Below are 116998 nucleotides of genomic sequence, written 5' to 3'. Positions count from 1 at the left end.
GTTGGGCTATGGCCCAACACCGAATGCGGGAGATGACGAGTCCCTCGGACTCGTATGCGAGATGTCATGCATAAAAAATGAAAATAAAAGGATTAGTATATAATCGATGAATGGGATTAAACACGTAAACATACACTCAGAACAAATCAGTGGATCATGTATATAATGCGTATATTCAAGTATATCTCATGTATACACATTCATAAGGGTGGATTGGCTAAAGTATACCTGTCGTATACATACATATACGTAATCAATACAAGTATATCTAGCATATCAAGCTGAAACAGATGCGGAAATATCACATGTTTTATGTGGCTGCTTGAATCAATTAACAACAGATTATCAATTAACCCAACAGACCAATTAACTATTTTATCATCAATTCTAGCGACTTATTGTACTCAAACAGGACCAAACACAATAATCTAATAAATTGTTGCCCAGTAAAGGTAAGAGGAATATATACTCTACAGTCTCATTTAAACAAGTATCCAACCCAGTGCATTGTATGTGTGGCAACAATCAAACATAGAAATCCAGCATACATTCAGCAATATTCATGAGAACATTCTCCAAGTTAGCAATAAAGAAAGGTGAAATAAACATATATCTAACTAGCAAGCAGACTTAGTTACTACCAATTAACATAACTTCTAGATCTAGCAGATCACTCATCAAGGCATGAATCAACTGAATTATCATGTAATAGTTTTTTTTTTAGAACATCAACTAAGTATGATAATCTACATCAAGTACATATGACAAGGCAATGGAACACATGATGGCAGACATTTCATTCGCAAAATTCAACAGGTCACTTGCCTAAGTTTAAAGTCGCTAGACTGAGTTTGCCCATTCTGATTTTTAACAGTACCAGAACCAACAACAAGTTTAAAATGCCAACAGACAACATTTTGATCGACAACCGTGAACAATTTTAGGCAAATTATAAGACTTCTCTCCTATGTATTGTGAAAATCCCAAGTGAGAAAAGAAAACAGAAGATGAAGGAGAGGAATAGAAACACATAAGAAAACAAGTCACAAAGGAGCAGGGGTGTTACGCCGAAAAATCAGCAGGAAACAGTAGCATAGAGTAGCATGGGTATGCAGCAGCCAAGATGAAAGAGAACAGCCAAGTTACAGCATGTTTGAAGGGAAGAGATTATGCAAAACTTATTCCATGATACATAATGACATATCTAGTACAGGGAGAATAATTAACTCCAGATGAAACACAATCCAAGCAACAAACTGAGTGTGACAGTAAGAATGCATCAGGGTAAGTTATCACATTCGAACGAAAGGAAATAGACTAGACAAGTCATGGAGTCAGTCATTGTACAAACAGATGAGTTCAGAAATAATTCCAGAAGCGGATGTGGGCATGAGCAGGAGACAATGCACAAGTGCATACATATGAATTTCACATCATAAAAGGCCTTAATGACACAAGCAGTAACAAAGTCAAACACATACTCCTTTGAAAGGGCAAAGACAAATAGTAGGCAGCAGCTATAGGCAAGGCAAAAGGGAGAAGTATACAGCTGCTGAGGACAAGCCAAGTCAAATTAGTTTGATGACCAACTCATCCAAAAGGGATCCCATGGTGTTAATATTCAGTGAAAAAGAGATCTTAGTAGTCCAAAGTAGGTAATCCTTAAGCCTTGAGGGTAGACAGTTATAAGGGAGCATACATCAAGTCAACTATTAAAATAACTTCAACTCGGGCTGCTTCAAAATCATACAACCAGTTCTCTTTATAAGGTCAAATATAGACAATCCAAAAAATATTTAAAATATCAGATTAACACTCAAAGAAGAAGCAAGAGATAACAATAATGCATCCGAATCATTCTACATTATAGGCACAGGAATCCTAAGATCAGGTGAGACCTATTACTTTATCTTATCAATCTGTTAATCAACCTACTGGCCCTTCATCTACCTTCTAAATAGACTAGTTCCATCATTAACCTATTATACTACCTTATCTCAGGTTAAGATTTTGTTTCTGATGAATTAAATGCTTAGATATGGACCCTGTTTTCAATCCCTTTATGCAACTGGACTTCTAATATGAAACCAGTTAAGAGTCTTTTCAACCTACACTAGTCCATACTTAAAAATTTATTCCTTTCAGTTGTTTATCTACCTTTAAATGTCCTAAACAAGTCTATATGATCTAAATCAATTAGTAAATCACTAGAACGTAGACTGGTCATACATATTAGCTAAAGATGAATGAAGATCAAACGACAAAACCATCAGCCGCTGGGAACTAAAGAAAATTGAACTTAAACTGAGTTAACACATGAACGCACAGACACTATTAACTGCTATTAAACTGCAAAATCCAAACCAAACTAAGACATGAACCTACAAACATTATTAAAACTGAAACTAAACTAACTAAACCTGACATGCATAATATTCTACATTATTGAACTGAGATTCAGCCAAACTACAACAAACACACGAACACATCAGAAACTTCAGATTTGGAAGAAAACGAACACACTGACCTTTTGTGGGTGCAGTGAAGTGGGTGTCGACGTCTCGAATCTACGCTCGAACACGAACGGACCCGATTAAAGTAGCTAGAGTTTCAAACAGAAAAGGAAAGGAAAATAGAGTAATAGTTGGCTGTTTTTTGTTGATTAAAACTTGTGTTTTGTAGGGGATTGTCGTGGTTCCAGGATCTTTGTCGATGTTAGGATTCCTTTTTTTCTCCCCCGATCTCTTTTTAGTGGGTTTTGGTTCCAGATCCCTCTTTTGATCTGTTTTCTCCTCTCTCAAACGAAGTTCCGTCCTCCCCTGAAAACTAAAATCATCCCCCTCTTTATAAGATTATGATTAGGGTTTAATAAAGGGAAAGGGAGCGTGGGGGGACAGAGACGACAGAAGCGACAACGGCGTGGGGGACAAGCATGTGTGGAGGTGCAGAGAACGTGGGGAGCAGATGGTGAGTGGAAGGGGTGTGTGGGAGAGAGAGGAGAGTGGGAGCAGAGGTGTGAGGGGTGAAAGGGAGAGAAAGGAAGGGAGGAAAGAGGCGGAGAAAAATGAGGGAAAGAAAGGGATTAGGGTTGAAGAGGAGAGGAAGTGGACCGGGTCGGGTCGGTTTTGGTTAATGGGCTAGACGAATTGGAATGATAGTGGGCTGAAAAATGTGGATTGAAATGTGGGTTGTTTATTTGAATAGAGAAATAATATAGTATTGGTATTTTGGGCCATTAATTAGGCTGAAAATCGTTGATCCTTCCTCCGTTATTTAATTATTTTCGGGCTTTTAATTTAGTAAATAGTACAATATTTATTATGTGAAGATAAATAGTAATTAGTATATAGAAAGTAAGGATTTTACAAGGTGTTGTCTTGTAATTGATTTAACGAATCCGAATCCGAACCCGAAACGAAAACGATGACTAGCTGTTCAAAAATTTATGATAAAGTAATGCTCATAATGTCAAAAATATTGTGAAAATAAAGTATTTAGCTCATCGGTAAATTTAGAAATCTGAGTAAACTAAAAATAAGGAGGGACAAAATTGGGTGTCAACAGATGCCCCTCTTCGACCGGAGACGATGTAAGAGTCTTCGGGCGAAGAAGTTGACGTAGTAGCCCATTTTGTTCTGATCGACAAATACGAGTTTGTAGGGAAATACGGTTTTAGAGAGTTGGTGAATAATATTATGAGGGTAGAAGGAATTATGGAAAATTATGGCTGAGTCTCAGTTTCGAGTTGCCTATATATCTCGGGCTGCACGAGAATCCGGCCATGTGTAGTTCGAAAGTTTTTGTGGATTCACAATCTTGCAGGGGTTGTAGACAGGTGACGCGAACGTTCAAGAATGGAACATATGCTTGTAGCCTCCTAATTATAAATGTGGCACGCAACACACCTTTAAGTAGGACTCTATTAGGCATGATGTAAATTCTTCAAAGATGCCCCAGTGTTGAGTTATGGAGACACTGGGGTGTAGAAAGGAATATGAGATTGTGAAAAAAGTAGATTTAGTAGAGTTTTAGCGGAGGATGTGAAAGAGAATTTAACCTACGTATCACGTGTTTGTGGACATAGGCGGAATTGAGTTCGAGAGTAGATTCGTGACCTTTGCTTGTGAGTTTGGTATTCCTCTTCAGCAAATTTGCCCCAGTTCACTGCGTAAGATAAAGTTCCACGTTGTGTTGCGTCCCTGCAGGTTGTATTTTCTGCCAAAACTGAAATTCATGTCAAAATTAGTAACAAAGCTGAAAGTGTAAAATTATAAAGAGTGTAAGAATGATGGTAAATATGAGTGTGGGAATGAAGATGAAGCCGTGTGGCCAATGTTGTCTCTGGTTGTCTTCAGGGACTTGAATGAATGTGTGATGCGTATGCCGAGGATGTGATAAGGTCTCTAGTTGCAGTTGAAGATGATAGTGATAGGGCCTCCGGCTGTCTTCCGGGACTCGATGATAAATGATATCTGCGAAATTTAAGGTAAATTCGTTAAAGTAGGTAAAGTAGATGATGAAATAAAGAAATGAAGTAAGGAGTAAAGTAAGCGTATAGCCGTTTGGCTTATGCAGGTGAGGCCGTGTAGCCATGCGATGTCTCCGGTTGTCTTCGGGGACTTGATGATATGTCTCCGGTTGTCTTCGGGGACTTGATGATGCGTCTCCGGTTGTTTTCGGGGACTTGATGATGTGTCTCCGGTTGTCTTCGGGGACTTGATGCTGTGTCTCCGGTTGTCTTCGGGGACTTGATGCTGTGTCTCCGGTTGTCTTCGGGGACTTGATGCTGTGTCTCCGGTTGTCTTCGGGGACTTGATGATATTCCTGTAAAGTTCAAGGTAAAATCGTTAGAGTTGATGATGTGTAGCCGTCTGGCTTATGCATATGAGGTCGTATAGCCAAGTGATGCCCCGGTTGTCTTCGGGATTTGATGATCTGTCTCCGGTTGTCTTCAGAGACTTGAATGAACATCTCCGGTTGTCTTCAGAGATTTGATGATGTGTCTCCGGTTGTCTTCGGAGATTTGATGATGTGTCTCCGGTTGTCTTCGGGGACTTGATGATGTGTCTCCGGTTGTCTTCGGGGACTTGACAATAATTCCTGCAAAGTTCAGAGTAAAATGATTAAAGCTGGTAAAGTATATGATAAAATAATTGATAAAGTACGGAGTAAAGTGATGGAATAGCCGTCTGGCTCATGATGTTGATGGTATCGTGACAGGCCAAATTCAGGACCCGTAATCCTGATTTAATTTGCCTTCAACCTCGTCAACCTACAAAACAGGTGTATAAAGTTATAAAATTATTTTGATAAAAATAAATTAAAAGATAAGGTTGGAAGTAAATCCGGATGGCTCTTGAGGTGAGGCACAATGGCCCTGATTGATAGACTTGACTGTTGATCTTGTGATTTTAAGTTCCTGCACTCAAAGAAAAATTCTTAGTTTGAGAGGGGGAAGTTGATTCGTGTTGACTCGAAGCTTGACTTTGTTGGCGCTCCATTCATCCTGTTTGTTTGGATCTTGTGGCCTCTGTTTAAGCCTCGGTAGATGAACAGTAGTGAAAATGATTGAAAGAAAGTATTTCATTTGAAAGGTAGGTATATAAGAATATGTATAAGGAAATGTAACTATATGTAGATAAGTTGTGAAATATGTATATGTAAATGTATGTACGTAAGGAAAGATATATATGTAAATTTATGTATGTAAGTTGTAAAATATTCTGCCAACTTCGGATTGTGACACTTCTAAAGTAATTGGTTCATAATACTTCCTGTCTGGTAGCCTTAATCTTGTCGATGCACAATTGTTCTTTTGTCTATATCTTTTCAAAACATGCCCCAGTTTTGATTCAGAAGGGTATACTAAACCTATGCTATGTCGTGACCGAACCTTGTATAGGTTGCCTACGTATCCGCCAAGGAATCAGGTCAGAACGTAGTTCGTGAGTTCGTAACAAAAATGGTCTGAAGTTTTCTAATAAAGGGACCGAACCCGATGTGGATTGCCTACGTATCCCACCAAGGGAATCAGGTTGGCGTAGTTCTGCTATGCAAATGGCTAAAAGGTTTGTAGGATTTGTATCTAAATATGATTGACCTGTATGTTGATAGTCTACGAATCCCGCTGAGGGAATAAGACCTTGTGTGGTTTTCTTTATGTAAGGATTTTTTGGATTTTCTGTTATAATGCAACCGAACCCTATGTGGGCTGCCTACGTATCTCGCCACGGGAATCAGGTTGGAACGTAGTTCGTATTGCATAAGATATTTTTTGGATTTTTGTTGTAAAGCCACCGAACCCTACGTGGGCTGCCTACGTATCCCCCATGGGAATCAGGTCAGCGTAGTTCGTACCTGTTAAAGGAAAGGTTGCAAACTAGGTTGTCTCACCTAACGTCGTCCTTTGATCTCTTCTTGGATTGCTAGCTTTCAGGCTTATGTTATCACCTATCGACTATTCAATTCTTTTGAGTGGAATCTTGTCTTGTCCCCTAGTTTCTTTGTTACTCTCTCGGGATGTATGTTGTCTATTCGTATATTTCATGTCACAATCGTAGAGTTGACAGTTTTGATAAATAAAGTAGAAAATAGACGATTAAGGAAAATCAGAAATGCATTCATAGTTTTTGCAATTCAAGCTTCCATAAGGTGAAGCAAAACAAACAAAAGTTTTGAGCATGATTCAAGCCTTTAAAAATAAAAGTTCACCACATGTTCAGTCTACCAAGACTCCTGGCGAGTCAGGGACGGAGTACAAATCCAATTCTCCAGAATTTCCCCTGGTTCGGCACTTCGTGTGATAGGTGTCTCGATGTTGTGAGTAGTTGTAGCAGTAATCTTCATGTGTGTTTGTCTTTGGATTGTTCACGGGAACGACAAAAGTTGATGACAGGTCCCTTTCCGCACTGGACTCCTTCAAATCTTGGCATCTCCGTGAGCAGGCAAAGGATTGTTGACCACATTGGGCTTAGCTTCAGCGAGCTGGATCACTCCTTCCTTAATCAGGGCTTCGATTTTGTTTTTAAGCCCATAGCAATCTTCAATGGCGTGCCCAGCCACTCCAGAATGGTAGGCACAGCGCTTGGAACCATCAAACCATTTTGGGATAGGATCGGGAATTTTCCCCTCAATCGGTTGTATTACGCCTGCTTCTTTCATTCTTTCAAACAATTGAGCCAAGGGTTCAGCGATCCGAGTGTAGTTACGGGTGTTTCTGGTGTCAAGGTTTGGACGAGCTCTAGGTGCAGCAGGTGGTCGATTTTGGTAAGTTGGAGTTTGGATGGGTTGATACGGACGTGGGTTTTGATGTGGAGGTGCTCGGGGTTGGTAGTAGTTAGCTTGGGTGTTGTAGACAGGGTAAGGAGATAGTGGAGCTTGGTAGGGTTCGGGGTAGTGGTAAGGGTAGAAAGGTTGTTGTGGGTGGTTAAAATATGGAATGGCTTGGCTCGGCTCCTGCCCTCGGACGTTCATGACTGCAGCGACATCTTCCTTTTTCTTTTTAACCCCGTTGATAGAACCAGATTGAATAGCTTTGTTTATTGCTTGTAAAGCAATAAGATCCTGAATTTTCCCCGATTTGATTCCTTCTTCTAAGGCTTCTCCCATTCGAACATCTTCTGTGAATTTTTGTCCCATCATACCTATCATTTTCTCGTAAAATATGCCAGCCTGGCATTCAATGAAGGTAGCAGTCATTTCTCTATCATTCATCGGAGGTTGAACCCTGGCCGCTTCTGACCTCCAACGTAACGCATACTCGCGGAATGTCTCAGCTGATTTCTTGGTTAACTTAGTCATGTAAACTCTATCTGGCGTGATATCGGTGTTAAAACTGATTCTGTCCATAAAGTCTTGCGCCATATCGCTCCAACCACGCCATTTACGGACGTCCTGTTGTGTATACCAAGTAAGTGCTTCGCCAGATAAGCTTCTTATGAAGAGCTTCATCCTTATGTTCTGGTCTCTGCCCACTCCAACCAGTTTGTCACAATAAGCCCTCAAGTGTGTATGAGGGTCGCCTGTTCCATTGAACGTATCAAATTTTGGCGGTTTGTAGCCTACGGGTAAATCGACGTCAGGTTGAACACAGAGAGCTTCGTATTCTACACTTTTGGTTCCCCTAGCAACTTGAAGGTTTCTCATTGCTTCTTTGAGACTGTGGATCTCTTTTAGCAATATGTTATCTGCCCCTGCCTTTGCATCCTTTTCCATTTCTTCGTATTGATCTACCTCGGGTTGGAACCTGACCGTTACTGGGTTGGTAAAGGCTTGTGTTTCTGCGGCATATACCGGAGGAACATATTGTGCATTAGGGGTGACAAAGTGTGCCCCGTGTATATGCTGGGTTGGATAAGTTTGGACGATGGGGGTGTTTTGGACAAGAGGTGGTGTGTTATAATTGGTGTTTATAGGTGGTTGGTTTGGTGGGTTTAGAGGAGTGGTTGTGGGTAGTGGATTAGTGTTGGTGGGTAAAGGAACATAGGGAGTGTGAACTAGCGATTGACTTGTTGGGTTGACGGGTGGTGGATTATGAGTAGCATAGGTAGTGTAGGTGGGTGGTTGGTTTTGTGGAGGAGTATAGCTAGTGTAAGTGGGTGGTTGACTTTGTGGGGGAGTATAGGCGGATGATGGATTTGGTGGATTTGCGGGGGTGATCGGAGGTAAGTTGTTGTTGGTAGGTGCATTGTTTTGGGGAGAAAAATGCTCAGGAACTGGGGATTCGAGTGATGGGAAACGAGGTGGGTCTGGTGCAGTATTTCTAGGTTCAGGAGGTGAATTTTGGAGTGTGATGGATAAATTGGTCAAGTCCCTAACCCGATTTAGTTCTCCACGTAGATTCTCAATTTCTTGAGTTAGGCGGGCGATATGTTCATCCTGTTGAATAGCAGTTCCGTGTTCGGAAGTCTCGAGCGTACTAATTCTCTATAATTCGTATAAACTAAAAGGGCAAAAATAAAGTGTTAATCATACAAGGTAAATAAGAAATACATAACAAAAAATAAGATAGAAGGAAAGAAGAGCAAATGGAACAGTCCATTTTGGACTGCTGCGGCAGCCTATTTTGTTATTGGGCTTCGGCCCAGAAAGTCCTTTTTTTTTTGTTGTTGTTATTGCTGTGGGCAGGCTGGACAAGAGAGAAGAAGATCCCGTTGGGCTATGGCCCAACACCGAATGCGGGAGATGACGAGTCCCTCGGACTCGTATGCGAGATGTCATGCATAAAAAATGAAAATAAAAGGATTAGTATATAATCGATGAATGGGATTAAACACGTAAACATACACTCAGAACAAATCAGTGGATCATGTATATAATGCGTATATTCAAGTATATCTCATGTATACACATTCATAAGGGTGGATTGGCTAAAGTATACCTGTCGTATACATACATATACGTAATCAATACAAGTATATCTAGCATATCAAGCTGAAACAGATGCGGAAATATCACATGTTTTATGTGGCTGCTTGAATCAATTAACAACAGATTATCAATTAACCCAACAGACCAATTAACTATTTTATCATCAATTCTAGCGACTTATTGTACTCAAACAGGACCAAACACAATAATCTAATAAATTGTTGCCCAGTAAAGGTAAGAGGAATATATACTCTACAGTCTCATTTAAACAAGTATCCAACCCAGTGCATTGTATGTGTGGCAACAATCAAACATAGAAATCCAGCATACATTCAGCAATATTCATGAGAACATTCTCCAAGTTAGCAATAAAGAAAGGTGAAATAAACATATATCTAACTAGCAAGCAGACTTAGTTACTACCAATTAACATAACTTCTAGATCTAGCAGATCACTCATCAAGGCATGAATCAACTGAATTATCATGTAATAGTTTTTTTTTTAGAACATCAACTAAGTATGATAATCTACATCAAGTACATATGACAAGGCAATGGAACACATGATGGCAGACATTTCATTCGCAAAATTCAACAGGTCACTTGCCTAAGTTTAAAGTCGCTAGACTGAGTTTGCCCATTCTGATTTTTAACAGTACCAGAACCAACAACAAGTTTAAAATGCCAACAGACAACATTTTGATCGACAACCGTGAACAATTTTAGGCAAATTATAAGACTTCTCTCCTATGTATTGTGAAAATCCCAAGTGAGAAAAGAAAACAGAAGATGGAGGAGAGGAATAGAAACACATAAGAAAACAAGTCACAAAGGAGCAGGGGTGTTACGCCGAAAAATCAGCAGGAAACAGTAGCATAGAGTAGCATGGGTATGCAGCAGCCAAGATGAAAGAGAACAGCCAAGTTACAGCATGTTTGAAGGGAAGAGATTATGCAAAACTTATTCCATGATACATAATGACATATCTAGTACAGGGAGAATAATTAACTCCAGATGAAACACAATCCAAGCAACAAACTGAGTGTGACAGTAAGAATGCATCAGGGTAAGTTATCACATTCGAACGAAAGGAAATAGACTAGACAAGTCATGGAGTCAGTCATTGTACAAACAGATGAGTTCAGAAATAATTCCAGAAGCGGATGTGGGCATGAGCAGGAGACAATGCACAAGTGCATACATATGAATTTCACATCATAAAAGGCCTTAATGACACAAGCAGTAACAAAGTCAAACACATACTCCTTTGAAAGGGCAAAGACAAATAGTAGGCAGCAGCTATAGGCAAGGCAAAAGGGAGAAGTATACAGCTGCTGAGGACAAGCCAAGTCAAATTAGTTTGATGACCAACTCATCCAAAAGGGATCCCATGGTGTTAATATTCAGTGAAAAAGAGATCTTAGTAGTCCAAAGTAGGTAATCCTTAAGCCTTGAGGGTAGACAGTTATAAGGGAGCATACATCAAGTCAACCATTAAAATAACTTCAACTCGGGCTGCTTCAAAATCATACAACCAGTTCTCTTTATAAGGTCAAATATAGACAATCCAAAAAATATTTAAAATATCAGATTAACACTCAAAGAAGAAGCAAGAGATAACAATAATGCATCCGAATCATTCTACATTATAGGCACAGGAATCCTAAGATCAGGTGAGACCTATTACTTTATCTTATCAATCTGTTAATCAACCTACTGGCCCTTCATCTACCTTCTAAATAGACTAGTTCCATCATTAACCTATTATACTACCTTATCTCAGGTTAAGATTTTGTTTCTGATGAATTAAATGCTTAGATATGGACCCTGTTTTCAATCCCTTTATGCAACTGGACTTCTAATATGAAACCAGTTAAGAGTCTTTTCAACCTACACTAGTCCATACTTAAAAATTTATTCCTTTCAGTTGTTTATCTACCTTTAAATGTCCTAAACAAGTCTATATGATCTAAATCAATTAGTAAATCACTAGAACGTAGACTGGTCATACATATTAGCTAAAGATGAATGAAGATCAAACGACAAAACCATCAGCCGCTGGGAACTAAAGAAAATTGAACTTAAACTGAGTTAACACATGAACGCACAGACACTATTAACTGCTATTAAACTGCAAAATCCAAACCAAACTAAGACATGAACCTACAAACATTATTAAAACTGAAACTAAACTAACTAAACCTGACATGCATAATATTCTACATTATTGAACTGAGATTCAGCCAAACTACAACAAACACACGAACACATCAGAAACTTCAGATTTGGAAGAAAACGAACACACTGACCTTTTGTGGGTGCAGTGAAGTGGGTGTCGACGTCTCGAATCTACGCTCGAACACGAACGGACCCGATTAAAGTAGCTAGAGTTTCAAACAGAAAAGGAAAGGAAAATAGAGTAATAGTTGGCTGTTTTTTGTTGATTAAAACTTGTGTTTTGTAGGGGATTGTCGTGGTTCCAGGATCTTTGTCGATGTTAGGATTCCTTTTTTTCTCCCCCGATCTCTTTTTAGTGGGTTTTGGTTCCAGATCCCTCTTTTGATCTGTTTTCTCCTCTCTCAAACGAAGTTCCGTCCTCCCCTGAAAACTAAAATCATCCCCCTCTTTATAAGATTATGATTAGGGTTTAATAAAGGGAAAGGGAGCGTGGGGGGACAGAGACGACAGAAGCGACAACGGCGTGGGGGACAAGCATGTGTGGAGGTGCAGAGAACGTGGGGAGCAGATGGTGAGTGGAAGGGGTGTGTGGGAGAGAGAGGAGAGTGGGAGCAGAGGTGTGAGGGGTGAAAGGGAGAGAAAGGAAGGGAGGAAAGAGGCGGAGAAAAATGAGGGAAAGAAAGGGATTAGGGTTGAAGAGGAGAGGAAGTGGACCGGGTCGGGTCGGTTTTGGTTAATGGGCTGGACGAATTGGAATGATAGTGGGCTGAAAAATGTGGATTGAAATGTGGGTTGTTTATTTGAATAGAGAAATAATATAGTATTGGTATTTTGGGCCATTAATTTGGCTGAAAATCGTTGATCCTTCCTCCGTTATTTAATTATTTTCGGGCTTTTAATTTAGTAAATAGTACAATATTTATTATGTGAAGATAAATAGTAATTAGTATATAGAAAGTAAGGATTTTACAAGGTGTTGTCTTGTAATTGATTTAACGAATTCGAACCCGAAACGAAAACGATGACTAGCTGTTCAAAAATTTATGATAAAGTAATGCTCATAATGTCAAAAATATTGTGAAAATAAAGTATTTAGCTCGTCGGTAAATTTAGAAATCTGAATAAACTAAAAATAAGGAGGGACAAAATTGGGTGTCAACATCATGTACATAAAATCACCAGGAAAAGAACTTACAATTCTCTTTTAGAGGAACTAATTTGTCGCTTAAATTGAGTTGTACCATATGCATTGATTCTCAATCGCCTCATGCTACAAAAATATTACAAAAAGAACAAGTTTCTTACTAATAAATTAGAAGAGAAATTAATCAATATTTGGATCAAATCTCTATTCATACCCTTTTCTCCCTTCTACTCTATCTCTTTGTCTCTCTCTCTCTAACGTTGGAGAAGTATAAAAAAATGAAGAGTAAATATATCAAGTAACATGCCTACTCATATTGTTGGATGATCGTAATCTCATTTCTATTCATGTAATTACTCTGATAACATCTCCATTTCATTTTAATTGGTCTTTGCAAACTTGACACTCCAATTGAGAAACTATTTATTTATTTTACTAAATTATCCTTATTAATTATGCTTGGCAAATCTAAGTTTGACTATTATTTCTTTATGTAATTATTTGATATTTAAGGTAATATTGGAAGAAAATCATAAGCCTCTTTTGATTTGCTAATATGGACAAGTAAAATGAAAAATCTAAATTTAGTATGAGGGTCAAGTACAATGAAGCGAATGGAGTACTTCTTAGTATATTATTAATAAGAGGGAGACAATTAGGTCAAATTGGGAGTATTTTAGTCTTTTGATAATATTTTACGCTGCTAATTTTTGTACTTTATTTCTCGGAAGTACAAAATGACTAGAGGTTGAAAAAAATTAGTTAGAGGTGGCAAATACAATCGATTTTTTAGTCATATGTCAAAGTTTAAACATGCAAGATTATGACTCATGCATTGACTTGATTTAATATGCTGAATTTGAAATTATTTATTAAGTCAATATAGTATAACCCGGAGGCTGAAGATACAATCTTTTTTCACCACGATCAATTTTATATATATATGTGTGTATTATACCCACGAGATGCGTGAACTATAATAGAGAATATTAAATCTTAATCATGACGAATTTTGATATGTCTTGTTAGAGATTATTTGTCTATGAAATTAAATGTAAATTATATAAAATCATCTAGTAATTTGACCAGAAATACATCAAGAGCATTAATTGCGTTAATATGATGAAATTTATAGAATTTCATACTCTTATTTCTTAAGGTAAATAATTGCGTTCACATGATAAAATTTGAATGCGTTCACATGATAGAATTTATAGAACTTCGTACTCTTCTTCACTAATTTTCTATATAGTTTTTTCCTGACTTCTCTAAAATAAGACTCATGTACATAAGCAAATCAAGTAGACATTAACATAAACCAACAATTTTGATGAAAACTACCATTAATACGTAATACCACCATGACCATAAATTCATCAGTTTTTTCTGGCTATAACTCCCATGCCTCGATAAATTTGTCTTTTATTTCTTATAATAATAATTTTTTTAGTTTTCTCGTATATATTTTAAATTTATTAATGTAAATTCATGTTAGCACAAGAAAAGAAGTTACCTCATATTAGTTATGACTAGCACTCGCGCGATACGTGAACTATGATAAAGAATATTAATTATGGTGAATTCCGATATGTCTTGTTAGAGATTAGTTTAACGAAATACTTGTTATCTTGTTTCTTAGTGTAATATACATATAACAGAATTTGTATAAAATAAAATGAAATAAATCATAAGGTCATACAATAATTTGACCGGAGATACATTAGGAGCATTAATTAAGGTCACGAGATAAAATTTATATAACTTCATACCTGAAATTACCTTGTGTAGCTTTTGTCCTTGGTTCTCTAAGTTAAGACATCATGAACATGAGCAAATCAAGTAGACATTTACTTAAACCAAACAATTTGAAAGAGAACTATCATTAATACCGCAAGCAAACGCCATACATGACCATAAATTTATCTGTTGAGTCTGATATAACTCGTATGCTTCAATAAATTTGTCTTCTATTTCATATAATGATTTTTTTTATTTTCTCGTGTATTTATTTGTTAATTTTTTAAAATTTTTAGTTAAAATTCAATATTTCAGGCTAGCTCAAGGAAATGAGCTGCAACACTTTGAGTAAACGCCAACTCAAACATTTAATAAGTGATGAAAGATGAATACTCATTCCAGTCCGTTTCGCTTGCCATGTTTCCCTTTGCACGCCACTTGAAAAAACATTAACTAAGTGGATAATTTTATTAAATTATTCTTATTCTTCTTTGATTTCAATTTAATTCTACTCTCTTTTTCACCACATTAATCTCTCCCCATATTTATTACGTAACGATAAAGATGGAGAAAAATACTTAATTATATCTTGAGTTTCTAAAATGACAATATTTTGTACTATCTACTTAATTCGAAGGGGAACCTTGACATACTTAGTAAAGTTGCTGTCATGTGATCAGAAAGTCACGGGTTCAAGACGTGAAATCAGTCTCTTACAAAAGTGTAGATTAAGGCTGCCAACTGCTAAAGGAAGAAGATGAAGACCAAATTTTCAGAATTTAGTAGCTCAAGCTGCAGGTTAATTTTTTTTTAAAATGGATAAATATTTATTTGGAAAAGAAATGACATGTAGGCACCACTTAGAAAAATTTAGATGGGCATATGAGACTTAACAAAAGAGGAGTAAATATGACCTCAAAGATGGGTGGCAAACACAAAGATATAAAAAAAAAATATATAACAAAAGGTAAATATAACTTATTTTTGACGGTATAAGTGCAAATCTGACCCTTTCCGTATAATAAATTCTCGTAGTCCGGCCCTTCTGAGAGCTTAGTAAGGATTGACAAGTAAAATAGACCGGGAGTAAAAGATAGAGAGTAATATCATCTTATCCGTAAAGCATCCCCTCATAAGATCAAGAAGATGTTCATGTCCATTCAAAAGAACAAGCGCCAACAGACCTGCTTTCAACTTGTCCAATGGATGCTCTGTTCGTCAATTCCTCTCTTTCCCGCCTCAAATTACTCAAATGCCCCCCTCAATTCCCTACCTTAGCCCATCAACCTTTTCTCCAACTCAAAAAACTGAACAAATTCCCACTTGTATTTGCTACACTTCAGAACCAGCAACAACAACAAGAAAGAGAAGAAGAAGAAGAAGAAGAATTGGTGTTTCAAGATTATGATAAGGATGAAACGTACGGTGAAGTTAACAAGATCATTGGGAGTCGAGCAATTGAAGGAGGGAAAGGAATGGAGTATTTGATAGAGTGGAAAGACGAACATGCCCCTACTTGGGTTCCTTCTGATTTCATTGCTAAAGATGTTGTAGCTGAATACGAAACACCTTGGTGGAATGTGGCGAAAAAGCCGGATGAGTCTGCTCTTAAGAAGCTTCTAGAAGCTGATGATGGCAGAGATGTAAATGCTGTTGATGAGGATGGACGTACGGCTTTGCTCTTTGTTTCAGGTCTCGGGTCGGAGCCCTGTGTAAAGCTGCTAGTTGAAGCTGGTGCTGACGTCAATTACCGCGATAGAAATGGCGGTAATTGATCAACCTAAATATTATGCTTCTTTTAGTACAGTTACTTTCGTCCCAAAATAAGTGTTGCTACAGCAAAAAGTTTTGTCAATAAGTGTCGCTTTAAGAACTATTTTTTCTTAATAGTGCTCAATTCTCAAGAAACATACTAATAAATAGAGGTAGCTCAGTAAACTATACCTTATATTTATTGTTTTTCTTAATGGGTGTGAAATGACCTAAAGCAGCACTTATTTTGGGATAGAGGGAGTAGTTTTCTTTGTTGTCTGATTTATTGTCGTTCAAGGTTTTGCAAATGTTAACTTCCGCATGACGCCTTGTTATTTCTATCCCTACAGGTTTAACGGCTCTGCATATGGCAGCCGGGTATGTGAAGCCTGGGGTTGCCAAGTTGTTAATTGAGCTTGGCGCGGATCCTGAGGTGGAGGATTACAGAGGGCAGACACCGTTGAGATTGGCGAGGATGATATTGAATCAAACACCTAAAGGAAATCCAATGCAATTCGCGAGGAGGTTAGGGTTAGAAAATGTGATTAGGGTATTGGAGGATGCAATTTTCGAGTATGCTCAAGTGGAAGAGATATTGGAAAAGAGAGGGAAAGGTGAAAATGTAGAGTATTTAGTGAAATGGAAGGATGGAGAGGATAATGAATGGGTGAAAGCATGGCTGATAAATGAGGATTTGGTAAACGATTTTGAGGCTGGATTGGAATATGCAGTGGCGGAGTGTATTTTGGAGAAGAGAGACGGTGAGGATGGGAAAGGCGAATACTTGGTTAAATGGACTGATATTGAGGAAGCTACATGGGAACCTCAAGAAAATGTTGACCCCCTTCTGATAGAAGATTTTGAAAAGGGTCAACAGAAAGTAGTAAGTTGAACTCATGATTTATCTTTTGGGTTGTACTCTTTTTCCTTTTTATGGTAATATAATGATCTTTTGGTTTATGAACTATAGTTATGGTAAATTATCTCTTTCCCAGGTTGTCTGACAGGTTGAGGTGTTTGATGGATTATTTAATTATCAAAAAAGAAAAATGCTGTTTGTTGGATTAGGTTAACAGATGAGATAACCAATCACCTATTTTAGCTTAGTAGGGTTTAGATAACTCTCTCAAGCAGCTGCTTGGTGCTTGAAGTAGCCTGTAATCTGTTTCTTTGAGTAATTCACATTTGTTTGTTCTTATCTGTTTAAGTTTCGCTGCTGTTGATTAAAGTAATGAAAATAATTTCACAGTAAAAGGAGTCCATTTTGGACAGCTGAATTACCTAAATTTGGAGTCACGCGGTTGTGTGAATTTTGTTATTGCTTTTGTGGTTACAGGTAACTAAGCATTCTAATTCTGGTATCCTGATTCTGGGAAATTGTAGATCACCACTTTAGCATACCTAAATTCTTAAATTATGCTAAATCTACTTTCCAATCAATATATCATGTTCAATTGGTGATTGTCCGATGTCCTCTGCAGTAGTATGATGGTTTTAACTCTTGAATTTCATGGCTATTGTCTTTGTTAAATGAAAGGAACATCTTCTGGAGGGTCATGGAAATTTAGGAGAGAGAATTAAGTGAAAAAGTGATGGTAGTTGTGAGTCATTTATTCAAATTTGCATTAAGGTCTCATCCTTGTGAAGCTGTATTGGTGTTAAACTTCCAAGTACTGTCTGAGGGTGAGGTTTTAGCAGTGTTATTTTGTTGACTTGGGATTTGAAGTGTGGCTGAAAGCTTAAGTTTACCAATCTAACATTGGTTCCTACAGCATGTATAGGATTTTAGTAGGTGTGCTGCATAAAAAGGTAGTTTGTACAATTTTGAACTTTGTGGTCTTTCTCTTTCATTAGTTGACAGGCAGCTTACTGAAAGCCTGTCATTATGAACTAGCAGTGATGCTGTAAGTGGTATCTCTTTGGATCATGATCTGAAGGGAAAAAAACCAACAAGGGCTATGTGTTTTAGTCCATAATTTGAAAGACTGTATTTTTTTTAATCCTGAAACTGTTGAAGTAAAAGCAATTTCAGGTAGTATGGACTATGTGTTTTCTGTAGTTTCCTATCGACATCAAATCAATGGGAGACTTTGAAATTGTGAAAATCGTGATTTCTGATCTCAGGATTAGCTCATAATAATATGCTCTCCTATTCGATAACTCTGTTTGCTGCTTCTTTTCTACATTTCCTATTCATGTTTTAATGTAATCTGTTTCAATAATGACAATTACTCTTGCTTGATTGATGTCTTGCTATGCCAGATTTTAGTCTCTTTTAGGGTCTTTTAGTATTAAGGTTACAAGGTGTTACCTTTAAATTGAATGTACAGTTTATCTCCATGAAGCTCTAACTCTCTAGAACAAGAAGATTAAAAAATTTAAGAATGAAAGAGAATAAGATTTAGTGCTACAGTGGAAGGTGGAATGATTGGAAGTAACCAGCAGTAAAGTTAAATGTATTGCTAAATATAAAAATATCTATACATTTAAAGCGAGACAGGCTTCCAAGCAGCCAAGCAAATCTCCCAAAGAGTTCTTTGGGGAAGAAAAAGGAAAACAAGAAACAAGAAAGAGGTTGTGGAGTTTCAAGATTATTTGGGAATATCAACCCATCTCATTTGATGATGATTAACTAATGAAGGTGTTGCTAGAGTTTGGCCTTCTTTGAAGGTTAACGAGAGAGTGGTAAACTCCACTCGGCCCTTTAGCTAGCAAGGAAGAGTGAGTCCCTTTCTCCACAATCTTGCCTTTGTCCAATACAGCAATTGTGTCACAATTCTGTATAGTACTTAGCCTGTGTGCCACCACGACACTTGTTCGCCCAACCATCACTCGCTCAAGTGCATCTTGTACTACTTTCTCGGATTGACTGTCCAATGCACTTGTTGCTTCGTCCAATAATAGCACCCCCGGATTTTTCAATATTGCACGTGCTATCGCAATTCGCTGTTTTTGTCCTCCTGACAACTGGAGTCCCCTGTCCCCGCACCAAGTTTCATATCCGTCTTTTAATGCTGAGATGAAATCGTGTGCGTTTGCTGCCTTTGCAGCCTCAATTATTTCTGATTCGTCCACTTCTTCTGATGCTCCATAGGCTATGTTTTGCCTTATGGTTCCTGCAAATAGTGTTGGTTCTTGGCTTACAAGTGCAATGTGTTTCCTCAATGATCTCAAGTGGTATGATCTTATGTCACGGCCGTCTATTTTCACTACACCACTTGAGGGATCATAGAATCTTTCAATAAGACCTACTATGGTGGATTTTCCTGATCCACTTTGTCCTACCAATGCTGTTGATTTTCCTGCTTCAATTTTTATTGAAAACCCCTTGAATATTATCACGTTGGGCCTAGCAGGGTATGAGAAATCCACATCGCACAGCTCGACGTTGCCCGTTATTTTCTTGGGCCTGTAACCATCTGATTCCTCTGGCTCAATTAATGAATATCGATCCAGCACTGCAAAGACCGACCCAACAGCATCTGCACCCTTTGCTAGATCATTAGTCATGGTTCCAGCATCCGCAATGACACGCCCAGTGCTAACTAAAATCATGAAAGTCTGGAAGAGTGCCTTTGCTGCAATGTAACCTTCTGCCATGAGTTTGCCACCATACCAGAAATCAAGAGCCCAGGTACATGTCATGATACTGTTGGAAGTGCCAAGCCCAATTCCAGCATACCACGACTGGCGTATACTTTCTCTTTGTGGGCCTTCTTGGGCTTTCTTGAGCATTTGGAGAATTCGGCCCTGGGAGGAGAAGGCCGTTACTGTTCTGAGATTGGAAACTGCTTCAGCTGCCAACTTGCTGCTTTCTTCTTGGGCCTTGATGGACTTTTTAGACATGCTCTTCAATAGCACTCTCTTGCAATAGTAGCACACTATGATGAGAGGCTGGACCGCGATCATGACCCATGCAAGTCTCCACGCGATAACTAGGCCCATGGTGCAAGCTATAGTCACCGCTGAGATTGTTTGAATGAGTAATGCCATCCTATCCCCAACCAAAGACCTCACCTGTACGGTTGTAAAACCAGCAATATTGTGTAAATTTTTTTAGAGTATCCGCGTATGAAAAGTTAAACTCTAATAGTACTAGAGGACGTACCACATTGGCATCCTTGGCAAGTCTAGAGCAAACAGCACCGGTGGAATTCTCGTCCTTGTCGTACCACCCAATTTCAAAAGTAAGCATCTTGGATAACATCCTCTCCCGGACTCTTTTAGTCAATTGCTCTCCCATGGCTGCAAAATTATAATGCTGAAGTACATTGACAAAAAGGGAAAAGAATGCCAGCCCCAGGAAACACAGAGAATATATCTTAGTCTTCTCCTTAATTTCATCATGACTTGGCAAGAAATAGACAGATATCATTGACCCCATTGCAAAAGCATACAGTGGTTGAACTCCACCAAATAATATTGCTCCTATGCATCCCAACGTTGCCTCCTTCCATTCTGGCAAATTCATTGCCAATAGCCTTTTAAATGAAGGCACTGGAAATACTTGTTCTGTAGTACTGGAAATTGTTGCATTTTCCACTCTACGGCTTTGCGCAGCCGAGTTAGCTGAACTCGACCTGCTCATAATCGAAAGCCTTCGGCTGCTTGTGTTTTGTACCTCATGGTCAGAGACAAATCCAGAATTTAAATTTTTATTTGTAGGTACAATGGGTATTTCATCACTGGGTTTTTCAGTTTGTTGAAGACGGACTAAGGAGGTGTATAGTCCGTCTTCATTTTCAATTAGCTCATCGTGTGAGCCGATTTCTTTGACTTGGCCATTTTGGACTACGGCAATAAGGTCAGCATTACGAATAGTGGAAAGGCGATGGGCGATGATGATTGTAGTGCGGCCAACAGCGGCCTTGTCTAGAGCTTCCTGCACCACTCGTTCTGATTCAGAATCGAGTGCACTGGTTGCCTCGTCTAGGAGGAGTATTCTAGGTGACTTGATTGTGGCTCTTGCTATAGCTATCCTTTGCTTCTGTCCCCCCGACATTTGTACACCTCTCTCTCCCACCTGTATGCAGAAAGTCAAATCTAAGATTTAAGATTTAATCCTTATGAGTTCAAAGTTCGTAAGTGTTTGTTTTGATATAGTTGTAAGGATAAACTTAGTTGAGTAAAATGCTTTTTTTTTTATTTTATTTTTTGCATTTTGTTGAGTTTAGAGATGTAGCGTTTACTAGTATCATGAATAAAATAACGAAATACTCAACTCAGAATATTAGTATGAAATGATATTAATAATTTTGTGATGTCCCAAATAGGAAGGATGGAATATAAATGTTGCAAACATATTGAGCAATTTTTATTTGGTTGACAAAAAGGTTCTTAACTAAATAAATGAGAAGGAGAAAGAGAGACATAATGTTTGCGGCGCCATTAGAAAAACAGAATTTTGGATTAGTTTTATTTAGTCAAACCGCTTCATTACATATTCTACGGCAGAACCAACTTGTATGACAACATGGAAATACAATGATATTTAAGAGAGTATTTTGACCTTTCAGAGACAGAAACATTATAAAGCAATAGTCAAGTGCCTCTAAAAATTCTTTCAACACAAAAGAATCAATCATTACTCAAATCGTGGGAGCAAAAACTATTCATTAATAGCAACTTGTCAGCTTGAGACAATAAGTGGAAATCAGCGTGACAACATTTTTAGCAATACCAGAATACTATTGCGTCGTGTTAGTGTGTCAAGTAGTAATTGAAAGTAACAACAACTAGTTTTAGTTTAATTTCTCGAGATAATGTTAAAGTCTCTAGAGGGAGCAAATGTGCAAGTTGAATCAAATTTGAATGGATAAAAACAATTCATGACCCAAGTAAATTGTGCAATTTGAATCAAATTTGGATGGATCAAAACAATTCATGACCCAAGTCGCTCAAAATTTACTTGGGTGAAATGAGTTGGATCAATATGGAATAATCATAACTTGACTCACGCACCATGATCCAACCTTGAAAGCTAACATATTTTTCTTAAATTATACTAGCTTAACTTCTTTCAAAGTTACATATATATATATATTTTTCAAATTTAAATAGTTCTCCATCTTCAAATTTAGGTTCGAGTTGCAATTTGAGTAACACTATTTTGACCAGTTGTGACGCAATAGTCTGATGGATCCTTTCATTTCCAATCTATTCGCTATCCAGTCAAGTCAACAAACGAGTTGTTAGCCTAACCAATTCAAATTTGGACGGGGTATAAAAAATCTATTGATTTTGTCGCCACTTTTTATAAGGGATAAGCTAAAGTTATGAGATTAAAAGTACAGAAGGGAACACACCTGGGTATCATAACCCTGAGGCAACTGACTGATGAAATTATGAGCATTAGAAGCTTTGGCAGCCTCAATGACTTGTTCATCAGATGCATCCTCCTTCCCAAAAAGTATATTTTCTTTAATTGTAGTCGCAAAAAGTGCAGGCTCTTGACTCACTAGACCCATTTGAGACCTTAGCCAATTAAGCTGCAACTTATCAATAGCGACTCCATCAACAAGAATCTCTCCTGCAAGCATGGACGAATTCAGAATTTAATTTTTAAGATTTTTGTCATTAAATTCACTATATTTTCAAAATTATGAGTGCAGACCTATTATTTATAGGTTTTTAGTTAAGTTTATGCATATAAATTTATACTGTCCCTACCTGCAAGCGGGTCATAAAATCTCTGCAGCAATGCTACTACTGTCGACTTGCCCGACCCACTTCCTCCCACTAACGCCACTGTTTTACCCGTTGGCACTTTTAAGTTAAAATCTTTCAAAATTATGCTCTCAGGCCTCGACGGGTATGCGAATTCAACGTGTTTGAATTCCACTTCCCCCGTTATGTTACCTAATGTTTGGCCCTCCATATTGTCAGAGTCTATTTTTGGTACCCGTTTTATCACTTCCATTACGCGTTCACCAGCTGCACTTGCTTCCGAAAAATACTTCACGTTGGACAAACCAGAACCCAGTGATCTGTTCCAAAAAAAAAAAAAGAAAAAAAAAAGGAAGGAAATCATGTATTATAAATTACTCAACAATCTGCTAAATAATTATGACACAACAGGACCACAAACTACGGAGCAGATAAATAATTTTTAAGGATTTTGGTGGTATTGCAGTACGTAGAGTATTTGTCAAGCTTGTCTTATTTGGAAATAAATGAACAGTCCAAAAAATTAAACTATCACACATTTCCAAGGTTTATCAAACTTGTCTTATTTCGGAAGTTAGAAAAATAACTTCCGAAAATTTAATGTGTTTGTTATATGACCGTATATTTTTTTGAAAAATATGTTCCAAAAAATAATTAGATTTTGCAAAATATACTATAAAAAAAATATTTTTCAATGTATGGTTGGAGACGGAAAAATGAAAAATATTCGGATTGCAAATATTTATTACTAATAGATAATCCCAGCTTCTACATCTATGCAAATAATTCCATAATCTTGGTATAAATTTTAGTGATTTAGCTAATATTCATTACCAAATACTGGACAAATTTAATCCCAAAATTTATAATTTGATTCCCTAATCTCAATAACTAAACGACCCCTCAAAAACAGCTAAAGAATATAAACCAACACAACTACAAACTATGGAGCACATAAATAATATTAAGAATTTGGTATTATTGTAGTAGTATTCAAACTTGTCTTATTTGCAAAATAAATGCACAGTCAAAAATATAATGTACAACCACAGCGCATTTCCGAGGTTTGAATAATAACTTCCGGGAAAACTTATGTGTTTGTTATAGACGAAATATGTTTTGAAAAATAACATTTTATTGAAAAATAATTTTTCAAGTGAAAATATTTTATAAAGAATGTGAGAAAAGATGGAGATGATTACAGTCCGCCAATAGCAATTGCAGCGCCGACGGCAAAAACGGTGCCACCACTTGCTCCATTGTACATGACCATTCTGCTACCATAATAAGACATGAAGGACCAAATTGCAAAAACTATGCCATTACTTCCAATAGCTAATCCTTTTGCTAAACCTTGCTTTAATCCCAAATCTACAGTTCCTTGAAGAGCAGTAGAGTATTCTTCTATAGTTTTGCTTTCTCCCACAAAAGAATATACTGTTCTTACAGAAGAAATTGCTTGCTCCACAATAGTTCCAGCTTTGCCATATTCGTCCCTTATTTTTCTGGCTATGTCCATAAGAGCCCTCCCATACATAAGACCTGGAATCACTAGGAGAATAATAAAAGGAAATCCCACTATTGCCAGCCTCCATATCATCAAGAATCCTACCGCGTAGGACCCAATAAATGTTGCTACGTTCATCAAGAAAACTGGAACCTGTATTAATTTCCAAATTATAAACATTATTAATTAATGTTTGAATGATTTTACTAAACTTAGAATAATGGAAGAAGAAATTAAGGTAACCTTTTCACTAATGCAGTCTTGAATTACAAGACTGTCACTGGAGACACTAGCAATGACATCGGCCGTGCTTGCCACGTGTAGATCTAAGTATCCTACATCCTGTCTTAGAACTGCTTTTAAGTATCTTATTCGTAGCCTTGACGCTTGCCTCTCTGCTGTTCTTGTCCAACAAAATCCCTCTAAAAAGTATCACAAAACATATTATAAGCAAAAGAAATCGTTACTTAACAACTCAACCAACCCATCATATGAAGGATTCAGGATTTTAATTTGATGATCAACTTTTAAAATATGTTTGAATTTAATTTATTTGAATGTATATTCTGTGTCAAAAATATTGAGTTCAGTTGAAAATATTGCGCACAAATAAGCATCTGCCTGTGAAGTAAAGAGCAGATGAATCGTCGAAATACTGAAAAGAGATTAAACAAACCTAAGAAACACGCGACCCATTGTCCACAGGCAAGGTAAACCAGAACCAAAGCGTTCTGCAGTCAAATAAACCAAACTCCGTTAATTATTTTATATACATACGTAAAAGTACCAATCCATATATATAGCTTCTTTATATGATCAAAAGTTGTGAATGCGTATTTATTATTACCTCATTGATATGGTGCGTGAAATTATCGGTGTTAGAAGTATCAGAACCACCAAGATTATTCATGAGTTTGCTCATGACTAAGAGCATCACCGGCAAGGAAACACCGTCACTAACCGCCCCCAAAGATCCTAATGTCATCAACAAAATATCGGCTTTATCGGCATGCATGAAAATTGACCGAAAAGAGCCGTAGCTTTTCTTTTGTATCATCGTTTTACTCTTCGTAGTCATGATATCTGACAACTTTTCCTCAAGTTTTTTCTGACCTACCCTTTTGTTGCTATGCTATTAAACACTGAACAAATATAGAGACAGTTCATAACTCAATAAACCACAACTCATATATGTGAGCTATTTATAGAGGGAGAGAGACCTAATAGTCATGGGGAATGAAAGGCCTTAGCACGATTGGTGGTACTATTTCATGATTATAAATAGTTCGAATTGAATAAAGAAATAGTAAAAACTCTGTTAAAAAAATACTAGTACTACTATATATTTAAACAGTTAAATTCAATGTACATGTAACATGTGTCTGGAGAGTGTATTGCGGTTGACTTTTCAGTTTTTTCCTAGTTTCGTCATTAATGACGATCATAGCTAGAATGATTTAGTTTCAGCGTCACCAATGATCTCCTTTACTCTTGTAGTTTATAGCTGGAGACGAGTAGTTCATCTTATAAAGAAAATAGCTTGTGTTAGACAAATTAAATTTGTTAAAATATCCCTTTGACAACCTTAAGTCCAAATTTATGATACCTTATGATGCTTTGACAACCGAGCTGAGAAATATGTGTGTGTATATATATATATTCAGACAGAGGCTCACACGTAAAAACAAATACAAATGTATTAGATGGCTGTTAACAAAAAGTCTACCATCGTTTATTTCTAATTTTCTTTTGTCTCCTTAATTTCTATTTTAATCTGAGTAGGAGAACAATATTAGTATATAAGCTGACTATGTAATGTAAAAATATTATAGTTAAATAGATAAGATGCGTAAATCAAAGTAAATTGACACAGCCGTGGGATATCTGTAACATGACAAAAAAGAACATATACTTGAGATTCTGCAATGGTGCCACCAGAATTCTAAGATTCGCTGCTGGAAAATGTGGAGAAATTTCATGGTGATCATTCACCTATTTTTTTTTATTTTTTTTATTTTTTTTTGGGGGGTAATCGATCATTCATCGTTATGTCATTACGCAAACGTTTATTAAGCTTTTCTTGTCACATATATTCAATTCTACTTTTCTTCGGTTATCACAAAATATAATTGTAGTTGAATTTTATAATGTTCTCATATGAAATGTGATAGATTGCCACGTCACATATATTTCAGGTGTGGGTTTTACAAAGTTCAGCCAAATTTATTCTTAATAATAGAAGAAAAATAAGGTGATTATTATATGACAAAAAGAAAATAGAGATTTTTGTATGATGAACATAAATCTGAATGACCACAAATTTTTCTGGAAAATAGACACACTTAGGCCCATATACATATCGTTTGCGCGAGATACCAACATCTTCCTAACCGTGGCAAAGGGGTCCAAAGTTTTCTGTGCTGCAGCAAGAGTCCTTTATACTTTCCCCTTCTTTTTTTTTTTTTTTTTTTTTTTTTTTGTGTGTGTGTGTAAACTTGGAACAGACTCCAATGACTCTTGAAGAGCAAGAAGGCAAATTAAGGTAACTCTTCAATTAAATACTCGAAGTTTCCTCTTTCAACACTGTCTTGTTAGTTTGAAATGGATAGTTTGACACGTATTACTACATTTTACGAGGCATATCCCATCAAAATAGTATCACAGAGATCTAAGGCACAGATTAAGCTCCCAAGTGCTTCAGTTTTAATATCTTCTTCACGTGCCTTCAGATTAAATATGCATGGGTTTCCATAGGAGATGCATTCATTCTGTATCACCAGTCACAAATAGACTGATGGACGCCAAAGGAAAAGAAAAAGAAGAGACAACAAATTAAAAGTGAAAATAAAGAAAAGATTCTGCATCCAATGAGTTATAAATGCTTTTTGACTCAATAATTTATAATCTTTAGTCATAGATTTTTCAATCATTGATGCGTGCACTACTTGGTGATGAGAAAGTTTTAAAAAGTTTACTACCTAATTAAGCAAGCAAAGACTAATCACGTTCCGCTTCTTCTAAGAAACCAGTGACTCTATAATACCCTCAGCCACAGTCCAGAGGAAACATACTAAAACAAACTTTGGCACTTAGGGATTTCAAAACATATTAATAATAAATTTCATTAAGATATGATGCTCCCACTGGTCAGGATACCCACTAAAATTGAAGAAAATACAAATTCCAGTAAAAGGAAAAAAAAAAACACGGTAAAAGATTTCTCGCAAAAAGAGAAGGAAAAAATAATTAAAAAGAAAAGAAATTAGGAAAAAAAATGCGATTCCACTAGCCAATTGCATGTTGCTTCTTCTATCTTTGCAATCCTGTATGGTTACACCTCCAATATCAATTAGTAATATTGATTTAAATAACGTAGCTCTAGTAATAAAATTCGATAAACAGCATAATTAAAATGTTTTAGAAGAAAAAGATATTCTATACCAATACCTTGTGTCTTCCACGATGTTGAGACACGGAAAACGCCACAATGTGAAGAATATATCTTTACTGAAAATAATCCATTAAAAATGAAAATGTGCTTGTTAGTGAGTAAAACTAATTCGATTTTTTAAAAAAAGAAGAGATTCCATATTACCCTTGAACAATATGTCGTTGACATGAGGATCCAATTACCTTCCTCTCTAGTTACCAATTTAAATTTGAATAAATAGTCTTTTGATCATATTATTGACACAACAATGACTAGTTATTGCACGCTCGTTTTGTAGGAATAAGTTTTATAAGAATATTCTTCTCATTAGCAAACAAAACCAACACTAACATATCACTTATATCCACTGTCCCTGCTGCTGCTAGGGAGTGTCAAATGAGAGCGGGGTTGGGCTGAATTTGGCAGGTCAAAACAGCTTAGTTAATAAATGGCAGGTCAATGAGCCAGCTAAAAATTATTTGGGTTAAAATGGGTAACAAAGCTCATATCTTAATCCACTCAATTTTTACTAATTTTATTTATTTATTTATAATTTGTTTAAATCTAAATATTAAATTAAAAAATTCTTATTTTGACTATATATGACATATCAAACAAAAATTGTATTTCTAAAAATACTTTGACAAACTTAATTTCTAATGGGTTTAGTTTAGATGACATATCAGCTCAAGTTTTAGATAAGTTGATTTGAATGAGTCAAATGAGTTGAGTTTATTTTATGGACGGGCCAATGACCTGCCCAAACTTAAACGTGAGACCATATTTTTATAGATTATTTTTGTCATCCCTAACATGCATAACCCCCTCTTTAAGCCCTAGCTCACCCTCAATTTTTCTCTCTCTCTAAACTTTCTCTCTGCAACTGATAATATAATTACTTTTTTAAATAAAAATATCTTGCTCTGTCGCTGCTTATCTGTCCAAAGCATGATGAAAGTGGAGAAATTTGCAGAGGTATGGAAATTGTTCACATTTCTCAAAGATAAGTAAAAAAGGAAACTGCTAGAGGTCAATGTTAGCAGCTATACGTTCTCCTAACGGAGTATGGGGTGTTTGTACCCCAGGGAAATTTTTTTTGGTGCTACGTGTATTAGAGAGTTTTATTTATGTGTGTTAACTTAGCATGAGGTTGAGATAGGTTCATCTTTTAGAATGAGAGAACTCAATGAGTCAGATGGACTTGAGAAGTAAACTCCTGCATCTTCGCCCTTGGCTACCTAATCTTGGCATCTAATTAATTTTTAATTAACGGATCTTTGAAATAAACAAATAGATATCCCGCTACTGGCAAATCAGTTACGTAGATGATATTCTAAATAATTAAGAGCATCTATGTACTTCTATCAGTGTTAATTTGAAATTTGTAAATTGAGACATATATCAATTTATACGTTGATATTCAGATTAGGTAGAAATTTTCAAAAATAAGAAATCGAGAGTAAAACTTAAAGACAGTAGGTGAGATGACTTAAGGCATTATATATCATGTGCAATAATAAGATCATAAAGAACCACATAATCGGCTCTCATCATTCGGATACTAAATAATGTATACTGTAATTCTGGTGACATTGAGTGTGTTTGGTAAGAGGAAGTCATTTTTACACAGATTATTTTTTTTAAGAGGTGAATATAATTTTCTTGAAATATACTTCGATAATGACCAAATACTTAAAATAACTTCTCTTGAAATATATCTTTTTATGATTCGGCTTGACGAAGTATCTTTCTTCTGCCTAGCTAGCCTTTATCCTTGGAAAGTTTCATTGTGTTATCACGCGTATATATTGGCAAATGGAAATGAGATACAAATTAATATTATTACTCTGTCCCACCCAATTTAATTTAAGTATCTTACTTTTTTTTTTATTTGTCCCAAAAAGAGTGTCTCTTTCTATATTTAAAGTCTGTTTGGATAGGCTTATGGCTTTGGACAATTTGCACGATTGCTGTTATTCAGGGGTGGTTTTTAACTTTTCCTCCTCAAATTGCTGGTCTTTAATTTTTTTTCCCTTCGATTAAAATATTTTGAGATCTGGGTTTGAACCCCGGCTTAGTCAGGGAAAAAAAATCGCAAGGCAGAATTTTGTATCAAAATTAAGCCTATTCAGGCAATAGTTAGGCCTTTAGAATCCCAAACGAGTAAAAAAAATGTAAGACGAGCCTTAAGGCATAGTTTTGTATAGAAATTATACCTAGGCATAACTTTACCCCTTGTCCGGCATAACTTTTGCCTTAGGCATAACTTAGAAATACAAAAGTTATGCCTTATAAGGTCTAACTTGGAACTACGGCATAACTAAGTTAGGCCTTGTAAGGCCTCATGCATTTACAGATAAGGCCTAACTTGGAACTACAACATAACCAAACACTACAAAAAAAAAACAGCGTTTAGTGACGGACGCAACGGAGGGGGTTCGATTCCCCTTATACGCGATGTGGCAAACTGAACTAGTTGAAGCTAAGGGCCATCGAAGACTAGATGATGGGCGTTCGGTTCGAAAGGCATGGTTTTCCGTCGCTAAATATTTGAATTATTTGTGCCTGCATTTAGCGACAATACAATGTTTTTCGCAGTCTATAGCCTACTGTTTTCCCTCTAGCAACGACCAAAATCCGTCGCAAATCTGTCACAAATATTTTTCTTCCGATTTTTTTTTTTAAATACACCTGTTGAAACATACTAAATACAAATTAATAAATACCCTTAAAAATAACTGACATTCACATAAAATAATATTTATAAAAAAAATTCAAAATAGATAGCGGAATCCTAATCTTTAAGTCCAAAACACCGACAACACCAAGCTATCAACTACCAAAAGAACCCACACATCCATCAAGTATTGTTAGTGCATAATTTTGTTCTTTCCAACAAAAAGAAGATAACATAAAAAACTAATGCATGGGTGAAGGACTACGATCATCATCAGAAACTAAAGGATCAACATCGTCAACGTTAGCAGTAGTAAGAGGAGGCACTATAGGTGTCACAACTGATGGTTTGTCGATAGGAGTATTTGGATGATGTGATGGTGAAGAAATCACTCTGCGTGCCTTCTCAATAAATAAAGGAAGCAAGCAATCAGTCAGTGTAGGAATCAATCGCATCACTAACTCCTCCATATTTTCTGTCGGTGTTGATTGAGAAGTTGAAGGTGCTGCTGATGTTGAAGCATTAAAGCCAGAATTGACGCAAAGATTCGGCCCATAATAACTTTGTGCTTGAGATCCAAGACCATATATTCTTCTCTTCCTTGTTCCCCCAGCAGCTTCGTAATATGCTTCACATTGATCAATATCAGACTGAGACTGTGATTATCCCGTAATATTTCTTGATATCTTTCCTGTAATAAGTAGTGAAATTAAAACATCAAGAATACTAGCCATTCAATTTTACCAAATAAAAAGAGAAATGAATTCCAAAGATAAGGGAGCAGATATTTGTCCATTTTTCGTTGGAATTGAAGTCTCATGATGACCAACAAAAAAGAGTTTCATACAACTTGGATATAAATGATCATATACACTGTCTCATAGTCAAGTAACAGAACATGAAAACAAAGACAATTAGAGTTCCTAAACAACAAATAGAAGGACAATTTCAGGCTATTTCCTACTGATTTAAGTCATTACTGATACTACTTTTCAGTTCTTCCTGTCTAGTAGACTGTTTATATCAAGCAAAAGTAAATTGACCAACATCAATAGGATATGCAGCTTCATAAATAAAAAGTAAAATTGATATACCTAACAAAAAGCAAATTATGCATAAGCACATTCATAAGGGGACCAAGCAGAGATCCTTATCAACAATTCAACATGCAGAACAATGCAAGAATAATGAGCCATTCAAGTAATCCTAACAACTTTGTATAAATAGGCATGCAACTTCAAAACTCATTCACTCACTGTCCAATCTCACATGAAGCTATGGTGAAGCAAATTGTGCAGGAAGTGCATGGGCGTGGTGCTACTAGACTGAGGTTAAAGCAGAAATTAGATAGCATGAACTTTTATCCCTAGGTGATGTAGATAGGAGGTATAGACGATATGGAGCACAGGGGACTGCTGCTTGATGTCCAGTCCCAGTTTGCCTTTTGTTTTCCTTTTTCCTTGAGTTGTACAAATGTTTAGTTGGTGAATAAAATGTTCCTGTTATTTGCCAAAAAAAAAAGTATCTGAATGAGCATATTCAAATCTAACTTGTTGTTGTTTGTGCCAAGGGAGAAGAGTGGAAAATGTGTAGCATGGATCTTGTTTAAGCAAGGAAGGAGATGTTACACATTAGTTTGCTAAGAGTTTAGATTTGCAGGTTGTCTTTGTTTTCTGGTGTGGAGGTGGTGGTTTAAGGCTCTCATTGTTTTTCATGATGAGGGGCAAAATAGGAAATATGGTTTTTTATTGGGAAAAGGCTGTTGGGGTGGTGCATAATGATGGATACAATCTTTTTCAATGTATGGTGTGGATCAGGGGCAAAATGGGAAATACTTGATATGGAAATATGGGAACCAGGGGTAATAGAGAAAGTGGACAAATTTGGTGGAATTTATTTTCCGGTGCTCAGGAGAGTAAGAATTATTATCAGGATTTGGTTTAACTGTCTATGCAAGTAGATATGCAGAGTAGGAGTTGGTTGTTGCTGTAGTGATGGTAGGAGAACAGCAGTGTTATGTGCAGCAGGTGGAAAGCAATAGCAGGGCTCAAAGGATTCAATTTCACCATTATTACACAAGGAGTAACAGCGATGGGAGTTTGAATAGGGCAACTAGCAACTGGTTCCACTGCATCACAGGAACAAGCTAGTGTTGTCACTTTGCGGACTTGGTTTGGTTGATGTTGGTGTACAAGTTATAGAGACTAACAGGCACAAGGTTGCATAAATGCAGCACTTGTTGCTGCTGCTGTGAGTCAGGAGGGGAACACAAGGATTAAAAAAAAAAACTGTGCAGACAAGGCTGGAGGTGTTTGCTGGTTTGTAGCAAGGAATAAACACCAGAAGCTTGATATTACTGATCCATGAAGAAATAAGGATTTTGGCTTGGAGGCTAGCTGCTGGTGAAATTGCTGGTGTGATAGGAAAACCAGCACAGATGAAGTCTACTGCTTGTATCAGTTTTGTTTTTTGTTGGTGCAAGGGTGGTTCAAGGTGGATTTCTGTCTTTGTTCTCTTGATCATAGGTGCACAGGATGTGATATAAGAACAATTCTTACAGTGCATATCATGAAATATAGACTGCAAGGAGTGGTGTCATGTTCAGATGGAAGTGGTATGCTCAAAAGCTTATTGACATGCTAGTTTGAAAGCTTGACACTAAGCAGGAGGAGGGTACTATATTCAAGGCTGGTGTATATTGTGGGACTGGTTTGGTTTGAAGAGATGGCGATTGATTAGAACTGGCTCATATGAAGACCAAGAGGATATTCATTGCTAAACAACAAGTTTGTTGGTGTCGGACTGAAAAAGACATATTATCATCATGTTCAAGTCTTTTTGGAGGAGAACATGGTGATTTTTTTATTCACTAATAAAGTTTTCTTTTTTGCAAGTATCACTGATCTTAGGTCAAATGCATAGAGGAAATATCAATGGACAGCAGGTTCTTAGTCTGCATGGAACTGTCAAAACAACAGGAAGCAACTGTTTTTTTTTACAATGACATGGGAAATAATGCAAGTTGAGGTGACAAACTGGTTTTTCAAGTATAAATGATCAATATACAACAAATGGAAAGGTACATTGGCATGGAGATAGTCATTTTTCTACAGCTCCACCAGACCACACAGTGCAGCTAGCAGTTGGTGTCTATTACTGCAGTTGGTACTGGTCACTAATCCTATGCATGGAAAATATGGATGAAAGGGAGTTCATATGGACAGTTGGGGACACACACGAAGGAACATACTTTGGGAAGCAGCTGCAGCCTGGGCTTGCTGGTTTTCTGATCTGCAGGTTCACAAAGTTACATATGATTTCACATGTTGCTACTTGAAGCAGCTGGAAGGAATCAGTGCATCATTTGTGCAGATCAGATGAAGAATTGGCAGTACTGCTTGGGCAAAACACTGCTATCAGCTAGGTAAAAGTAGTGCAATGCATGGATTATACTATCACAAAGATAATCAGTTGTGTCAATGATCTAACTATAAAGTGAAGTGCAATTGGTATTGCTAAGGATTTCCTTGCAACAAGTTGCTAAAGAGTGTTATCTCAAACTGAGGGCACAGTACCATAAAGATGTGGATATAGTATTAGAGCATTCTTTTGAAGGTTCCAACCTGCATAAATTTGAAAATATTATTTCAAGGCCTACCACAAATTATATATAAAAAAAAAATACAAGCATGGACTAACCCTGCAGGAGTGAGAGTAACAAGTGTAAGTGTCCGCTGCCTACGACGACTACTGGACTCTTCTTCGCTGATAGTGTTGCTCTGGTTTGATGTACCCTCATCTATTGGGCTGCTCAGATCAGGTGTAATGGGAGATAATTCAGGGATGGTTGGGTTACTACCGTGATCTGACGCTTGAACCGGTGGTGTACCTAAAGTTTGAAAATGGTTTATAGGATCTGGCCCACCTATGGAACTCATACCACCTTGTTGAGCACTAACTGTGGTGGGAATAGGAATGGTAGGCATGTTTGCATGACGAGCAGAATCACCCCTAAGTGAGGACTTTCCTACACGACCTTCGCTACCTCGACCTTTTCCTCGAGCGATATCTACAAAAAAATGTGGACGTGAGGAAAATCAACTATCGACTAAAGCTTTCATCACACAGTTGAACTACTAAAGCTTCTCTAAATGTCATGGTGGGGGGACGATGCACATTTATAACTATGTGTAAATATATTTGTTTCATGCAATAAAAATCTCCGAACATATCCACAAGCATTGCATCTTTACTGCTCTTCCTCTGAAGCTTAAACTATGTATTATACTCAGGATATAGACCAATCTCAGATCTCCAGTGGCATCATAACATTTTTACCAGTCATTAAATCAAAAATTCCCCATAGAAAGTAAATAGATAGTCAAGACCATAGCAATTATGTTCAAGGACACATCAAAAAGTGTCTATCTTCATTTTCAATTCAATATGTTCAAGAGATGTGAACGCAAAATCTTTCCACTATAATATTCCTCAACATTGTCCTATGGCAATTTTAAGAGAACTCTGTAGACAAAAATGCATCCTTCAATATGAAATTGAATAGAACAGATCAAATTTGGTTAAATTGAAGTATAAAGTACTTCTGGAAAAAATAAAATTTTGATCATACTTATCATTTCAGTTCTACACCACTGTTATTTGATTGGAGGATGCATTATGTGGCTAGTAAGTAGTAGGGATTATGGGAAAGGAAAAAAGCTCAATAGAAGACCATAATGCTATGCCAAATGCCAAATTAACTAGAAAAACTACCCCTTCCCCACCCATCTTGCAGGAACACTTTTGTCACCATATCCAAGAAGAAAGAAAAAGTCACGAGGATCAATAAACAGACCTGAGGATTGAAAGGGTGGCGTACCTAAAGTTTGAACTTGGTTTATAGGATCTGGCCCACCTATGAAACTCGTACCACCTTGTTGAGGACTAACTGTGGTGGGAATGGGAATGGTAGGAATGTTTGCACGACCAGTAGAATCGCACCTAAATGAGAACTTTCCTACACGACCTCCGCTACCTCGACCTCTGCCTCGAGCCATATGTACAAAAAAATGTGGACATGAAGAAATTAAAGCAACCATTAGTAAAAAAAGTAACCAGTAAAATGCAAGCAGGCTGCTAGTAAAGAGCTTTTATACTACGCGTATTGCATAATTTAGCATTTGGTCCCCAAGTTGGTAATGAGTCTTTAGCATATCAGGAAAACTTATGCAGTACAAGACAGCAGCTATATGGGAAAAGAAGGAATATTTTTTTTTCCCTGCACAGCAATCTAAATCTAATCAACCACATATTTTATCTTCATTTTTCTGCAACTACTTCCATCTTTTTTTCGGGTAATCCCTGCTCCATCTAAAATCAGCTGCATAAAAACTAAAGTTACATATAGTAAGATATTTTTTGGCCAATAGAACTATTCTATTTTCGTAGAATTATGTGAGGTTATTCTAATACTTGAAGTAGCAGAAATCTATGTGCAACTGGAAAAACAAAAGCAGAGACCAAATTGAAGAAAAGGGAACAAAACTGAGATCAGGAAATTTTAGATGAAGTATCTGTTGTGGATCGTAGGCAGCATATCCGTGCAGCCAAATTGGTTGTTCTTACTGGGTTTGTTGGTTTCACCTCCTTTTACTGCAATTGTGTTCTTTTCTGAGTTTTCAGTATCGTGCCTGTAATATAATTCAGACTACCAGATGGAATACAGCCTAGGATTTGCACTTCTTATGCCAAAATTTGAATTTTACAATTACTATGAAGAACTAAATATTACCAAAACTGCTACTGCTGTAAGTTTTTCAACCACCAAAGGAAAAAAATGTGGTGAAAATAGAAAATTCCAATTGTAACAAACATACAAATAACTTATAGTTGGAATCAAACCCATGAAACAATGTCAAACTGGTTGTACATGGTTTGTTTATAGTATCCGAGCAAATGATGGTTCTCTCAAACTACACATATTAACAATGACTGTAGATGTAAATTAAAAATAGATCCTCAAAACCATGTTTTTATAGAAAGTGAACAACTGTTTATATAAATTACCTCTCTTGAGCTTGATTTTAGAGTTTGTTTCTGCCAAGGACCGACGCTTTTTGTTTCAGGCAACAACGTCATGCTATTTTTTCATACCCTTAGAAATTTGTAGAATTTGAATAGTTTGTAGAAGCTTCACATGGACAATGATTTTTACATGTACAAAGTTATACAAACATACAAAGAAAGTTACACTTCAAAGTATGTACAAGAGATGGAAACATTCAATTCAGTGACCTGTAAGAAGATATAACATCATAACTAGACTGTAAAAAGTCAAGGATCTTGACATGTATATTTAACTAATGTAAGTTTCCTTGCTTTTCAGAATGAGAGAGAGAGAGAGAGAGAGAGAGAGAGAGAGAGAGAGAGAGAGAGAGAGAGAGAGAGAGAGCACCTTCTAGCGTGGAAAATTCCCTGATCACAAATGTAAAGGTTAAAGGGAAACGGAATGGTTGATCAGTTGCTATAGCAAAAAAATCCTGCATTATCGTCCTCTTGTTACATTGTGAAACATGCAAAGATAGTTTGAAGTGAAACTAACACTTTATTCTTAAAATTTCAGTATTGTTGCTACAACGGTTAATTGTTTGAGTACAAGTTTTTGCAAGTCAGCTGAAAAGTATAGTGAACGTGGTTTCGACACACCAGTGAGAAGCTAATTTAGCAGACTACGACATTTCCTCTACTAACTGGAATAGTCATAACATTATTAAAATCCAACAAATTACAGAGAACAACCGACTCTTTTGCTTATTCGTTGCTTTGTTTAGTTTGTTTTGCTGCTAACAGTTGGTAAACTAGATTCCATTTTATTAGCCACCTATTTAAGTTCTCTAATCCTTGATAGTTATTAACAACCTCTCAAGCTCTTTATATGTAATACACTGTTATACTAACTATTAAGGGTGGACGAAGAAAAATGCAAGCAAGTATGCATGGGGCACATTAAGAATTTCTTCAGCCATGAACAAGCTGTAATTAACCAAAATAAAGAAAAATAACTGCTCATAATACAAGCTGTAAACTGATTCATGTATGATATCGACCAAACACTAATTTATTTCAACTAAAGAGCAAACAAAACTTTTAAACGTAGATCTGGAAAACTACCTTTTTCAAACGAACTGGAAAAAGAAAAGACGTTCAACACCAACGAACTGCAGAAACTTGCGAAAGATTATAAGTACAAAGAAGAATAAGATAATTGAAATTATAGCGGAAAAGGACCCAATAATTGTGCAGAAATTAGCGGTAACAGATTGCTCACCACCTCAGATGAAGAAGCTCAGAAATCAAAAAACCAAACAAAGGTAGATGATCAAGAAACAGCAGAGCAGAAAACGAAAAGAGAGTTAAAGCACACAAATTACACACAATTTGAAGCGGCCACTTCATCGTCAACATAGCTGAAGGGCAATTTAGGACTGCGCATGTGCAACAACTATTATCTGAGTCAACACGTGTTAGACACGAAGACCAAAATTAAGATTGAAATTACAAAAGTAGGCCTTGGTCGACAAGCCGGCAAGACAACAGCCAGCTGCTTCCAAGCCTCTTCTATATATTAGTAATTACAAGAAACATTGTTGAATTCCAATAAAAGGGAAAATTATACATGGTATGACACACATGATCAGTTAACAGTTTGCAGAATGAAAAAGGTGATATTCAACGATTTCAACATCCATGTATTTAATGCTGTGACATTTTTTACATGGACATCTAACCTTGTTACCGCTCATGTAATTTCGTTGAGAAAGTGCAAATTGGATAAAATTATCTACATCGGTTACAAAGCTAGAGTTTATACCCCCTCGGCCATCCAACCTATCGTACATCCAATCACACTCTAGATTATTCATGTTCCTATTAATGTTGACATAAACAAAGCAATCAAATTAATGTTCTGTCTTCATATCATTAATACAACCGAATGACCTCTAAATGGAAGAACAAGCTGAAATAACTTAGTGAAACAGAACATATCATTCACCTTTTAGTTAAAAAAAAATGACAAACTGAAACTGAAACAAAAAAAAATCGAGTAAGAAACCCAGTTCACTAACTGTGATTTATACAACTTTTACAAAAAGATTGAATAATATATTGCTTTACTTTATTCCCAAGTTTTATCAGTATACATAACCTATTCCTTAGAAACAAAAAAGTCCTGAGGATTAAACATAACCACTTATAACTGATTGTAATGGGAAACGAAGAAAAGGCTTGACCACTGGAACTTTTGCTATAGTTTGCTGCTGTGCTTGTTGAGGTTGAAGCAACTAATTTCGAAATCTGAATTGCCTCATGAATTGGTATTTTCTGTTGTGTTAGTCTGTTGAACTATAATTCCTAACATTTTGGAAGGGCTGACTACTCACCATTGTTGTTGAAACCAAGCTCACAGTAGGACGTCTGCAACCTGTTCGATAAATTGTCTAACAGATGATTTCATGTCATTTTCGATATAACTCTCTTCTCACCAAAACCTTAGCATCAACATCATCATTCTATGGCCTCAACAGCTGGCGTCCAGCCACCTCCGGTGGATGGTCAGCCTGCGACTCAACCATCATCACTAATTGGATATGCCACAACCCTAAAAACATTCGCAAATACCCAAACACCAGAGCCTTTAAACATCAAACCTATTACATATCTACACGGAGAACCTGCTTTAATGTGGACGAAGAAAGAATTTGAAATACTATGTGTGAGACAAAAACTCCAATATGCTTTGATTGCAAAATTCTCGTATGGCAGACCAGATATTCATGAACTGAGAAAATGTCTTCCAACTCAATTGGAGATCAAAGGTGAGTGTGTTACTGGACTCCTTGAGGATAGGCATATACTGATTAGATTGTCCTTACTTCAAGATTATGCTGCTTTGGCATGAAGTGCTTGGGAAATTAAATGCAGAAATAGAATTTTCCCAGTAAGATTTCAAATATGGGATCCATGGTTTAACCCGGAAGAGGAAACTACGATAGCTATTGCATGGATTTCTTTCCCTGGATTACCGACTAATTTGTTCGATAAGGAATCCATGTTTTCCCTGGCCAATGCAGTAGGGAAACCATTAGTGATTGACAAGGCCACGAATAATCAAACGAGACCTAGTTGTGCTAGGGTAAAAGTGGAAGTTGATCTTCTTAAAGAATTACCAAAGAGAGTACAAATAAACTGTTTAGATGAGGAAACCGGGGAAATCAGATCAAAGTGGCAAACTATACAATATGATTACTTGCCAAAATACTGCAGTCATTGTAAACTGCAAGGACACGATATGCAAGGTTGCTGGGTACTACATCCTGAGCACAGACCAGAAAAGGAAGAGCAAAAGGATGGAGGAGAAGAAAACAACAACGGAAAACATAAACTCAAAAGGAATAACCAAAACATACAAGAAAATCTTAAAGACAGACCGGGAGAAGAGGGGCAGGCAACCAATCAAAGAGCGGATCAAAGACAGAAACAAAAAGATCAAGCAAATAAACAACCTACAGATCAGAGGCACAAACAAGTGCACAAATATGGGAAACCAACAAATCAAGCATGGAATGTGGTTCAAAATAAAAAAGGGACCAACAAACATAATGCTACAGCTCAGGAGAACAAAGATGCAAGAGATGCAAATAAGACGAATGAACATACAATCAACAATGATAAAAATGAAGGCACAAAAAATAAGTTTGATGCTTTGGTGAATTTAGAGGAGGAACATGAGCTTGAAACAAGCAAAACATTGGTTGGTTCTTCTGAAGCAGTGAAAGAAACAGCAAAACCATGGGTTGAAGCATCATTTGGAAAGCTGCAAGACAAAAACAACACAAATCAGTCACTGGACAAGAAATCAACACATGATACCAGTGAAAAAACACCACACAACAAGGAGAAAAAGGGAAGCAAGGAGATTATAAACAAGGAAAACCAATGTAATAAGTACGCACAAGAAAAGGACACAGACGGAAATGAGTGCACCAATATTCAGAGTACAAACAACAAAGCCAAAACTCAACAATCCTCAGAAGCAGTGCAGGAATCATTTGAAATACAGGACAATAATAAAATGCAGCCACAAGATATAAATGCAGATAATGTAGAGATGAATGTTGAGAACAAAATCACTGATAAGGAGCTAATTAAGGAACAAAACAGTGATAACTTATCTTCAATTCAACAAGAGGAGATAACAAAGAATAGGGAAGTGCAGCAACTCAATGTCATTTCTGAGAAACTTCCTGATGGGATAGGCATAACAGATGAAACTTATGAGATGGAAGGTGGCACATTAGCAGGAACTCAAACAGGAGAACAACATATTGAAAAGGTTCAAAGTACTAACAAAGGAGAAAACAAAGATAGGGCAACATGCAGTAATCATCAACAGGAAGGTAAAATTAAGGATAATGAAATAGAGGTTGCAGACTCAATATCCACCAATGCACCTAAGGAACAATCAGCAGAACCGGGCAAAGTGGATGACATAGGGGATGATGATGAAGTGGAAAAAAGCAGTGAATCAGTCACATTGGCAAACCAAGATATGTGAAATGTCTCTCCTAGACAAACAGCAAAAGCAAAGAGACAAGCAACACAAAATAGAGGAAAAAGTGTACCACCTAAGGCAATAGGTGGTGTGCTAACAAGGAAAGCTTATGCCAAAGGAAACTCTCAATGAATAGCACACTCATTTGGAATATTAGGTCCGTAAACACTCAACAGGCCTTTGAGAGAGTGGTTTTGATGCATAGACAAAATCAATTCAACTATATCGCACTAATGGAACCTTTTCAACATTCACGACACATTGACATGTATAAATTATGGCTGGGAATGGGAACTGCATGGCACAACATTAATGGAAAAATATGGGTCTTTGTACATGAGGATTTTCAGGCGGAGGTTACAAAAGATACTACACAATTATTATCCATTACACTGACTAACTTGGAATCTGGCCGAGTGTTCAATATTACACTGGTTTATGCAAGCACTAAAAGGGCTTATAGGATCAATTTGTGGGATGACTTATATGATCTATCAACAAACATGGTGACACCATGGATGGTTGGGGGAGATTTTAATGTCATCCTAGATGCTACAGAGAAATTTGGTGGGTTACCTGTTAATTATCCAGAAGTAGAAGACTTTGCACATTGCTTGAGCATCTGTCAATTAGAGGATCTTAGATTTTCAGGAAGCACTTATACTTGGTGGAACGGAAGATCTGATGAAGCATGTATTTTTAAAAGATTGGATAGATGTCTTGGAAATCAGGCCTTTCATAATTCATTCCCCAATTTTGAAGTGGAACACTTAATCAAACAAGGGTCTGACCATTCTTCATTGAAGCTATCCCACAGAACTGACACTAGAATTATTAAGAAACCATTCAGGTTTCTTAACTTCTGGATCGAGGAAGATAGTTTTTTGGCCACTGTTAGGGAAAATTGGGAGGGGCGGTATGGAGCTGATCCTTTTTTCAACATCCACAACAAAATGAAAAAGGTGAGTAGAGCATTGACTAAATGGAGCAAAGAAACATTTGGAGATATCTTTAAACAGGTGGCCACACTGGAAGAAGTGATTAAAGTCCATGAGGCAGAATTTGAACATCCTACAAAGGCGAATAGAGAGAGGTTGCAGAAAGTACAAGCAGATCTTATCAGGATTTATGCAGTGGAGGAAAAGTTCTGGAAACAGAAGGCAGGGTTACAATGGTTTAAAGATGGAGACAGAAATACAAAATTCTTTCATGCACATGTGAATGGGAAAAGGAAGAGGTTACAAATCAAGAAAATTCAAGATCAAAATGGAGAGTGGCTGGAGGAGGAAGAGGAGATAACTCAAGAAGCTATTAGATTCTATTCTAATCAATTCTCTGAGGAGCAGATACCTACAAATTTTGAGCTATTGGATCACATACCCCACCTCATAACAGCTGAGCAGAATGGACAAATTAATGAACTACCAGAGGAGGAGGAAGTGAAGAAAGCAGTGTTTGGGCTAAATTCAAATAGTGCAGGTGGCCCTGATGGATACACGGGAAAATTCTTCCAATCTTGCTGGAGCATAATTGCAAAGGATGTGATGCAGATGGTGAGATCTTTCTTTTGTGGCCATGAACTTCCTAGATACATCACATGTACAAATCTGGTGCTTATTCCTAAAAAGAAGGAGATTGGTTCTTTCTCAGATCTGAGACCTATCAGTCTTAGTAATTTTACAAGTAAAATATTCTCCAGAATAATTCATGAGAGGATAGTTCATATACTTCCCAGCTTTATTTCCCCCCAGCAGGCAGGATTTGTGAAGGGAAGAAGTATTGTAGAAAATATCTTGCTTGTCCAGGAGATTGTACATGATATGAGGTTAAGAGGTAGGCCTGCTAATGTTGTTATCAAGTTGGATATGACAAAAGCATATGATAGAGTATCATGGCTGTTCTTAACTAAAGTGCTGAGGAAAATGGGTTTTGGAGAATTTCTAATAGACATGGTCTATAGAATCATCTCCAACAATTGGTATTCGGTTCTTATTAATGGTCAGCCTTGTGGCTTCTTCAAATCAACAAGGGGTGTTAAGCAGGGAGACCCTCTATCTCCTACCTTATTCATACTTGCTTCGGAATGTCTATCTAGGGCGCTGAATGTGTTGCACTATAACTCAAGGTTTTCGGGATTTGGAATGCCTAAGTGGAGCCCCTATATAAATCACTTAGCATATGCAGATGACACCATCATCTTTACTTCTGCTGAGGAACAATCTCTACAAGTGGTAATGGAAACTTTAGCAGCATATGAGAAAGTGAGTGGGCAGAAGATCAATAAAGGAAAAAGTGCAGTATTTCTCCATCATAATGTTACCCAGAAGGTGGAAAGCGTGGTAAATAACACTACCAGAATTCCTAGAAAGGAGTTTCCTTTCACCTACTTGGGAGTACCAATATATTATGGAAGAAGAATGATAGCACATTACAAGGAAATTACTGATAAGATCTTTAATAGGCTTAAATCTTGGACAGGAAAATTGGTATCGATTGGCGGAAGGGTTACACTAATAAAGCATGTACTACAGAGTATGCCTATTCATTTGCTATCAGCTTGTGATCCTCCCTCAGGGGTATTGGCACAAATCCATAGAATGTTCGCTAAATTTTTTTGGAGTAATTCAGTTGGGAATTCTAGCAAGCAATGGGTTTCCTGGACTACTTTGTGTCATCCTCAAGAGGAAGGGGGGTTGGGTTTTAGAAGCTTACAAGATGTTTCCAAGGCACTCTTTTCAAAGTTATGGTGGAATTTCAGAACCAAACAATTATTGTGGAGGATGTACATGAGTAATAAGTATCTAAAAAAAGATCCTGCAGTCACTGTCCACTGGAAGAGAAGAACATACATATGGAAGAAAATGTTGCAATGTAGAGATGAGATAGAATCAGAAATCTGGTGGCAAACTAAGCAAGGAAATTCTTATTTTTGGCTTGATAACTGGACAGGATGGGGAGCACTATACAAACTTATTCCTGAAAACTTCAGAAGGGACAATACTGTGGTACTAATTAAAGAAGTGGTGACTGAAGGAAGATGGGAAGAAGACATGATAAGGGAGTTGCTACCAGAGAATCTAGCTGATCATATTATCCAGAAACTGCAGCCACCTGGTCAAGAGGAGGAACTGGACAAACCTCACTGGAAACCTGATTCTAGAGGCAAATTCACTGTTGGGACAACTTTTAATTTAATTAGACAAAGGGTGGAACCTAATATACTATACAAGAAGATGTGGGTAAAAGGTTTGCCTATCAAAATCTCTTTCTTCTTGTGGAGATTATGGGGAGCAAAGGTACCACTGGATGATGTAGTGAAGAGATGGGGCTTTCAATTTCCTTCTAGGTGTTATTGTTGTGAGGAACCAGAAATAGAAACCATATCTCATGTGTTTCTTCAGTCACCAGTAGCACAATACACCTGGAAGTACTTCTGCAGACCTATAGGCATCAATATTCAAAACCTACATCTAAGTCAGCTTTTTAACTTATGGTGGGACACTCATGTTAATCATCATGTGAAGTACATCTTTCAGGTTGTTCCAGCTATTATTGTGTGGGAACTATGGAAGAGGAGAAATGCCATAAGACATGGAGGGAAAATGTCCAAGGTAAAGTTGATATATCAAATTATGCACAACATTATAATGTTCATGAAGGTAAGAAGAAGCAATTTCAAACAGGCAGCCTACAACTGGAATACACTGGTGCAGACTTTGCAATCTTATACCCCAAGAACTAAGGTTATTAGAGTTCTCTGGAAGCCCCCTGATACTGGTTGGGTGAAATGCAATACCGATGGGGCGTCTAGAGGAAATCCTGGAAGAGGATCATAGGGATTTTGTGTGAGAAATGAGACTGGAGACTTGATAGTTGCTAAGGCAAAGGAGATGGAAGAACCAACTTGTACTAATACTCAGGCAGAAGCTATGGTTATAGTACAAGCTCTAAGATATATGAAGGAAAGGCAGTATCAGCAGATTATAATTGAAACAGACTCTCTTTTATTAAAGAATATCATACTCAAAGTTTGGGAAATTCCCTGGCAGATAATTGAAATGGTGGAGGAAATCTGGAGATTAATGAATAATAAAATAGTTAGGGTGATACATATAATGAGAGAGGGTAATATGCTAGCAGATCACCTGGCTAATTTGGCACTAGATCATGGAGAAGTGGATTCAGAATCTTTCCAGGAGTTGGGAATTCAAGGGAGGAGATGGATTAACAATGATAAGTTACAATTACCATACTTAAGGATCAGACCATGCAAGAGATGAATGGACACATTGAAGGAAGCAGGACAAGTCATTTTTCCCATGTTCAAATCCTGTTGTGGGAGGAGAACATGGGAAACAATTTTTATCTAACATGGTTTCCTTGTTTTGCAGCTACCTCATACATAAGCATTGAACAAGCAGGACCACAACATGGACAATCCAAAAAGCAGGAAACAAACAGATTCAAGGATACATGGAAAGTCAGCAAAGGAAAAAAAAATAGAGATTTCAATGAGATACCAACAGGAGTGAATCGCACTGAAACCAGCGAAAACAACATAAAAAACAACATGAAAAGGTGCATGATATACTCTGAAATCAACATACTCATCAACTCAAAGCTCATCAACAAAGGTCGAAAGCAACATGAGATGACACTGGCTGAAACTGAGAATTTGCAGAAGATGGAAATTCAACTGGAACAGGAGAATGCATTTATTTGGGCCACGGACTGCTGTGCTCGCTGGCCATTTTCCTGCTACATCGAGACATATTTGCTGCTGCTTTCTTGCCATTTACCGCTGCCCTTCAAGGGCAGAGCATTTTGAGACTGAAAGATGCCATCTTTGAGTCCAAATTTCTGCACTCTTAAGCTGCTACTTGGCGGTTACGTTCGCTATAAACAGCTGCTGAAGCTTCTGAAATATTGCAGCTGGAATTGTTTATACAAAGTAGGCTCATAAACATGCAACAGAGAAGGAGGCAGTGCACTGCTGCTGCTGATGCTGTACATATAGGAAATGAGCTTGGCTTTGAATGAATTGGTTTTTTGACTTGCAGGTCTTTACATGATAGCACACACATGATCCACTTGATGACTCTACCTCATTGGGTGGTCTTAGCACCTAGTGCTCATTCCCTAGAGGGAGGGTCAACATATGGAAAATGTTGTGCTATATTACCATGTTGGATCTGCTGGATGTGCTATATACATGCTGCAAAGGCAATCATGACCTATGTATTGACTAGGTTCCAGTATGCTCACTTCACAAGACATTGGAGCACTTATAGTTGCTTTATTATTTGATTATTGTTTAGTCATCTGTAATATCAACTTAGGATATCTATAAATCCTAAGTTGATCATTAGGTTAATTCTTCATTTCATATTAGCTTTTGGCTACATTTGTAGACTTTTGGGATTTGCTTTTGAAAAAAATTAAAAAAAAAAAACTAACTGTGATTTCAAATCACAGAGTACAAAAAAAATCGAGTAAGAAACCCAGTTCACTATCGCTGATTTCAAATCACAGAAAATAAAGAATGTTGAGTTCTTCAAGCTTTTTCTCGACATGTAACGAATTAAAACAAACTTTAACCACCAAATAATATTATCCAACAAGGTTTAGCACAAACAAAGGTTGAATTTTCATTTTCATCAGATTTTGGCCCAAATAGAGATTCCCAACACTTAACCTTCAAATAAATTATAAACCCAACAGTTTTCAAGACACCCAACTTCGATTTTAGCCAAAAAAAACACTTAAAGACACTCTGTCCTTTAGATAATAAGCAAAAAAACACAGATTTCTTAATTTCTATTTTAGATTTAATGTCAGAAAACACAAAGAAGGAGATAAAGAAGAAAGAAACTGCCCATAAAACATAGAAAAATCAAAACATACATTTCCTTTAGATAAAAGATGCAGCAGAAGAAGAGAAAAACACAATAGAAACCCTAGATTCACATTATTTTGATTTATGTTGTGGTCTCTCTCTCTCTCTCTCTCTATGTTAGCAATTTCTCATACTCTCTCTCTATATCTGTGTTGGATGTGTTTGAAGTGAAATGAAATAAATGTGTACCCTAGGATATATCTTTTTTTTTAACACTTAACGACGGAATAGCGACGGATTTTATATTCCGTCGCTAAATAATACATTGATTTCTTTTAATGATTAATATTGCGACAAATTTTTCCGTTGCTGCAAATATATATATTTTTCGAGAAAAATTAAAAGGCCTAGCGACGGATTTTTCGTTGTTGAATCCGTCGCTACATAAAAATAAAATTTGTCGCGCCTCTTCTGTTGCTAAATCTGTAGTGAAATTTAAGGCGCCAAAATTTCACGCTAATCATTAGTGATGAAACTCAGTTTTCGTTGCTAATCCGTAGCTATATAATGAGATAAAATTGTCGTTGCTTTTCTCGCGACAAAATGAGCAATCCGTCGTTAATTAGCGACAGAATATGGTCTGTCACTAATATTCCGTCACTAAACGCTGGTTTTTTAGTAGTGAAATTAGGCTTTATAAGGCCTAACTTTCATGAAACCTAGTTTTGCGATTTTTTATATTTTTTTTTACTGAGCCGGGGTTTGAACCCAGAACCTCAAGGTATTTTCCGCAACTTTTATAGGCGAAGGGCAAAAATTAAAGAACAGCAATTTGAGGGACAAAAATTAAAGACCAACGCGTTTGAAGGGGAATCCGTGCAAAACTTTTGATTTATAAGCCAAAAACCATAAGTTAGAAATTCGGCTATTGGCTTATTTTTGTAATTTTAGCTTAAAAGCGCTTTTTATTTTACTCAAACACTACAAAAGTGCTTAAAAATTATTTTGGTTTAAAAGCAATAAGTCAATTGAAATAGGCTCTTAGTAAGTTGATAATTCAAACATCCTACATGACAAGTTTAAAACTACAAGATTCAAAGAATTTTAGCACATTGTACACGTATGTAATTTATGACCACACGATTTAAAAGTCTCTCTTTATTCCTTAGATGTTGTGGCCAGTCAAACTAAGACTCCTAAATTGAGACGAAATAAGTAATATGTAAAATAAAATTAAAAAATATATATATATATATATATATATATATATATATTGATTTGATTTGATGTAAAAACATAGAGTCAGTAAGTTTTTCCTCTTGGTAACTGCCAGCTAGAGTCATATTACGAAAGGACAGTATAATCTTGCACCTACATTGCTGTTTACATCCAAGTACGTGCCTTTTCTTGTTGGTGATCTCAGTCAGTATATGGTGGTGGGGTTGGGTAGAGATCATCATCATAAAAAAGGAAAGCTACCTTTTTTGCCATATCAGAAAAAATGTCTTGAATTCAACATGAAATCTGCGGTAGGGATGATTTATCGGATATTGGTAATAGGAAAAAGACATGTTGAATAGATAGATAGATAGATATGGGCACACATCTAGCTTATGCAAGTGTATCTGTTCTTTGCAATCGTGTGTCTGGTTTGTTTCTTTTTTCCTTTTTACAAAACATACTTTAGATTAACTTTAACAATGAACACACACATAGCTTACCAGCTAAGCTACTGGTTAAACTTTATACTGATAATTGGTCAAGCTTTTCAGATTTGATGAGCATCTGATCAAATAACTAGTAAGTTATATACCCATTAAGAATATCGTTACAAATGAATGTATACCCATTAAGAATAACTAGTAAGTTATATACCCATTAGAATAATTTTACCTTTCAGAAGGTCGCACAACTATCGTAATTGTAACACAAAAATCATTCAACTCATTTAATCAACTTTTGCTGACATAACATTTTTTAAAAAGTTAAATTCTTATTTAATATAAACCCACCCATTTTTACCATTTAGTGATCCGCTCCACTAAACCGACCCGCTATCTAAATTTTTATAACGAAACATTAAGGACTGAAATTTTATTGGTAACTAGACAAGTTACACACGTTTCGCGCAGTTGTTGAATATTCAATTCACAACGTACAAATATTTGTTGTTAAAGATTAAAGATCTGCAGAGATCAAAAATTTGTCTAGTTGGAGACAGTGACAACGTTTTCGCCCTTAAACCACGTGTATTATCCTTTATGTAGAGGTAAATCAATAAGAGAGAGTTCACGTAATACATTTTTGAATCCTTCATTGTGGTACATGTCTTCGTGATTCTACAATGAACTACTCCCTCCGTCCTAATATATACAAGTGTCACCTTAGTGGAAAAAAAAAGATTGTCTCAAAATGTCACTTTAAGAATTTACGATAAAAATTGATAAGTATTTTCAATTATGCTCTTAACATTAATAAAGTAGTCCTCTTTAATATTACTTAATTCTCAAAAAACATCTAGTGAGACATAAAATTTCTAAAATTATGCTCTAATAGGTCAAAGAAATAATACTATTTGAATTCATTTGAACCGGTTGTCACACTTCGTAGTAAGTAATATATCAACTCAATCACGAACTTCTTTAAAATTCAACACTATCCTTCTTGATCAAAGATATATGTCATATCCAAATCAAAGATATGATCAATATCTATATATTACCATAAAAAACCTGCTTTATAGTATAAAATCGTAATTCTATATATGTATATTACTATAAATAAAACCTGCTTTAGCAATTGATTTTAGAGGTTTTTTGTCAGTTGATCTAAGGAGGGTCACATCCTAATGATCCATCAGACTTATTGCTTCTGCCTCCTCAATGATTATTTAGAGCCTATTTGGAAAGCCAGTTGGTAATTGGAATTAGTGTAATAACTACCCTAGTAATTACACAGCCTAGTAATTACACAGTATTGTAATTACAATGACCTGTTTGTTTGTCATAATGTAATTACAGTGTAATTACACGTGTGTTGTTTGGTTGTACATGTGTAATTACACAGTTAGTTTAATTTAAAAATAAATTTAATTATAAAAAAATTAAAATTAATATTTAAAAAATATGTGCATATATAAATGATATTAAATTAGTTATTTAATAATAAATTGTTTCTTGAAAATATGTTAATTAATAATCATATATTTGTAACTAATTTTGTAAAAAATAATTGATATATAATTTCAATTAATAATATTTTTATTTTAATTGATTATAAAACTTAAAAGCATACATTTTTTGTGAGAACATCATGAGATTGGATGTTTGACAAAAAAAAGAATATTTACAAATATAATGCCATAGCATTATTCAAATGTTTGACAATAATTCTATTAACTGTAAGTGAAAAATAAACAGCATGCAATGTGAAATAATAAGTCAATAGTACTAAAGCAAATATTTATAAAATCGAAAATATAACCTAAATTCAAAATCTAAAGAATTTTTTTTAACATAATACTTTTATGTCAAATTCCAACGTTACATAAGTAAGTTTCAACGTAACATAAGTAAATACTCCTATAATTTAAAAGAAAGGGAAAATATAAGTATATAACCTCATTCAAAACGAAATTCTACTTTAATAACGTCACTCATTATATGTCAAGTTTGTTAATGATTCATTCTTTCTAATGTTAAGAGATGTAGTTTCAAAAATTAGAATATTAACGCGGTTATGCTAAATGGATAAAATAAAAAAATAAAAAAATACTAGCAATTACATGGAACCACGAGAAGTAAAGGTTGGGAATGAGAAGAAAAGAAATGAAATATAAATACTATAAAAAGAAATTATATTTTTAAAAAATAAAACAATTAAAAAGTAAAAAGAAATTAAATAATAGAAATAAAAAACAAGTTAAAAAAAAAAGGAATTAAATTAAATAAAAACCCTTGACCAAGCAGCTTGATTTTACAAAGAATACCATAAGAAGTTGGTAGTAATTGCAAGGAAAGTAAATGACACATCGATAATCAACGTTTTAATGCACTTAGTTAATGCAGGAGCCAGGAAGTACTGATTTTGTTCAAAATTACTATGTTAATCTCTGCTCTACAAAATTTACAATATCGATCAGTTCTCAGACATTCTCATCAAGTCCTACACTCAATTCACTGGATAGCAGGTCAGGTTAGTGGGGGCGGGTCACTAAATAGTAAAAATGAGTGAGTTTATATTAAAAAATAATTTAACTTTTAAAAAGCCACGTCAGCAAAAGTTGATTAAAATGAGTTGAATGACTTTTCTATTACAAAGATAAAAGTTGAATGACTTTTCGGTTATAAAATAAAATTAAATGACTTTTGTGTTACAATTACGATAGTTGAGTGACCTTCTGAAAAATCAACTCTTAAAATTAATAGGGAGCCTGCTAGCTAGACAGACATTATCGAATGATACAGGATCATAGAAAGCAACACCCAAAATTCCCATTCAGAGAAAAACAGGACCTCGCATTGCGTACAAAATAAATATTGTAATTGAGTACATACATTTCTTTCTTCCCCACAATGGATTTAATTAGAAGGGTTTGATGTATTTGTCTGGATGAAAAAAAAAATTGAAAAAAAAAAATTTTTGGTCAGCAGTTTCACTGTTCATTGTTTTGTTCTAATTTAGTTGACTCAACTCGTAGTCGAAGAAAAAGTGAACATAATTAATAATTGTGGTTTAATTTGAATATGTCGTAATGTTTGTTTACTGATTATAAGATTTCATAAAACCTTTATCTTAATCATATAAAAGCATTGTGTGGCTTAAAAGCTTCTTATTAACGGTAAAAAAAATCGAGTTAATTATTTTAAAATATAAAAATATCTTTTTTTTAGAATTGATTAATAAAAGGAATTTTTACTTGTCATATCTACTTCTAAGACTTAATTATGGATAGTAACTATCTTTTTTAACATTTAAGTTTAGTAGCTATATTATTCAAAATTTAAATTTCATAGCTACCCCACATTTTTTAATTAAATGTGTTGCACCATAATCCCTAAGTTTTTGCCGTTTTTGCTTCATGCCCACCAAGTGTATTTTCAGTGTATACAACCATTTTCACACTTTTTTTTTCACACCTATTTTCTGTATATAGAGCCGTTTTTTACTCAACAGCGATTTTGTATTTTGTTGTATTTCGAAAACGCGAACGTGACCAGACTCAACAATGATTTTGTATTTCATTGTATTTCGAAAACGCGAACATGACCAGACTCAATAACGATTTTTGTATTTCGTTGTATTTCGCTGTATTTCAAAAACGCAAAAATTACCAGAAATACAACAAAAGCAGTTACGAATTGTAATTTTACAACTTATAGCTATAAATTGTTAGAACCTAATAAAAGGTAACTATTTGTGTAAGTTTTACTACATAAAAAATAATGATCAATATATTGCAACGAGCTAGAGCTTAGAATATAATGTCACGAAGAGATAACAGCAAGCTAATTATAAGGCATTCATTGAATTGTTGATCAAAGTCAATAGTGAAACCATGAAAAACACATAGTAATTGAATCACAGCACACACGCACTTTGTTGAGAACGACAAAATAAAAAACATACAGCAAAGTGGAGAGAGACACTCAGTAGTAGTGTCATTATCTTATCATTCCCTGCACTAAAACTGTCTCGAGCAAAATCCATAAGCCAACCAAACTGGAGCATGTGGAACCGGTGTGGTATTCTGCTCCAGAAAAAAGACAAAATTTGTCGACTTAGAGATATTCCTTCCCCGGCTCTCAGTTTATGCAAAGATGTTTGAGTGCAAACAAAAAATATGATTTTTTTTAAGTATTTTAATAGTTAAGTCAAATTTAAATATGTGGTTCGAATTTTGTCCTTAAACTTTGTTAAATGATTTAAATTTTCCTTTTGTTAATAGATTACATCAAATATACCCTAGCGTTACAAGATTGATCCAAATATGTCCTTTATTACTAACGAGAAAACTTTTTAACACATAAACCTTTTTAACATGAAAAAAGAGTCAGATTTGCCCTTGAATCATGCAAAATAGTCTAGATTTGCTTTGAAGTTAAAAAAAAAAGGGGTCACTGTTTTAGAAGCATCAATATTGTCTTATTCAACACTTAGAATCTCCAATGACAATGACAAGATCTCTATCTCTCAAGCTCAATTAACCACTCTCAAATTTCAAATCAACCGAAATGAAGCTCAAACAATGATCAAGTGAACCACCAAATTGAATTTTCACCTCCGTTGAATTTCCATCAACAAAACTCCATCACCAATCTTCTCATATCATCAACAGCGACGTAAGGCTCACATCAACCTCTTAATGCTAAAACAAAGGTAGATTGAATTTAGCTTGTAAATCATTTGCAACAATATTATGGCAATCAACGTGAGGTTATCGTCGTTGAAAGCCGTGTCTTACGGAAGAGGCAAATGATAACAACGAAGGTGTGGGAGAGACCCTTAAATTGATGGTTTTTGTGTTGAAGTTTGTATGCTCCTTATGTGAGTGTCATCGGGATCAAGTGGTGGAGTAACGGTGGTCTGATCTTATGGTATCCTCTAGAGTGGAGAGAAGTACCAATGGTTGTGGTGATGATTGAATTAGAGTGATGAACATGGATGATGGCTATGAAAAATGAAATCTGCACCATTTCACAAATTTTAGGGGCAAATACGGACTATTTCACATAGTTTAAATGCAACTTTAACCCTTTTCCCGTGTAAAAACTTCTCATGTGTTGGAAAACTCCCGCTCTTAACTAATAACGAAAGACAAATGTGGACCATACCGCTTCACATTCCAGGGCTAACTTAGACTTTTTGTTCACGTGAAGTTGCAGTAGCTAAAGATGTGATTGACAATCAATGTAACAAAATTAAAACGTCCACTTTCTTGGTATCGTTTGGTAGGTAGTCAAAATTATTCCGAGATTATAATTTTGGGATTAATTTATTCTATCTATCGGGATTATTTTAGATGGTATAAAATAATCTCAGTATAAGTGGGATAAGAGGGGATATTACATCTCTTGAGATGGGATGCATTTTATACTTTATTTGGTACAAGATATAAATTTATTTCAGGATAAGTTTATACCTTCTACCAAACATAATACAAAAAATTAGTGTCGGGATATCCCAACTTATACCATGCACCAAACGACCCCTTATAGTGTAACTGGACCAGTCACTTAGCAAATGCGCCGATGTTGGGGAGCTTTCCCTTTTTGTCGATCACAATTCACAGATATAGTGAAAAGAGTGCACAAATTCCATTACTATTTGTCCAATTGGTTCAGACTTATTAAGACTTAAGAGTGCGTGTCAGTCTGAAAGAGGGCAGTCGTTGCGTGATATATATATATATATATATATATCACATTTCCTTCAATAGTCATAGCTGTTATTAAACCAGAAAATGAAATTGCCATTGACTAATGTCACATGAAGAATGGAATTGTCAAGGCACATGTATTGGTTCTTGCTGCTTAATTTGGTTTCGAAGGACCACGCATTATAAAAGATAAAAGATATAGAAATTGAAAAGCTAAGTTTTGATCCGTCAATATGTTTTTTTCCCATGAGTCTTATTCCATCTTTTTCCAATTTGAGCAAGTTCAAAAATTGTCTTAGGAATATTTCAAAACCTTTTTAACCTATAACGCGTCTTTAAGTGTTTGGAGAGTCACTTTTGCAATCTCTCTCACTTATTTTTCTCTCAAAAATATTTATTTTTTTAATAAATGTTTATTTTAAAAAAAGTGGGGTGTTTGGCTAAGCTTTTGGGAGAAAATAAGTACTTCTGGGGAGTAGCAGAAACAGTTTTTCAGAAGTTAAAAAAAATAGTATTTGCCTAAAAACTCTTTTTTGAAAAGTACTTTTGAGAAAAATACACTTAGAAACACTTTTTTAAAGCTTGGTCAAACACTGATTGCTGCTCAAAAGTACTTTTTAAATTAATTGACCAAACACAAACTGTTTTTAGCCAAAAATACTTTTTTTGAGAAGTACTTTTGAAAAAACACTTTTTAAAATAAGCTGATTTTAAAAGCTTGGCCAAACAGACTATTAGTCTTGCTATTTATCATTCACAAGATTATTATAGTATTTTTATTGTCGTCCTTTCTAACGGTGTAAATTTTTTATTGAAATGTTTTAACTGTGTCATTCTATTGGGAGTCCCATATCTGTGTGAATGATGCAATTGAGAAAGCCAAACGACTGTGATCCTGTTCCGAGAAGATTCATTTGTTTAATTTTTTTCATTTTATTTCGTGAAAATTAGACTACTTGGTATAGTATTATTTGGACATTAAAGTTTTCTCTAGGCTCCAATATTATTTGATAAAACCATTTTTTGCATTCTATACTTAAATCCTGATTTTATTTGTAGCGATAAAGTAGTATTATGTGGACATTAAAGTTTTCTCTAGGCTCCAATATTATTTGATAAAACCATTCTTTGCACTCTATACTTAAATCCTAATTTTATTTGTAGAGATAATTATCGACCTTAAACTTCTCTTATGGAGACGGACTAGACTTCCATATTAAGTACTAGTTGGCAACCCATTATGCAATGGAACAGATACGTAAATGCAGAAAAAGAAGAGAGATAGATATGCAAATGCAAATGGCATGGCAGACCCGAGAAAGACGGAGTTAATTGTGACCCCCGCTAATTTAATTATTACACGACATTTATATGCTTTAACTTCTTGTGTTTATTTGTCTTTATCCTAGTGAGTGGAAAATGAGGCCCCTCCAGTGAAACAGCGTCACTCCTAAGTTATTGTAAATGCATATCAACTTCGTGATTAGACATATTTTTTGCATTACATAAATTTGTTTGCCTCTAGCTAGGGCTGTTCAAGTTTTGGTTAAAACCAAAACCAAACCGAAAATTTAACCAAACCGAATAAAATAACCGACACTTGGTTTAGTTTGATTTGGTTTGGTTTTAAATTTGAAAAACCGATAATATTTGGTTTGGTTATGGTTATAGTAAAAAATAACCGAATAAATAACCGAACCAAACCGATAATTATATACATAAAATTTATAATTATTTATATGTCTAATATTAGCTTTTCATAAATAATTAAAGATATTTTATACCTTTTAATTATTAATTTAATTTTGGTCTACTTATTTTTAAGGCCCATGTCTTAAAAGAATATGTCCAACAATCGAAGCCCAACTCTAATAAGTCGTAAGCATAAGGGTTATTTGTATTTTGAAACCGCAGTTTGACTTGTTCTTTTGAATCTAAACTGCGTTGCAAGTTTGGTCCACTTGATTTGCAACAGCGTGTCTTTCCCTCAATATGCAGCAAAGTTCACCCTTGTGAGCTATGAGGAAAAAAGAGTTTCATAAGAAATTTGAAGAATGTAGAGAGATAATATTTGAATTGTCACAGCTAGTCATAAACCGAAAAACCGAACCAAACCGAACCAAACCGATAATAACCAAACCGGTGGTTATTATTTTACTTGGTTTGGTTATGGTTTTAGACATTTAAAAACCGACTAAATTGGTTTGGTTATGGTTTTAACCAATAACCGACCCAAACCGAACCATGAACACCCCTACCTCTAGCCTTTATTGGAATTTCGTTGCCTAAAATTTGTCCAGACTATCTAATACTATGTCCTTTACAATGTTGTCAACTACAACTAAACAAAATTCCCTTGGAAAGCAGAAAAGTCGCAGTGTACTATATAGTTCCCCCCTCTTCCCCATCTTTGACTATATGAAAAGGGGAAGTTCTGTGCAAACAGAGTTCCATGTTTTTACTTTTCCAGTTTCTTTTTAATAAATTGAAACCTTTAAGTTATGTTTGATTGTTACGTAAAGAGGAGAGGTTAGAAGAGCGATAGTAAATGTGACAATGTTAGGGTTATTTCCCTTGTTTCATAAAGAAGAAGTAAAAAGAGGAAAGTGAAGTGGGGTAAAATTGATTTGACGAGATTCATAAAGTAGCTCATGTTCATCTAAGCATCACCATCTTTACGCAAAGACTAGGGGTGTGACAAAATCAGTCCATAGAATTATGATCCATTCAATCCATTTAGATTTGGACGGGTTAATGACCCGCTTATTTTACTAACTCAATCCATTTTGACTTGTTATGCAGCCCAAATTGATAGCCATAATATTTTTTTTTTTCGGAAAAGGTTCAAATATGTCATCGAACAATCGGAAATGACTCATTTATACCACTCGTCAATAGTTTGGTTCGTTTATGCCATCGAACTATAGGAAATGTCTCATTTATGCCATCGAACTATAGGAAATGGATCATTTATGCCACTCATCAATAGTTTAACTCGTTTATGCCATCGTCTGTTACCAAAATGACCCATCCATGCCATATTTTATTAAAGATGGTTTTACAATGCCATTTATGACACGTGACCTCCAACTAAAGGTCTACGTCGTTTAATTAAACCAGCCCAATTTTAAATATCAAATTAAGAAAAAATCCGACCCATACACCCTGCCCACCTACAATCATAATGTAGTTGGAGGCCACGTGTCATATATGATATTGTAAAACCATCTTTAATGAAATATGACATGGATGAGTCATTTTGGTAACAGACGATGACATAAATGAGCCATCTCCTATAGTTCAATGGCATAAATGAGTCAAACTATTGACGAGTGGCATAAATGAGCCATTTTCAATAGTTGGATGGCATATTTGAGCCTTTTCCGTTTTTTTTTTATATGAAGCACTCAACCAAATTATGAGAAATTAAACAAAAAATTTAAAACTTAGTCAAAGTTCGGTGGCTTGAGTTATGATTCGATTTTTAGCCCATTGACCTAATTAATTATTAACTCAAACCATTTTGATCCGTTCAAATTCAGCTCAACTCGCCCATTATTTGACAACCCTACCGGAGATGATGCTCGGGCTTGAGAAATACTCACTATTTTTTGCTCCACTTTTTTGAACTTCTAAAATTTGGTAGCTCCCAATGGATTGAGATGTTATTTTCTTTTAGTTACGTGACACCTCAATACTTGCCTTATGAAATAATAAATGTCAATACCTATGAATCTATTCTGCTCCTTCAGAATTCCTACCCGGTGTCTCTTTTAAGTAAATTTTCTTTCTTTCAAAAATAAACGCTGAATATATCCTATTGGGTTTAAATAAAAGAATATTTTATACTATCAAATCAATCAAATAATATCTACATGTAAACCTTCTCGATATAAATGTAATTCAAATTAGGCAATTTGCAAGATTACCCTTCGCTGGGAGTGGTCTTTAATTTTTGCCACTCAAAATGGTGGTCTTTAACTTTTGCCCTTCAAGCAGAAATTATGCCTTTCTTTACAGGCAAAATTTATACATGGACAGAATTTGTAAATTTCTGCCTTAAGGCAGAATTCTGCCCATGCAAATTCTACCTTACCTTAAGGCAGAATTTTGCAACTTCTGCCTTGCAATTTTTTTTACTGAGCTGGGGTTCGAATCCACAACCTCAAGGTATTAGACGAAGGGCAAAACTTAAAGACCAACAGTTTGAAGGGAAAACATTAAAGACCACCCCAAATGAAGGAACCCAAAACCAATTTTTTTTTTAGCGAAAGACAAAAATTAAAGACCGCCAACAAAAATTAAAGACTGGTGCCTTGGAATGGCAATGGGGCAAATGACCCGACTGAAAGTGGATATGGGCTGGAAATTCTTGGGCTTGCCTGACTCTCATGGGCTACTGGCCCGTGTAACACCGCGAGCACCCATCACGAGATCAACACGGTCCCACTATAAAAATCACGTAGAGGGAATAGTTGGGAATTTCAAAACAGCTTCTCTTCAGAAGATGGCGGGAAACGATTCTCCGAAACAATTCCTCACTCTAATCCGCGACTTCACATCTGAAAAATCTCAAGGAGGTTAGTTTTCGCTCCTTCATTTTGATAACTGGATAATTGATTTTGTAAGCTAATACTACTTCGAAAATTTTCAGAGCGAAGAATAATAAATCACAAGAAGCGAAATCAAGAGCTTCAAGCGGAGTTTGAACTTGCAATAGCTGAGGTCGAAGAGGTGAAGCATCAGAAGGAGATTGCTGAGCAAGAGCTCAAAGGCTACGAAGTTGAATTGGCCAGGAATGAGTTTTCCATTCAAACCCTAGAGGTTTTCCATTTCATTTGTATTTGTATTCGCTGTTGTTTTCTCGTTAATTGAAAATTATCTGATTAGCTGATGTTTTATGGTTAATGCTGAAATTTGAACTCCAGAAAAATACTTGATCTCGTTTTTCTAAGAGATTCGGTTCAATTTCGTTATAGGAAAGGATAGGTCTGATTCAAGATGAATTATCGAACTATGGATCTGAAATAGAGGCTCTTAAGGTAAAAAAAAACTACCCAGAATAACCAGATATTTATTGTTTTCTGGTTATGATTGTTAAAGTTTGTACTTCTTAATATTAGATTTGTATTTGTACTTATTTATAATGTTAAACTTGAACAACATTACTGTATTGGCTTACTAACAAGGCCACTTTTTCTTCTTATGAACTCACTGGTCAATTGATGATATCTGAACCGTCAAAAGAACAAAGACGCAGAAACTCGGTAATGACATGATTTCTTCAATTAACCTCTTAACGCTTTTTGTTCAATTACAAGCACTTTAACTATGTAGAAAAGGCATCTTTCGCTCCATTTAGTGTTTTGAAAAGAATCTCATTGCAATTTTTTTTTTTTTTTCTCATTGTATCTATCATTGCTTATGCAGAGATGACTTCATTGAGAAAATGCTAGAGCTCAATGCACAGATAAGGTATGGGAGTTGAATTAGATATTGGTAGTTTTCACTTGTATTAACATGGATGCCATCGTAATATCCATTACGACATAGTTTATAAGTTTATTTTTGTGTCCTTAATAGTCAGTAATCTTTTACTATTGAAATGCACTGGATGAAGTCAGACTAATTAGGTATCGTTTCAAAAAAGTTGTATACAAGGTTTATAGCTCCAATGTGTAGCTTTTGTCAAGCATAATCCAGCTAAGTACGGACTAAGTGATAAACCAGTCTCTGGTCAATCCATGTCCATGCCGTGAAACTTAGTCACCATTCTTCTTTATTCTAATTTGCATCTACTCATACCTGGTCCAAAAATACTTAGTATTGGCATTACTCTGAAGGCTGATTCAGTTGTAATACTTGAAGATTGAAGATCATCCGGTGATGTTGTTGTTTGACATGCTTATAATCTTTGATATGTCATAACTACTAGCAACAAGTAATTGTACTTGGGGAGTGATATGATTTGTCTATCTTCTAGTTATTTGAGAAAGAGAAACACTTTGACCTTCAAATCTACAGTTATACAATGATTATTTGGTTTTTGTTTTGCTTTTCAAAAATAATTTGGTGAGATTGTATGGAAACAGAAACAAAGACCTTTCTATTAAGCTGCAAGTCCTCTAGCCCATATCATATTTCATAGTTCAGTTCTGACTCAGTGAGCTCGCTCACATTGCCGGTCCCAAGCCCGGATAAAGGAGGAGGGTTGCCGAGGGTCAATCGGAAACAGCCTCCCTACCTAGGTAGGGGTAAGGCTGCGTACATCTTACCCTCCCCAGACCCCACTATTGTGGGATTACACTGGGTAGTGACCAAGTTCTGACTCAGAAACTACTGAACTACCAATAGTATAAACTGGGTGTGATCCAGCAGTCTTATCGCTGAACTAGTACATATGTCCACCTTTGGCAATCATGCACATTAGTTGTTCAACTTGCAAACTCTAGACATGGGGAGTCCAAAGCACAGTAAATTTTATTCTATATTGTGGTAGTAATTTGAAACCTGATTCTTAAAATTGGCCGAAAAACCTGTTATGTAGTGCCAGTCTTGCTGGAAAGGTCTTTCCCTGAGGGCAGTGGATATTTCAAACATAGTAATCAAAGTGACACATTACCTTGATGACAGAAGATTTAGTCGCCAGATATAAACCTATCTACTTAAATCTGACCTTATCAAAATAAACCTATCTACTCTCCTTCTAACTCTTGAGGCTCATTTCATTTTAATTTTATGACTAAACTATATTGAGAATTAGCTGCCCTGCTGTTAAAATGGTTGAACTTTTTTCTGCTAAACTGGATGCAGGAAATTCTATGAGTCAATGGCCTCTGTATTCAGAAATGATAATTGCAGCGAGTCAGCATCAAAATCAGGTGTGTTAACTCACATAGATAAGCTCTCATCTTTTTGTGATGTGTTGGCAAGGTTCTTCTATTATATGGATGTTCAAATTTAAAAACTTCAAAAATTTCTACTGGTTTTTTTCCTGTACAATAGCTTCTTCAAGTTGAACAAGAATTGTTTTACACCTTCACGAGCAGGTCCTGCAAAAGCCAAAGCAGAAGATGCTGAAGCTTTCAAGAGAGACCTCCAGAATAAGCTAGCTGAGATAATTTCGCATATCTCTAAGGAAGAACAGGAATACCAAGTTGAACAGAATATTCATAGGCAGGCAAGTTATTATCTTTTTCTTAGAGCTGTCTGTTCTCATATCCTTTCTTCTATTGCCGTATTGTCTGGTTATTAGTATTAGGAAAACTTAATACATTGATCTGTGTGGTGATTTTCAGGTTCAAGAGGAGTTGAGTATTTTGGAAAGGAAAGCATCACTGATAGAGGAAATCACAAAAGAAAATATGAAAATGCAGGAGTTAGCCAGATATCCTTGAATGTTTATTGTTTGGGCTCCTTCTACTGAAAGTAAATTATTTATTAGATTAGCTCATTGGTGGAGGAGAAATGAATCGGCAATCGATCTCAAAATTTCATGAGACATTCCACATTTTCCGCAACAGCTCATTAGGTCTTATTATATTACAAAGAATTTCTTTCACACCTCAAAAAAAAAATAAAAAAATTAAGGAATTAACACCCATGCTTTAGATTCATAACAATTATTGTGTCCTTGACTGGATGCAAGCAGACTTCTGAATTGGAAAACAAATGTGCTTCCCTTGGTGATGAGCTACAGAGGAGGTCGGTATGTCCCAGATGTCACAAGGACAATGCAGAGGCATTAGGTCAAATTCTTCAAGCAGGCGATGAGAATTAGCTTCTTGTAAGTAGTCTCTGACATTAAACTGATGTAGTCAAAAGCAGGACCCTGAGGTGCATGCATTTCTGATCTTATATCTTCCTTTCGTATGCGTGGCTAAGCTTCGGTTTACTACAGATAGGGCTAGTTTGCATAATTGACAATCCTAGATTTTCTACTCACTCCCCCTATACTTCCTAAAGAACAAATATAATGGCAGCTGTACAATGAAACGTACTTTCACCACAAGGATAGTTGTATTTCTGTTCTTTCAGCTGTTTATGGCATTGCTAAAGAAGACAGTTAATGTACTTGCCTCTGATATCCTAATGAAATTGTCGTCACCGCCCATGCTCCACCTCCAATTAATTGGGTGTTATGGGGAGCTTGAAAGAGAATCCACCAGAATGCTTTTTTGTAGGATTGGAAGTGAATGATTTGTTTAGTTCAATGGAATAGGAGGTCATCTTTTGGATTTTCCAATTTGCACATATGTTGTTGATCCTTATATATCCCTCACAATCAATGATAAGCGTGGAGATCTAGCGTCTCTATTACTTGCATTGAACCTGCCCCGTAAATCAGCTCTTGTAAATTGATGTTAAAAAATATTCCATAATCAGCTAGAGAGAGAGAAGAAACTATAGTAAACCATGAGTCAGATATTTTCAGCTTTGCTAGGAATTGCGGAGGGGACGGGAGGAAATGAAACCAAACTTGAATGGTCACGCTTTTGATCTTCAACTAGTGCAGAGAATAAAGCGGAGACAGGCCGATGGTCAGAGAACTTGATTTCACTGCGGAAATAGGAATGCTGTTTCACTCCCTTACCATACCATAGGATCCTATCACACCTGTCATTTAACATTCCAAACGTCATGATAGCAAGTATGAGCACATAGTGGCTAGCAATGACCAATACTTGGTCAGATTCCTAAAGAACCTTTTTCTTTTTTTAATTTTATCCTTAGTTTTGAAAAAGGGACTAGACCTGACTCCTGAGGGTTTTTCAATTTTCTGGGGGATGGAGCGATGGGTGCCTTTTCATGAGGGGTAGGGGTGGGGTGATGAGTCGTTAGTAGGTGTTTAACTGACAAGAATACTAGGCAAAAAATGTCAAGTGATGACTGTACCATGCTGGAGTTCTTTGCTTCTCCCCCGCTCTGCTTGGGAGTCCACCAGAGTAACGATTGCAATTGGGAGAAGAATACTTGTATGTGGGTGCAAATTCTATATTTCCCTCTTTCCAATCCTGAAACACTCCACCGTCTTCTAGTTCCTTCCGCAACTGGTCAAACTCTTGCAGGGCACTCCAATCTTTCTTCTTTATTAATTCCCTCGCTAAATTGTCTTCCAGGTATAATCTGTAATTGAGATCTCCAAACCAAAATATCTGGCTGTTGTACAAGAAAACACATCTTGTCATCTTAGATGAAAAAATCTCATCACTTTGTTATGCTATGGAGTTTTCAGAATTATCAGAAATTTGCTTAGCCTCTCTGTTCGATATCTTTGCTTTGAATCCAATTACTTCCAAGTATTATGAGTATTATAATTGTCGTTATCATTCTTGTAGTTTGATTCGAAAGGAAATTCTTCTGCCTGTGTTTTTATATACTTGACTTGCCCTTAATTTTGAAACAAAATATGTTGAATATTTATTACTACAAAGGAGTTGACTAATACATTCATGTTAGGACAATTCTTGTAATTAGTCGGGTATGAGAAGAACGACTTACTCATGTCCTAAGATGGTGAGAGGATGATTTTTATTGCGGTCTTCATGCAGCCGGGGGAAAGATGTTCTCCTAAATATTTCTGAGACTTGATGGTTCCTTTTCCCTTCATCACCTTTCTTTTCTCCTGAGGCTAAGTGAGCTGCCACAAAGCAAAAACTAGTTCCTCCTATGGACATGCTCACAGAGACTGATCCTTTGTTTCCCAAATAGCCCATAATGCCACAAGCTACTGAAGAGACCTTCACTTCTGAGACACAATATTTCTTTAGCAATGCCTTTCTCATCCAGACACTAATGAAGACACCAACCATCTTCTTGCTTGCCATCAATTTGTACCTACCAACACGATCTGAGAGCTCATTTTCAGTTCTAGACTGACCTCTTGCTGCAGTTGCTATTTCATAGTCACTCCTCAGTCTACTATCCGATGCAGCAGCTTGATCATTTCGATAATTATCATTGAAGATTGGATTGATGATGGGTGTTAACCAGGCACCACTATACTTGCTATTTAGAGTTTTACCGATGAGTACGTTCCAGTTAGTAGCTTCTGTTGGATCTTCTGCTCCAATTACAGTTTTAGTCTTTAGAGGGACTACTTCCTGGAAGCTGTTAGAGGAAAAACTTTCTTCTAAATGACTAAGTCCTTAGTGTGATGAGAAAAGAAGGTTATGTTTTGAATTTTATACATACCCAAGAACATAAATATCAACTGCTTCTTTGAGATTCAGCCACTCATCCAAATCCACAGCTAGTCTTCCCAAAGGAGATCTTCCTGCAACATTCCATGTGCCCACAAAGATTCTACAACGCAAAGATTGAATTATTTCCCCTAAAAATGTATTATCCTGTTAAGCTATAGAGGCCCATAACATGATAGGCAAACCGATGCTCACCTAAATTCATTGTTTGGAATGCATGGTCCCATGTCCAATGACCTAACAAAGGGACTATCCACGCACTCCTCATCCTGTTCATCGTTATCTGTGGAAACCAAAATATAAGAAAGAAATTTGAATACATAAGAGGAAATAAACTAATAAGGTCAAGGTGCGACACAAGCCAGATTACCAAGAAACGAAATAAACCTGAAATTTCGCTTAAATGGGATGCGTCAGCTCTGCTTAATCTTTTGCTAAACCACAACTGCAATGCTTTTCGTCTTGATTTTCGTTGCTTGTTACCCATGATTTGAAATAATGTCCATTCCAAAAATTAACAGTTTCTTCAAAGAGATGACATATCTTCTTGTCAAGTTGGATGGCTGAAGAATATCCAGATGGCTGCCCTTTAGGTTCTGGGTGAAGTTACTATTGTATTGGTCGCCGCGATAGAAACTATTATGGACTGGACGAAAAGGACAACTCCAAGAAGCTCGAAATTTAAACCCCTTAATTTATGCGGTAATACCAAGATTTAAAGAGAGAGAGAACGAAAAGTCAAAGGTGGTTGAATTGCACATTTCAGAAGCTTCCCAAATATCTTCATTTTATTTTAACTGAGTAGTTCAACCAGGAAGAAACTAGAATAAAATATTGGCCGCACAAGTTTCTATCAGTTTTACGATTATGTGGTTGTTTACAAGCTCATAAAAGTCTTGTGTTCAACCCTTTGTCCGTGACTAGAAGTTATCATACCACACAGCCAGATCAAACTGTCTAAGACGTGCATTTGTTAATTACTAACTGTCAAGCACGATACCTAAGTCATGCTTTACAACCGTACATAGATGCATCGACTAATCGATGACTTATCATATGCCAAGCTTCAAACTTCATCTCGTCTAATCTATTTACCCTCCCTTCTTCCCTTTATCAGCTACCAAGTTTTACTGTCAAGATTTTCACCACCACAAGCTTGATTGGATGAACTATAGTAAAGATGTCGCAGTAGTCACTTTTGCGAATAAAGTCTCACATTGGAAGTTGATTTTAAAAAATAAAATAAGCAACTTATATGAAGTAGAAATACTCTTAGTGGTGTAAGATCATTTGGGAAACCCCGTGCAAATTTGGCTCAAAAAGAACAATATTATACCATATTAATTAAGAGTGTCTTTGGGTGATTTAGACCAACACCAACTGCCCTTGAGTTAAACATAGCTCCAAGTGGATAGATGTAGACATGCAACATTTTAAGCTACCTCATATACACATATAGTTGGAGTGTTGGACAATTTTAAATATATATTTTTAACTTATACTGAGTCTACATCTGTTATTATAAATTGCTAGTTGGTTATCAACTCTCTTAGGTTATCCCCAGCTCATAAAGAGAGTGACAGTAATAAGATCCTAAATAGATTGAGGTAAACAATTTCTTTTCCAGGTCCGTTAGAATTATCAGCCAGTTATATGGTGACAAATTCATCATTCTTGACGTGGAGTTTTGAAAAGTTTTTTTTTTCCTGAAATTTAACTTAATTTGCCACCCAACCAACCATGCCTTATTTGTATGAGAAGTCATACAATCGTTACTTGGTTAAAAATTTGAAGCCATTTTTTAGTGTCTTCCGTGCTAAATTGAGAGAGTTTTAGTACCTTTGTAAGTACTAAATGATGGGTGGAAGTGGAATATTAAGATGACCTTAGGCTCAGGAAAGTTACCAAGTGGTCCATGGAGAACTAGAGGACCTGGATTACTTAAAAGAAATGTATGATTAAACATTTAAAGACGGTGATCTCGAATTCCGACACATAAATATTTGTAGCTTTCTTGGGTTGTAACATTCCAACAAAATTAATTATAGCTTTGACATGGATTGATGCCGCCCTTTACGGAAACGTATCAGCTTCGTCCTTCATGGTGAGATCACCTTTTCTTCACATATTAATAGGAGAGTTAGTAACATTCAAAGTGTATACTTAGCTTGACTTTGTCCCCCTTTTCTATGTTAGCAAAGAGAGAGTCGTGCACGCAAGATAAGCATTATTACTACCATAAAAATAGTGCAAATTGATTACTATGAGAATAAGTCAGGAGGTGGTAAGGAAATGTGACTTTTCCTATTTGAAATTAATAAATAAATACTACTTGTTGGTCTACCCCTCTTTTAAAATGTTAGTCGACCCACATCTCCCTTTATTCCCCTGAGAGTTCTTTTGTTATTTTTTTAACAAAACAGGAAACAAGAAGGAAAGACTTATTGATATTTAATTGGCAATAATAGAAGAGTCCCTGGTTGATGATTTCTTGCAAACTAGGATGAGATGTTCATGTTGGTAGGTCAAAATCTAGGATATATGCTAGGTTGGCAGATATCTAGTTGGACTGTTGCATGACTTGGCATTATCTCTGCAAACCTTAAATTAGGGAAGTTCTAGTGAAGAGTGATTATTACTATTCAAAATGGTATACTGCCTCCATTCTTAAACGATACTAGTTATGTTAGGCCCGTGCTAAGTCCGGGCCCAAACTCAAGATATAAAAGTAGATATTTTAACTAAAGAAATATAATTTGTGTTAGTACAAGTGTACAACAACAACAACCATACACCCATTGTAGTCCCACAAATGGATAGTTATATGAAAGCAAAATTTTCATTCCACTCCTTTAATATTTTAACTTCCATTTTGATGAAATTATTTACTTCAAATCAAATGTAGGGCTAGAATTTGACATTTATAACTTATGTATCCTAATTTTCTGAAGTTATTTAGTTCTAAATAAATAATCTATACATAGTTAATGAACTTTTAAGACAGATACGTAATTTAACTTGTGCAACGGATGGAGCTGCTCCTCTCTTAATTAGGGATTAGGGGTTCGAACATGGATATGTAAAAAAATCTTTGGAGGAAGCGCTCCCCCAAATAGGCGCGATGCAGTGCGCATTATCTGGATTAATTGGGCTCAAATGTGGATATCGAGCACCAATCAGAAAATTAAAGAACATGAAAAATGAGGTAAGAGGTTCGATAGCTTTTGAAAAGTAGACTTTAAAAATAAAAAAAAATAAAAAAAAAAGACTTAAATAAATAAGATTAGGACCTAAAAGTAATTAATTAAAAAGTTTTAAAAAAAACTGAAAATTATTGTGAAGACTACAAAAGTCCCCAGATTCGATAGCTTTTGAAAAGTAGACCTTAAAAACAAAAAACAAAAAAAATTGACTTAAATAAATAAGATTAGGACATAAAAGTAATTAATTAAAAAGTTTTTTAAAAAACTGAAAATTATTGTGAGGACTACAAAAGTCCTCACATTTGCTCTTATATAATATAGTAATATCAAAGGCAGGTTATGGCTCCTCTCTATTTCTCTTTTCTTCATTTTTCCCAAATTTTAATTTAGAGTAGAGACACAGACATATGTTAGAATTAAAGGCTAAAATTTAATTAACTAAATAAAATTCCTACCCATAATTAGAATAATAATAAATATTTTCTTTATTTACTTTTAAAATTTTGACAATCCCACAATTCTAGCTAAAACATAATCTCTTCCATCAATGTATTAAATTACATCTGGATTTGAGTAATTCTTCGAGCTAGGTTGCGGGGAAGCTTTGGTGGTTGATTTTTTTTTTTTTTACTTTTATTAATCATATATCTAATTATGAATCACTTTGTAATTTTCAGAACATGTAGGCTAGAGTTCTAACCATTCTTTATTAATTTTTAATTATAATTAAGTCTAATTCTCTTAATCTTAAGAAAAAGAATTTTTTCCTTTTAAAAATAATTTTGGGTTATACTTAATTGAAGAAATGAAATGGATCTTTTAATTAAAGTACCCAACAAATATATCCCATGTAGTAAGATCAAAAAAGAAATATGTTTTGAAAAAAAAAAAAAACCAGCAAGGATTAAAAAGAAAAAAAACGTAGTAAATAATCCAGTGGTTGAATTTTTTTAATATATTGATGGAAGAGATAATGTTTTAGCGAGATTTGTGGGATTGTCAAAATTTTGAAAGTAAATAAAGAAAATATTTACTATTCTAATCATGGTTAGGACCTTTATTTAGTTAATTAAATCTTAGCCACTAATTCTAACATATGTCATGTGTCCCTAATCTAAGCTAGAACTTGAAAAAAAATGGAGAGAAGGGAAATTGAGACGAGCCGAATCGATCAAAGGCATATCCATTTTGATCCCATTCGTGGAGGTTCTCTATCCTACTTAAGACAATGCTAGCAGCATTTTTGTAATTAAATAGAAGAAATACCTCCGTTTTAGTTTAGGTGACATTATTTTCTTGTTAGTTCGTTTAAAAAAGAGTAAACATTTCTATATTGGGGTTCATATAACTATAAACCTAGCATTTTACTCTTAATAAAAAAAAAATTATATCCACACAAGTATTATGACATTTTAGGACCAATAATGTCGAGACTTTTTTCTCTTAAATTCCATGACAAATCAAGCTATGTCACGTACAATTGAAACCCTAATTTTTTATTTCGGTAGTTATTTCCACTTGCAATAGCCTGCAACCTTATAACATGCAAACCATTTTGATTCATAGGCCAATTACATTGTCTGTGACAATGCAAAAGTAATGACAAAAGTTACGTCGTCACAACTTGGGGGTGACTACTGTTCATTTTTTTTGGTGCGGATTGTCCTTCAAAGGCACTGTTCTTTAAATTTAGCCCCTTTAATTTTTGCCCTTCACTTAATATCTTGAGGTTCTGGATTCGAACTTCAGCTCAGTTAAAAACAAAAAATAATTCACAAGGCAGAGATTTATAGCAAAGTTAGGCTTATTCCGGCAAAAGTTAGGCCTTAAGGGAGAGTTTTGTCAAACTTTTACCCCAAATTAGACCTATTCGAGCAAAAGGTAGGCCTTAAGACAGAGATTTGTAAAATTTCAATTAAGTTAAAAAAAAAAAATTGTCTTAAGACAGAGTTTGAAACTCTGCACAAAACTTTGCCTGTCTTACGAATCCATACTCTACCTTGTAAATTTTTTTTTTTAAAAATAATTAAGCGGGAGTTTCAACCCGAAATCAAGAGATTTTTTTGAGTGACAAAAATTAAAAATCAGTGCCTTTGAAGGATAATCGCGCAAATGACCCGCTACTGTTTCATAAATAGTTAAGTTACATTTGATGAAAGAGGGTCTAACTTTTTAACTTTTAGGCCCAATAATACTCTTTCTAGAATGGATATTTTTTTTTTTTTTTTGCGCGAATTGTCCTTCTTTTGGGGTGGTCTTTAATTTTTATCTTTAAAATTGGTGGTATTTAATTTTTTGCTTTAGCTAATATTTTAAGGTTCTGGATTCGAATTCTAGCTCAGTACAAAAAAAAAAAAAAAAAACTTGCAAGACACCTATTTAAATTCGCAAGGTAGAGTTTTGCCTACAAATTGCCTTAAGGCAAAATTATGATCCGAAGGTAAAATTCTGCCTTAAGGGAGAATTTTGAAGGAAGTAATATCTTGTCCAAGTCGAAGTAGGCACTAATCTTCGGCAACAAAAGCTTAACTTAATTCCATCTGAGACTTAATTCAGCTCCAGAAAAATCAACACACACCCACACTGTTATGCACAGGGATACCATGGTAGTTGCTTTTCATCCCATCTAGGTTCTGTGGACATATTAAGAGTTAAAAACGACACATCTTCAAACAAAAGCGTGTAGTAAACCCTCCCCCCCCCCACCCCCCTCTCCCTAAGGCAGAATTTTGGCTTTGAAGATAAAATGAAAGCAAAATTTTGCCTTGCGAATCCAAACTGTACTTTGTGAATTTTTTTTAAATTTTTGACTGAGCGGGGGTTCGAATCCGAAACGAAGGGATTTTTAGCGAAGGGCAAAAGTTATAGATTTCAAATTTGAGGAACAAAAATTAAAGACCACCCTAAAATAAGGGAATTCGTGCGAATTGCCCGAATGGATAAGATTACAATTGGGCCAAAAGTTAAACAGTTAGGTCTCGTTTGGTGCGAGGGATAAAGATAAATAATTCTGAGATTATATTTGAGATGAGTTTATCCCACGTTTGATTAGAATAAAATTGCAGTATAACTAATTCCGGGATTAGTTATCCCGAGATTGTAGTGTCATTTATCCCTGTGGAAGAGTGGAATAACTAATCCCAAAATAAGTTATCCTTGGATAACTTGTTTCCAAACAACGACCCCTTATGAGTAAAGGGTTGATGTAGTTATAGTCTCGACTCTCTAGCATAAAAGGAGTGATTTCAATTTTCACTCTCTTTTCTTCAGTAATAAAAAAGAGAAAAGGTTTTTCTTTAAAGCCAGTGGCTCATCCACTAAGGACTATAGTTTAGTAGTATCAATAAAAGTCTTCTTATTTTTGCTTTTCCATTTCCTATTCCTTGTCCCCAATCCCGTGATGTAGTGGATATTTTTCTTTTTATAAAAAGGACGCCAATGATTCATCCATTTAGATGAAAAATATACCCAAACCTGTTGTGCAAATATTCAGAAGAACAAAAATGATTGGATCAATTGAGTGATATAGAGAACAAGAAACTAGCATTGCGCGTGCTGTTTAAACTGCAGGCCAAAATGTGGGAGTATGATAGGTGAAAAGATTTTGTACTTAATTAATTAGCCTCACGCTTACTAGTATACAATCACTTGAAACAAAAAGGTCTGGTGAAGTATGTAAAGTAAAAGGACACAACTGGTCATGTCCTTTGAAGTTGTCTAACTCAAATCATTGCTCTTTTAGCTTTTTTGAGTTCAAAATTCGACACTATTTAATGGATCATTCGAATAAAAGAGTTTGAAAGATATCAGCTTTTGTTTTTTGTTCATAATTTTAGCTTGCACTTGAGACAAATTTAGGATAGGTTTTGCCGGTTTTAATTATGTATACATACAAAACAATAAAGTGTGCATATATAATAAGATCACTCTCATCATGAATTTACTGTCTCTAGATTTTGAATTTGTCCGGCAGGAACACGAAGATACAAGCTTGGTTGCTACTAAAACTATAGTTGAAAAAAATTAAATTGTACGCATGTAATAAAATCACACTCATTATAAATTTACTATCGCTAGATTCTGGATTCACCTGTAGGAACAACGACAGAAAAGCTTGGTTGCTGCTAAAGCTATAAGAAAATAGTAGCCCAAAAAGTGTAACTGTTAACTAAAGATCAAGATAGGTCTTTCTATTCAGAAAATCTTTAGCATTACACAAGGAAAATGCTTTTGAATGAAAAGAACCACCTTGATTTTTTTTTTTCTCAACTAGAATAGTTGACCTAATTAATAAATGGGTCTATGTTTTGAAAAGATTTTGTCACCTCCTTTGAGTGAAATTGGAGTTCGAATTCTGCAGCTTTTGCTATAACTATAAGCCTTTGCATCAGATATTAAATGTTGTCTGAACATTGTTATAAATGCCTCTGCTCTTTCATTCAATTCTTCCATTGAAATCTGCTGAGGCTCATCTATTGAATCATGTAATTCTTCTTCTCTGTTTTCCCTCTTGTCTATTGTATATTCTTCTTTGACATCCTTTGTAATTGCTTCTTCTGATACTTCTTCTACACAAGGCACCAAATGTTTCTTGCATTCTTTCACCTCCCTTTCCTGTTTAAGACAAAATAAATAAATGAATATACACCCATTATCAACAACAACAAAAAATTATGTGCTTGGCATATACCAAAAGAAGCAGGCATGATTATATCTCTAAATAAAAAATAAAAGTATGAGAAAGACCGTTTGATTATACATTATAGTCAATTTATACTCGGCTTTGCAGTTTGGTTTTACTAGTTTGAAAAATTGGTTCCAACTATTTTTTCAAGTAAAAATATATTTTCCCTTCCACAAAAATTCAACATTTTCAAGTGAGATGCATATCCAAACACAAATCTAATTTTCAAACACCATTTCTCAACACTAACTACGTTTTCCAAATATCAACAACTTCATATTCAAACACCTACTAAGTTTTTAGATGAAATAGTTATAAAATTCGAACATTTTCTCACCTCAATCTTGGATTCAGTAGTGTTGCTGCTGATGCTTTCTTGGCTGGTTTCAACTATTGGAGTTGTTGGAGTAGTTCTAGATGTGAAAAGAATTGCTAAGAGTAAGAGATTAAGAGCAATAAACGCTATAACTCGCCACTGTTCTACAAAGGAAACTAATATTGCACGTTCTAAACATGCCATTAAAGCAGCCACACCAGCAGCAAACCATACTGCTTGTAATTTATCTTGTTTCTTTGTATCCTCCATTGATACAACCATCACCATTTCTATTTTCCTTTTGTGTTGGATTTAGTAACACTGAGTGCCAAACACAAAGCACAATGTCAAAGCTCTTTATTTTATTTTGAGTAGTGAGAAGCCAAGAGGGTCTTTGTTTTATAGAGTGGGGAGACGGGTAAAATAACACATGAATTTGGGCTATATTTACATGAAATGCCACTGGATTTCATGCTTGTGTGGGTGGGGGGGGTCATAGTTTAATGATCAGGTGATGTGACAAGAGAGAATGTTTTTTGAGGGACAAGGAAACATTCCCGTCTGCTATATCACAGAAACCTCAGCACTCTGCTCTTTTGTTTTGTTATCATTCCTCCTACTGAATTTTTCTATCTTCACTTGATTGTTGTTACTGTTTGGCTTTTTTAAAATTTCAGGCGTGCAGCGGCTTTTACCATTAACATGTTACCAAAAGCAATTTAAACTTAAGGATCACTTCTAAGTAGGATGGTTCTACGTTAGTTCAGTAATTTTGACTTAAATTCTGAATTTGTAATAAAAGATTTATTTACAACAATAACATACCCAATGTAAATTCAAAAGATTTATTTAATATGCTTAAATAATTTATTCCAGACCAATACAGCAACCCATGAACTTGGTAGTAGACAGTTCGGGTGATAGTTGCGTCCTGAATCCAGTCAATGACACATCTCCTATTTCGTAGAGAAGCGGCTGAATAAACTGTCCAGTTTTAAAATCAAAAACTCATAAACTTAAAAGCTGGAATCGTCACTATAACTCAAAAATATATCATATAGTGTCGATGCAGTTATTTCATCATCTTTTGTAATATGCTAATGCCTTAAGAATATTCTGTTCTTATACCAATCACCACCTAGAAACTTGAATCCTGTTTCTCTACAATATATGGTCCTCTCTTTCCAATACCATTCTAATATAACCAGTTTAGCTTTCCTTTTTCTTTTCTTTTCTTATATGAATGGACAGTATTATTGACCCAATCCTCTTTAATAATAAATCTGTTTCCTAATTCATCTTTTAACTCAACATGAATTTGAGGGTGGCGCCCTTTTTAATACTTTTTGATTGCCTCCCTATCTCTAAAAAGCACTTCATATGTCAATACTTCCGATAAGTGAGTCTTAATTTGATAAGTAGAACAACTATCAAAGGTGAAATGACAACTATTAAATGATAATTCGAGCCGTAATATCTATCCATATTCAAAAGCTGAATGAGAAGGGAATCCAATGGTGATAGGAGAAATGAATGGAATGTGTCACTGGACATGAGGAACCTAAAGGCACGCCAACGTCCTTTTAATGTTTACCATTAACACAACGGTGACCCCACTTGTGTCCGATGTGTGCACATCATCACTATTACTATCCAAACACATTTTGTTTGTTCATGTCAACTATGTCACTCAAACACCGAATGAGGAAAATCCTGATAGTACTTTGTTCAGGCACTTTCATTTGAATTTCTTTTATTTCTTGTCAATGTAGAAACAAACATCATACTAATTGGGTCAAAGTTTAAAATTGATGTTTACTTGAACAGTCTCAAGCTGTGTTTTGAATTCCAGCCTTGGAAATATGAAATCTTTAGTTTGAGAGCGCTTTATCTCTAAGTAGACCTACGCGTCAAAAACTCAAATCAGTTGTGCAAGTGAATTTTGGACTCTGAAGGGTTAACAAGAAAGAATAACTAGTTCTTCAAGTTAGCGCTTCAAGTATTATGTTTGCAAAAATTTATTAATCATAAAACTGTATTAGATTTGCGAAGAAACATGTTATTTACGAAAATTAGTCATATTTGAGATGTTTTTTTCTTTGGTTGTATAGCTTGTTGGGTGTTTTGAGTGAGAATTTACTTAACCAAGTTAAAAAGAGATATTATTTCTACTATTTCGTCGTCCGTCGTGGGCCCCTCCATAAATTAAAAATAATTGGGTCCCCCACCCATAAATTAAAAAAAAAATTCCCCCCCCCCCAATATTAAACAGGCCCACAAAAATAAAAAATTAAAAATTATAAAAAAAATAAAAATTTTGGGCCCCCTCATAAAAAGTGGAACTCATTACATCCAAACTCACGGAAAAAAAAAGTGGACTCCATATTAACAAAATCAAGCAATATTAAAAAAGGAAGTGAATCTCGTATTAAAAAAATAAACAATATTAAAAAAAAATTGTGGGCCCCATATTAAACACCATGCGTATCCGTAGCAAACACTAATATAATAAAGTTTTAAATACGGAGTACAAACTACAATGTCATATTAATCGTGTTTTGAACATAGTATCCCATATTGAAAAATCAAGCAATATATATATAAAAAAAAAAAAAAAAAAAAGGTTAATCCCATATTAAAAAAATAAACAATGTCAAAAAAAAAAAGTTCAGACTTTGTATTCTTAGCAAACACTAATATAATAAAGTTTTAGATACGAAGCACAAATTACAATGTTATATCAATCGTGTTTTGAACATATATATATATATATATATATATATATATATATATATATATATATACATATATATATATATATATATATAGTGCAAACTAATAATGTTCAAAAGGTCGGGCTCCATACTAAACAACACCAAGCAATATAAAAATAAAAAATAAAAAAACTATATAAAGCATGGGTTTAGACTCATGCTTCATCGTCTGTTGTCCCTTAAAAAAAAAGGGGTGAGCCCCATACTAAATAACACCGAGCAATTAAAAAAAAAGTGGAACTCACCACATCCAAACTCACGGGAAAAAAAAAGTGGACCCCATATTAATAGAATCAAGCAATATTAAAAAAAAAAAAAAGGTGAATCCAATAAAAAAAAAAACTATATAAAGCATGGGTTTATACCCATACTTCATCGTCCGTTGTCCCTTAAAAAAAAAGGGTGGGCCCCATACTAAATAACATCGAGCAATAAAAAAAAAGGAAGAAAAAAAGTGGAACTCACCACATCCAAACTCACGGGAAAAAAAAGTGGACCCTATATTAATAGAATCAAGCAATATTAAAAAAAAAAAAGTGAATCCCATATTAATAAAACAAACTATGTTAAAAAACAAATGCTTAGAATATCAAACGGTTAAATCAATAATGATGGACTCATTGCCACATGCGTATCAACCCATTAGTGGGAGCAAATGAAATTATTGTACAGCAATATACTTAAAATACTTATATATTAAAATAAGATAGAATTTTTAATTACTTTTTCATTTTTTCCTTACTCTCATAAATGTGAAAAGAGATTAATGTCATAAAAGAAAAAATAATATTAAATGGAGATCAAATAATTAATAAGCTAAATTAGTGAAATTATAATTCTAATTGACGTTTCCTTAAAAGCCGTGTAAAAAACAACGTGACAAGTAAAATGAGTTAAACAAAAAATATTTATTAAAAATTAAAAAATAGAAGTTCTTCATGGCCCCATATTAAATGTCACGACCCAACCCCGTAGGCCGTGACTAGTACCCGATCTGGGCACCCAAACACATATATCCAATGCTATCTCAACTGTTATCAAACGCATTCAAGTATAAAGCAGAAGCCGTCAAGGCTATATTTCAAATTTAGATAATTTCTAGAAAAATTTTGGCAGAGTTTCCTTTATTTTACAGACTATCCAAAATAACCATGCGCACAGAAAATACCAACAAAGGCCACACCGGCCAACAAAGCAACATATAAACGTATGCGGACCGGCCGCCGCGGCGAATGGGGTCGCCCCAAACACTACATATACACACATCCGTACAGAAAGACCCTAACCCACAAACATATCTACAAGCCTCTAACAGACTTACAGAGTCATATGACGGGACAGGGCCCCGCCGTACCCGGAGTTGCCATACATACAGAATATACAGAAGACAGAAGATATATATACCAAAAGTGTACGCTCCGGATCAAAGAAGCTCTTCAGAACAGCAGAATCAGAACCCTACGCTGGCGGCGTATCACCTGGTGCGTCTGTACCTGCGGGCATGTAGCGCAGCCCCCGAAGAACCGGGGGTCAGTACGAAAAATGTACCGAGTATGTAAAGCAGAAACATAACAAACATAATCATAGTCTGAACCAGAATACAGAATTATAGCGGACAGGACCATAAATCAAACGGACGGGCAGAATCATAATCCCGACAGACGGACAGACAGAATCATAAGTCATACAGACAGACAGAATCAGAATCCATACGGACAGACAGAATCAGAATCCATACGGACAGACAGAATCATAATCCGTCGGACAGACAGAATCGTACATAGGGTACAGAAACGTGGTCGCCACTCCTGCCTTTGGCGCCACAACACATAATATTTCAGAAGATTTCATATCTTCGAACATCTCCGTCACATAACACACCATATCATAACCACGGTAACCCCGGGGACAGATCACACGCTGGGAAACCGGACACATCATACTTCGTAACATATACACGGTAACCGGGAACGACATATACCACAGTACCCCGGAACCGGACACATCATACTTCGGAATTCATACATGGGACCCGGCCCCCGACAAGGGACTCGGCGGCCCATCCGCACGATATAACCGGCCCGGGATCCGGTGAAAGGAATCATAGCACATGCACGAACTGATTAATGAGAAACCATATACATACGGATCATTATACAGACCCAATAAAACTGAAGTAGGCCAAATGGCAAGTCAAATCAGAGTATTCGGATAGCATTCATAATATGCGCCTATATCCTACTTGGGAAGGCACGACAGATTTTTACCAGAATCGGATTTCCAGATATCAAAGCCATTTTGTAAGATTTATATAAAAAGTAGTCATATCGTGATCACAATGAAAGTCCAGATGTTACTTGTGAAAATCGGACAGAAATGAGACAATTTAGATCATACAATAGGTATCGGGGCTCCGTGGACCCACCTCGGACCAACTCGAGACGACATACGTAAATTACTGATAATGGACCTTATGAGGTCATCCACAATCATATGGAAGTATTCCGACTCCGTTTAGGAAAGTTTCGTACAAAAGTTCACTTTGAAGGCATTTTATAAGGAAATGGTTGCAATTGTACTGAAGGAATTGGAGCGGATTTCCATCTCGAATTCCGAGGAACGGAGTCGTACTTAAGACTCGCAGCCGAGCCTATTATGTTCAGAACATGCCTAAGAAGGAAGGGGTAGGCTTTACATACCTCAATTGCGCCTTATGCTCGCTTAGCTTCACTTCCAATTTCGTCCAGAATCTACAAATGGTCATGTTTACCATTTGTTAGTTTCAACTTTTCAATAGTCCAAACTTAACACATACTTGCCTACCGAAATTTCGGCAGCATTTCCTCTGTATATATGACATCTCCAAAAGTTAAACACAATCAAACAATCAACACAACCCAACAACAATATTCATAATAACGACAAGTAGCTCAAAATACATAATAAGGCACAATTTGCCAACTTTCCGTCATAACTTAATATTTTCCGTTCCGACCTTACACTTCCAAACCAATCTTAATCTTTCCATATTCATCATTAGTCATGATCATTACAACGCAAATAGGAAGCATTTCATATCCTTTCTACAATATATTCACAAGGTATACCCGATATACAAACTTTTCATCAAAACCATAATTCATCTAAAATACCCAATCTTCAACATAATCGTTAATAATGCATTCTTAACTTCCAATTTCATTGATGAATATCATGATTTGCACCTTACCACTTTTATTTCCATATATACATAAACTACAATAAAGTTGCATATTTCCTACAACAACTTAACAATTTGCATTCTTACAATTTCATTCTCATAATCACATAAACTATACTAACATCACCTATTTTCCGACAACCAATTAACAACACTTTTTCTCATTTTCCTCACAAGATTACCACACAATTAACATACTAATTATAACAAATCCATGTTCCCTCCAACATATAGCACCACACGGCCACACACATAATTTTCCAACTTCCACTAAATTCTTTCAACTTTCAATTCCAATACAAATTCCACCATAACCACAACTAGATTACAACATAAAAATTCAACTCATTATATCCATACATTAGCATACATACACGGCCACTTTCATACAAACACACTCACTTTGCAAACTTCCATATTTTTACAAGTTCTTCTCATTTCTACATATTACAACATAAATCAAACTTCATAACATAAGAAAATGGATTGATTCTTACCTTTTCTTCAAGTTCTTCACTTGCTACAAAAGTTGTCCTCTTGGCAAGATAATTATACCAAGTTGTAGAGAATCTTGCACTTGGTAAGATTACAACAAAATTACAATTCTTGAATCAAGATTGAAGCTCCAAGAATTTTTTTCTTTTTTTTTTCTTTCTTTCTCTCTAGGGCCGAATTGCTCTTCCTTTTTTTTTTTCTTGATTTTTCCTTTGTTTTCTTGAAGCTTCTAAGGCTTAAGCTCCCTTATATAATTAATCATGTGATTAATTATCATGGGTTTGGGCCAAGGCCACCATGTGGCCGGCCACCACCCCTCAATTTGGGCCTAAATTTTTCATTTTATCTTTTGAGCCCAATTGATCCAAATTCTTATTTCAAAATTCCCGAAACAAATTTTCGAAATTCCAATTTTTGCCCTTGGCCTTCTCCAACACTTCCACACCAACGTACTCATAACCTACACATTCATACCAAGCAAGGTCCAAATATGGCCTTATTCATTACAAGTCAAGTTATCTCAAATTTTTTGAATATGCCAAAAATGCCGGATGTAACATTAAACACCAACCAGTATTAAAAAAAAAAAAAAAAGTGGAACCCACCACATCCAAACTCTTGGGAAAAAAATGTGGGCCCATATATATTAAACAACAACTAATATTAAAAAAAATCTCATATTAAAAAAACAAACAATGTTAAAAAAAAAGTGCTTAGAAAATCAAACAATTAAATTAATAATGATGGATTCATTGCCACATGCGTATCAACCCATTAGTGGAAGCACATGAAATTATTGTACAGCAACACACTTAAAATACTTATATATTAAAATAAGATAGAATTCAATTACTTTTTCATTTTTTTTCCTTACTCTAATAAATGTGAAAAGAGATTAATGTCATAAAAGAAAAAATAATATTAAATAGAGATCAAATAATTAATAAGGTAAATTAGTGAAATAATAATTCTAATTGACGTTTCCTTAAAAAACATGTAAAAAACAACATGACAAGTAAAATGAGTTAAACAAAAAATATTTACTAAAAATTAAAAAATAGAAGTTCTTCATTTAAATAGAAAATCAAATTTCTACTTCATTTCATCTTAAACATATAAAATTAATATAATAATTTGAATTAGAATTATCCAAATCAAATTTTGATAAAAAAATTATATGTATTATTTTACTATTACTACTATATAGAAGAGCCAGTTTATAGAGGCAACATCGTTGTCCGTGTTCGGTCCTATTTTTTTATTTAAGAGTAAAAAAAATCCTTTGTGGTCCCACCCACTTTTTTATTTAAGGCAAAAAAAGGACTTTTTATACTTTATATTACCAACTCTTTTAAAAAGTAGATAGAAATACTTTATTATATTTTTATTTATCTACTATATAGAAGCATCGGTTTACCCATGCTTCGTCGACAGTCACTCTTAAAAAAAAAGGGTGGACCCCACCCTCCCCAAACTCATGAAAAAAAAGTGGATTCCACCTTCTTCAAACTCATGAAAAAAAATGGACCCCATATTAAAAAAAAAAAGGCAACGTCAAGAAAAAAAAAACGTGCATCCCATATAATAAAAAATCAAACAATATTCATATGATTCCTAAAGTATCCCCATCAAGTCAATAATAGTGGATTCATTGCCACATGCATATTAACTCATTAGTGAGAGCAAATGAAATTATTGCACTGCAAAAAACATGAACCTCATATTATTACTTGTCTTCAAAATATTTAATTGTTGTATTTTTCTATTCCGCCATGTCATTTATTTATTATGTTTACTAAAATAAATATACTTAAAATATATATATTTAAAAAATAACATACAATTTAATTACTTTTTTATTTTTATTCTTACTCTAATAAATGTGAAAAGAGATTAATATCAAATGAAGATCAAATAATGAATAAGATAAATTTGTCAAATTATAATTCTAATTCGTGTTTCCTTAAAAAACCATGCAAAAGACAACATGACAAGCAAAATGAGTTAAACCGAGAATATTTACCAAAAATTAAAAAATAGCATTTCTTCGTTTAAATAGAAAATTAATTTCTACTTTGTTTCGTTTCAAACATGTAAAATTAATTTAATAATTAGAATTATCCAAATCAAAATTTGATAAAAATAATAAGTATTTTACACTTTTAAATTAATCGAATTAAAATTGAAAGTATCAACTGATGCTTAAATATTGCTATTATTTTATCTCAAAGAAAAGAAAATAGTTTTCTTTTAAACAAATATTCTCTTTTAAAAAGTATTAATAAATTTTCGTAGCAAACATGAATAAAATAAAGTTTTAGATACGGAGCACAAACTACAATGTTATATTAATCGTATTTTAAACATAGTATGTATATATATACATATATATATATATATATATATATTATCATTATCTAAACACAACTACATATACATAGATACATTATAATCCGAAATGTTGGGTCCGTGCGCAGCACGGGGCCATCTAGTTTCCTTTAGAAAAAGAGGCTACTTTTGGCATTTGGTCAAATTTCAAACGGTGGTGGCTGGTTATGGTCAAGACGGTAAACAGGGGAAGGCTCATGAAAATGAGGCATACACCTGACCTTTCCCCCTCTAGTATAATTTTCAAGTTTAACTTTTGTAAATTAAGAGTGACAGAGATCTACACAATCAAGTTATTTAAACAATATCCATAATAAATGAGATCAGAAATCTAGAAAATAAACAGGTAACTGGCTACAACTAGTTAAAACACAATGATATTGCAAAAATTCTATAGACAGTGTATATAAGTTAAAAATCATTCTTGTTATTCTAATGATTTCTTCCACAAACAAAAAGCCGATAGGAAGACATTCTTGCTAGAGAATATGTAAGATTGAATATCTGGAAAGCTACTTTGCAAAGATTAGGTTCACAAGTTTGCTTGTGCGAAAGCAGTTTGTCATTGACAGTTTTTGCTTAAATATAAACTGACTAATACACAGCAGTAGGTTGAAACTCATTCTGCTGCTTCCTCAAACAAAGAGGCATTTAGCTGTTTTAACATATGACACATGCTAAAGAAAGAAGAAAGGAATAGATAATCGCACTCACAGAAAACAGCTCAACTATCATATTGCCTGGATAATTACAATGATCCGCCGGAGATGGGAAAGAATTCTCTTCAACTATATATTAAGCCATTGCTGTGGTACCAGGAAATTGAATAAATATACAAATATATTGCTCAAACTCCTTATAAATCAATGTTCTTCAATATCTATAGGGACTGCAAAACTACTGCCACCAGCTTCTTCCAGACAGAGAGATAAGCTGCAAAATTTGAAGGAAAAATTGTCAGAAATTTCAGACTTCTAATAGAGCTAGTATTATATAAGAAATACTAAAAGCACAATTATATTTCAATAGATGAATCATGAACCCAATAGTGTAGATATGGCTAAAAACTGAACTATAAGTTCAGAAAATGGTTTCATGAGCTATAAGTTCAGAAAATGGTTTCATGAGCTACTGTTGTAGCAGCTGAGAAGACTTCCATCCAGAACTCTGATTCTATTTCAATTGATTGGTCCTTTCATTTCAAACACAAAGCTTCCCTTGAGAAATTCAAAGTTGCAACAGTTTTAAACTAAATGATCTCAGTTTCTATGTAACCTCCATTATTTTGTATCATGTGGACCTGATTTGGGAATAATTCGAACATAGATGATAATTTATTTATTTTTAAAAGCACTACTACTTCCAAAAAGATCTTTTTGTCTATATCAAATGACTCTGTTAACTTGCTCCAAGGGGATTTGCTTATACATTGGGATGTCGAAATCTCAAACTTATTTTAGATGTGTCATCAGAAGTTCAGAACACGTATAAACTGACACCATAATTCATGTCACAGAGCAAATAGCATGGACTATAGAAATTGAGTTTTACTATTACTAACCTGACGAGCAACCTGCACCAACTGTTTACTTCTTAAAGGTGAATCTTTTACTGACTTTGAATCCTGCAATATTGGATCAATGTTTTCTATCTCTGAAGACCTTTTCTTCATTGAGCTTTCTGGATAAGGGTTCTCATTTGTGTTTAACAAGTTATCCTTCTTACGTTTCCTGCTGAACGTATACTTGAGATGCGTCTTATTGTTACCTTGAAGAGGTGATTCCTTACTTCCTTCAGATTCTTTGGCGACTCCAAGGACAGATTCAACTGGTAAGATGCCAAAGTTAAGCAATGGTTTACCATTACCCTCCTCTACCATCACTGAAACATCTATCAACCCTTTGTCCTCATGTGCATCATTATCTGCACATACAAAATTCCTACATACCTTGTTTTCTGCATTGAAATCCGAGGATAACGCTTGAACACCAGTACCCTCTGCACTACCACCTTCATCTCCTAATTTAGTTGATTTCACGGTACATTCTACTGTATTGGACTTGCTATTAGAAAAAGATGGACATTGCTGACCAGGTCTCATTGGCTGATTAGAATGGGAGCTGTGTGACAATAATGCAGGACAACTAACGGTCAGGTAATTGACGCGTCTTTTCCTAATGCTTCTACGACGAACAGGCAATAAGCAAGAGCTAGTTTTGGTTTTGCCGTATCGAGCCTTTCTTCGCCTTTTTCCTCTGAAAGTATAGGGACGCTGCTTAGAGGCTTGGCCTTTAACTGGTTCCTTGTCAACTAAATCGTCTAATTTCTTAGAAGATGGCACACTGTGTGCTCCAGCATCTCGTCCACTTGGTTCAGTGACCTTTGTAACTTCAATTGGAAAACTTGGATCATCTCCAGAATGCAAACTCTCATCTGCTAAGCTCATCTCCACTGCACACCATCCATTTTGATAAATCTCTGGCTCATTTTGATTGTCTTTTGAGTAATTGCACAATGTTATGTCTGACATGTCAGCTAATTTGTTATTTAGCTTTGACTTGGGCATGTTATTGTTGCGACAAACCAAATCCTCTTTTCCATGTGGTCTCAGGTGATGGAAATGCTTATTCTTCGCCTCATTCAACTGCTCATGCAAATCACGTAATTCTGCTCTAAGATCAATTATCAGCCGTTCGGCTTCATTAAGCTGAGCTTCTAATTCATCAATTCTTCTTTGCTGATTTTGAGACAAACTCTCAGCTCCGGTTGTCTGCATTAAAGGTTAGGCAGACCACTTTCTTAAACTGAGATATGGGAATCAGCATCCTGCTAGGGTATACTATCATGTCTTTCAAGTAAAATCACTTCCCAGAATACAAAACCAATGTATAGAAATGTATGTACTACAATTATTTTACTAAATGTTTCAGCTATTCACTTCATACCAGTTCACTTAGATATAGAAAATATCTGGTTGCATGCTGATCCAGTCTCCAATTTCTGAAGGGAAGAAGCAATATCCAGCTACATTACTAGCACCTCACAATTTTAATTAGTGGCACTTGTGGTAGTTTAACTCCATTAGTTATAGAAAATGGATTATATTTGTAAAAGAAGTAAGCTTTAAATTCTTGTCTTGGAATCAATGAAGTCTTTATAAAAATTTCTTCCACTTTTCTCTTATTTTCCTTCTGCATCACAACTAGTTGCGTGCAACTTACAATTACTATGTTTTCGAGATAAATATTGCTGGTACAGCACTCACTCTGTTATGAGTTCTATCCATCATAAAACAACATTTTCAACAAAATTTAGAATTCGATAAAGGTCATATCTTTTAGAGAGTGCTATATGATCGAAGTAAACCTACCAATCGTATAGCTGGTAGTAGGACTATATACAATAAAACACACAAAATAACAGCAGCAATATATATTGGTTGAATTAAAAACATGTGAGAACTAACAGAAGCAAATAATTGTAATGTTTAACGGTAGAAACCTTTGTTCAAGTGCCTTGTACAATAAAAGAGATGGAGAAAACTATACCAATACTCTCCTATAGTCTTAAAGACAGATAAAACTCATGGATCACTCATTATACAAAGAACTTCTGGAATATCCCAAAGAAAAATCTAATGTCCCTGTTGAAAAAGCATTCAATTTCGTAGTAGAGACAGCACAAAAAGTCAAGCACACCACATTTAACTGCATCTAATCTTGTAGAATATCTCGAATATACCAAAATTTAAGTTCATTTTTCACAGTAATTGAACGTACAGCAACATACCAAGTGTAATCCCACAATTGGGGTCTGGGCATAGAGTGTACTCAGACCTTACCCCCAAAGCAGTCCGGAAAAGAAAAATGGAAGTAAAGAAGCCATGGCAAAATATTATATAAAGCATGACAAAGCTGAAGAAAGCAACAATATCGTAGCCAGTATTGAACTTAGTTTCCTGAAATTATTAGAAACCACCTATTGGATTTAAATAGGTGGAAGGAGGGGCAAAATTGAGTCATTTCTAATATGTTGGGCATTTTTTATCCAACAGGCAGAAGGAGGGCAAATTTGACCCATTAGGTAAAAGGACAGCATTTTTGAGCAATTTCTAATACGTTAAAGGGCATTTTAATCCTTTTCCAATGTTTTAATAACAATGACATTTAATGTATAGAAGTTGCTTCAGAAACAAAAGTTAAATTCAATACAAACAAAGAGACAGGATAAGTCATCAAACCAAACAAAACTCAAAACAACCAAACAAGTAGGCAGCTTAATAGAATATTCACAAGTCAAGTTACTACCTTAGCATCAGTCATTGATTTCAAACGAAGCAACATTCGAAGGGCTTCCTCTTTCGTGGAATGCAAATCCTGCTGATATTTAAGGGCTTTCTTCTCCGATGTCATTACACGAGCTGCCGCCTCTTTTGCCATGTTCAAAATTATCTCTGCATATGCTTTCTTCACTGCCTCCATTTTTCTGCAATCCAAACCAATACCAATTGATCAAACAAATAGTTATTACTAGTTTTAAGAATTAATGGTCAAAAACACACCTGAATCATCATTTTTTTCGCGAATTTCACACCTCAACTCAACTATCAGTTGTTCCTTTTTCCTACCTGAACAATTATCATCTATGTATTAAAATACAACTCAAGTTTAGGTTTGTATTCAAACATATCTCTATATTTCCTACCTGAATTATCACCGTCTAGTCAACTAGGTGTATTCTAATACATAGATTGTGATAGTTCAGGTAGCAAAATGGAACAGTTGATAAATGAGGTGTGAAACTCACGGAAAAAAAATAGCTCATGCGTGTTTTTGACCATTATCTTTAATTTTGATAAATATTTATTCATTCTAAATGGAATTCAAAGTCAAAAATAAAAAAGGGGATCGAATTGCATCTTTACCTTTACTGTGGTGAAATGTTAAATCTGATTCTACAGCTCATTCATGGCCGTTAGCATTTTGAGTGTAGCAATCATATGAGAAAGCAAATGTGAGTGCTTTTGGTGTGAAGCAAATCGCCTCTTCAGTTCTCACAATTTTATTTCAGTTAGTGTTACGGTACTAAGTTGAAAAGCGCGCATAAAATGAGTAGGTGGGACCATCTAAGCGCCGATTGCTTTTCAAAATTTTCAAATTTTAAATCAGAACACTCGTATCCTCCTCCTCCTCTTTTTTTTTTTTTATCCCTCGCCATTCTTAAAAAAGGAATGCAAAATTATTTTTATTTCATTTTAATTTAACTTGGCGTTTGGCCGTGAAAACCAAATATTTTTCAGTTTATTTAGAATACAAATAATATACAGTTATTTGAATGTATTGATAATAAAAAAAAAAGTGAAAAAAAGTAAAATCTAGGTTTTAAGTGTTTTTCACATTCCAAATACAACTTGATTTCATGCCAAACGTCGATTTTCAAATAAAGTAAAATAATTTTTTGGAAAAAAATGAAAAATTCTCACTGCCAAACGGGTCATAAATCTCTTATTTTCCTTTTTTATATGTCCCAAAAAGAGTGTCTCTTTGATAATTCAAACATCAAAATTTATAGACACAAGAATTAAAGCACTGTACATCTTTAATTTAAAATCACAAGATTCAAAAGTCTTTCTTAGTTTCTTAAACTACGTGTCTAGTTAAAATAAGACACTTAAATTAAAATGTAGGGAGTAATTTTATACTTTAAAAAATACCTTTATTCTTATACGTATTTTTTTTTAGATAATACACAATAATTTTTTATAGAATCAGTTTTTTTTTATTCAAATCATAAAGGGTCTAATTAACACATTTCCACTTAACAAAGATGCTAACTACAGAGGTACATCTTTGGTCGTCCAAAATGAACTATCAAATCCAAAGCACTTATCTCATTCGCTCACGTCTTAAATTGTCCATCCCTCAAAATTCAAATATCTAATAATTAATTTCTTTTTAGAATTTTATTTGAAGTATTTGAATAATGCATACATATGCTATTGTTCTAGAAATTTCTTTACATTTGGATATATTTTTTCGTTTTTTCTTTTGGATATTTATCAAAAAAAATTGTATTTTCATGAATTTCGAGACTATATACTATATTAGATATTTTTGGTTTTTTAAAGAATAAATAAATAAGAAAATTTCATGGGCTTATTCCCATCTTGCAAACCACGTTGAAGCACTATCTTCTATTGAGTTTCATAGGTAACAAATGATTTGTACTTTAGTGTTTAAACAAGTTCTTTTCATATAACCTTTCACTATTATTGCCGTATGTTTCTCTTACTAAACACTTAATTGAACTATTTATATGTACAAGCATTCTCTTAATATAAATACATGTGAAGTGAGAAGACTTCCAAGTTCCAACTTCAAATTAACTGAAGTAGTCGCAATTTGGTTGAGAATAATTACAAAGAGAACTTAAAACATTTAAATTAGAGACTTAACGAGAAGCTCTTAATGTTTTCAACGAAATACTACATGGCATTGTAATTTCTATAGCTATTTGCCATGTCTTAAAATGATAGGTTAATTGTAGTAAAAAGAGTCAAGAAATACTATATTCACTATGTCTCGAAGAGGCTGTCACATATTGCTTTTTGATGGTTAAATTAGGTGAAATTATGATATAATTGAAAATTAGGTGTGCTCTAATAAAATAGTGAAATTACAACGTGCAATATGTTTTTTAATAATATTTAGATTCTATTTTATTCAAATAAATTAATCCACATCTCCCATCTAATTATGAAAGTTGGTCAAACTAGCACACCAGAAACAAAAAACTGATGCAAACATTAGGTGGGGGAATAATACAGTACATAAATTGGGACCTGAACAAAGATTTAGTGCAGTTTGGACCCCCTCTTTCACCTATTTTCGCAGTATGGCCTTATGGAACTAGACCACTATTGGCCATCATAGACCAAACCCACTAGGCTAAATATCAACCTGACTTATGGTTTGTTTGACTAAAGTTTCAAATATGCTTATTTGAAAGAAAAAGAAATTATTAAAAGTGTTTTTTAAAAAAGTATTTTTAGCTAGAATAATAATTTGTGTTTGATTAATTAATTTATAGATATTTTTGTAATCTTGGAGCAATAATTTATATTTGGCCTAGGTTTTAAAAGCGCTTTTGGGAAAAATTTACTTTTTCAGCTTTTGAAAATCAACGTATGTTATAACTCAAAAACATTTAGTAGTAATTTTTTTGTTAAAAAATTGACCAAACACCTCAATTCATCAAAACAAACACTTATTTAAACAATTTTAATTTTGTAAAAAGCTTGATCAAACAGGTTATTACTCTTAACCCTGAATATCGTCTAACTCACGAGTGATGACTAAATAAAGGATGAATTATCGTGAATGACAAGTCGTTTAGAATTTTATCATGTGATGATTTTGGCCAAGTAAATGCCCTTGACTGCTAGATTAGCTTAAGCTTTGACTGATATTCCCCCACTTTCTTTTCCTTCGAATGAAACTCAACATCCTCCACAGGAAGCATTCTCTATTGCTTTTATTATCACTTATCAGTATTACCTTCTTTTTTACTTAAATTGACTTGTTTATTTTTCACACACTTATATCACAGAATAAATAAGAAGATTTCAATGAAGTACTGGAAGGTCCAGAACAGGGATGAATTGAGATATACGTAATAATCTTGAATGCATAGGAGTAATAATTAATTTATTTTTGATCGCTCAAAAAAGGAAAACGAAAAATCTTGTTATATTTTTCAAGAATTCGAACTCAGCTAAAGTTCAGATTGTTTATCAAAAGAAAAAGAAAAAAAACAAATCTTATAAGATTTTCAAGAAATTATTATATTTCTTCCAAAGGAAGGTGATTTTTCTATATATAATAAATAATAAAGGTTGGTTTCAATGGCTGCTTAGTGTCATTTCAAGAAAAGATTGAGGGCAATTTGGTCATTGAGTCACACCTCTTACACATTTTGCAAGATTAGCTTGGTTGGAAAGGTTGTCTTCCATGGTTTATTATTTGACAAACTTACTTAAATGACTATCTTATTATAGCTTTCTATCATTTGTAGCTATCCTTTTAAATATTACCATTTGTAATTATATTTTAGCAAAACAGTGTATGTTTTCGCGTATATTTGTTGCCAACAAATACATGAGAACATGGTTAAAAAAAAAAAAAGATCCTTGATTCTAGCCTTTAACAGTGGAGCTATTAAATTAGATATTAATATATTTTTTTGATGTATTTTAGTGATTTTTTTTTTTTGCTTTGATGTATTTCAGTGGGTTTTTTTTTATGTATTTTAGTGATTTTTTTATGTATTTTATTGATTTTTTTTTTGTTTATTTTTGATGTATTTCAGTGGGTTTTTTTTATGTATTTCAAATACATTGTGTACATTCCAACTACATATGAAGCCAAATATATTCAAATTTTCATGTATTTGAATGGATTTCAACAAATACATTCAGATACAAGACAAAAAAAATTCAAATGCATGACAAATACATTCAAAAACAGTGTGTTTGGCTATTAACAAATTACACTAAAAAATACACTCAAAAAATACAAATACATTCAAAAACAATGTATTTGTGAGATGTAGATGTTTGAATGTATTTGTATTTGGCTTTTAACAAATACACACGGCCAGATCTGAGACACTACCACCACCAAAAACCCTAATCTCTCCACCACCACCAAAATCCTAATCTGAAACACCACCACCACCAAAAACCCAAATCTAAAGCACTACCACCACCAAAAAACCCTAATCTTTCCACCACCAAAACCCTAATCTCTCCACCTCCACGTCATCTTCTCCGTCGCTATCTCAAAACCAGTGCCATCGCCGCCACCAATACACACGGCCAGATCTGTGTCATGCCTCACCGGATAGAGTGAAAAGAGAGAGAGGGTGAGCACATAGGGAGAGGGGAGAAGAGAGAGAGGGGCGGCAGAGAGAGAGGCGCGGCCATGGTGTGGTGGTTGAGAGAAGGGGAGAGAAATTTTTTAGGATTTTGAGAAATGAAAATTTGAAATGGGTAGTGATTGGGAAAAAAGAAAGACATATGTGTTTGGATATATATTTTTGATATAGTTACCATTTGTAATTTAAAAAAATTAATTAACTACTAAATATATTTAAATAAAAAGATAATTAATATTAATAATTAGGTCTTAAAAGAAGCTACAATGAATAAAAATTCCTGATTATTTATACCTCATCAACAACTCCGTAAAAGGCCCATTCTTTCATATTAAATTGCATGCTATGTTGAAAAGTCATTAAATATCGTGGGGTAATGGAAATTTTCAAAGTGACGCGTATAACACAACACGTGCTCAAACTTTAGTAGGCCCTGACTCCCCTGAGTCTGATTTACTCCATATATGTTCCATTTGAACCTGTTGAAGGGTACGTAATTATCCATACCATGTTTATATTAAACTTTCAAATCTATTATAATTAAGTAATTTAATAAGGTGATAATTCATATAATTAATCACAATTTAATATTAAGAGTATATGTATAAATACATGTTATATATTCCTTTTACTTTTCTTATACCAAAATAGATCATTCTTTATTTGTCTATTTTAGCAAATCAAGAGAGATTTATTATTTTCTTTCAATATTACCCTTATCATTAAGTAACTACATAAAGTACTAATAGTCAAACTTAAATTTTTAAAATATAATTAATAAGGTTAATTTAGTAAAATATACCCCTAATAAATACTTTCTTAAGGGAAATATCAAGTCAACAAGGACCAAGTAAAAAAAAACGAAGGAATATTTATTAACTTGATGTAAGTACCAAACACATATGACATTTTACATTTGTGATGGGTAGACAAAATTCACACTTAGATAATGTGTAACAATTCGCTATTCTTTTACATGCAAAACAAAGCAGCCAATATTTAATTAAGTCTATTACTCTATGATTTATTGATTATTACATATGCTAAAGCTCAATATTGGATAGCAGATTTTTACGGAAAATGTTATTGGATCTCTCTTTTTTGCATGCACATCAATAGGTTTCATATATCCTTGAACACACACATAATAACACACGAATGTCATCCTTTCATAAATAAGCTACTTTAGATCAATACCATTTACTTAGAGGCAAACAAGTTAACACAAAGACCAAACTCGAGGCACCATGTGAATAGTGTTTTACTTTATTTACCTCCTTTCATGGGTATTACGTCTATAATGTTCCAATGGTGTTACTAGATGGTGTACTAGTGTCCTTTTGGACATATATTGTACATAAAAGTATCCTATTATACTCACTTATATAGGAAAATTATCATGTACATCATGTTTTTATTTTCTCTTTTTACGTACATTTTCATGTGAAAGCAAATGTAAGACTCTCTTTGTCTCTATTTATGTGAAGGAATTTGATTGGGTATAAAATTTAAGAATAGAATGAAGATTTTTGAATTTTATTGTCCAAAACAAGTTAAAATATTAGTGTGACTATAAATTATCTCATTAAAAGTAAAATTTAAAATTTAAAATCAAATTATGACTAAACACATAGAGGTGTCAACTTTCACTTTGATGGCGGATCATTACGAAATTATTGTATGTTGATAAACTTTGAGGTGACTTAAAATTCAAAACTAGACCAATGAGTTACATTCATAAGTTATAAGTAGATACTCCAAGGAGGTTTTGCACCAAAAAAAATATTTTTAGAGAAAAGAATAGTTAATTAATCTGGTATTCAAGGCGCAGCCACAGATATGATATAAAAGGAATAACTGAATATGCACTTTAAATAAACGGAAAAGGGTCAAATATACCTCTGTACTATTAGAAAAGGGTTAAATATACCCCTGTATTATTAGAAAAGAGTTAAATATACCCATCGTTATACTTTGAGTTCAAATATACCCTTTCCGTTATACTTTGGGTCCAAATATACCTCTTTGTTATATTTTGAATTCAAATATACCCTACTTCCGTTAAAATTGTCCAAGGTGGACATGAGATCTAACATGACGCTGACAACTCGGTGAGGTGGACACCACATGGCATGTCACCTAACCACTCTAACCCATTTACCCCTCTCTTTCCCTTCTTCTTCCATCACTACCATCTCCTCCCCTTTCACAACCTTTGTCACTATTAGCACCACTATAATATTGTTTAGATTAATTGATTATTTTAAACTCAGTGATTGAACCTAAATAATGAAGCAAATAGAATATTGATGGTACAGTTCAATTTGAAGTGCTACAGCTAATCAAAGTGGTTCGTTCCTTTGAAAATTTTAATCTGTACTCATGAAAACAATTTTTTATCCAGTCTAAATATACATATGTAGTTTTTTTAATTCTATATAAGCGAGGATATGTCTTACTTATACTTTATGTTTAAGTTTAATACTATTAATTTAGAACCGCATGGGATTAAGAACTTAAAAAAGTAGAAAATAGAGCCAGAATTACTTTATTGACAACAAAAAGCGAAAGCCAGTGTCCTAGGAAATGTGCGCTTTACATATTTAACTAGTCTTTCGAGGACAAAATGTTCTGTATTCTTTTGATCATTAATTAGCTACTGTATATTGACCTTTATACTTTGGTGTGTTTGCTATCCAGGAAAATATTTTTAATTTTCTGATTGAAACGCCTGAGTTTGGAAAGTTGGGAAAATGAATAAGGGTTTACTAATTAATTAATTTAATTAGATATATGAATTAGAGAGATTAATGAGAAAATTTAGGAAAGATGGAGATTAGGGGTGGCAAATGGGTGGGTTTGCTTGGATTTGATTTGGTTGAAAATGGTTTGAACAAAAATGGGTTGGGTTTCAAACCGCTCATATTTTATTTGGGTAAATATGAGTTGGGTGATAAATGGCTGTGTTAGTTATGGGTTAACCCATATTATACAAGTGTAATATTATTTCAAGTGTATGTTTATAATTTTTTTTTTTTGCCAAGTTAAATTAATTTTTTCATATAAATTTCAAGGGTGAGGGGTGGGGGTGGGGGTAAGATTTTTTTTTTTCATTTTTTATAATTTTTTTATAAAAGTAAAATATATGAAATTGATTTTTTTTTGGGGGGGAGGGGTGTGGAGGTAGGGGAGGGGGTGGGGTGGGGGAACAGAAATTCTTTTTCATTATTTATAATTTTTTTATAGAAGTAATATATATGAAAATTGAAATTGGGGGGGGGGGGGGGGGGAGGGTCGGAGAAGCGTGGGGTGGGGGTAAGAAAAAAAAAATCATTTTTTATAAATTTTTTATAAAAGTAAAATATTTGAAATTGAAATTTCTGGGTGGATTGGGGGTAAGATTTTTTTTTCTATTTTTTATAAAATTTTATAAACGCAAAATATATGAAATTGATTTTTTTAGGGGAGGTATGGTGGGGGTTGGGGTAGGGATCGGAATGGGAGGTAAGAAAAAAAATTCACCTTTTTTATAAGCTTTTTATAAAAGAAAAATAAAGTATATGAAATAAAAAAAATGTGTGGGGGTGAGGGCCATGGCGGGGTGGGTGGTGGGGTAAGGATTGGGGTGGGAGGTAAGAAAGAAATTTCTCATTTTGAAAATGAGTTGTTATTGGGTCTAGTGTGTTCTTATATGAATACCCATATTTTTATGGGCTAAAGAGAGACTTGAAGCCCATATTTACCCACCTGAAACCCAACTCACTAACATATGGGTAAAATGGGCTAATTTTCTAAATATAGGCTCAAATTGCCACCTCTACGAGAGATGGTGGTGTAGTGGTGCTAATGGTGGCAAAGGTTGTGAAGGGAGAAGATATGGTAGTGATGGAAGAAGAAGGGGAAGAGAGGGGGTAATGGGTTAGAGTGGTGAAGTGGCATACCATGTGGTGTCCACCTTACCAAGTTGTCAGTGCCATGTCAGATCTCATGTCCACCTTGGACAATTTTAACGGAAGAGGGGTATATTTGAACCCAAAGTATAACAGAGGGGTATATTTGAACCCAAAGTATAATAGAAAGGGTATATTTGGACCCAAAATATAACGAGGAGTATATTTAACCTTTTTTTAATAGTACAGGGGTATATTTGACCCTTTTCTGTTAAATAAACGGCAACTTACATAAATGACTACATTTTAATGCTTGCTTTCAATCCGTATCTACCTTTTTGCTATTTACAATTCGTAGCTACATTTAGGCATTTTTTTTGTATTTCAGAGTATTTGAATACACTGTTCAGTTGTATCCAACCTTATCAGATGTCACATGTATTTGGCTGTATTTGAATATATGCAACCCTAGTTACATGTGTATTTAAATGAAGGCTTGCTTCCGGAGTGCTATGTGACAAGAAGGTGCCACCACAACTTAAGGGCAAGTTCTACAAAGTGGTGGTTAGACCGACTATGTTGTATGGGGCGGAGTGTTGGCCAGTTAAGATTTCTCACGTTCAAAAGATGAAAGTTGCTGAGATGAGAATGCTGAGATTGATGTGTGACCACACCAGGAGTGACAGGATTAGGAATGAGGATATTCGGGACAAGGTGGGAGTGGCCTCGGTGGAAGACAAAATGCGAGAAGCGAGATTGAGATGGTTTGGGTATGTGAAGAGGAGAGACACGGATGCCCCAGTGCGGAGGTGTGAAAGGTTGGCCATGGATGGTTTCAGACGAGGTAGGGGTAGGCCAAAGAAGTATTGGGGAGAGGTAATTAGACACGACATGGCGCAGTTACAGCTTACCGAGGACATGACCTTAGATAGGAGGGTTTGGAGGACCTACATTAGGGTAGAAGGCTAGTAGACAGTCTCATTATCCTGTCTTATTAGTAGTCACATTATCATAGTATAATTTCTTGTGCTCTGATTTATGCTATTATCTGTTATTTCCTGTGCTTTGATTATTCTATGTTATCTGTTTCGCTTGCGTTACTTCATTTCCATATCGCTTTGAATATCTTAGCCTTATTTGACCTCTTTTTTATGTTTTTATTGAGCCGAGGGTCTCTCGGAAACAGCCGTCCTACCTTGGTAGGAGTAAGGTCTGCGTACACTCTACCCTCCCCAGACCCCACGTTGTGGGATTTCACTGGGTTGTTGTTGTTGTAGTTACATGTGTATTTAAAATGATGCATTTGTGTGCATTTAAATAGACGACGGGAGTTGTGTATTTAGTGTGTTTATATATTGATGTATCATTTTTTTGTGGGTGTATGTATTCGACTGTATTTCAATGTATTTCAACATAATTTCAAATACATTGTATTTACTAGAAAAATTGTATACATATATATATATATATATAGATCATTCAAACAACACATACAGTCAAATACATCTAGTTTGCGCCCAGAATACAATAAGCCAATGATTGTATTTGAATGCATTTCAATAAAATTTCAGATGCAAAATTTCAAATACATTGTATTTACTCGAAAAATTGTATACAAACATATATGCATAGATCATTCAACCAACACATACGGTCAAATACATCTAGTTTGTCCCCCAAAATACAATCAGCCAACGACGGTAATTGACTGTATTTCAACAAATTTCAGATGCAAAATTTCAAATACACTCAGATCTAAGACACAACAATGAGAAGAAGCCATGAATTCTAGTATCCGTCAGATCTGAGAAGCGTGAGAAAGCTAACTAGAAATTCCTTTATATTTCGATATATTTTTACTTTTTTTTTCTTCTTTTGGATGTTTGTCAAATATTTCTGTATTTTTCATGCATTTTAAGATTATATACGATATTTTTTGGTCTTTTGAAAGAATAAATATAAATAAGAAAACTTTGCGGGCTTATGCGATTTTGCGTCTCCACTTTGGAGCACTAATTTCGTACGCAAAAACTTCCTTGTACTTGGAGTTTTAGACAAATTCTACGAGTTCCACGTCGAACTAGAGACTTAATAAGAAACTTTTAACGTTTTTAAAGAAATACTACATGGCACTGTAATTTCTATAGCTTTAAATTTTAAATTCGCTATGTTTTAAAAATTTAAATGCTATAAGTTAATTGTAGTAAAAATAATCAAGAAATGCTATATATACTCATGATATTTGGCCAAATATTACATATATTTATTCATTGTTATCTCATATTTTAGTACTTTAAATTATCTTTTGAGTATTAATTATTGTGATTTGTGCTTAATATTATATTTTACTATATAGCAATAAAGCGGCGCAAAGATGAAGAGACTTGGTGTAAAATTTAATGAAAAGCGGAAAAAAAGAAAGGAGGCAAGTGGGATCGGAGACAACATCATGAGCTAATGATTAGAGAATACAAGTTACACTATTGAAAGGAATTAAATGACGTCACAGGCAACAAATAATGAAATTAAAAGAGATCGTACCTGGGCAGTGGCTCGCCACCAGTGTGCGCCGCATCACTGTCGCAGGAAATTAAGGTCTCTGATTCTCTGTTGGTCCTCCACGTTGCACTGGTGACGCGAGCCCGCTATTTTTTTCGGTTCGAGTTGGATTTGGTTTTTAAAAACTCAGGCCGTTTGGTACCCTATAATACATATTCTACAGGGATTTTACATAACTTTGGACCTAGAGAGAGCTTGGAGCCACCGTGAAGCCAGAGTTACAGGTTTTTTCCTTTTCTTCTCTGTAATACTTGTTTTTACGTTTTTTTTATTCGGATGATTTGTTGTTTTTCTTGCATGTCTATGTGAAACTAAACTCTTTAGTTCTAGGGTTTTGACGCTAGCATGAAAGTTGACGTTTGATTATCGTTTAGATCTATTGACTTTCCATCTTTGGGTTATCTATTTATTCTTGGTATTAATTGTTTGATTATTTGACGAAGTAGTTGAGAACTATCTGGGGCGTGTGAATTGAACTAGGAATAGGGAATTTGCATGCGTAATAAGAATAAATAGAGCTTATTCGATTAATCGTTTCGCTAATGAGGATAGGAATATACCCTTTAGCCTTGCTTGGTTGAACACGGAGAAATAAATGCGCTCTTGTTATCTCTGGCAACCATAGGAATATAGGCGTTATAGTAGCATCTACAGGCTTGTGAGCAACTTGAAAGATACTCATAAAATTATAATTTACCTGTCAACTAGTAACCCATAGGTATAACGATTTGAAGACTCAACTGGATTATTAGTGGTCATAGCCCTAGATCTATTTCTTCTCCAATAAAAATCCGCTCTTTCTTGATTGAAGTTCATTATTTGTTTTATTTTATTTTTAGTTAGTTAATAATTATATCTTGAGATTTTACTTCTTGTGTAGATAACCAGTATAGTTTAATTTAGTAAATAGTTAATCATAAGTCCTTGTGGATACGATATCTGAACTTTAAATCCTATATTACTTATAGGACCGCGTATACTTACGTGTGCATTTGGAAGCAACAACTCACTATGTCTCGAAGAGTTTGTCATGTCACATTTTGTTTTTTGATAGTTAAGTTAGGTGAAATTAAGATATACTGTAGTTAAAAATTATGCGTGCTCCAATTTTATTGTAATAAAAAATAGTGAAATTAAAACGTTTGTAATACTCTGTTTTGTGATAAACATTGCTGGTACAGCACTCAAATCTGTTATGAGCTCTGTCCCCAGTATAATGCTACATTTTCAACAAAATTTAGAAGTCACTAAAGGTCATATCTGTTAGAAGAGCAAACCTACCAATCGTATAGCCGGTAGTTGGATTAAATAACTGCAGCAATATATATTGGTTGAATTGAAAACATGTAAGAGCTGAGAACTAACAGAAGCAAATAAGTAATGTTTATGGTCGAAGCCTTTGTTCAAGGGTCTTCACAAGATGGAGAAAAATATACCATTACTCTCCTATAGTCTTAAAGACAGATAAAACCCATGGACCACTCATTATACAAAGAACTTATGGAACAGCGGAAAGAAAAATCTAATGTCAGTGTTGCAAAAAGCATTCAATTTCTTAGGATACACGGTTTAGAAAGTCAAGCACACCTCATTTAACTGCAATACTGATCATGTGGAATATCTCAAATGTGCCAAAATTTAAACTCATTTTTCACACTAATTGAATTTAGTTTCCTGAAATTATTAATGTTTTAATAACATTGCCAATTGACATTTAATGTGTAGTTGCTTCGAAAACAAAAGTTAAATTCAATACAAACGAAGAGACATGATAAGTCCGTAAAACCAAACAAATTCAATCAATCAAACAAGGAGACAGCTTAATAGATCTTTCACAAGCTGGATACTACCTTCGTGAAAAGACTTCCAAGTTCCAACTTCAAATTAATGAAGTAGGAGCAATTTGATTGAGAAAGATTGCAAAGAAAATTTGAAACTTTTTTTACAAAAAAAAAAAAAAAAAAAAAAAGGAAAGAAAAGAAGAGAGAGAGAGATAGAGGGCTAGGAAAAAATATAATACAGTTAAATTAGAGACTTAACAAGAAGTTTTTAATGTTTTAAGAGAAATACTACATGGCATTGCAATATCTATAGCTTCGATAAAATTTTGAATTCGCTATGTCTTAATATGATAAGTTAATTGTAGTAAAAATAATCAAGAAATACTATACTCACTATGTCTCGAAGAAGTTGTCACATTTTGCTTTTTGATAGTTAAATTAGGTGAAATTAGGATATAATGGAAATTAGGTGTGCTCCAATAAAATAGTGAAATTACAACGTGCAATATTTAATAGTTTTTAATACTTAAAATTTTATTTTATTCAAATAAATTAATCGACATATCCGATCTAGAGCATGTTTGGATGAGCTTATGCCTATAAGCTGTTTGCAGCTTATAAGCTAAAAAAAAATAAGTTGGGGTAGTCTAACTTTTTTTTTTTTGCTTATAAGTTTTTTTTCAGCTTATAAGCTGCTTTAGATAAGCTAAGTCAAATTGGTCCAATTATTTTTTTAAGCTTATTTTAAGCATAAAATAACTTTAAGCTGGCCAGCCAAACCTTCAAAAAAGCTGAAAACAACTTATAAGCAACTTATAAACAATTTTATAAGCCAATCCAAATGGGCTCCTAATTATGAAAGTTGGTCAAACTAAAACACCAGAAATAAAAAAACTGATGCAAACGTTTGGTGGGGGAATAATACAGTGCAAAAGTTTAGACCTGAACGAAGATTCAGTAGTTTGGACCCCCACCTCTTTCACCTATTTTAGCAGCATGGACATATGGAACTAGACCACCATAGGCTCAGTATCAACCTGGGCACCTGGCTTATAGTTTGTTTGACTAAAGTTACAAAATAGGAGTATGCTTATTTGTTTTTTGTTTTGTTTTTTTGTTTAAAGTATTTTTATGTAGAATAATAATTTGTATTTGACTAATTAATTTAAAAAATATTTTATCAGAGCAACAATCTGTATTTGGCCTAGGTTCTAAAAGCACTTATGGGGGGAAATTACTTTTTCAGCCTTTGGAAACCCTTATTTCTTTTCTTAAAAATTTGATTAAACACCTCACTTCTTTAAATATTTTTAGTTTTCAAAAAGCTTGGCAAACAAATTATTATTCTTAACCCTGAATATTGTCTAAGGCCTCGTTTGGACATGGTTTGAAACCATGTTTAGACATACAATTTGAACATTTTAATTTGTATTTTTTCTTATACACATAAAAACCCCAAAAATTGTGAAAACTATCAAAACATTCTCAATTCGTATATAATCTTACCAAATGAGCAAATCATAGTTTATAACAAAGTTAGTACACTACTAGAAGACCTTTCTAAAAAATGCAACATCAATTAATCAAACTTTAGTTCAATAAAAACGAAAATTTAATATGAATAGTAATGTAACTACTCTTTAATATAATCTTCCCACATAAATTAAAGGTTGGTAGACATAAATAAAGGTTGGTGGAAGTTAATGAGATTGGTAAATGATTGATGGGGGTAATTGTTAAAAATATCTACCAACTTATGAGTCTTTTTTTACAAAATATAAACTTATGAGTTAAATTTTATATTTTAAAAAGTTGAAACCATGGTTTCAAACCCCAAATCATGCCTTTTTGGAAGATTTGGGGTTTAAAACCATGGTTTCAAACCATTATCCAAACGTATGTCCAAACGCTGATTTGAAACCATGGTTTCAAACCGTGGGTTGGCCAAATGCCTACTAAACCACGAGTCATAACTAAATAAAGGTTAAATTATCATGCATGACCAAGTCATATAGATTTTTATCACGTGACAATTTTAGCCAAGTAAACGCCCTTGACTTCTAGATTAGCTTTAAGCTTCGGTTCTTACAAATTCTTCCCGTTTATTTATCAGTATTGCCTTCTCTTTTACTTAATTGACCTGTCTCTTTCTCGCATACGTACACCACAAAACAGAAAAGGAGATTTAGATGAAGTAATGGGAGGTCCAGACACTGATATACCTGTAGGATATTATGCAATGGGATGAAATAATACATATTTTATATATACGTAATTATTTTGAAGTAATTTTTCTTCGATTGTTGGTAAAGGATGAAAGATAGATCTTGTTATTTTTTTTCAATAATTTGCTATCTGTAATGGAAGTTTTAGTAAGATTAGAATTCAAATAAAGTTTAGAACATTCATCAAAGAAAAAAGAACTAATGGATCTGATGAGATTTTCAAGAAATTCTTCCATTTCCCCCAAAACTAGATGATTATAATCACTATAATTTTCCCTTTAGTTTTGCTCTTATTATTAGGCTGATCATTACGACAATTATTGTATGTTGATGAACTTTGAGGTGACTTACAATTCAAAATTGGAAACGCACAAATAAAAAAATGATAACAAACTTATAATGAGCTCCTCAATGATGACCCTATTTGTTTGTCCCTTAGTGACTATTTGAGGTGCCGATCTAAATTATAGTAAGGCAATTTCTTCGATATACAATACTTACTCCCTCTGAGTGCTAGTAATATCTAACTAAATAATTAATTTTAAGAATCAACCTATTAAAGTAAAAATGCATATCATTTAATTATAGTTAGGTGTATATGCAAGACATATATTTTATACTCATTAGCTTAATGTTCAATGCGAATAAATTTTTACATTTTCGCATCTGAATTTATTGTTTTAGCCTTTTCAAAAGTCACAAGGGTGTTACTCCCAGTTAATACATGAATATCCTTCAAGAATAGAAAGAAATTATCTAGTGTTTTAATAATTTATAAGCCTCTGTAACTTATTATGTTGCTATTATTTTACTTGTTGCTAATGTCTATTTTTTAAATGTCTATGAGTCGAGGGTCTTCTGGAAACAACCTCTTTACCTTCTCAAGATAGAAATAAGGCTTGCGTACACATTACTTTTCTAGACTCCACTTATGGAATCACCATGCGTATGTTGTTGTTGTTGTTTAATAGTAGTAACCCACAAGGAGTTACATTCATAAGTAGATACTCCAAGGAGGTTTTGTAGAAAAAGAGAAACAAAATTCTTTTTAGATAAAAGAATAGTTTAGTTAATTTGCTATAGAGATGGTATAAAACGAATATTTGAATCTGCAGCATAACTATATTATATTATTTAACAATATATGAGGCACTCTTAATGGACTAAACGTATGTACAGCACATTCAAACATCAATACTACTTTAAAATTTGTCAAAAGTTCTTCACATTAAGCCAACTAACTTTCTGTTTATTCAAACATGGTTAATTCATGGCCATTTCCTATTTGTCTTTATTATGCATTAAATTATTCTTTTTTTTTTTACAGACTGGGCACTTTTCATTGTCAAGTCAAATGTCTCAGCCTTCTTCGTCTTCCCTAGCCTTGTTCTTTCCTACCCATTTTATCTTACACATATTACCAAACACCTTGTACTCATTACACAGAACTGTTAAATTAAACCCCCAAAACCCTAGTTCCTGCTCAAATTACACCATGGATCGTTTCAGTTTTAGCCTTTTTATTGTTTTAATTCTGGTTTCTCTTGTAGCTGCTGCTGTAGTTGAAGATGATCTCAAATGTTTAAAAGGATTAAAAAAATCCTTAAACGATCCAGATGGAAATTTAATTACATGGAACGTTAACAATTCAACAATCGGAGCTGTCTGTAAGTTTAGTGGTGTCAATTGTTGGAATGAGAACGAAAATCGCATAATTAGCCTTACTCTTTCAACGATGAACCTTGGTGGTAAGGTTACAGAATCCGTACAGTATTGTGCTAGCTTAAATACCCTTGAGCTTTCTGGTAATAGCTTTTCTGGTCCTATACCTTCTGAAATTTGCACTTGGCTCCCTTATTTGGTAACCCTAGACTTGTCTAATAATGATTTTAGTGGTTCTATACCTGCTGATCTTGCTAAATGTGCTTTTTTGAATAAGTTAATGCTTAATGATAACAAGCTTTCTGGAAATATTCCACCTGAATTTTCTAGTTTAGGTAGGTTGAAAACTTTCTCTGTGGCGAATAATCAACTTTCTGGTAGAATTCCAGCAGCTTTCGATGATAAGGATTCGAATAACTTTAACTTTGAAGGGAATAGTCTATGTGGTGGACCTTTGGGGAAATGTGGAGGACTAAGTAAGAAAAACTTAGCTATTATTATTGCTGCTGGGGTGTTTGGTGCTGCTGCTTCGATGTTGTTGGCATTTGGTGCGTGGTATTGGTTCTTTACGAAGGCTGGGAAGAGGAAGAGAGGGTATGGAATTGGGAGAAACGATTCGGCTAGTTTGGCTGAGAGGTTGAGGGCTCATAAGCTTACTCAGGTTATGTTGTTCCAGAAACCACTTGTTAAGGTTAAGTTAGCAGATTTGTTGATTGCCACGAATGGTTTTAGTGCGGACAATGTTATCAACTCGACTAGAATGGGTACTACTTATAATGCTGTGTTACGTGATGGTTCAGCACTTGCCGTTAAGCAGCTTAATAGTTGCAAACTGAGTGAAAGGCAGTTTCGGGATGAGATGAATAGGTTAGGGCAACTTAGGCATCCTAATTTGGTACCACTTTTGGGGTTTTGTGTTGTTGAAGAGGAGAAGCTTTTGGTTTATAAGCACCTGTCGAATGGTACTTTGCACTCGTTCTTGAATGGGAATGCAAGTGAATTGGATTGGCCTACTCGGTTTAGAATTGGTTTGGGTGCTGCTAGGGGCCTTGCTTGGTTACATCATGGTTGCCAACCACCTATTTTGCACCAAAACATATGTTCTAATGTTATTTTCCTTGATGAAGACTTTGATGCTAGAATAATGGATTTCGGGCTGGCAAGGTTGATGACGCCTTCACATGCAAAAGACTCTAGTTTTGTGAATGTGGAGTCGGGTGAATTTGGCTATGTAGCTCCAGAGTACTCTAGCACAATGGTGCCTTCACTGAAAGGGGATGCTTATAGCTTTGGGGTAGTGCTTTTGGAGTTGGCTACTGGACAAAAACCTCTTGAAGTTACTGCTGGTGAAGAGGGATTCAAGGGTAATTTGGTAGACTGGGTGAATCAGCTCTCTGTTTCAGGTCGCATTAAAGATGCAATTGACCAGAACCTTTGCGGGAAGGGGCATGATGAAGAGATTGTGCAATTTCTAAAAGTTGCTTGTAATTCCGTGGTTTCTCGGCCCAAGGGTAGGTGGTCTATGTTTCAGGTTTATGAAGCACTTAAGAGCATGGCTGAAAAACAGGGTTTCTCCGAACAGTATGATGACTTCCCGTTATTATTTCGCAAAGAAGGTGCTACTAGCAGCCCTGTATGAAGCCGGAACTTCGAAAGCATTACAAAATATTCCACTCCAATTGAACATGATGCATCCTGTTGTAAGTTTTCAGTTCTTATTAGTGTAAGTGGCACGACACTATATTGATTGGCTCAGAAGTACACCCTTTAAATATTTCTGTATGTATATTTGCAAAATGCACAAATCATTTTTAAGTATTTTGCTTGCTTGAAATTTGTAGTATAGGAAGCAACTGATAATTATTTTTCATGTTTGTGATTACTGTTGCCTATAGCATTTGATGTTATGTATTCAGAGGATGCTCAACTGACCGTCTCATTTATTGGAAACTGCCTATATTACTGCTAGTTTAGCTCTTGTTTGGAAGCGAATGGGCTGTTTGCTTATTAATATCAAGGGATAGCCTTTGTTATTCATTCGTTGATTACAACTAGTTATGTATAGCCAAAACTGAGAAAACACACCCGACCAAAATATTGAATCATACTGACTAAACATCCGACACCTATTTGGTTTGATTTGGTAAAAGAATTGAACCAAACTTTGGCATATGTGTTTTGTGTGTGTGTATAATGTATATGTATATGTGTACATTAAAAATATTTTATTGCTTTTCTCTTGAAAATTTTAATGACCGTTGTTTGGGATGTAATGCTTAATTTGTTCATTTTAGAAGATCACGTTTCGTTCTGTTTAGTATGTTTAATATGTTCAGGATGTAATGTTTGAATGCTTGATTTTATGGTCACTTTTGCTATCACGTGTTGTTGAAATACTTCAGCCTTCCATGTTCTTTCATGTCTCACAAGCCAAGATTCATTAAGTTCATGTCTTCTGTCTTCCAAATTTTGAAATAGTTTTTATCGACAATATTTAGAATTAAACAGATCATCTAATTCTTAAGGTTTCATATTGAGTTTGTATTTTCCATTGACGTTTTTAAGAGTCATTTCTTCATGTTTAGTTATCCAAAATCCGTTAACTTGAAAGCATATGAGAATGTGAGAACATTCTCAGTGATGTTGTAAGTCAGGAAAGGTATCGGTCTTCCGAGGAGTAAGCCACGGGGAAAGTGCAGTCACTTTCAGAATTCCTAGTCTTCTGATCTTGACCTTTATTTCGACTTTTCGAGGGAATACTGACAGGCACCCACATCTACGTAAGCGGCATCTATAAGATATGTAGAATATGTTTGATTTGGTAAGTAGACATCCCATTTCCATAGTAATGTCCAAGGGAGAGCAGCTTTCTTTCGTTAGACTTATGGCCTGTGTAACTACTTTCCACAAACACAAATCACACGTCTCATAAATACATTTCAGCCTTAGGTTTCATTAAATTTCTTGACCAAATGGCACCTTCACTATCGTAGAATTTTACACATAGAAACTTATTCCATCAATATATTCCTTTTCACATAGTTTACGAGTGGGCAGAAAAGACTCAACTAAATAAGTCATTGAATTTGAGCTAGTAAAGTTGCAATGTGGATTATGGACTCTTAGGGGACGTTTGGTATCTGAACAAGTTATACTGGAATTAAAATATAGGGGATAATAATCAGGCACGTGCAATTGCTTATCTTTTTTATCATCGATCTTTATTTTCTTTCAAAGACTTGAATTCTACCTTCTGAACATTGTGGCCGACTTTTTGGACATCTAGAATGCCACCGAAAATTGAACATGAACATTGGGCTAAGCGAGGATAAAATCTAACAATTGCTGTTTACTCTGCACCACTCATGGCTAAAAATGTTGGAGAAAAATGAACTTTAGTCTCGTCCAGAGCTTAGCTTTACTTTGTAAAATTACTATTTGAAGAAAATAAATTCCAGTCAAACCAAAAAGCCAAAACTTGCTCCTTTGAACCGTCAAAAGTGCCTACATAATCAGTCAAGAAAGACTCCCCAAAACTAATTATTTTCTTGGAAACATCCCATTCTTACATGCGTTTATCAATGTTTCTGTCGTTCCTTTTCAGTGTCCAAATCATAAATTAAATCACACCACTTAAAAAAGAAAAAGTCAATAGTTTTTACATTCAAATCACATACTTGTTTCATCTTTCATCAGTCTTGAAAGGTTTTGCTTGCCAACCTACTTTCCCTCTTTAATTTAAGTCTCATTGCTTAGAATTTCATTCGTGTAGTGCATCGTAAGTTACCTTTTCTACAAATGGCATCTCCAGTGTGGCAGGGTTCAAACATAGATTCATAAAAAAACTACAAAAACAACACAGGGGCTTGGGGAGGGTAGAGTCAAAATAGACCTCACCCTTACCATGAAAGGTAGCGAGACTGTTTTAGAGCTTCATTTAAAAAAAAAAAAACTGTACTAAAATTTACAAATTTGAAAGCTACACAAAAAGTATGTATTAATAATCTATAATGTTTAAGAAAATCGTGATCAAAGAAAACCTTTATGGTTCTCCAAATAGTAGCATTGCCACATAAAATGAAATAAGAGCACATTCTAATGAAACACCCACTTGTCATCACATCATTGTATGTTGTAAATTTGGTTGATTGACCTTGTTACTCTTTACTGGAGTACTACTTTTAGGTGTCTTCCTAAGCTCAAGCTCGAGTGGGTGGCTCTCTATATTCCCCTACTTTCCTGAAAACCAAGAAACATAAACTTCACAATTAAACTTCACAAACAATAAATAAATAGTGTGTTCTCTATAACAACAGATGATGGTAGTGTATGTAAGGAACAGTAGATATATACCTGTTGTGAATGGCATTTGGTCCAGTAGGCACTCTTCTTTTGCTCACATAATTGACATTTGGATTTCTTTGAAGATATTGCCTCTCAGCTTCTAGTATCTTCCGAACATCTACATGTTTGGTTGCTCTAGCAGTGACTGTTTTGGTGGCACCCCTGGCTACTTTCCCTGCTTTCCTAAACAACCAAGTATATACATAGAGCATTTAACTTATATACCCTTCAAGTCATCTAAAAGGTTACGACACGTAACTATACATATCAAGTGTGGTCAGGAACCTAACTAGAAAATAAGGTAGCTAACATGTCATTAAATGTTAAAGTATATTGATAGTGTACACTGTGCACTATAAGATTACTACAGACAATTGTCTATAATTTATGAGATTAGAAACCTCGAAAGTTAGAGACGTAACACGTTACAATAGACAAAAATACAGTGACAATACCTATTCGGGATGGCATTCAATATTCCAGTAGACACTCTTCTTTGTCTCACGTAATTGAGATTTGAATTCTTTTGAAGATAATACTTTTCAGTTTGTATTATCTTCCAAATATCTAAACGATTGATAGCCGTAGCAGTGATTGTTTTGGTTTCCTGATTGACTAAAATCCCATACAAAATGAGCCACAGTAAACAAAGTAAAACAAGAGCCCCCAAGAAAGCCTTCATACCACCCATAATTCTGTGTGTTTAGTACTCCAGTTGTTAGCTGCAGATTACTTCATTAAGTAAGGAGTAGTTTATGGCCATGATAATAACAGAAGAATATAGGCCAAATCTATGTTGCTCTAGTTCTCTTTCATGAAAGACTTCTCTTGGGCTTAAGAGGAATATATAATATGGGAAAAGTTAAAGTTCGTTAATGTCCAAAGTCCAAAAAGGGAGGGAACATTAGAGGAGGTGGGGGTGATAGAGGCGGATCAAGGATTTAACCTGTATCATGAGTTCAACCTTAACTGATTTTAGCATCGAACTCATGTATTTCTTAAATTATTTAGATCTACTATTTATTACTCCTCTGTCCCATTTATGTGTCACTTTTTTTTTTTTTTAGTCTATCCCGAAAAGAATGTCACATTTCTATAATTAGAAATAACTTACTCCCTCCGGATCAAAAAAAGAGTCCACTTAACTATTTACACACCCTTTAAGAAAATACTAACTCCTAGACAAAAATAGATAATTTGACTAAATTACCCCTAATTAAATAAGCATTGGGATATGATCATGTAACACTTAAAGGGGCAAATATGAAAAAATAAGATTAAGTCTTTCTTGATTTGCTAAGTGGACTCTTTTTTTTATCCAAGAAAAAAAGGCTAAGTAGACTCTTTTTTTTATCCAAGAAAAAAAGGCTAAATAGACTCTTTTTTTGACTCGGAGGGAGTAACTTTTAGATTTTTTTTTACCCTTAATACAATAATTTAGAGTCACGCAAATGTCTACGGTTTGTCTTAGATCACAAATTTCAGAAGTTTTCTTTTCTTTCTTAAATTTTGCGCCAAGTCAAATATTGTCATATAAATTGGAACGGAGGAATATATTTTTACACATAAATTTATGTTTCACATCAAGATACCGGGTTCAAATGAAGTCACCAGCACAACACTCCATCCACCCTTGAGGGGTGAAGGAAAATCTTACCCTAGCCCGGCATCGGTGTCTCACATATAAACTTTTATCATTTAATTATGATTAATTAATATATATTTTTTTACTTTAGTTTAAAAAATTTATAATTAAAATATAAAATTTGATGTAAACATGGTGCGATATTTGTTATTAAAGGGGTGCAGACGGTCAAGCAGGGGGAAAGTGGGTCACCAGGTTTATAGTAAAGTGAGATATCTTTTTCTTTTTTGATAGACTTTATAGTAGTGGGTATTAATTTGGTTATTATTTTTCACGAATTTTCATGCAACGCAGCCGATGGGGGACCTCAGTGCTTTATTTATTACGCTTGATTTGGCCATTCCCTTAATTACTGGAGTAGTGTAAACAAACAGTACTGACATTAGGAGGCAACCTAAGAATTAATTAACTAAGAGTGACGCACTCAATGCATCATAAGTATTGAATTATTACCTTTTTGTCCGTAAATTTATGAAGTTCCCATTTTACTTGCTATTCCCATTCCCTCATTAAAGGTTTACATTAGCAAACACTTTCTCATGATCAGAAGAGAGTAAGAGCCTGTTTGGATGGGCTTATGCCTATAAGGGTGCAAACAATTTATAAGCTAAAATAAATTGAGGTAGTCTAACTTATTTTTTTTGACTTATAAATAGTTTTCAGCTTATAAGCTGCTTTAGATAACCTAAGTCAAATGGGCTCAATTATTTTTTTAAGCTTATTTTAAGCACAAAATGACTTTAAGCTGACCAGCCAAACACTCAAAAAAGCTGAAACCAGCTTATAAGCAACTTATAAGCCAATCCAAACGGGCTCTAAAACAGGGTGTAGTTCTTTTTGCTGGACTTCCCAAATGGGACTATAGTTGTGTGGGCAACTCTCTCAAAAATGCAGAACTGAAAGATAGGACCCGTTTGGATTTTCACTTTTTCCCAAAAAATTATTTCACTTTATTTGGAAATCAATGTTTGGTCATGAAAATTCTAAATACAATTTCAAATTATATTTGAAATTTGAAAAACACCAAAGATGTTGTTTCCACTTTTTTTTCCACTTTAAATAAATTCAAACAACGAAATATTTTTTGCAAAAACTATAACCAAATACAGCTTCATCTTCAATTTCAACTTCAAGATTCCAAATAAAGTAAAAATATTTGGTTTTCATGGCCAAACGCAGACTTAAAAGGCTCTGGAACCAAAATTCACCCAAAATGATCATTTTGAACCAAAATACCCCAACAAAAAAAATGTTACAAAAGTACCTTTAGCGCAGTAAAATACTGCGCTATAGCACTTCACGGAGCCGGAGCCGTTAAGTGCTATAGCACAGTATTTTACTGCGCTATACAAATGTTTCTCTCGCCTATAACGCAGTAAAATACTGCGCTATAAGAGTCCGCCATTTTCCAAAACATTACATTTTCACTCCTTTTTACGTAGTTTATCTTTTTTACGTAGTTTAGCCGTATATTAATCATGCTTTGAGATTCCGGAACTTCAATATTTTATATAGAACTCTAGTTATATTTGTACAATTAATAAAATAGGCTCAACACATCAAGAATACGCAATACTTTGGATTGTCGTTTTAGTGGTTGAAAAGTGCTCGAAGTCCTTTTTTGTTTGAAAACTTGTAGTCATTAGCTTTAAGTTATTTATCTTTTAGGGTTTCGTCTTATTTTTAAATTAATGCTTAACTTTATTTCGAATGTGTCACGTTGTTTTTAATTATCAATTTAGGATGTGAAACTATAAACAATAATAAAGACTAAGATAATGTTATATCCCGTATTTTGCGTATTCGGATAATTCAAGATAATTGCGGGAAGTTAAGAGCAAGGCTACATTTTATCTTGTTTAGCATGCAAGTTGTTTATGGAAGTTATTGATGTGGGAATATTAAGAGAGGATAGGGGTAAAAAGGGAAATTCACAAGGTGGTTCATGGTAATATTGGCGATGGCTAAGGGCAAATTTGGAAATTGGAAAAATAATTTTTCATGAATTCCAAAAAAAAAAAAAAAGTGAGCTTAAGTAAATGGGCCAAAGTGGCCGACCATGTTGGAGTGGGCTTAATAAATAAGTCAAAAGATGACTTATGGATCACATTTTATCATCTTTTATACTTGGAAATTTCAAGAAACTTGGAGAAGAAAACACAAGGGGCCATTCGGCCAAGCCAAGCAAACATTGAGCCCTTGAAAACTTTGATCAAAAAATATTTTCTTCTAGTATTCCTACTAATTTGAAGGTCCTCTTTAACGTGGTATAATTATTGGAGCAAGAAGACCTCTCTTTGTTGCAAGTTCATAATCATAGCCAAGTGAGAAGTTAAGGGAAAAAGGTAAGAATTAATCTTCTTTTATATGTTATGGATGGTTGTATATGTTGTAGAGTGAAGAAATGGATGAAATTCATGAAAGTGTGGATGCTATGTTGTAGCCGGGTAGGTTGATGCTTGGCCGTATATGTGTTGTGTTGTGTAGATATGATGAATTGATTTTAATTAGTGCTTTGATTGTTGTTGTTGTGGATTCCATGATGAAAATGAAGGTTTGATGAATTAAAATGAAGTTGGAATCATTGTGAGATTGTTGAAGAAGTTAATGTGACATTAGTATGGTTTCTTATATTGGTATGAATGATATTTCTAATGTGTAGGTTGTAAATATAATTCATGAATTTGGAAGTGAGACATGTGTTTGGAAGATTGTAAGTTGGGTTGTTGTGTTTGAATTTGAAAGAAGGAATTGTGTTGTTATTGTTCTTGTTGAATTTGGAAGGTCTCGGGTGAAGTAGTATGTTGATTGGGTTGTTTTGAATGTTATGTGAATTGTTTGAAGTATTCTTGAATCATGTTAGAAAGATTTCGGATTAATACTTGAACGTGGGATCATTGGTGTTAGCTTGATTATATGTGATTGAATTGAATATAAATGAAATACCGTTGAATTGTGTGACGAAGGTTGCTAATGTTAGAATATATTTTGGATTGATTGTTGAAGTTGTTAGTATGATTGTTGGTGTTGTTGTTGATAATTTGGCCGAGTTGAATTCTCAGATTGTTGTTGATAAAATTGGTCGAGTTAGATTCTCGGGAAGGTGTATTTACAGGAGAGATGCTGCCGAAATTTCGGCAGATTATGAATGAATTCATTTTAAGAACTAAAGCAAGTGTATGACGACGAATTTAATGGTTGTGTGAATTCTTTGAATGTAGACTAGCAAGCTTGGATAAATAAGCGTAGCTAATAGGACGTGGAACAGGTATGTAAGGCTTACCCTTTCTTTCTTTTGGCATGATCCTTATGAAACAAGTCGATGACGTATATGTATGACTTCAAAGCGATTCCTATTCTTAGAGCCACTAGGATGGCTAACGTTCTTGATTTCCATAAGCGGTTTTCATATGGTTTGATGCGTATCTATGATGTCCGAAGTTCGGTGGATATGTTCCGAATGGCATTCGAGAGATAATTGATATGACTAATGTCTTGGTTTTCAAAAGATAGCACGTTTGATTATTCCATTGAGTCTTGGATATATTTTGATACGTACATATGGTTCCAAAAGCTCTATCTGATTTGATCCATAACGATATTCGAAAGGTACCTAACATGATTGTTGCCTTGACTTTCCAAAAATGGCTTCTGAAACGTTCGTAAAAGGTTCTGTACTTCAAACGCTCATAATTTTCTTATACTAAGTCGGATTGACCTGAAACTTGTTTCGGAGTCTTCAGGCGTCGGTAAGTATACTTATCCATCGAGTCTTAAAAGTTGATTTATGTGCATTTAGTTTCTCACTACTCTGCTCGTGCACCTGGTTGTTAACTTTCTTATACTAACTCGGATTTACTTGAAACGTGTTTGTGGTTTACTAATGCTTTCAAGAAAATTTGTTTTGTACTAAAGGAAACATAAAGTCGATTTCCAAAACCACTCCGAAGGGGGTGCGAGATTTTATTATTTAGACTTCCGAAGGGAGTGCGAGATTTTATTATTTAGACTTTCAAAACCACTCCGAAGTGGGTGCGAGATTTTATTATTTAGACTTTCAAAACCACTCCGAAAGGGGTGCGATATTTTATTATTTAGACTTTCAAAACCACTCCGAATGGGGTGCGAGATTTTCGAGCCTAAGCTATTGGATGGTTTCATGACGTGACGAAGTGTGCTATATAATATATGGCCTCAGCTGATGCCTGAGTGTGCTATGGCCTCGACTCATGCCTGAGTGTGCTATGGCCTCAGCTTATGCCTGAGAGAGCTATATAACATATGGCCTCAGTTTATGTTATGGATCATTCGAAGCGATACATGATAATTTTGAAAAAAAAAAAAAAAAAAGTCCCCATTTTTAAGAGAAAGGGAAGAAGTTCCCGTTATGAAACTAAAGTTGCTCCGAAGGGAGTCTTTTGATGGTTTTCAAAGATTTTTATGCCTTTGCATATTTACATACATGCACGACGCCATCATTATTATTATGCCGGAAGCCGTATGCCCGAAGGGGCCATAATCATTATTATGCCGGAAGCGGCGTGCCCGAAGGGGCCATCATTATTATTATTCCGGAAGCGGCATGCCCGAAGGGGCCATAATCATTGTTATGCCGGAAGCGGCATGCCCGAAGGGGCCATCATTATTATTATGCCGGACGCGGCATGCCCGAAGGGGCTATCATCATTATTATTATGTCGGAACCGGCATGCCCGAAGGGGCCACCATCATCAGTATTATGCCGGCGGCATGCCCGAAGGGGCCATCATTATTATTATGCCGGAAGTGGCATGCCCGAAGGGGCCATCATTGTTACTATGCCGGAAGCGGCCGTCCGAAGGGACTATTGTAATACTATATTCGCATTGTGTATTCTAGAATTTGGGTATGCTGTACTTATATTGTGTATGCTAGAATTTGTGTAAGGCACTACATGGCACGGTCCAAATTGTTGTTCCAGGTTGCTCCCGGGTTGCCTCTAAAACTGGTTTACTATTACGCCTTTCCTTGTTTATGATTCAGTGATGCTTTACATATTCAGTACATATTCCGTACTGACCCCTTTCTTCGGGGGCTGCGTTTCATACCACGCAGGTACACTCAGATGAGTAGAAGACTTTGCTAAAGGTGTTCCAGCGGGATTGGCGAGCTCCATCTCAGTTCGGAGTGTTGCCGGGTCAAAGTACTTATGTCATGGTATTTTGTATATGTTAGAGACTTTGCAGACAGTGTCTTATGGATAGGGCGTCGGGAAGTGCGAATCATTTGTAGATGTTGAAAGAGTATGTATTTTCAGATGATGTCAGTTGGTTTAAAGTACGTAATTGATTGAAAGTTCTCATAATCTGTATAAAGACAATGATCCCTATTTGGAAAAGTTTCATGTTTTAAAAGTTTTTGAAATGACAGGTTTTGGTGAAGCGAATGTTTAAGGGTTCGCTCGACTCTGAAGAGAGTCGGGTGCCCATCATGCCCTATCAAGATGAGGGTGTGACAGATAATATTTATAAATATGCAAAAAATAGATAATATTTACGATAAATTGTACAACACTAATGTATATACACTATCGAAGATGGGTCCCACATATAGTATGCCGGAGACTATCCCTAAGCCTAAGGCTCATACCATCCCCACCGCCCTCGCCATCGTCTCCATCGCCCTTTTTCCTCTTAATAATCGGGTGCTCCAAGTCATGATCATCTCCTCTTCCCCTATCCCTTGCGCCCTTAATTAGAACGAGTTTCTTCTTGGGATGTAGTCCCGCTTGCACGCTCAGAACCTCAGGCTGAGCTAGGTCTGGAAACTCGACCTCTTCCTCGTCAGGAGTTGTCTCCACGGGTGTCGAAAGATGAACCTAAAAAATATATAATAATTATACTATTTCTTATTTATATTGAATACATTAACGTTATTTATTTAATCAAACTTGTGTGTCAACGGGCGCCTGAGTAGGCTCCTGAGATGGGTGTGGTGGTGAATATGAGGTAGTCTCCTGGACGAGATGTTGTTCGAAGTCCAAGTAAAGGTTATAAAAATTAAATAAATATTTACCCTATATTGAATAAAATTAGTTTTAAGTAAAAAACTTATATGCGCCTCGGTAGTCTCATGAGAAGACACCTCTGCCTCGGCAGGCTGATGAGAATGCTCCAGAATGGATAGCTCCTGTGGACCCACTGGCGCCGAATCCTAAATATGAAAAAAATGAAATAATAAGTAACATACATATTTAAAATAAGTACTTTAAATAATCAAATATGTATATTAAATATTGACCTTATATTGAATAATTTTTTTTTTAATATAAAGCTTACCCGTGGCTCGGTAGTCATATGGGAAGACACCGCTGGCTCGGCAGACCCATGAGAAAACGCCTGAGTGGGTGGCCCTGGTGGACCCGCTGGTGCCGAATCCTAAAATATAAAATATTACTAAATAATGAGTAACATATATATATTTAAAATAAATAATTTTAAAGGAACAAATAAGTATTTTAAATACTAACCGGGATCAAAAACTCATCAAAGTCAATAATCCTGGCTCCCTCTAAATTCCTCACAGGCCGCTCATCAGCTAATGAAGCGCGTAACACCGCCCAATCAACGTTATCACGCTCCTCCATGTATGCATTCTAGCTCGGTTGTGATGAAGACCTCGGTATCTCAGTAAGTAAGAGCGCCGGCGTAAACGTAGGTGAGTCCCCAGGTGAGCTGCCTCCAGCCTGGAACAGCTGCGGATGGACTAGACCGTGAACGCCCTCTGGAATGGGATCGGCCTCATCCGCCTCATCTACCAGATGGTGTCCTCCACCACCAGGTCCTCTAGCAGCAGCACCGCGTCCTCCGGCTGCACGACGTCCTCTGCTAGCACGGCGTCCTCCTTTGGGAGCACCCGGTCCTGCTCCTGGCACTCCCTGATACTCAGCCTCCGGAACAGGCTCCTCCCTGCGCTTAATCTCTCCTGCCTGCCGGATACCATCCTCGGATATCTGTACCATCTCCGCGACAAGCCCTGCAAGCCCAGGGTAAGGCATATGCTCTAACCCCAAGATGTGTAAACGTTGTACAGCCACCAGCTGCATTTGTGTTTAACAGAAAAAAAAGTTTATTTTTAAAACGTAACAATTAATGCAATTAAATAAATCTAAATACGATAAACTTACCAATGCCTCCTACTGCCCCGCGAGTGCTGAGTATCCTACATCCCTAGGGGGACGTAAAGCTGGGTTGCCGATCAATCGGCGTGTGATCTGATGATACCAACGCATGTAATGCTCAATGGGAGTCAAATGGCAGACCACCGCTAAAGTGCCCAACCTGTTCTCCCAATGGTGGAGCTGGACATCCATGAAAGCCAGAAAATCATCATCAGCGGCAGCCCGATCATCCCGCTGGTAGTGTCGGAGCTCATGACGGACATCAGGGGGTATACTCTGTGTATGCCCAAACTGGCGTAAGACACGCTCGGGCATGTGATCCTCCACGATGTCCAGGTGTATCAATGGACACCGCGACCTCCAAACCCCCTGACCTGCCCTACAAAAAGGCGGCAAACTATCTAATATAGCAGCGTACGACGTCCATATAAATAACTGTATAACATATAAATACAAATCAGTGATCACCAAGTAGAAAAGACGTTTAATTAAATTATTAATGTAAATTTAAATAGTTTTACCGCATCGTCCGTCATGTGATCAAGCTGGTCCCGGAATGGAAGAATACTGTGGTGCATATCCACATCCTGGTCAAAACCCGCTATCCTCCTCCTCGCATAAGGCATGTCAATCTCGAGGTGATGCCTAGGTACGGGCTGAAAAGGTAGCATCCTCTCCTACGCTCATAACTGTAAGCGATATTAGAAAATACGATTTTTAAGTCGTCATTTCAAGAGGTTATCTACATTAAAGGAAGGCACATTTAAAATATTACCTGGAGAAGAGCAAAAAATTCATACACATCTCTGATAACACAAATAGACGCTCAGCACAGGCATCTGTAAAGATACGCCAAAACAGCACCACCCCAGCTGTAGTCTCCCAGGCGGTCCAGATGCTCCAAAAAAACCAAATAACGTAAGCTGACAAAAGCACCCGATTAGTTCGGGAACAAAATGCCCCCGAATATAATAAGCAGGTATAAACGGGCATGACGATCAACATCGTCCTGCGGGGTACCGTCTTCAATCGGATCCAAACCCTCCAAATAAGTGCAGAGTGCACTAATCTTAACCCGACTCTGTCCCGAAATCTGGCCCTCGGCATCAGGCACGAAGTAGGTGAGCCTAGTTAACTCTGTCGCCCACGTCTGACCAGGAGGAGGCTCGTACTGAGTGTGTAGTGGATCTCCATCTACCCGCAATCCAAAGAGGACCTCCACATAGTGAAG

General features: G+C 35.2%; 11 protein-coding genes across 13 annotated transcripts; 5 read left to right on the top strand and 6 right to left on the bottom strand.

Annotated features, from left to right (window-relative positions):
• The first annotated feature begins 15502 nt into the window (after positions 1-15502).
• On the top strand, positions 15503-17140 carry LOC132621239 (signal recognition particle 43 kDa protein, chloroplastic). Its single transcript, XM_060335424.1, has 2 exons — positions 15503-16195; positions 16531-17140. The coding sequence occupies exons 1-2, from the start codon at positions 15631-15633 to the stop codon at positions 17070-17072; spliced, it is 1107 nt and encodes a 368-aa protein (XP_060191407.1). The 5' UTR covers positions 15503-15630; the 3' UTR covers positions 17073-17140.
• A 1468-nt stretch (positions 17141-18608) lies between these two features.
• On the bottom strand, positions 18609-25624 carry LOC132621238 (ABC transporter B family member 15-like). The gene is made up of 8 exons (XM_060335423.1): positions 25201-25624; positions 25030-25084; positions 24597-24775; positions 24049-24506; positions 22850-23166; positions 22486-22709; positions 20289-21203; positions 18609-20197 (listed from the first exon to the last, which is right to left on the bottom strand). The coding sequence occupies exons 1-8, from the start codon at positions 25429-25431 to the stop codon at positions 18809-18811; spliced, it is 3768 nt and encodes a 1255-aa protein (XP_060191406.1). The 5' UTR covers positions 25432-25624; the 3' UTR covers positions 18609-18808.
• Positions 25625-30702: 5078 nt separating this feature from the next.
• On the bottom strand, positions 30703-31656 carry LOC132624752 (uncharacterized). Its single transcript, XM_060339480.1, has 2 exons — positions 31584-31656; positions 30703-31088 (listed from the first exon to the last, which is right to left on the bottom strand). The coding sequence occupies exons 1-2, from the start codon at positions 31654-31656 to the stop codon at positions 30703-30705; spliced, it is 459 nt and encodes a 152-aa protein (XP_060195463.1).
• A 7913-nt stretch (positions 31657-39569) lies between these two features.
• On the top strand, positions 39570-41075 carry LOC132624751 (uncharacterized). The gene has a single exon (XM_060339479.1). The coding sequence runs from the start codon at positions 39570-39572 to the stop codon at positions 41073-41075; it is 1506 nt and encodes a 501-aa protein (XP_060195462.1).
• A 3887-nt stretch (positions 41076-44962) lies between these two features.
• On the top strand, positions 44963-45352 carry LOC132624750 (uncharacterized). The gene has a single exon (XM_060339478.1). The coding sequence runs from the start codon at positions 44963-44965 to the stop codon at positions 45350-45352; it is 390 nt and encodes a 129-aa protein (XP_060195461.1).
• A 13354-nt stretch (positions 45353-58706) lies between these two features.
• Positions 58707-62359, top strand: LOC132622470 (uncharacterized). Of its 2 annotated transcripts, none has more exons than XM_060337080.1 (9): positions 58707-58866; positions 58941-59110; positions 59266-59328; positions 59534-59553; positions 59717-59761; positions 61100-61167; positions 61336-61466; positions 61585-61673; positions 61934-62359. In XM_060337080.1, the coding sequence occupies exons 1-9, from the start codon at positions 58794-58796 to the stop codon at positions 62064-62066; spliced, it is 792 nt and encodes a 263-aa protein (XP_060193063.1). In that variant the 5' UTR covers positions 58707-58793; the 3' UTR covers positions 62067-62359. The 2 variants fall into 2 exon arrangements, with proteins under 2 accessions (XP_060193063.1, XP_060193064.1); XM_060337081.1 differs by having other exon boundaries at positions 61585-61674; positions 61939-62359.
• Positions 62360-62542: 183 nt separating this feature from the next.
• LOC132622469 (type IV inositol polyphosphate 5-phosphatase 7-like) lies at positions 62543-65361 on the bottom strand. The gene is made up of 6 exons (XM_060337079.1): positions 64876-65361; positions 64684-64771; positions 64481-64591; positions 63788-64396; positions 63182-63445; positions 62543-62902 (listed from the first exon to the last, which is right to left on the bottom strand). The coding sequence occupies exons 1-6, from the start codon at positions 64973-64975 to the stop codon at positions 62707-62709; spliced, it is 1368 nt and encodes a 455-aa protein (XP_060193062.1). The 5' UTR covers positions 64976-65361; the 3' UTR covers positions 62543-62706.
• A 6259-nt stretch (positions 65362-71620) lies between these two features.
• On the bottom strand, positions 71621-73062 carry LOC132622591 (uncharacterized). The gene is made up of 2 exons (XM_060337217.1): positions 72713-73062; positions 71621-72305 (listed from the first exon to the last, which is right to left on the bottom strand). The coding sequence occupies exons 1-2, from the start codon at positions 72977-72979 to the stop codon at positions 71979-71981; spliced, it is 594 nt and encodes a 197-aa protein (XP_060193200.1). The 5' UTR covers positions 72980-73062; the 3' UTR covers positions 71621-71978.
• Positions 73063-82084: 9022 nt separating this feature from the next.
• LOC132624146 (uncharacterized) lies at positions 82085-86650 on the bottom strand. Its single transcript, XM_060338969.1, has 4 exons — positions 86493-86650; positions 85876-86053; positions 83130-84338; positions 82085-82501 (listed from the first exon to the last, which is right to left on the bottom strand). Exons 2-4 carry the CDS (start codon positions 86047-86049, stop codon positions 82466-82468), a joined length of 1419 nt encoding a protein of 472 aa, XP_060194952.1. The 5' UTR covers positions 86050-86053; positions 86493-86650; the 3' UTR covers positions 82085-82465.
• A 15484-nt stretch (positions 86651-102134) lies between these two features.
• Positions 102135-104587, top strand: LOC132621722 (inactive LRR receptor-like serine/threonine-protein kinase BIR2). Its single transcript, XM_060336088.1, has one exon. It carries the CDS (start codon positions 102228-102230, stop codon positions 104256-104258), a length of 2031 nt encoding a protein of 676 aa, XP_060192071.1. The 5' UTR covers positions 102135-102227; the 3' UTR covers positions 104259-104587.
• A 1548-nt stretch (positions 104588-106135) lies between these two features.
• On the bottom strand, positions 106136-108038 carry LOC132622479 (uncharacterized). Of its 2 annotated transcripts, none has more exons than XM_060337094.1 (3): positions 107419-108038; positions 106973-107146; positions 106136-106879 (listed from the first exon to the last, which is right to left on the bottom strand). In XM_060337094.1, exons 1-3 carry the CDS (start codon positions 107652-107654, stop codon positions 106819-106821), a joined length of 471 nt encoding a protein of 156 aa, XP_060193077.1. In that variant the 5' UTR covers positions 107655-108038; the 3' UTR covers positions 106136-106818. The 2 variants fall into 2 exon arrangements, with proteins under 2 accessions (XP_060193077.1, XP_060193078.1); XM_060337095.1 differs by having other exon boundaries at positions 106249-106858; positions 107419-107878.
• Between the last annotated feature and the right edge of the window lie 8960 nt (positions 108039-116998).

This window comes from Lycium barbarum, chromosome 12 (genome assembly GCF_019175385.1).
Source record: "Lycium barbarum isolate Lr01 chromosome 12, ASM1917538v2, whole genome shotgun sequence".
Lineage (NCBI taxonomy): Eukaryota > Viridiplantae > Streptophyta > Magnoliopsida > Solanales > Solanaceae > Lycium > Lycium barbarum.
Note: the sequence above shows the minus strand (reverse complement) of the source record. Positions and strands in the feature narration are given on the sequence as shown.

Coding starts and splice junctions, on each gene's coding strand:
- LOC132621239 (XM_060335424.1), top strand. CDS start 15,631: ATGGATGCTCTGTTCGTCAATTCCTCTCTTTCCCGCCTCAAATTACTC. Junction 16,196..16,530: donor TTACCGCGATAGAAATGGCG/GTAATTGATCAA, acceptor CTATCCCTACAG/GTTTAACGGCTCTGCATATG.
- LOC132621238 (XM_060335423.1), bottom strand. CDS start 25,431: ATGACTACGAAGAGTAAAACGATGATACAAAAGAAAAGCTACGGCTCT. Junction 24,776..25,029: donor ATGGGTCGCGTGTTTCTTAG/GTTTGTTTAATC, acceptor GATACTTTTTAG/AGGGATTTTGTTGGACAAGA. Junction 22,710..22,849: donor ATTTTATGACCCGCTTGCAG/GTAGGGACAGTA, acceptor CCATGCTTGCAG/GAGAGATTCTTGTTGATGGA.
- LOC132624752 (XM_060339480.1), bottom strand. CDS start 31,656: ATGGCTCATTATTCTTGCATTGTTCTGCATGTTGAATTGTTGATAAGG. Junction 31,089..31,583: donor TGCTTGGTCCCCTTATGAAT/GTGCTTATGCAT, acceptor ATCAATGTGAAG/CATATTACGAAGCTGCTGGG.
- LOC132624751 (XM_060339479.1), top strand. CDS start 39,570: ATGTTTTCCCTGGCCAATGCAGTAGGGAAACCATTAGTGATTGACAAG.
- LOC132624750 (XM_060339478.1), top strand. CDS start 44,963: ATGGAAGAACCAACTTGTACTAATACTCAGGCAGAAGCTATGGTTATA.
- LOC132622470 (XM_060337080.1), top strand. CDS start 58,794: ATGGCGGGAAACGATTCTCCGAAACAATTCCTCACTCTAATCCGCGAC. Junction 59,329..59,533: donor CTGAAATAGAGGCTCTTAAG/GTAAAAAAAAAC, acceptor AACCGTCAAAAG/AACAAAGACGCAGAAACTCG. Junction 61,168..61,335: donor CGAGTCAGCATCAAAATCAG/GTGTGTTAACTC, acceptor CTTCACGAGCAG/GTCCTGCAAAAGCCAAAGCA.
- LOC132622469 (XM_060337079.1), bottom strand. CDS start 64,975: ATGGGTAACAAGCAACGAAAATCAAGACGAAAAGCATTGCAGTTGTGG. Junction 64,772..64,875: donor CCATTTAAGCGAAATTTCAG/GTTTATTTCGTT, acceptor TGGTTTCCACAG/ATAACGATGAACAGGATGAG. Junction 64,397..64,480: donor GTTGATATTTATGTTCTTGG/GTATGTATAAAA, acceptor TTCCTCTAACAG/CTTCCAGGAAGTAGTCCCTC.
- LOC132622591 (XM_060337217.1), bottom strand. CDS start 72,979: ATGGTGATGGTTGTATCAATGGAGGATACAAAGAAACAAGATAAATTA. Junction 72,306..72,712: donor CTACTGAATCCAAGATTGAG/GTGAGAAAATGT, acceptor TGTCTTAAACAG/GAAAGGGAGGTGAAAGAATG.
- LOC132624146 (XM_060338969.1), bottom strand. CDS start 86,049: ATGGAGGCAGTGAAGAAAGCATATGCAGAGATAATTTTGAACATGGCA. Junction 84,339..85,875: donor AATCAATGACTGATGCTAAG/GTAGTAACTTGA, acceptor CCTTTAATGCAG/ACAACCGGAGCTGAGAGTTT. Junction 82,502..83,129: donor TGGTGCAGGTTGCTCGTCAG/GTTAGTAATAGT, acceptor CAAATTTTGCAG/CTTATCTCTCTGTCTGGAAG.
- LOC132621722 (XM_060336088.1), top strand. CDS start 102,228: ATGGCCATTTCCTATTTGTCTTTATTATGCATTAAATTATTCTTTTTT.
- LOC132622479 (XM_060337094.1), bottom strand. CDS start 107,654: ATGGGTGGTATGAAGGCTTTCTTGGGGGCTCTTGTTTTACTTTGTTTA. Junction 107,147..107,418: donor TTGAATGCCATCCCGAATAG/GTATTGTCACTG, acceptor TTGGTTGTTTAG/GAAAGCAGGGAAAGTAGCCA. Junction 106,880..106,972: donor CCAAATGCCATTCACAACAG/GTATATATCTAC, acceptor TTAATTGTGAAG/TTTATGTTTCTTGGTTTTCA.